Genomic DNA, 134,098 nt, shown 5'->3' with positions numbered 1-134,098 from the left:
TTTTTTTTTTTTTTTTGTTTTTTTTTTTTTTTTTTTTTTTTTTTTTTTTTTTTTTTTTTTTTTTTTTTTTTTTTTTTTTGTTTTTTTTTTTTTTTCTTTTTTTTTTTTTTTGTTTTTTTTTTTTTTTTTTTTTTTTTTTTTATTTTTTTTTTTTGTATGGTTGTGGACTGTTTTTCTTTTTTTTTTTGTTTTTTTTTTGATTTTTTTTTGTTTTTTTTTTATTTTTTTTTTTTTTTTTCATTGATTTGGTCTAGTGTCTTTTTGGTTTCTATATTCCTTATTTCTGCCTTAATCTCTATTATTTCCTTCCTTCGGCGCTTCTTCTCATTCCTTTAGTTATAAATTAGGATTGTTTGGGATTTTTCTTGCTCTTTATGGTAGGCTTGTACTGCTGTATACTTCCATCATAGACTGCTTTTGCCGCGTTCCAAATATTTTTACCAGTGTATTTTCATTTTCATTTGTTTCAGTGTATTTTCTCATTGATTTCCTGTTTGATCCACTCATTTGGTAGCATGTTATTTAACCTCCCTTTATTTGTGGCCTTTCCCCTTTGTGTTGTGGTGTGTGTGTGTGTGTGTGTGTGTGTGTGTGTGTGTGGGGTTAACTTCAAGTTTCCTAGCTTTGTGGTCAGAAAAAAATGCTTGGTCTGATCTCTGTCTTTGGGTACCTATTGAGGCCTGATTTGTGACCTAGAATGTGATCAATTCTGGAGAATGCCCCATGTGCACTTAAAAAGAATATGTACTCTGTCATTTTTAGTATGGAGTGTTCTGAATATATCTGTTAAACCCATCTGGTCCAGTGTGTCATTCAAAGCCATTGTTTACTTGTTGATTTTCTGTTTACCAGGTTCTGTCCATTGATGTGAGTGATGTGTTAAGGTCCTCTACTATCGTTATATTATTATAAATGAGTTCTTTTATGGTTGTTGTTAAATGTTTTTATATACTTGGTGGTTGCATGTTGGGGGCATCAAAATTTACAATCATTGGATCTTCTTGTTTGGTTGTCCCCTTAATATGAGATAGTGTTCATTTTCATCTCTTGTTACAGCTTTATTTATTTTTTTAAATTTAAGTCTTAGTTGACATACAGTGCATTCTCAGATTCGTGAGTAGAATTCAGTGATTCATTCCCTTACATACAACACCCAGTGCTCATCGCAACAAGTGCTCTTCTTAATACAGGTCCCCCCAATCTAGCCCAGACCCAACCCATCTCCCTCCATGAACCTTCACTTTTTTTTCTCTATTCATTAAGAGACACATGTGGTTTGTTACCACTCTTCTCTTTTGCCTTCCCCCTTCCCATGTTTTCATCTGTTTTGTTTCTTAAATTCCACATGAGTGAAATCATATATTTGTCTTTCTCTGATTGACACATTTCACTTAGCATAACACATTCTAGGTCCATCCACATTGTTGCAAATGGCAGGATTTCATTCTTTTTGAAGCTGAGGCATATTTGATTGTATATACATATGTATGTACGTATGTATGAACATATATATATATATACACATACATATATATACACACACATGCATATACATGAACACACAGACACACACATACACAGGCCCCACAACTTCTTTATACCTTCATCAGTTGATGGATACTTTGGCTTTCTCCATAATTTGGCTACTGTTGATCAAGCTGCTATAAATATTGCGTGCATGTAATTTTACTACTAGGTATTGGCCTAAAGGGTACCAAACTGCAGTCTCGGTTTTAAAGTTTTTTTGCCCGATATTAAGTATTGCTACTGGGTTTCTTTTGATATTATTGGCATGATAAATTGTTTTTTTCATTCCCTCAATTTAAATCTGCAGGTGACTTAAGTCCAAATAAGGCTTTGTAGGCAGCACCTAGATAGGCCTTGTTTTGTTGTTTGTTTGTTTCTTTTCTTTTCTCTTTTCTTTTCTTTTCTTTCTTTTTTTTTTGTCCATTCTGACCCCCTATCCAATGTCTTTTGATTGTAGCATTTAGTCGATTTACATTCAGAGTATTTATTGATAGGTATATATTTAGTGCCCTACTAGTTGTTTTGCCATTGTATCTTGATGTTTTCTCTGATCCTTTCTTGTCCGTAACAATTTTGGTCTTTCATTTCCACTCAAAGAGTCTGATTTAAATATTCTTTTCTTTTGACTGGCAGTACATTTGTTTACTTATTTTTAATATTTCTTCTTTTTTAAAATTTAAGCCCAAGTTAGTTACCTTATAGTGGAATACAGTTTAAGGATTAGAATTTAGTGATCCATCAATTACAAAATATATCCAGTACTCATCTCAAGTGCTGTCCCTATTGCCCATCACCCATTTAGCCCATATGCCTATTCAGTAACCCTCCAGGAACCCTGAGCTTCTTCCCTCTATTTGACGGTGTCTTATCGTTTGACTCCATCTCTGTTTGTATCTTATTTTTGCTTTCCTTTCACTATGTTCTTCAGTGTTATGAATTCTCTCATCTGTGGAATTTAATATGATGTGTGTCTTTCTCTGACATATTTTGCTTATCATAATGAAGTCCAGTTCACTCCATGTTGTTGCAAATAGCAAGATTTCACTCCTTTTGATCGCCGAGTAATATTCTGTTGTATGAATATACCACATCTTCTTTACCCATTCATCTGTCAATGGTCATTTGGCCTCTTTGCATAATGTAGCTATTGTTGATAATGCTGCTACAAACATTGGAGTGCATGTGCCACTTCGAGTCAGCATTAGTGTATCCTTTGTGTAAATACCTAGTAGTGCAATTTCTGGGTCCTAGTTCAGTTCTATTTTTGGTTTTTGTAACGAATCTCCATACTATTTTCCAGAGTGACTACACCATTTTGCATTCCACCAGCATTGCAAAGCTTTGCCTTTGCATCCTTGTCAACATCTGTCGTTCCCTGAGATGTTAATTTTAGCAATTCTGATAGGCGTGAGGGGATATCTCATTGTGGTTTTGATTTGTATTTCACTTATGAGAATGAGGTTGAGCATTTTTTCACGTGTGACCAATCTGGATGTCATGTTTGTTAAAGTGTCTCTTCATGTCTTTTGCCCATTTCTTCACTGGATTATTTGGTTTTTGGGTGTTGAGTGTGATAAGTTCTTGATTGATTTTGGATACTAACCCTTTATCTGATACGTCACCTACAAATATCTTCTCCCATTCCATTCAGTTGCCTTTTAGTTTTGCTGATTGTGTCCTGTGCTGTGCAGAAGCTTTTTATCTTGAGGTCCCAATAGTTTATTTTGGTTTTTATTGCCCTTGCTTCTGGAGACATGACAAGCAAGAAGTTGTTGCGGTCAGGATCAAAGAGGTAGGTTTCCTGTTTTCTCCTCTAGGATTTTGATGGTTTCCTGTCTTACATTTAGATCTTTCATCCATTTTGAGGTGTGTGTGTGTGTGTGTGTGTGTGTGTGTGTGAGAGAGAGAGAGAGAGAGAGAGAGAGAGAGAGAGAGAGAGAGAGAGAGAGAAGTTTAAGAACATAGTCAGGTTCATACTTCTCACTGTCCAGTTTTCCCAGTACCATTTGCTGAAGAGACTCTTCTTTTTCCTTTGAATATTCTTTCCTGCTTTGTGACAGATTATTCAGCCATACGTTTGAGGCTCCATTTCTGGGTTCCCTATCCTGGTCCTTTGATCTCTGTGTCCGTTTTTGTGCCCGTACCATACTGTCTTGATGATTGTGGCTTTCTAATGCACCATAAAGTCCAGAGTTGTAATGTCTCCATATTTGTTTTTCTTTTTCAACATTACTTTAGCTCTTTGGGGTCTTTTCTGGTTCCATACAATTTTAGGATTGTTGTTTCTAGCTCTGTGAAAAATGCTGGTGTTATTTTGATAGGAATTGCATTGAATTTGTCGATTGCTTTGGGTAGAATTGACATTTTAACAATATTTGTTCTTCTAATCCATGTGCATGGGATGTTTTTTTCATTTCTTTGTGTCTTCTTCAACTTCTTTTATAGACGTTGTATGGTTCTTTTAAATTTTTTTTAATGTTTATTTATTTTTGAGAGAGAGAGAGTGAGGGAACAAATGAGAGTGCACGACCAGGGAGGGGCAGAGAGAGAGAGGGAGACACAGACTCTGAGGCAGGCTCCAGACTCTGAGCAGTCAGCACAGAGCCCGTTGAGGGACTCAATCCCACAAATGCAGGATCATGTCCAGAACCAAAGTCGGCACTTAACCGACTGAGCCACCCAGGAGACCCTCTATTGTTTTAACTGTACTGATCTTTTCCCTCTTTGGTTGGGTTTATCCCTGGGTATTTTATGGTTTTCAGCGCAGTTATAAATGACATTAATTCCTTGATTTCTCTTTCTGTTGATTCATTACTGGTGTATAGAAATGCAATCAACTTCTGTATATTGATTTTATATTCTGAGACTTTCCTGAATTCCTGTATAAATCCTAGAAGTTTTTTGGTGGAGTTGTTTGGATTTTCCACGGAGGGTATCATGTCTGTGAGCAGGGAAAGATTGACTCCTCCTTGCCAACTTGGACACCTTGTATTCTTTTTGAGGTCTGATTGCTAAGGCTAGGACTTCCAACAGTATGGTGAATAACAGTGCTGAGAGTGGGCATCCCTGTCGTGTTCCTGACACTAGGGGGAAAGTTGTCAGTTTTTCGCCATTGAAGATGATATTAGCTGTGGGACTTTCGTATCTGGATATTCTCGTGTTGAGGCACGATACTTCTATCCCTCCTTTCATGAGGTTTTTTTTTCTTCAGCAAGAAAGGATGCTGCTGCATTTTGTCAAATGTTTATTCTGCATCTATTGAGGGGATCATGTGGTTGTTATCCTTTCTTTTATCAATGTGATGTATCACATAAGTTGATTTGCAGATATTGAATCTATTGTGCATCCCAGGAATAAAATCCACCTCGTTGTGCTGAACAATCCTTTTTATGTATTGTTGGATCCGGTTTGCTACTTTTTGTTGAGAATTTTTGCATCCAGGGTCATCAGGGAAATTGGCCTATAGTTTTCCTTTCTGGTGGTGTCTTTGTCCAATTTGGACTCAAGGCCATGCTGGCCTCATAGAATGAGTTTGGAAGTGTTCCTTCCATTCTCTGACCATGACCTTATCTTGTTCTTTCATTTGGGATGCATTCCTCTTGTCTTGGCATTTTGGTTGAGTATTTGCCTTCTCTGTTACCAAAGCTCATTATGTTCCCTCCTCTGAGATGAATGGCTTTATGAAGAGGAGATCATCTAGTGTCCAAGGCCTGGCACATCAGGGATTGTCTTTGGTGTGTGTTGCATACACTGTTTTGTGTTCTGGCTGCACTATCCTTCAAGCCAGTTGTATGAGCAATGTATTGTCCTTGGCCAGAATATGGTGAGACTCATCTAGGTCTGCTCTGATCTGCTTGTTAAATGAGACTTGAAACGATTGCCACTAGAAGTGAAGCAGAACTGTCTGGTCAAGAGAGGTGGTGTGGGCATGGGATTCCACTGGTGTTCTGGGGAATGGGCCAGCTCCATTGGGACTGAGGCAAGCTTCAATGACCTAGGCCAGTCTCGCCAGAACACAGGAAGTTGGGGTTGGTGTAAGCAGCTTAGGCACCCAGTGTGGGGATTGCCTTGTTTCCAGCAAATGGCTCTGTGTTTTTTTGCTGGGGGGAGGGGGGTGTGCAGAGCAGGGAAATGGCACCACACAGCTCCTCTGTCCTAGCTCTTTGTCCCCTCATTGTGAACACTGCTTCTCAGGGATGTTCTCCACGATGAGTGTATAATCTCCCCAGTGTGTGCACCAGGCATTGTACAGATCACTGTTTCAATGCTATCTGCCTGCAATTTGTTGGCTGCCTTCTCTTCAGGAGTAGGCCAGTGCCATCATGGCTGTATCCCAGCCAAGACTGCTAACCTTTGAAACGCCACATTCTCGGGGTGCCTGGATGGCTTGGATAAGTGTCAGACTCTTGATCCTGGCTCAGATCATGACCTCTTGGTTGTGGGATTCTCTCTTTCCCTGTTGTCTTGCCCGTCCCTTGCATGTGCTCTCTTTGTCTCTAACTTGAATAAATTTAAAAAAATAGTGGCATGGAATACCTTATTTAGGCAAGACTGCCTCTGAGGGGAATGGCAGGGATCTATCAGTTAAATTTCCGGGACTGACTAGGAAATTCTTTGCTGACTGGTTAAAGGTTACATTCCTGCAGGAATGAAATTAGGTTTAGTGACATGTGGCCTTAATGTAAGTAACTCCATGATGGGCCTGTGACTTTTCTTAACATTGCAAACCCAAATTTTTACACATACATTTTTTCATTCAATGTATAGCCCTAAATAATATTTTAGCCATCTACTTCTGGCCCAAAGATCATATCCTGTGAAACTGTGGCCATCTCCTAATCATAGGTGAAGATCGACTCTGTGGCTCTAAGATCTTCGTGGCTCTAAGTTACTTTGACCTATGTTACTAAGATCTTTGTGAGTCTAGGTTACTGCTGGCCTTTTGAAGCCTTTGACGCAGGGACCCCCAGCCAGGCTGCTGAGCCATCACTTAGGCACAGAAGCACCCTTTCCAAGTCACCCCGCCCTAAAGTATTGTCGTTCCCTCTGGTACTTCTGGGACTTACCCTTTGGCAAGTCACATATCCTCATGCAAACATGTCAAATGGGCCCAGAGAAGGCTGCTTGCCTGTGACTCCCCCTTCATGGTCACATCTTATCCTTCTGAAACCCTTTGAACTCCCTATTGTTCTTCCAGTCTTTGAATATCTCTTTGATTTGGAAATATTTGATTCTCTTGTATTCCTGCTAAAAATATGCACGAAAATATTAAAGCAAGGGTTCTTTATACTAAGGGAGCCAGTCACAATGCTTCATCTGGGTGCGTGTATGTTTTTATTTTTGACAAGGTTCAGGCATGATGTGATGTACATACTGTAAAATCTGAGTATCATTCATTATCTAGCATAACCACCTTTATGGAAAGCCATTCAATGACATGCTCATTCAAGATCAGAAAAACACTTAATTTACATACCACATAATAGAGTGGTATATACATACATTGTCTTAAAATATGTAAAGTAGATGTTTCTATGAAGTGTTTAAAATGCATTCAGTTTTCTGTACCATGAATGCTATTATTTAAATTAAACAATAGTAAGAACAACAAGAATAGGTACATGTCCATCACTAGTAACTAATAATGGAACTAGTTATATAATCTTATGCATTGAAAAACCATGATTACTAATAATCTTTTCTTTCATGATGGGTTTCTAGTTACCAAAAAAAATTGGGAACATAATACTGAGTATCCACATACATCAGACTGTTTTGTCACTATTGATGTCATAATGGTTGGTACATGATCATAATCATTGTATCAAAGAGATATGGTAGTATGAAGTAACGTTTATATTTGTATTCAGATTGCTTCGGTTTTAACCTCTCCTAGCCCAGACTCATCCCACCTGGAAAATTACAGTCATCCTGTCTCCTTAGGCTCCACTTGACCATGACAATTTTTAGATTTTTCCATATTTTTCATAGTCTGCAAAGTTTTGAGGGTACGTTTGTGGAATGTATTTTGTAGAATGAACCTTGGTTGGGATACGTCTAACCTTTGTTCAAATGCTTAAGCCAGAGTTAATGTGTTTTGGAGCAGAAGATCCAGAGGCATAGTGCCCTCCATAATTATTATTTCACATAAAGATTGGGGTCTTTTTTGGTTCCATACAAATTTTAGGACTGTTCTCGTTCTGTGAAAACTGCTGTTGGTATTTTGATGGAAATTGCATTAATTCTGTCAATTGCTTTGGGAAGTATAAACATTTTCACTATATTTGTACTTCTGATCTGTGAGTACGGAATGTCCTTCCATTTCTTTGTGTCATCTTGAATTTCTTTCATCACTGTTTTATACTTTTCAGAGCATAGGTCGCTCACCACTTTGGTTAAATTTATTCATAGATATCTTATTTTTGGTGTATGACTGTAAATGGGACTGTTTTCTTAATTTATCTTTCTACTGCTTCTGTATTGTCTACAAATGCAACAGATTTCTGTACAATGATGTTGTATCCTGTGACATTGCTGAATTCATTTATCAGTTCTAGCAGTTATTGGGTGGATTCTTTAGGGTTTTCTATATATAGTGTCATGTAATCTGCAAATCGTTTCGTTTCGTGTGTCTGCTGGCTGTGGCTAGGACTTCCAGTAATTTGTTTACTAAAAGTGGTAAGAGTAAACATCCTTGTCTTCTTCATGACCTTACAGGAAAAGCTCTCAGATTTTCCCCATTAAGGTTGATTTTAACTGCAGGGTTTTTATAGTTACCCTTTATTACGTTAATGTATGTTTCCAGTAAACCTACTTTAGGGGGTTACATGCATGAACGGATGTTGTACTTTGTCAAATGTTCCTTTCTGCATGCATTGAAATGACTGTATGCTTCTTTTCTTTTAATGTTTATTAATTTTGAGAGAGACAGAGCGTGAGCAGGGGAGGGGCAGAGAGAGAGGGAGACATAGAATTCGAAGGAGGCTCTTGGATCTGAGCTTTCAGCACAGAGTCTGACGCGGGACTTGAACTCAGGAATCATGAAGTCATGACCTGAGCTGATGTCAGACTGTTAAAGGATGAGCCACCCGGATGCCCCGATCATCTGGTTCTTGTCCTTTCTCCTGTTGATGTATTGTATCACATTGATTGATTTGTGAATATTGAACCACCTTTGTAGCTTGGGAATAAATCCCACTTAATTGTGGAATATATTTACAGTTGTTATATCTTCTTTTTGGATTGTACCATTTGCTATTATATACTGTCCTCCTCTGTCTCTTGTTATGTACTTTTTTTAAGTGTATTTTTTCTGATACAAGTATTGTTACTCCAGCTTTCTTTTGACATTCATTTGTGTGATGTTTCTCTATCCTATTATTCTTGAGGTGTAAAGTGGGTCACTTGTAGGATGCTGAATCTGCTTTGTTTTTTCATCCATTCTTACTCCCTACATCTCTAGATTGGAGCATTCACTCCATTTCCCTCAAAATTGATTGATATGTATTGCCATTTTATTGCCTGTTTTGTTGTAGTTTCTAATGATTTTCTCTGATCCTTTCTTGCCTTTCTTTCATGTATTGCTTATTTTCTTTAGTGATATATTTTGATTTCTTTATCTCTATTCTTAGCATATTTATGACTGATTTTAGTATATGGCTACTGTTAGGTGTTTATATAACCTCTTCTGCATTTAGCAGTTTGTATTAAGTTGATGGTCATTTACCTTTGAACCCATTACTTTCTCCTCCCTAGGTTTTTGGTAGATGTTATTATAGTTCAAATCCATTTCTCTGATTTAATAGATTTTTTTCCAGAAATGTTCATTTTTTACTTGAATCGTGTCTTCTACCTCTATACTGTCACTGTTGGTCTCTCCTTTCCATTCAAAGAATCCCTCTTAATATTTCTTGCAGGACTGGTTTAGTGGTACAAACTCCTTTAGTTTTTGTTTGGGAAAGTCTGTGTCTCCTTCATCCTGAAAGATAGCCTTGCTGAATAGAATATTCTTGGCTGCTGATTTTTCCATTCAGCACTTTGAATATGTGATGTCACTCACTTCTGGCTTGCCAAGTTTCTGTTCAGAAATATGGAGCTAGCCTCATGGGTCTTCCCTTGTAAGTTAAGGACTGTTTTGCTGCTTTTACGAGTTTTTCTTTATTCTCACCCTAATTTGTAAGTTTGTTTACAGTAGGTTTGTGTGTTGGCCTTATTTGTTGATTTTGATGGGAATTCTCTAGTCTCCCGGATGTGGATGTTTGTTTCCCTCCCCCAATTAGGGATGTTTTCAACTATTATTTCCTCAAATAAATTTTCTTCCCCATTCTCTCTTCCTTCTGGGACTCCTACAACATGAATACTATTATCTTTCCTGTAGTCACTGAGTTCCCTTCGTCTCATCTCACGTTGCAGAATTCTGTTCTCTCTCTTTGGTTTAGTGTGATTAATTTCTATCACTCAGTCTTCGAGGTCACTAGTTTGTTCCGCTGCTTCTTCCATCACTCTGTTCATTCCAGCAAGCATGTTTCTCCTTTATTGTGTCCTCAGTGTCTGTGTTATATCTTATCTATGTCAGGGGTCTCACTCTTCTACTCATTTCTCAACTCCAATGAGTATCCTTATGATCATTGCTTGAAATTCTGTATCAGGTATGTTACTTATATCTCTTTGGCTTAGATCTCTGGCTGTGGCTTTGAGTAGGTCTTTCATTGTAGATAAACATCTCTGTGTGTCCATTTTGTTTGTCTCTCTGGCTCTATTTCTCTGTGTTAAGAAAGTCAGCTGTGCCTTCTGATCTTGAAATTAATGCCGTTATGAAGAAGAGGTCCTGGAGTCCTCAGCAGTGCATGTCTCCATTTATAGGACCTGGAACTTCAGGAGGCTATCGTATAGGTGTTGTTCACGGCCTGCTGCTGTGTCTGGGTTACTTTTCCTTTCAGTGCAGGGGTCCGCACTGATTGCGTGCCTGTTGTGGGCTCTGCTTGCTCTCAGTGGTGTCAGTGGGACCCAGGCAGGCCAGCTGAGTCAAGAATCAAGAATCAGCATGAATACATGTGTCTCCTGTGGCCTGGGAATTGTGTAAAATGCCATGTTTACATTGCCTCTCTACACAGGCAGGGACCTGGCTATCACTCATCCTCCTGGATCACCCAGTGCTGGGTCAGCTGACCTCCAAAGGGCCAGGATCTAAACTCAAGGGAATTCAGCCCCTCTGGGTTTTAATGCCCAATGTTGTGGAGATTAGTCTTCCCTGTGTCAGCTCCTTGGTGCGAGGGCTCACTTTCTCTGCTCCTTCTGCGGGCAGCCAGCCTCCAACTTTCTGACCTTCCTAACCTTCCTGATGCAGCTTCTATTTAGGTGTGGAGTTTGTTGTGCCATTCTTGGATCCCTCTCTGGTTCATGGACTTGGATGTGGAAGTTATGTAGTTGAAAACATGGGACAGGGTGGGTTCAGGGTCTGCTTAGTCTGCTATTATTAATTTTTAAATGTCTTATTATTTTGGATTTTTGAGACATGGGCAGACAGACTCATCTCACCCATGCACTTCAGGATTTGAAAGGAATGTTCCCACATTTGCTTCTAGTATTTTGTGCTTTGAAACTCTCTTTAATGAGGTATAATTTACATATAACAAAGAGCCTCAAATTAAAGGGTATAATTTGATGAGACTTGTTCTCATGGATACAGCACCATGAAGTCATATGGTTGCTCTCTAAACCTTAAATCATGATCCCTTTGTGTCTAGCGCTAATGTTGCTTTTGAAGTAAGGACTTTTTTTTTATGTTTTCAGATATTGCCCAGGTGTCTGAAGGCCTGCACTAGGGTACCTACCTCCTTTTCTGATAGACTTTATTCCCGAAAGATTGCAGTCATTCTACCTTTGGACTTTATCCTGTGTTGTATCTTTCAGTCTGTTCACTTAATTTTGTTGGAGTACTTTAAATTTTTTTTTTTCAACGTTTATTTATTTTTGGGACAGAGAGAGACAGAGCATGAACGGGGGAGGGGCAGAGAGAGAGGGAGACACAGAATTGGAAACAGGCTCCAGGCTCTGAGCCATCAGCCCAGAGCCTGACGCGGGGCTCGAACTCACGGGCTGCGAGATCGTGACCTGGCTGAAGTCGGACGCTTAACCGACTGCGCCACCCAGGCGCCCCAGTTGGAGTACTTTAATGCTGAGGGATGCATAATTGGATTGATTTTCACTAAATGGTATGAGCTGCAGTTCCAATCATGACAGAAAGCACGTGCTTCCTGTGTTAGGTACTCAGGAGCAAGGCAGATACCCTGGGCACTTGAGCTGAGTATATCACTCTTTTTGCCAGCCCTCTTCCCTTCCCTGGGAGACAAGCGTCTCATTTTGGTCACACAGAAATGTAGGTGAAGTCAGCAGAGAAGGGTCCCTTCTCTTCCGTTTGTCTCTCAAACACCCTGTCACACTACCTTCTGCTTGTCCCTTTCCCTGACTCAATCCCCCAGGCCCACTGCTCCACTCCAGCCATGATCAGGGTGTCCTCCAGCTGCTGGCCTCTTCTCTGGCCATCGCTCAGTGAGGAAACTACAGGAGGATTATGTAGTTCATGGGTCTGATCAAGAAATCTCTGGGGCGCCTGGGTGGCGCAGTCGGTTAAGCGTCCGACTTCAGCCAGGTCACGATCTCGCGGTCCGTGAGTTCGAGCCCCGCATCAGGCTCTGGGCTGATGGCTCAGAGCCTGGAGCCTGTTTCCGATTCTGTGTCTCCCTCTCTCTCTGCCCCTCCCCCGTTCATGCTCTGTCTCTCTCTGTCCCAAAAATAAATAAACGTTGAAAAAAAAAAAAAAAGAAATCTCTGCTCCTCAGAGTCCTCCTACACGTGGTGCTGTCTGTGGAGACCTGGCATCCTGGGCATGGGTCTGACCCTCACTCCTCTCTACAGTCACTCCTGGTCCCTCATCCTTCTCCACCATTAGAACTCAGCCATTTCCTAAGAACAGATACCTGTCTGTCTGACCCCAAGGCACCATGGAGTCAGGGAATATTTCCAAAATAATTGAGCGTAAGCACCCCATCAATGTAGATATAGGAAGTTCCCATCACCCCGGAAAACTCCCTCAGGCTCCCCTGCAGAAAGGGTGATCTTGCTTCTATCCTCCATCACCACCATTTCTGGCACTTTGTTACCTGTGTGTACAGGAACCCCACTGTGTGCACTCAATGGGGAGTCAGAGTAGATGGCCCTAGAAGCAGACGCTGACACAGAGACAAAACGATGAAAGGTAGATTAGGGGACAGTAGGAAGGACAAAGTGGAGGGGACATGATGGGCAGGGAAAGCATTCAGGTAGATCTGACACCTTCTTAAAATGTATATATAATCACCATAGTCTGTCACCGTGCACAGTCCTGTTCAGATTTCAAAAGAGTTGTCCTATAAGGCAAAGAGATTTTGGTTTATTCCCCTGTGATCTTATGTTTTCCTACATGCATTCTGTCTTCTGTAGTTTATCTGTGGCTGTGGCCTCAGATGAACATTTTAGTGTGTGGCTGCATCTGTGAGATTAGGTGTAATAGAAAATGATTGTCTTCAGATCTAGGTCTCTGAATGTACACATTCTCATAATTATCTTTTCTTTCATTGTGTGGCAGGGCCCGAATTCTAATAGAAAAATGAGGGACATTGTCTTACTTTTTAAAACAGTGATTCCCACCCTGGGCTGAGTTGTTAACAGTCTTAGTTTAATGAACTCCCGTGACCATCTTTTTTGGAGGATCATTGTGTGGAGATATCTTAATTGAAACTATGAGAAGCGTGAGGGGACACTTCTCAGAGATTTTGCAGACGCTTTATGCACTGAATGTCTTCTTTTTCTCTTGTTCTTAGAAACAAATATTACCCCTGTTTTCACAGATAACACAGCTGTCATAATATTGTGAGAGAAGTTTGAGGAGATGCAAAGCTGTAGTCAGGGTGATGACAGGGGTCCAGCAGTGGTGGCATCTGGCCAGCCCTGAATTGTAGGATGACTCAGCTGATCTAGACCCTGTCTCCACTTTTAGTCTCACTGAGGGATATGAACTTGGGCATACAGCATTTTCATAAGACCAAGTTAAATGTCCCATATCTCCAGGGCTCTTTTCCCCCCACAAATATCCAGAACCTTCAGGAAAATCCAGGGAGACAAGAATCTTTTTAGGTGATTACCTGCGTGCACTTTGGCAACACACTGACATTTTGGAGATGAACACTGCATTGTGCACTGAGAGCGATCCCACATAGCAGCTCCGTATGGACCTCACACTCCCTGCTCAGGCTGTGACCAGGAATGACCTCCAACTGCATCTCACTGACCCCAACACCCTCCCCTCTGCACCTCCTCAAACTCTGCTTACTGTGCTCAACTTCCCTTCTATTCCTGTATGATTCAAGGCTCCCCCGGTTTTGCCCTGGATCCTCACTGGTGTTTCCATGTTGGTGATCACAAGGTCTGCATCGTTTAATGAATGTCCCTCTGTCACACAGGACACCTGATGCTCTAAAAGGGGTGCACCTCATTCATCACAGAACCCAAAACATTGTGTCTCCAACATATGCACCAGTACCGCTGATACATCTGCTTTTGTGTAAAAAATCCTCTTTCATTTGACAAGAGAAACATATAGCTCACTGTATTACAGGGACATGACACTGCCCATTGTATGTATGTCCTGAGAAACTTGAGATATGCTACAGTGTCCTCAGGCAGTTTGTAGTTGGATTGCCAAGACTCACAACCGTCTCTACATCATTGCCACAAAGTCAATCATGAATAAGATGAATATACTTTACCAGCCACTCATCCAGTTCAGGTCATCTTAACAAATAGAGTAGGTGGAGGAGGGGGATGTGGCCTATAGCCCATGACTGGTGGTGAAGGGTGGTCCATGGGGTACAGCCTGCAAGGCAATCCTGGGAAAGGACCAGGACTCTTGCATACAAAATAGCCTGGGGAAAAGAAATGAGAGGTATGTTCATAGGACAGAACAGAGCACCAACACCAGCAAAAAGCAGAAACCCAAAGAAGCTGTTCTCATATCCTACTAGCTTCCCCACCACCAGGTTTCAAGAGGGCAGCATCAGCGCCAAAATCTCTACCCATACTTTGGGTTCCACTTACAGCTTTGAGGTGAGGAATGGATGTGATTGGGATAAACTAGTGTCCCCACATGTCTGGAAATGTAGAAACAGCAAGGGCCCCTTTCCTAGAAGATTTATAGGCTGAATACTAAATTAACAAAGTAGCATATTCCAGATAGGAAGGCAACTATGTCCAGGATCACACTCCACCCTTCATCCCCTCCACCACAGAGGCTGTTTATTGTGTATGTGAAGAACTACAGAATGAGAAGGAATGACAAAGCCAGTGTCCACACATGTAATCATAGCCCTCGTGGCTCAAAGTTCTGCCTCTAAGCCCCTGCCTGTGTCCAAACTACTGTCCCGACAATGGGGTCTCCTCCTCTCTGGAAGTGCTATCCATGGGCACAGAGACATATGGGGAGATGGGGATCCTGAGGGCCTGTAGAGGACCTGGGAAAGCATGCTCTTAGAGAAACAGGTAGCCTATACATGTTAGTTGGGTTCAGCTAATTTATTTTACTTCGGAGGTACTTCTCAGCTTAAGTGCAGTACACTTTGCAGGGTAATTGTGTCCTATGGAAAAATGAGCTGAAATTCTAAAAGACAAAATTAACACAAATGCACTTTGATTTCTGGTGTAAGTTTCCATGTTTTAGCTGTACCTGTGACACAGGACACGAGAGAACGTGCTCATGTGAACACAAGTGAAGGACACCATGGGCACTTGCCACACAGGTAATTTTGGATGTTTTCTCTTCACAACTTAAGTTTCAGTGCATGTTTTCTATCACAAACATGCCACCTCTTATAGTTCAGAGTGTTTTTGCCCAGGGCACACCTGAAGGGATTCTGGACAGCATGTTTACCAAAATGCTGATGGGTATGAAATTTATTTACTTTGTCTAAGACCATTCTAAAGGACACATACAAAAATATAAGTTGGAGTGAAGGCAGTTCGCATTTTCTTTAATTTTTTTTCAACGTTTATCCACTTTGGGGACAGAGAGAGACAGAGCATGAACGGGGGAGGGGCAGAGAGAGAGGGAGACACAGAATCGGAAACAGGCTCCAGGCTCTGAGCCATCAGCCCAGAGCCTGATGCGGGGCTCGAACTCCCGGACCGCGAGATCGTGACCTGGCTGAAGTCGGACGCTCAACCGACTGCGCCACCCAGGCGCCCCCAGTTTGCATTTTCAAATTGTAAGGATACCCAGAGATTTTTATGAGCACATTAAAACCCTCAATAGAAGGAAACAGGAGAGGAAGAAACAGCAAGAGCAATGATTCCACATTGAGGAGATCCACAAAGAATGAGGCAAGGTAGGAGACTTCCAAGTGGAGTGTGGTGTCATCCTCCTTGATTTATTCCAGGAACACATTAGAAAAGCCCTATGGTCCCCACCTTTAGGCACGCTTAGCTGCTCAAGTTACCACAAACAGATGCCATCTGGGAAACAGGGAAGCCTGCAGACTCGGCAGTAAAGGTTTTGCATCTGGGGAAAAAAAAAACAGCAGACATACCATACGACACACAAACCAGAGACAACTGTACAGAAAGATGTGGCTGTCCATAAAGACTTAGAACTGAAAACGGCCACAGCATTTACTTTGTGCTTCTTGGCAGTTTTGGCAGAGCCAGTGTCGATGTCACTCTTGGTTGTGACACCTACTTCTGGACCTGCAAAAAGCCCTAGAAGGGATGGAGGTTTATTCTGACTTGAGTAGACTGTTTGGAGGTCAAAAACAAAACAAAAAACCCTCCCCTCATACTTCCGACAACTTAAACTCTTTGCCCCAATGAGATCCCAAATTACATGCACAGGGTGTCCCACATGCCTCTGGTGATACCCAAGAAGAACTTGAAGAACCATCCCTTATAACTTGATGAAGACTCCTAAAAGCCCTGATTCAGATGTATTCATCACTCATCGAACAACTATGGATGGCTGGGGGCACAAATAGATGGACGTACGTTACATTGTGCCTCATGCCTCACAGATCCCAGCAAGTGGACTGTGTACAGGGCATTTCTGCTGAAGCGCTATGTCTGATTTTCTGCATACGGCCCCATTCCTTTTCCACAAGAGATGCCTGTACCAACCCATGGTGGGGGAAAGGACAAAGATGAGATCCTGAGCAACTTGAGGAATATGGTAATAGCAGCAGACACATTCCCCTTGCATCACAATGGTCTGTGGTACCGCCTCTGCACCTTGGCCCAAGACCTAACAGCCACAAAATAAGGTGTGTTTTACAAGTCAACTCCTAGTGCTCGGATCATCTTACCAAGTGTTGCAGGTGGAGGGGTTCCGGGTGGCCTCAGGGCCACTAAGGTTCAGGAGGTGGACGTGCCTAATAGTCCATGGGGGCGGGGCATCTCCAGGGTAGGGCATGCAGAATCGTCCAGTTAACAGAGGAGGTCCCCAGGATCCAGACTGCCCTGCAGAACAGAAGTGACAGCTACATCCATATGCCAGACAAGGGAACCAATACCAAAAGCAGCTGTAACCCAGAGAAGAAGTTGTCAGCACCTGCCACCTTCTCTGCCACCAGGATCCAAGAGAGTAGCATCAGTACCTGAAAACTCTGTCCCTGCCACTGGATACCACCTACAGCTTGGGGTAGCAGATGCAAGAGGTTAACCTACTGCCACCACACATCACTGCCCATGTCTGTGGAAGAAAATGGCAAGGGTCCTGTCCTAAAGGGTTAACAGAAGTAATTACAGATTAATGAAGTAGCATTCTCCAGACAGGCAGCCATCGATGTCCAGGTTCACCCTGCATCCCTCCTCTACGGTGACTCCAGATGCTCTGCTTTTGCTATATCAAGAACACAAAAAAATGAGTGGGAATAAATGGCTCATATTCTGCTCGTGGAATCACAGACACTCCTGGCAAAATATTCTGCAGCCGGACCCTCACTGTGCCTCCTCTGCTCCTCTCCCTGAGAAAGGAGTCTTCCCTCTTGAAGTGTTGTCAAAGGCCTCGGAGACCTCTGGGGAGTGGAGGATGCCTGGAATCTTGCAGGGGAAGGAGAGTCTTCTGTGAAGAACGAGTTACTTGTGGTGAATGTCTACAAAGCTCAGATGTGTTCATCTTACTTCATAGGGAATTCTGACTTTAAGCATACTACAGGACACAGAGTCATTATGTGCAATGGAAAAAAAAGAGGGAGAAATTCACATAACAGATTTCATGCAAGTGTTTTGATATAAAACTGGTATGTGTCATGAGACTATATCAGCTCTAACAGTGACTGGGGACACAACCAGAAACTGCTCATAGAAACACAATTGAAGGACACAGTGTTCAAATTGTTTTCACCTAAGGTATAGCTGGAGGATTCCAGACAAGTCATTTACCAACAAAGACGGAAAGGTGATGAGTGATGATATTGGCTTTCTCTAGGACCACTCTAAATGGCACAGGGCACATAATAGAAAGTTGGAGTCATGATGTCGTTTCTAACAGGTTCATCTCCTAGCCAGAATCAAGAGAGGAAGACACAGCAGCCTCACTGTTCCCACAGAGGTGAGGTCTGGAAGGGATCACCCAGGCCGGGAGACCTGTTTGGAGTGTGCAGTCATCCTCCTCTCATTATTTCCTGAAACTCACAGAAAAACCTTAAGGTACTCAGTCTCTAAGCGCTTTTGGCTTCTAAACTTACCACAGAAAGCTGACAGACTAAAAATTGAGAAGCCTGTGGGCTCCTGGGTTATGAGTGTGCATTTGGAAAAGAAAGAACAAACAGACATATCACACAACACGCAAAACGAGACAAGGCTGGGTGAGTGTGCTGTACATAAAGATGAGGGTTTCCCAAAAGAGTTACAACTGAGAATGGCCCCGGCATTTACCTTGTCCTTGTCTGCATTCTTGGTACAGTCAGAGCCGCTGTAACCCACAGAGGTTTCAGCAGTTTCTCGATCTACTAAAGACCCTAGAAGGGACAGAGGTTTATTCTGCTTTTAGAGGACTGTGCAGAATGAAAACAATCCCTCAACTCATTCCTCAAATATCTTAAACTTTTCTCTACAGTCAGGTCCCTGACCAGAGGCAGAGTGTATCCCAAATGCCTCAGGTGACCCCCAAGGATAAGGGGGAGAACCGTCCCCTCACCTTGATAAAGACCTCATGGTGCCCTAGTTCATGTTGTTTCATAATTAATCACATAACTGTGGACAGGTCAGGCACAACTAGCAATTTAGAATTCACCAGTAAAACAGTTTTCTCAGTATACATCATGGGAAATCACGGATTCCATTACATATCAAGAATTAATCTGAGGATGCTTGGATTCAGCATCCGACTCTTAATTTTGGCTCAGGTCACGATCTCACAGCTTGTGAATTCAAGCCCAGCGTTGGGCTCCTCACTGACAGTGTGGCACCTGCTTGGCATTCTGTCTATGCGTCTCTCAAAATAAATAAACTTAACAAAAAAGAATAACATTGAGAATACTGGTTTGGTGTATATCCTCAATGAGTCCTCAAGAAGGGTGCATTTCTTCAGGCTTCAGGCAAATTGTTCAATCTCCCAGCTTATCTACAAGCTGCCTTCCACATGAGAGCAGTTAGTATATAAGAAAAGAGTAATTTGACACTATTGAGAAAAGAAAAACTGTCAGAAGTTATCAGTGAACCTGCAGAGTTGCACTGATACCAACAGAGGACTAAGCTAAGCTTTATGGAACTTGAATTGAGGGATGCATGGCTACAGTTCCCAAAACAAACAAAAAGAAAGACTGTTAAAACTAGTGAATAAATGACCTTCTCCTCAAATAAACTAAAGTCTTCACATTGTGTCCGGGTGGGAAGAAGGTTTCCAGGCTCTTCAGACAGGGGGATGCTAGAGGAGGTGGGAGGGTCACCGTCAGAGGAGGGGCATGAGCTCCACCAGTCACAGGGACAAGTGCCTCACTGTCTGCGGCACCAGAGGAGAACACCCTTCTGTCACCCCTTTGGACCACCTGCCGTCCTTAGTGCTTGTGATTCTTTCCAGACCACATGATGATCACACACAGGAACAGGCTGCACAGCAGAAATTAGACTGCGGCACATCACAACGTGCTCCTTACCTCTCCTTGCAGGGTTCTTGCAGTGATTGGTTTCTGCCTCGTGTATCCCTCAGGCAGCCTCTGTGCTTCCATCCCTTCCAGTCTTGGATACAGAAAAATAATGGACTTCTATAAGAGTTGCAACACCACGTCGTCTACTAGACAACAAACAGTGCAGGTGTCATCCCTGGAAACACCCATAAAAACGCAAGTCAAATGACCACACCTGTATTTCAAGTAAGCGACCTCCCTGCCCTGCTCCGCCATCTCCCTGTCCCAGATCTGAGTCTTGATCTGGGGGAGAAAAAAACACATCCACTTTCAGTCAGAAGGTGGTGCCAGACTGTGCACCAAACAAGGAGGAGGAAACAAGAAAACACTTACCTAGTTGTCCTGAGCATTCTTCTCATGAACTGCAAGCTGAAAAAGCCAACAATGAAAATCCTGTGGTTAGGGATTCCAAGGGCCACTACACTCACCCGCGTGAGGTGCTAAGGGTTCAGTATGTCAGGCAGAACTCAGGTTACCTGGTATCTAAAGGTGAGCTCTGCCTGCTGCAGCTGTTCCCGTGTTTGTTCAATTTGTTGCCTGTGAGTTACAATTGCTCTTGTCAGATAAGGCCCAATATTGGGTATGATTTTAAATAAGCTGCCCACATTCCCAACAACCTCATATCTGTCCCCTGATACAATTTATTCTTACACATGAAACACTTTGCCCATGATTATCAATCATGGTGCTGTACAGTAGGATCAAAGCTATTGTTACATCCTTTCCTTACTCATTATTCCATGCCTGTAGGGTTCAGAGTTCATAGAATTCCTTCCCATTTTCAATCTTTCTCGAACTCATCATGTGACAGGTGTCTTTTATCATAAAGATCTATTCTTCTATAACTTATATCCTCACCATGTTTCCCAGGGTTGCAAAGACGAGGGCCATGAAATGGCACTACCACATTGATGGGTATGATTCATTGTATGACATTGTATGACACAATGCTTTCCTACAGATTATAACAATTGACACCACCCCTGAGGAATGTTAGCATGGACAAAGTTTCCACACAGTCTGGCCACTACTTGAGATCTGCAAATGTTTAGAAACTTAATTGTTTTATTCTTTCTAAACTTACCTTTTCTTATCTGTTAATACTCTATGCATATGTTGACTTTAAACATTACAAAAAGATTAAAAACCAAAAAATGAACAGTGGTTTCATGAGCTGCTGGTAATTACTAGCTGAACTCACTTGTACTTGTTTATTTCTTCTGTAGCTATTTTCTTTTTTTCCCCTAATGTTTATTTATTTTTGAGACAGAGAGAGAGTGAGCACATGCATGAGCGGGGGAGGGACAGAGAGAGATGTAACAGAATCTGAAACAGGCTCCAGGCTCTGACCTGTCGGCACAGAGCCTGACACGGGGCTCGAACTCCCGGACTGTGAAATTATGACCTGAGCTGAAGTCGGACGCTTAAAAGACTGAGCCACCCAGTTGCCCCTTATGTAGCTATTTTCAAATTGTACCTGCAGCTGCCAGCTGATTCTTCTTTGCCGCCAGTTCACAGTGTCATTTTCAGTGTCACAGTCGGGAACAAGGTCCAGAAGTTCTCCCTTTTTACCTCCCAGCACTCTTGAAGGCCTATGCAAATATCCCTTCCCCCACTTCTCCCATAAATGCACAGACTGACAACCCAATCAGAGAAATGAAGTGAACACCCCATTTAAGTGCAAGAAAATTCAACTTCTGTCTCCTGCCACGTCTCTACTATTGGGAACTGTCTTTCTAGTTCTCTTGTTTCCTCTCCTTTATCATAAAGTCATCAAATAACATTGTACTTTGTGCCTTCCCAGAGTTGGTCTTTTGTTTGATATGGTGAAGACTCATTTCATCAGTGAGTGAAAAACCATATCTGACCAACTGTACCCATTAGGATGAATCAAGGGATCATCACTAGTCTTACACCTCCATGGGGAGCCCTGATTCTCAGTCCAAAAGTTGTACCATGACGCAGGCAATCACCTGAAAGACGACCTTCCAGAATATGATTTCACTAACATTGCAGCTCACTCCCAGATATCGCTAGCGTTCAGGACTGCAACCCCTGCCTCCATCTTCAAAAGGCCATTCTTAGAACAACATCATCTCCTGACGTACAACCTGATATGAACTGTCACACAGTCTGGGTTTACTTCCAGGAAAGAGATTTCAGGTGGAAAACTCTCAACTTCATGGAGCCAAACCTACTTTAACAAGACTCATTCCATTGATAGTGAAGGCAGCAGAAGGCAATGCTTGGCAAGGCTGGGTTGCTGTGTTGCCCTCAGACTATTTTCTTTGTGGTGTTGACTGAGATGGTTTCAACTTGACACTTGATGTACTCAAGAATCATACGCAAAATTGAAAATCTCTTAGCAAATGACACAAAAGCACTAGACAGAGAAAGGCACATGCATTTCCTTCTGGCCTCTCAGGCAGTCCTTTGGCAAATGCTTGCTGGAGTGGTTGTAATGTAGTGGCTCTGTTGTAAGGGGTTGAAGATAGAGAGGTGGTCAGGGTGCTGTACCCACTCACAGAAAGAGCTTACGAGTTAACAAAAACAAGATGCCAGTGAGACAGAGCAAGCCCTAACCCCAGCTGTGGGAAGGACGAACATAAAGGTGAGTCTCCAGGGAAGAGAAGCCTTCACTTTCCAACACGAGTGAGGGACTCTAAAGTCCCCCATCTCCTCCTGAGAACAAAAGGAAATACTGTACAAAGGAGGAAACATGTGACTGAATGCACCAAGTATCTGACAACCCCACAAAGACACACAAGACCAAGATGGAGAAGAAGGAAGCCCAGGACAAAGCCAGCCTGGCAGTTGGACCCAAACTCCCTAGGACTCATCATTGATGTGGGGGGCATACATTTGAATGGCAAAGAAGCTGAACAACTTTATGGGCACAGACTTAGAAGTAAACAAGTGTAGTTCAGGGCGGCCAGCAAAGATGAGCCTTAGTGAAGCTGCGGGCTTTGGCCAAGACTCAGAAGAGTTACACTTAAAAAATCAGGGGACAGGAAACAACTTGACTTTCTTAGGGATTGGGCCTGCAGTGAGCAATCTCACTGGCAGAATGGATTCAGGGATCCAGTACTGCTGGTACCCCTACCCACTTTCCAGAAAGCAACTTCCATTGTTTCTGCAGCAAGAGAATTCATTTTTTCCCCACACATTTTTGACCCATGTCTGGTCCTGAACAAAAATGACCTAATTGCTGGGTGACAAAACAGTGTGATGCGATTGAAACCTATAGGACAGTGTAGGTGGATCCAGGTATTAAAGTTATTAATGATGGTACCTTCCCTCTGCCGCCCCAAAAACATGACACAATGTGTGGCAAGCACTTAGGAGAAAGAAAAATGCAGGTTACGTTACAGAAAGCAAGGTAGGAAGGGAAGGTCCAATTCTACTGAATGCATTGGGCAAAAATACTCTGGACCCAGTTCCAAAAGAAATACAATTATCTCTACTGGCTGCCATGTTCTCCCATACAACTTGGTCCTTGTGACAGTTCTCACATGAACATCTTACTTTTCTAAATTTTTTTTTAACGTTTATTCATTTTTTGATAGAGACAGAGTGCGAGTTGGGTAGGGCCAGAGGAAGATATAGAATCCAAAGCAAGCTCCAGGCTCTGAACTGTCAACACAGAGCCCGACATGGGGCTTGAACTCATGGACCGTGAGATCATGACCTGAGCCGAATTTGGACGTTCAACCGACTGAGCCACCCAAGCGCCCCCATCTTACTTTTTTGTAGGCACTTTTCTTTGTTCATAGAATTCTTCCAGGTTATGTGCTTTCTCTTTCAGCTGTTTGACTTTTGCTTCCTTTGTGGCTTTCACAGACCTCAATGCATTACACTTGTCTTCCAGGGCGTTTTTATTTTCTGGAAAAAAAAAAAAGGTGTTTGCTTGATAAACATGCACATGACCTGAGTCTTGATTTTGGTGAGACACAAAAAGCGCAAGAACCATGAAGGCATGAAAGTATTCTTTCCCTTACCAATGCAAAGTCATTGCCATCATATGGGGATTTCTCCCCAACAGAAAATATAACTTCTAGTTGACAGTTATTGGACCTCAAGGCTCTTAGCTCTACATCCTCGAATTCAACATTGGCACCTTGTGGTTAAGACAGATATGAGGAAAGACTTTCACGGAAAACTGATCACACAACAATTTGTACCTCACACAGCAAGATCGTGCATTGCAATCAACAAACACTTTAGAGGCATGAATATAACTAGAAGACAAAGATGATGGAAAATAGTTCATGTCTAACAACTCATGGCTTTCTTAGTGGTGTATGTATGTATGTATGTATGTATGTATGCCTGTTTATCCCCCATTCACGTTGAAAATTTACTATTCAGCATTCAGAGAGAAAGAGACTATTGAGCACCTGGGTGGCTCAGTCAGTTGAGCATCAGATTCTTGATTTTGTGTCAGGTCATGATTGTAGGATCATGTGATCCAGACCTGTGTTGGGCTCCACACTGAGTGTGAATCCTGCTTAAGATTCTCTCTCTTTCCCTCTGCCCCTCTCCCCCACTTGCATGCCCCCTCACTAAAATAAAAAAAAATCATAAAGCATAATTTAAACATATTTTTTAAAGGGAAAGGATTATACACTTTGGCTATCACCCTTTCTCTCTCAACTATATTTGGGTATTTTCTACATATCTTGGAGGGCAGAGTTGAATGATGTGATAATTACCTAGTTGTGAAAATAAAAGATAACTCCTAGTCCTTGAAATAGCAAATCTCATCTTGGCGGTCCTAGTAAAATTCCAGCTCATTGGTCAGAAAGAGTTTTGGCTCCCAGAGGCCCACTGTCTACTGTGGTAAATGGCAGGCAAATATGCTGTGCTCACTTCACCCAATGAACAAAAACCCTCCAAAGCCAAATTACGATAAAACTCAGCAGCCAACTCTTAACCACTTCCTGATTCTTCACATTTCTTTCTCTCTCTCTGAGTTTGCAAGGTAGCAAGTGCACTTTGAACGGTGTCATTTAAAATTTCACTAAAGTGGGTGCCTGCGAGGCTCATTCAGTTAAGCATCTGACTTCAGCTCAGGTCGTCATCTCATGGTTTGTGAGTTTGAGCCCTGTGTCGGACTCTGTGCTGACAGCTCAGAGCCTGAGGCCTGCTTTGGATTCTGTGTCTCCCTCTCTCTCTGCCCCTGTCTCTCTCTCTCTAAAATAAATAAACATAAATAATTTTATGTTTACTTGTACTCAACAAGTACAAAAAGATAGAGATCATACCGTGCACAGTTTCAGACCCCAATGCTATGAAACTCTAAATCAACCACAAGAAAAAATTTGGAAAGATAACAAATACTTGTAGACTGAAGAACATCCTACTGAACAATGAATAGTGGAATGCAAGCTGCTGCAGCCACTCTGGAAAACAGTACGGAGGCTCCTCAAAAAGCTAAAAAGAGAACTATCCTACGACACAGCAATTGCAATAATAGGCATTTATCTAAGGGATACAGGTGTGCTGTTTTGAAGGGACACATGCACCCCCATGATTATAGCACCACTATCAACAATAGCCAAAGTATGGAAAAAGCCCAAATGTCCATTGATGGATGAATGGATAAAGAGGATGTGGTGTGTGTGTGTGTGTGTGTGTGTGTGTGTGTGTGTGTGTGTGATGGAGTATTACTCAGCAATCAAAAAGAATGAAATCTTGCCATTTGCAACTACATGGGTGGAACTAGAGGGTATTCTGCTAAGTGAAATTAGTAGTCAGAGAAAGACAAATATCATATGACTTCACTCATAGGAGGTCTTTGAGACACAAAACAGATGAACATATAATGGAAGGGAAACAAAAATAATATAAAAACAGGGAGGTGTACAAAAGAAGCACACACATAAATATGGAGAACAAACAGTGGGTTACTGGAGGGGTTGTGGGGGGGGATGGACTAAATGGGTAAGGGGCACTAAGGAATCTACTCATGAAATAACTGTTGCACTATATGGTAACTAATTTGGATGTAAATTGTAAATAATAAAAACTAAAATTAAAAAAAAAATGAATGGGTGAACCAAGAAGTTAAAGGGAAAATTAAAAAGTACATGGAAGCCAATAAAACGGATAACACCACAGTCCAAAACCTCTGGGATGCAGCAAAGGTAGTCATAAGAGGAAGTTTAGCAATCCAGGCCTTCCTAAAGAGGGAAGAAAAGTCTCAGATACACAACGTAAGCTTATACCTTAAAGTAATGGAAAAAAAGATCATCAAATAAAATCCAAATCCAGCAGAAGACAAGAAATGATAAAGATTACAGCAAAAATCAATGCTTTCAAAACTGAAAACAAAAACAAAAACAAACAACAACCCCCCACACACAAACAGTAGAAGAGATCAATGTAACCAGAAGCTAGTTCTTTGAAATAATTAATAAAATTGATAAACCACCAGCCAGTTGGATCAAAAAGAATAAGGAAAGGACCCAAATAAATAAAATCAAGAATGAAAGAGGAGAGATCACAACCAACACAGCAGAAATACAAAAAAGAATAAGAGAATATTATCAGCAATTATATACCAATAAAATGGACAATCTGGAAGAAATGGACAAATTCCTAGAAATATACAAACTATGAAAACTGAAAGAGGAAGAAATAGAAAATTTGAACAGACCCATAACCAGTAAAGAATTGAATTAGTAATCAAAAATCTCCCAAAAAAACAAGAGCCCAGGGCCAGATGGCTCTCCAGGGGAATTCTACCAAACATTTAAGGAAGACTTAACACCTATTCTCTTGATGCTGTCCCAAAAATAGAAATGGAAGGAAAACATCCAAACTCTTCCTATGAGTCGGCATTACCTGGATTCCAAAACTAGACAAAGATCCCACTAAAAAGTAGAAGTATAGACCAATTTTCATGATGAACATGGATGCAAAAATCTTCCACAAGATATTAGCCAACCAGATCCAATGATACATTTAAACTTTATTCACCACGACCAAGTGGGATTTAACCTGGAATGCAAGGCTGGATCGATATCCACAAAATAATCAATGTAATTCATCACATCAATAAAAGAAGGGACAAGAACCACATGATGCACTCAATAGATGCAGAGAAACATTTGACAAAATACAGCATCCTTTCTTGATAAAAGGGTTCCACCAAAAAACTGTTAAATGATCCATGAATTCAGCAAAGTGGCAGGGTATAAAATTAATGCACAGAAATTAGTTTCATTCTTATACACAAACAAAGAAGCAACAGAAAGAGAAATCACAGAATCCATCCCATTTACAATTGCACCAAAACCCATAAAATACCTAGGAATAAATCTAACCAAAGAGGTGAAAAATCTATACACTGAAATCTATAGAAAGATTATGAAAGAAATTGAAGATGACAAACACACAAAAACGAAAAACATTCCATGCACCTGGATAGGAAGAACAACTATTGTTAAAATGTCAATAGTACCCAAAGCAATCTACATATTCAACGCAATGCCTATCGAAATAACACCAGCATTCTCCACAGAGTTACAACAAACAATCCTTCAATTTGTATGGAACCAGAAAAGACCCCGAATAGCCAAAGCAATCTTGAAAAAGAAAACCTAAGTAGGAGGTATCACAATCCTGGACTTCCAGCTGTATTACAAAGCTGTAATCATCAAGACAGTACGGTCCTGGCACAAGAACAGACACTCAGATCAATGGAACAGAACAGGAACACAGAATTGGACCCACAGATGTATGGCAAACTAATCTTTGACCAAAAGAAAGAAGATCCAATGGAATAAAGACAGTCTCCTCAGCAAGTGTGCTGGGAAAACTGGACAGTGATATGCAGAAGAATGAGCCTGGACCACTTTCTCACACAAAAAGACACTCAAAACGGATGTAAGACCTAAATGTAAGATAGGCAGCCATCAAAATCCTCAAGGGGAAAGCAGGCAAAAACCTCTTAATGTTGGCGTCCACATCTTCTTACCCAACACATCTCCAGAGGCAAGGAAAACAAAAGCAAAACTGAAGTATTAGGACCTCATCAAAATAAAAAGCTTCTGCACAGAGAAGGAAACAATCAGCAAAACTAAAAGGCAACCAACAGAATGGGAGAAGATATTTGCAAACGACATATGAGATAAAGGATTAGTATTCAAAATCTATAAAGAACATACCAAACTCAACACCCAAAAAACAAGTAATCCAGTGAAGAAATGGGCAAAGACACGAGCAAACACTCCTCCAAGGAAGACATCCAGATGGCCAACCGACACATGAAAAAATGCTCAAAATCACTCATCATCAGGAAAATACAAATTAAAACCACAATGAAACACCCCCTCACCCCTGTGAGAATGGCTAACATTAACAACGCAGGCAACAACAGATGTTGGCGAGGAAATGGAGAAAGAGGAACTCTTGCACTGCTGGTGCACTGGCTTGCACTGCTGGTGAAGCCACTCTGGAAAACAGTATGTAGGTTCCTCAAAAAATGAAAAAGAAGACTGTTCAACAACCCAGCAGGTGCACTAGTAGGTATTTATGCAAGGGATACAGATATGCTACTTCGAAGGGACACGTGAACCCCAAAGTTTATAGCAGTACTATCAACAATAGCTAAAGTATGGAAAAAGCCCAAATGTCCATCGATGGATGAATGGATAAAGACGTGGTATACACACACACACACATATATATATATACATACATACATAGTATGTATGTGTGTGTGCGTGTGTGTGTGTATACACATACATACATACACACACCATGGTATATTACTTAGCCATCAAAAAGAATAAAATCTTGCCATTTGAAACTACATGGATGGAGAGCCTCCTGGGACCTAACACTAACCGTAAACATAACCCTAAACATAACCCTCACCCTACACTTAACCCGATCTAGCACATGAAAAGTAAACCAGATGCACAGCCGCACATGTGCCCTCACTTCAGCCCTCCATGGAATTAACAACATTGGTGTCGCTTCGGCCTTAGCAATTCCCTGTACAGAACTCTTACCCTAGCTAAGTGTCTATCCCCATGGGGACCCAATTCAAAAGTCTGACAACAGCACGCACACGGGTTCGAGAATTGGTGCAACAATACTCGGCATGGAACATGGAACATCACCATGTCTTTTGCAAAGTGTGATTGCAGCTGCACGACAGGATTCCTGAGGCCTATTCCAAGGGTGGCCCAAACATCTCTCTGGCCTTGGATCCTATGAAGTAATACTGACCGGCATGCTCCTTTATGTACTCCATTCATCCCTTTGGAGAGACAACTGCACTGTTGTGGGTTCAGTGCCTGGAGCCTCCTGGGACCTAAAACTAACCCTAACCGTAACCCTAAACATAACCTTCAACGTACACCTAACCCTATCTCTAATTGAACCCTATACTTGACCCCCACCTTTTCTAGGGCCCTCAACACAGCCCTCGATGGAGATCATGAGACTGGAGTCGCTTCAGCCCTGTCGACTTCCTTGGACTGAACCCTAACCCTACCTAAAGCTTTCTCCCCATGGGGACCCAATTCTAAAATCTGACAACAGCACCCACAAGGGTTCGAGAATCGGTGCAAAAATACTCAGCATGGAACGTGGAACATAACCATGTCATTTCAAAAGCACGACTGCAGTTGCACAAGAGAATTCCTGAGGCCTAACCAAAGGGTGGCCCATACATTTTCCTGGCCTTGGAACCCAAAGACTAATCCTAACAGGCACCCTCCCTTGTATCCTACACTCAGCCCTTCGGGGAGACAATTGTTCTGTTGTGCGTTCAGTGCCTGGAGCTTGCTGGGTTAGGACCTAACCCTAACCCTAATCATAACCCTAATCGTAAACTTCAACCTACACCTAACCCTATCTCTAACCCAAACACTACACTTGACCCGCACACTCGCATGGGCACTCAATTCAGCCCTGCAGCGAGATCACGAGACTGGAGTCTCTTCGGCCATAGCCACACCGCTGGAAAGAACTCTAACCCTAGCTATGGCTCTGTATGCATTGGGACCCAATTCCAATGTCTGACAACAGCTCTCACACTGGTTTAAGAATTGGTCCAGAAATAGTTGGCATGGAACTTGGAACATCACCATGTCACTTCCAAAGCGCGACTGCAGCTGCAGGGGAGGAATCCTGAGGCCTACCCAAAGGGTGGCCCATACATTTGTTTGGTCTTGGAACCCAAATACGAAGACTGACGGGCACCCTCCCTTGTGTACTACACTCAGCTCTTCAGGTTGACACCTGCTCTGTTTGGGGTCAGTGTCTGGAGTCTCATGGGACCTAAACCTAAACCTAACAGTAACCCTAACCATAAATATCACCCTACACTGAACCCTATCTATCTCATTAAGTCTACACCAGACCCACAGCTGCGCATGTGCCCTGACTTCAGAGCTCCATGGAATTCACAACACTGGAGTTGCTTTGGCCCTGGTGACATTCCTGGACCAAACCCTAAACCTATCTAAGTGTCTCTCCCATGGGGAAACAAGTCCAAAATCTGACAATAGCACACACAAGGGTTCGAAAACAGGTGTAGAAATACTTGGCATGGAATATATATCATCACCATGTTATTTCCAAACCATAACCCTAACTGTACCCCTAACAATTACCCTCACCCTACACCTACCCCTTATCTAACCCTACCCTACATTGAACCACACCCTCGCATGTGCCCTCAATTCAGCCCTCGAGGGAGATCACAAAACCGGAGTTGCTTCAGGCCTGGCGACTTCCCTGGACCAAACCCTAACACTAGCTAAGGCTCGGGGACCCAATTCCAAAGTCTGACAACAGTACGCACGCGGGCTCGAGAATCAGTGAAGAAATACTTGGCATGGAACGTGGAACATCACCATGTCATTTCCAAAGCGCGACTGCAGCTGCACAAGAGGCTTCCTGAGTCCTACACGAAGGGTGACACATACATTTCTCTGGCCTTGGAAGTCAAAGGCTAATCCTGACCGACACCCTCTCTTGGGTACTCCACTCAGCCCCTCGGGTTAACACCAGCTCTGCTGTGGGATCAGTATCTGGAGTCTTCTGGGACCTAAACCTAACCCTAATCCTAAACATAATTCTTACCCTACACCTAACCCTATCAACCTCGATAAGCTACACCAGACCCATAGCCATGCACATACCCCCACTTCAGCCCCCCATGGAATTCACAACACTGCTATGGCTTCTGCCATGGTGACTCCCCTGGACCGAAACCTAACCCTAACTGAGGCTCTGTCCCCATGGGGACCCAATTCCAAAGTCTGACAAGAGCACGCACATGGGTTCGAGTATCGGTGCAGAAATACTCGACATGGAACGTGGAACATCACTATGTCATTTTCAAAGAGGAACTGCAGCGGAACGAGAGGATTCCTGAGGCCTATATGAAGCTTGCCCAATATTTGTTTGGCAATGGAAACCAAACACTAATCCTGACTGGCACCTTCCTTTGTGTACTCCACTCAGCCCATCGGGGAGACAACTGCTCTGTGGTGGGGTCAGTGCCTAGAGACTCCTGGGACCTAACCCTAGCCCTAACATAACCCTAAACATAACCCTCACCCTACACCTAACCCTAACATTAACCCAAATCCTACACTTGACCCGAACTGTCGCATGGGCCCTCAATTCAGTCCTCGAGGGAGATCACGAAACTGGAGTCGATTCGCTCCTGCTGACTTCCCTGGACCTAACACAAACCCTAGGTAAGGCTCTCTCCCCGTCGGGACCCAATTCCAAGTCTGACAACAGCATGCACACGGTTTCGAGAATCTGTACAGAAATACTCGACATGGAATGTGGAACATCACTATCTCATTTCAAAAGCGCGACTGCAGCTGCACGAGACGAATCCTGAGGCCTACCCGAAGGGTGACCCTTACATTTGTCTGGCCTTGGAACCCAAAGACTAGTCCTGATTGACACCCTCCCTTGGGGACACCACTCACCCCTTTGTTGAGATAACACCACTGTTGTGGGTTCAGTGCCTAGAGCCTCCTGAGACCTGACCCTAACCCTAATCATAACCCTAACCATAACCTTCACCCTACACCTAACCCTATCTAGTACACTAACTCTAAACCAGATTCACAGCCGCGCATGTGCCCTCAATTCAGCGCTCCATGGAATTCAAAACACTGGTGTCGCTTCGGACTTGGCGACTTCCCTATACTGAACCCTGACCCTAGCTAAGTGTCTATCCCCAGGGGGACTCATTTACAAAGTCTGACATCAGCACATACATGGGATCAAGAATCGGTGCATAAATACTAGGCATGAAACGTGGAACATCACCATGTCATATGCAAAGCACGACAGCAGCTGCACGAGAAGAATCCTGAGGCCTACCCAAAGGGTGGGCCATATGTTTGTCTGGCTTTGGTACCCAAAGATTAATGCGAACGAAAACCCTCCCTTCTGTACTGCACTCAGGCCTTCAGGAAGACAACTGCTTTGCTGTAGAGTCACTGCCTTCACTCACCTGGGACCTAACACTAACGGTGAACCGAAACATAACCCTCACCCTAAGCCTAACCGTATCTAGCACACTAACTCTATAGCAGACTCACAGCCACACATCAGCCCTCCATTGAATTCACAACAGTGGTGTTGTTTCAGCCTGGCGACAACCCTGGATGGAACCATACTCTAGCTAAGGCTCTTACCCATGGGCACCCAAAACCAAAGTCTGACAACACCACCACACCTGGGGTCCAGAAGCAGTGCAGGATCATTCCAGATAGAACCTGGAACCTCAGCATGTCATTTCTCAGGCCCGGCTGCAGCTTTCTGAAATGATTGCTGAGGCCTACACAACCAATGGCCCATACAGTTGTCTGGAAATGGAACGGAAATACTAAAAATGACCGGCATCCTCCCATGTGCCCTCAACTCAGCCCTTCGGGGAGACAACTGCACTGCTGTGGACTCAGGAGCTTCCTGGGACCTAACCCTACCCCTAACCAGAACCCTCAACCGAAACCTAATGCTACACTTGACCCGCACCGTCACATGGGCCCTCACTTCCGCCCTCGAGGGAGATCACGAGACTTGAGTCACTTTGCATCTGGGGACATCCCTGGACCAAACCCTAACCCTAGCTAGGGCTCTCTCCCCATTGGGACCCACCAAAGTCTCGCAACACCACGTGCTTGGGGTCCAGAAGCGATGTAGGATCATTCAGCATAGAAACTGGAACATCACCAAGTCATTTCCAAGGCCTGAGTACAGGTGCACAAGAGAATTCCTGAGTCCTAACTGATGAGTGATCCATAGAATTGTATGGCCTGGGACCCAAAGACTAATCCTGAGTGGCACCCTCCCTTGTGCCCTCAACTCAGCCTTGCAGGGAGACATCTGCACTGCTGTGGGTTCAGCGCAGGGAGAATCCTGGGACCTAACCCTAACCCTAACCCTAACCAGAACCCTCAAGAGAAACCTAACGGTATCTCGAACCCAAACCCATGACTCACACCATTGCAAGGACCCTCAATTCAGCCTTCGAGGGAGATCACGAGACTGGAGTCGCTTCGGCCCTGGTGTTGTCTCTGGACCGAACCTTATCCCTAGATAAGGCTCTCTCCCCATAAGGACCCAATACCAAAGTGACAACACCACGCGCCTATGGTCCAGAAGCGGTGCAGGATCACTCAGCATAGAATCTGGAACATCACCATGTCATTTCCAAGGCCCGGTGGCAGCTGTTCAAGAGTATTCCTGAGGACTACCCGAACACTGTCCCACAGCGTTGTCTGGCCTTGGAATCCAAAGACTCATCCTGAGGGCACCCTCCCTTGTGCCCTCAATTCAGCCCTTCGGGGAGTCAACTGCACTGCTGTGGCTTCAGCTCCTGGAGCCTGTTGGGACCTAACGCTAACCAGAACTCTCAACCAAAACCTAACCCTATCTCGAAAACTAACCCTACAGTTGAGCTGCACCGTCGCATGGGCCCTCACTTCAGCCCTCGAGGGAGATCACAAGACTGGAGTTGCTTTGGCCCTGGCGATGTCCCTAGACCGAAACCTATCACAAGCTAAGATTCTTTCCCAATGGGGACCCCATACCAAAGTCTGGCAACACCAAGCGCCTGGGGTGCAGAAATGGTGCAGGATCACTCAACAAATAATCTGGATCATCACCATGTCGTTTCCAAAACCCGACTGCAGCTATCTGAGAGGAATCCTGACGCCTACCCAACCAGTGGCCCATAGAGATATCTGGCATAGGAACCCAAAGACTAATCCTGACCAGCACCCTCACTTGAGCCCTCAACTCAGCCCGTTGGGTAGACAACCACACTGCTGTAGGTTCAGTGCCTGGAGCCTCTTGGGACCTAACCGTAACCCTAACCCCAACCAGAACCGCCAAACAAAACCTAACCCAGTCTCGAAACCTAACCATACACTTGACCCGTACCATCACCCAGGCCCTCACTTCAGCCCTCGAGGAAGATCACGAGACGGGAGTTGCTTCAGCTCTGGTGACGTCCCTGGACCAAACCCTAACCCTAGCTAAGGCTCTCTTCCCATGGGACCGAATACCAAAATCTGACAACACCATGCGCCTGGGGTCCAGAAGCGGTGCAGGATCACTCCACATAGAACCTGGAACATCACCATGTCGTTTCCAAGGTTGGGCTTCAGGTACTCAAAAGTATTCCTGAGGCCTAACCGACCAGTGGCCCATAGAGTTGTCTGGCCTTGGAACCCAAAGACAAACCCTGACCGGCACCCTCCCTTGTGCCCTCAACTCAGCCCTTCGGGGAGACAAGTGCACTGCTATGTGTTTAGCGCCTTGAACCTCCTGGGAACAAAATCCGAACCCTACTTCTAACCCTCATCAGAAACCTCAACTGAAACCGAACCTAACTCGAACCCAAACCCTACAATTGCTCCGTATCGTCATATTGGCCCTCACTTCAGACCTCGAGGGAGATGACGAGACTGGTTTCGCTTGGAGCTGGAAATGTCACTGGACAGAACCCTAACCTTAGATAAGGCTCTCTCGATATTAGACCCAATAACAACGTATGACAACACCACATGCCTGGGGAACAAAAGCGGTGCAGCATAACTCCGCATAGGACATGTAATATACTATGTTCTTTTGAAGGACCGGTTGAAGATCCAGAGAGATTTCCAGAGGCCTACCCGACTAGTGGCCCATACAGTTGTCTAGCCTTGGAACTCAAAGACTAATCCTAATCGGCACCATCCATTGTTCCTTCAAATTAGACTTTCGGGGAAACAACTGCACTGCTCTGGTTTCAGCGCCTAGTGTCTCCTGGAACATAACCCTAAACCTATGCCTAAACATAAACAGAACCCTCAACCGAATCCTAACACTATCTCAACCCTAAACCTACAGTTGAAAAGCACCGTCGCATGGGTCCTCAATTCAGTCCTAGAGGGAGATCACGAAACTAGAGTCGCTTACGCCCTGGCGACGTCCCTGTAACAAACCATAACCCTAGTTAAGGCTCTCTACCCATGCGGACCCAATAACAAAGTCTGACAACACCACGCCCTGGGGTCCAGAAGTGGTGCAGGATCACTCGGCTTAGAACCTGGAACATCACCATGTCATTTCCAAAACGTGGCTGCAGCTGCCCGAGAATATTCCTGAGGCCTACCAGACCACTCTCCCATAGAGTTGTCTGGATTGGAACCAAAAGACTAATCGTGACAGGCAACCGACCTTGGAATCTCACCTCAGCCCTTTGGGGAGACAATTGCAATGCTGTGGGTTCAGCCCTGCAATGTCCTAGGGCCTAATCCTAACTACTAACCCTAACCCTAACCCAAACCCAAACCTTAATCCTAGCCCTAAATCCTATCCCTAACCCAAACCATGGCACTAATATACATTAAAATCATCCGCAACAATAATACAAACCCTAAACCGAAAGGCTGAACGCTAAACCCCAAATCCGAATCCAAATCCTAACTGTAACCATAAACTTAAACCCTAGACCTGAACACTAACCTCTAAACCTAATCCCCAAACCATAAATACTAAACACTAACCCTAACCAAACACTGACCCTGACCATAACCCTAAAACCTAACCACTAACACGTAACCACGAAAACCTAACCCCTACCCCAAAACCTAAAACCTAAACTCTAAACAATAAAACCTAAATCCTAATCCCTATCCCCTGACCCTGACACTACCCTAACCGTGACCCTAACCCTGAAGTTAATGCTGATACTAACACTAACACCTAAGCCCTACCCTAACCCTAAGCTACACCCCAACCCTAGCCCCTAAACCCTAAACCTAACCTTCACCGTAATCCTAACCCTTTAAATCTAACCATCTAATCTAACCCTAACCCTAACCCCAAACTGCTAACCCTAACCCCTAACCCTAACCCCATGGACAGTCCTTCATCACCAGTCATGGGCTATGAACCCCCCCCCCCATCCTCCACCTCCTCTATTTGGGTAGATAAACTGAAGTGGTTAGGGATTTCTAAAGCATATTCATCTACTTCGTGAAACACTTTGTGGGAAAAATGTAGAGATGGTTGTTAGGGCTTGGCAATTCAACTGCAAAACTGCCTGAGGACTTTGTAACATATCTCAAGTTTCTCAGGACATATGTTCAATGGACTGTATCATTTCCCCGTAAGGAGGTCAGCTTTAGGTTTCTCCTGTCAACAAGAAAGAGGATTTTTACACAAAGACAGATGTATCGGGCGTACTGGTGCATATTTTACAGACACAATGTTTTGAGTTCTGTGAAGGATGAGATGCACCCCTAAGTGTAGGTGCCTTAGGTGTCCTGTGTGAAATGGGGCACATGCATTATATGACACAGACCTTGTGGTCACCATGTTGAAAGCACCAGTGAAGGAGTGGGGGAAACTTGAATCACACAGGAATAGAAATTTGAGAAATTAGAGGACAGTAAGCAGAGTTTGAGGAAGTGCAGAGGGGAGGGTACTGGGTTCAGTGAGATGCAGTTGCAGCCCATTCCTGACCACAGCCTGAGCAGGGAGCATGAGTTCCACACGGAGCTACTATGTGGGATCACTCTCAGTGCACAATGCAAGGTTCCTCTCCAAAATGTCATATTTGTCAAAGTGCACCCAGGTGATCATCTAAAAAGGTTGTTGTCTCCCTGCGTTGTCTGAAGGTTCTGGATATTTATGGGTGAAAAAATGCCCTGGATATATAGAAAATTTAACTTGGTCTTAAGGAAATGCTTGTCTGCCTAAGTTCATATCCTTCAGTGAGACTAAAAGTGAAGACAGGATCTAGATCAGCTGAGTGCCTGCATTGGCCTTTAGCCTGGGTAAACCTACAATTCAGGGATGCCCAGATGCCACCCCTGCTGGACCCCTGACATAACCTGACTACGGCTTTGCATCTATCTCCTTAAACTTCTCTCACAATATCCCGAGGGTTTCCCTGTGTTCCTGCTATCTCAGCCAGAATACCAATTCTCAGTGGGACCTACACAGAGCCCGAGATGGGTTATCTGTGAAAGAGGGGTAATATTTGTTTCTAAGGACATAATGAAAAGAAGACATTGAATACAGAATGCATCTGCAAAATGTCTGGGAAATATCCACTCACCCTTCTCACAGTTTCAATTAAGATATCTCCACACAAATGATCATCAAAAAAAGATGGTCACAGAAGTTCATTAAACTAAGACGGTTAATGCCTCAGCCCAGGGATTGGGGATCGCCACTTTAAAGAAGACAATGGCACACTTATTGTATTAAGATTCAGGCCCTGCCAGACAAAGAAAGAAAAAGATAATTACGAGAATGTGTATATCAGAGTTCTACATCTGAGATCTGAAGACAATCATATTCCATTACATATAGACTCGCAGATGCATCCACACTAAAGTGTTCATCTGAGGCCACAGATTAAGTACCGAAGAGGGAATGCATGTAGGAAAACATAAGACCATAGGGAAATAACCCCAAATCTCGTAAATCTCACTGCCTTATACAACAACTATTTTGAAATTTGAAGAGGACTGTGTGAGGTGACAGAGTATGGTGATTATATATCTTAAAAATGTGTCAGATCTGCCTGCATGCTTTCTCTGCTCACCCTGCGCTATCCACTTTGTTTTTCTTAGTATCCCTTAATAGTACTTTCACTGTTTGTCTCTGTTTCAGTGTTTGCTTCTAGGAGGACCTACTCTCACCCCCCATCGAATGTACACAGTGCGGTTCCTATACACACAGGTAACAAACTAGCAGAAATTGCAGTGATGGAGGATAGTAGCAAGATCGCCCTTTTTGCAGAGGAGCCCGAGAGAGTTTTCTGGGGTGATGGTAACTTCCTATATCTAGATGCATGGGGTGCTTGTGCTCATTTATTTTAGAAATATTCACTGACTCCTGGTGCTTGGGGTCAGATAGACAGGTACCTGACCCTAGCATATGGCTGATTTGTAATGGTGGGTAAGGATCAGGGACCAGCAATGACTGTGGGAGATGAGTGAGGAGGCCACACATGGAGTCAGATCCTCCCTCAGGATGCCATGTCTCCACGGACAGCAACCTTGTGCAGGAGGTCTCTGAGGAGCACATATTTCTTGATCAGTCCTGTGAAATGCATAATCCTACTCCAGATTTCTCACTGAGGGATGGACAGGGCAGAGGCCAGCAGCTGGAGGACACCCTGATCATGGCTGGAGTGGAACTGTGGGCCTGGGAGATTGAGTCAGAGAAAGGGAAAGGCAGAAGATAGTGGCAAGGATTTTGAGAGATAAAGGGAAGAGGAGAGAAGGCAATGTTTTCTACTGACTTCACCCACATTTCTGTGTGAACAAAAGGAGATTCTTGTCTCGCAGGGAAGGGAAGAGGGCCGGCAAAAAGACAGGGTGACATTCTCAGCTCAAGTGCTCAGGATATCTGCCTTGCTCTTGAATACATATCATAGGAAGCCTGTGCATTCTGTCATAAGTGGAACTGCAGCTCATACCATTTAGTGAAAATTAAAGCGATGATGAAGACCTCATCATTAAAGTATTGCAACGAGAGTATGTGAACATACAGAGAGATACAATAGAAGCAAAAGTCCAAAGGTAAACCGACTGCAAAACTTATGGGAATATAGACTATCGGAAAAGGAGATACCCCAATGCCAGCTTTCAGACACTTGCGCAATATGTGAAAACGTGGGGAAAAAAAAGTAGTCCTTACTTCAAAAGCAACATTAGCATTAGACACAAAGGGATCATGATGGAAGGTTTAGGGAGAAACCATATGATTTCATGGTGCTGTACCCATGGTCCTGTACCCTCAATCTCATCAAAGTATACCCTTTAACTTGAGGTTTGTTATATGTAATTATACCTCATTAAAGAGAGTTTCAAAACATAAAATAATAGAAGCAAATGTGGGAAAGTTCCTTTCCAATCCTGAAGTGCATGTGTGAAATGAGTCTGTCTTCCCATGTCTCAAAAATCCAAAATAATAAGACATTTAAAAAATTAATAATAGCAAAGTAAGAGGACCCTGAGCTCACCCTGTCCCATGTTTTCAACTGCATAACATCCACATCCAAGTCCATGAACCAGAGAGCGATCCAAAGACTGGCAGAACAAACTCCACACCGAAGTAGAGAGAAGCTGCATCAGAAAGGTTAGGAATGTCAGAAAGGTGGAGGCTGTCTGCCTGCAGAAGGGGCAGAAAAAGTGAGCCCCACACCAGGGAGGTCATACAGGGAAGACTAATCTCCATAACATTGGGCATTAGAACTTAGAGGGGCTGAATGGCTTTGTGTTCATATACAGGAGCTTTGGAGGTCAGATGACCCAGCACTAGGAGATCCAGGAGGATTAGTGATAGCCAGATCCCTGCGTGTGTAGAGAGGCAATGTATACATGGCATGTTGCACAATGCCGAGGGAACAGGAGACAGATGTATTCATGCTGATTCCGGAGTGTGTTGGAGGACTTCTCCAACAATGAGGGAGCTCACAGGCACCATTCTTCTCCCCCAGCCTCCCAGAATAAGCATAGAAGCACCCACAAGAGGGTGAGGCTGCACAGACACTTGCTAACTAACCCATTAGCAGTGTGCCAGTCCCAAGGGTTCACTAGGGGACTCACCAAACCAAGCCTGCTGGTCTCAGGCCAAACATTTTTCAAACCACAAGGGCAAGCTTGTCTGGCAAGCTGCATGCATAGCTGCCACAACATGCTGTGCACATCTGCACCTCACCCAGCTGTACATATCCAGGCACCCTCATCTGTCTCACTAAGCCACATGTCCCCAGGCACAGACATGCTCTGTGCATATCCTCAAGCCCCTAGCTTCCACCGCTGGTCCACAGCCCCCAGCCAACAAAGGACATAGGGAAATCTGGCATAGGACTTGTAGCCCTGTGAAATTTTGCTAACACTCCTGCCCTGTGCCCAAGTTATCCAGCGGGCATACCACCCCACAGCTGGCCTGCCTGGGTCCCACTAAAACCACTGAGATGAAGCACAGCCCACAGCAGCATGCAATCAGAGCAGACACCTGCACTAAAAGGAAAAGTAACCCAGACACAACAGCAGGCTGTGAACAGTACCCATACGATAGCCTCCTGAAGGTCCAGGTCCTATAAACGGAGACGTGCACTGCTGAGTTCTCCAGGACCTCTTCTTCATAACGTTATTAGTTTCAAGAGCAGAAGGTACAGCTGACTTTCTTAACACAGAGAAATAGAGACAGAGAGAAAGACAAAATGGACACACAGAGATGTTTTTCCACAATGAAAGACCTAGTCAAAGTCACAGCCAGAGATCTAAGCCAAAGAGATGTAGGTAACATACCTGATACAGATTTGAAAGCAATGATCATAAGGATACTCATTAGAGTTGTGAAATGAGTAGAAGAGTGAGACCCCTGACTAGAGATAAGAAATAGTAGACATTGAGGACACAATAAAGGAGAGACACGCTTGCTGGAACTAACAAAGGGACGGAAGAAGCAGAGGAGGAAACCAGTGACCTCGAAGACTGAGTAATGGAAATGAATCACATTGAACCAAAGAGAGAGAACAGAATTCTGCAACGTGAGATGAGACTAAGGGAACTCACTGACTACAGCAAATATAACAATATTGATATTGTAGGAGTCTCAGAAGAAAGAGAAAAGGGGGCAGAAAATTTATTTGTGGAAACAATAGCTGAAAGGTGCCCTAATTGGGGGAGGAAACAAACATCCACATCCGGGAGGCTAGAGAATTCACATCAAAATGAACAAAATCAGGCCAACATCCAGACATATTGTAAGCAAACTTGCAAATTACAGTGACAATAAAGAAAAACTCTTAAATGCAGCAACACAAAGAGATCTTCACTTAGAAGGGAAGACCCATAAGGCTAGCTACCAGATTTCTGAACAGATACTTGGCAAGCGAGAAGCAAGTGACATCACATATTCAAAGTGCTGAATGGAAAAATTAGCAGCCAAGAATACTCTATCCAGCAAGTCTATTATTCAGAATGGAAGGAGACACAGACTTTCCCAAACAAAAACTAAAGGTGTTTGTACCACTAAACCAGTCCTGCAAGAAATATGAAGAGGGACTCTTTGAGTGGAAAGGAGAGACCAAAAGTGACTCTATAGAGGTAAAAGACACAAATCAAGTAAAACATGAATATTTTTGTAAAAAATAGTTAAGGAACTCAGAGATATGGATTTGAAATATAATAACATCTACCAAAAACCTAGACAGGAGAAAATAATGGGTTCCAAGGTAAATGACCATCAGCTTAATACAAACTGCTAAATGCAGAAGAGGTTATATAAATAACCCAGCAGTAACCATATATCAGAAACCAGTCACAAATATGCTAAGAATAAAGATAAATAAATTAAAATACTTCACTAAAGAAAATAAGCAAAACATGAAAGACAGACAAGAAAGGATCAGAGAAAATCATTAGAAACTACAAGAAAACAGGTAATATAATGGCAATACATACATACATACCTGGCAATCATTTCTTTGAAGGTAAATGGAATGAATGCTCCAATCTAGAGACATAGGGTGTAAGAACAGATGAAAAAAAAAAACTAGAGTAGCAATACTTGTATCAGAAAAAATACACTTAAAACAAAGTACATAACAAGAGACAGAGGAGGACGTTATATAACAGTAAAGGGTACAGTCCAAAAGGAGATATAACAACTATAAATATATCCCACAATTAAGTGGGATTTATTCCCAAGCTGCAAGGGTGGTTCAGTATTTGCAAATCAATCAATGTGATACAATATATCAACAGGAGAAAGGACAAGAACCATATGATCGGGGCACCTGGGTGGCTCAATCCTTTAGCAGTCCGACATCAGCTCAGGTCATGACCCCATGCTTCGTGAGTTCAAGTCCCACATCGGACTCTGTGCTGAAAGCTCAGGGCCAAGAGCCTCCATCGAACTCTGTGTCTCCCACTCTCTTTCTGCCCCTTCCCTGCTCACTCTCTGTCTCTCTCAAAATTAATAAACGTTAAAAGAAAAGAACCATACGATCATTTCAATACATGAAGAAAAAGCATTTGACATACTACAACATCCATTCATGATTATAACCCCCTAAAGTAGGTTTACAGGGAACATACATCAATGCAATAAATGTTTTCTATGAAAACCCTGCAGCTATAATCAACCTTAATGGAGAAAATCTGAGAGCTTTTCCTATAAGGTCAGGGAAAACACAAGGATGTTTACTCTTACCACTTTTAATAAACATAGCACTGGAAGTCCAAGCTACAGCCAGCAGATAAATCAAACAAAACGAAACGAAACAAAACAACATAAAGTAAATTAAAGTAAAAGAAAAGAAAAGAAAAGAAAAAGAAAAGAAAAGAAAAGAAAAGAAAAAAAGAGAAAAGAAAAGAAAAGAAAAGAAAAACTAATCCAAATCTGGAAGAAGTGAATCTTTCACACTTTGCAGATTACATGACACTATATATAGAAAACCCTAAAGAGTCCACCCAATAACTGCTAGAAGTGATAAATGAATACAGCAATGTCACCGGATTCAAAATCATTGTACAGAAATCTGTTGCATTTCTAGACAATAACGAAGCAGTAGAGAGAGAAATTAAGAAAACAGTCCCATTTACAGTTGTACACCAAATAATAAGGTATCTATGATCTATCCAAGCTGGTGAGCGACCTATACTCTGAAAATTATAAAACAGTGATGAAAGAAATACAAGATGACACAAAAAAGTGGAAGGATATTCCATACTCATGGATCGGAAGTACAAATTTCATGGAAATGTCTATACTTCCCACAGCAACTGACACAACTAATGCAATTGCCATCAAAATAGCAACAACATTTTTCATAGAACTAGAACGGTCCTAAAATTTGTACAGAACCACAAAAGACCCAAATCTTCAGAGTAAACAACCTTTATGTGAAGTGATAATTGTGGATGGAACTATGCCTCTGGATCTTCTGCTCCAAAACACAGTAGTCAGCCTAAGCATTTGAACAAACGTTAGACATATCCCAACCAAGGATCATTCTACAAAATACATTCTACAAACGTACCCTCAAAACTTTGCAGATTATGAAAAATATGGAAAAATCTAAAAATCGTCATGGCCAAGTGAAGCCGAAGGAGACAGGATGACTGTAATGTGCCAGCTGGGATGAGTGTGGGACAGAAGAGGTTAAAACCGAAGCAATCTGAATACAAATATAAAGTTAGTTAATACTACCACATCTCTTTGGGATATTGATTGTGATCATGTATCAACTTAGAGGACATCAATAGTCAGAAAACACTCTGATGTATGTGGAGACTCAATAGTATCTTCCTAATTTTTCTGGTAACTAGAAACCCACCACGATTGAAAAGATTATTAGTAAGCATGGTTTTATGTTTTCAACACCTAATATTATATGACTAGTTCTAGTATTAGTTACTAGTGATGGCCATGTACCTATTCTTGTTGTTCTTACTATTGTGTAATTTAAATAATAGCATTCATGGTACAGAAAACTCAATGCATGATATACACTTCATAGAAACATCCACTTTACATATTTTAAGATAATAACGTATGTAGACACCACTGTATTATGTGGTATGTAAATTAAGTGTTTTTCGGATCTGGAATGAACATGTCATTAAATGGCTTTCCAAAAAGGCGGTTATCCTAGATAATGAATGATACTCAGATTTTACAGGATGTACTTCACATCATGCCTGAACAGTGTCCAAAAAAGAAAACATACGTACACACGGCCAGATGGATCATTGTGACTGGCTCACTTATTGTAAAGAGTCCTTGCTTTAATATTTTCACGCATATTTTTAGCAGGAATACAAGAGAATGAAATATTTTCAAATCGAAGAGATGTTCAAAGGCTGGAAGAATGATAGGGTGTTCAAGGGGTTTCAGAAGGAAAAGATGTGACCATGAAGTGGCAGTCACAGACAAGCAGGTTTCTCTCATCCACTTTGACAGGTTTTCATGAGGGGATGTCCATCACAGCATGTGATCTGCAAAAGGGTAAGACCCAGAAGTACCAGAGGGAAAGACACGCTTTAGGAAGAGGTGACTTGGAAAGGGTGCTTCTGTGCCTAAGTGATGGCTCAGAAACCTGGCTGGGTGTCCCTGGGTCAAAGATTTCAGGAGGCCAGCAGTAACCTAGACTCACAAAGACCTTAGTAACATACATCAATGTAATTTAGAGTCACAAAAATCTTAGAGCCACAGAGTTGATCTCCATCTATGATTAGGAGATGGTCACAGATTTACAGGATATGATCATCGGGCCGGCAGTAGATGGCTAAAATATTATTTAGGGTTATGTTTTTAATAAAAAAATTGATGTGCAAAAATATGGGTTTGGAATGTAAAGAAAACTCACAGGACCATCATGGAGTTACTTACGTTAAGGCCTCATGTCACTAACCCTAAATTCATTCCTGTAGGAATGTAACCTTTAACCAGTCAGCAATGAAATTCCTAGTCATTGCTGGAAATTTAACTGATAGACCCCTGCCATTCCCTCAAGGAGGAAATCTCGCCTAAATAAGGTATTCCATGCCACTAAATTTGTTTTAAGTTTATTTATTTTGAGAGAGAGAGAGAGAGAGAGAGAGAGAGAGAGAGAGAAAGAGAGCAATGCAAGGGAGGGGCAGGAATAGAGGGAGAGAGAGAAGCCCATGACCACGAGGTCATGATCTGAGCCAGGATCAAGACTTGGACACTTAACCAAGTGATCCAGACCCCGAGAATGTGGAGTTTCAAAGGTGAGCAGGCTGGGCTGGGATACAGCCCTGAGGGCACTGGTCTAATCCTTGAGAGAAGGCAGCAAACTACTTACAGGCAGATGGTATGGAAACAGTGACCTGTACATCGCCTGGTGCACACAGTGGGGCAATTATACACTCATCATGGAGAGCATCCCTGAGAGGCAGTGTTCACAACAAGGGGACAAAGGAGGTAGGACAGAGGAGGTGTGTGGGACCATTTTCCTCCTCTTCCCCACAGCATAAACACAGAGCCATCTGCTGGAAACAATGTCATCCCCACACTGGCTGCCTAAGATGCTTACACCAACCCCACATTCCTGTGCTCTGGTGAGACTGGCCTTCTAGGTCAATCAGGCTTGCCTAAGTCCCAATGGACGTGTCCCCTTCCCCAGGAGACCAGCGGAAGCCCATGACCACACCACCTCTCTTGACCAGACAGTTCTGCAGAGCTTCACTTCGAGTGGCAGTCATTTCAAGTCTCATTTAAGAAGCAGATCGGAGCTGACCTAGATAAAACTCAGCACATTCTGGCCAAAGACCATACATTGTCCATACAACTGGCCTGAAGGACAGTGCAGCCAGAACACAAAACAGTGTACGCAACACACACCACAGACACTCCCTGATGTGTCAGGCCCTGGACACTAGATGACCTCCATTTCATAAAGCCATTCATCTCACAGGCAGCTAACATAATGAGCTTTTGTAACACAGAGAAGGCAAATACTCAGCCAAAATGCCAAGACAAGAGGAATGCATCCCAAATGAAAGAACAAGATAAGGTCATGGCCAGAGACATGGAAGGAACACTTCCAAACTCATTCTATGAGGCCAGCTTGGCCTTGAGTCCAAACTGGACAAAGATCCCACCAGAAAGGAAAACTACAGACCAATTTCCCTGATGAACCTGGATGCAAAAATTCTCAACAAAAAGTAACGAACCGGATCCAACAATACATACAAATAATTACTCACCACAATGAATTGGATTTATTCCTGGGATGCACCACCAATTCAATATCTGCAAATCAACTGATGTGGTACATCACATTAATAAAAGAAAGGATAACAACCATATGATCCTCTCAATAGATGCAGAAAGAGCATTTGACACAATGCAGCATCCTTTCTTGATGAAAAAAAAGCACGCATGAAAGGAAGGGTAGAAAGGTCTTGTCTGAATATCAGTATGTCCAGATACGAAAGTCCCACAGCTAATATCATCTTCAATGAGGAAAAACTGAGAGCTTTCCCCCTAAGGTCAGGAACACGACTGGGATGTCCACTCTCACCACTGTTATTCCACAAACTGTTGGAAGTCCTAACCTCAGCAAGCAGACAACAAAAAGAAATACAAGGCGTCCAAATTGGCAAGGAGGGTCAAACTTTCCCTCTTCGCAGACATGATACTTTCCAAGGAAATCCAAAAGACTCCATGGAAAAACTGTTAGGACTGATACTGGAATTCAGGAAAGTCTCAGGATATAAAATCAATATACAGAAGTTGACTGCATTTCTATACACCAATAATGAGTCAGCAGAGAGAAATCAAGGATTGATGTACTTTACAACTGCACTGAAAACCATCAAATACCCAGGGGTAAACATAACCAAAGAGGTAAAAGATCAGTACACTTAAAACAATAGAGGGGCGCCTGGGTGGCTCAGTCGGTTAAGTGCCGACTTCAGTTCAGGACATGATCCCGCATTTGTGGGTCTGAGTCCCGTGATGGGCACTGTGCTGACAGCTCGGAGCCTGGAGCCTGCTTCAGAGTCTGTGTCTCCCTCCCTTTCTCTTTCTGCCCTCCCCTGCTCATGTGCTCTCTCTCTCTCTCTCTCTCTCTCTCAAAAGTAAACAAAGATAAAAAAAAATAAAGGAACAAACCATACAACATCTATGAAAGAAATAGAAGAAACACAAAGAAACGGAAAAACATTCCATGCTCATGGATGAGAAGAACGAATATTATTAAAATGTCAATACTACCCAAAGCAATCGACACATTCAATGCAATCCCTATCAAAATAACAACAGCATTCCTCACAGAACTAGAACAACCCTAAAATTTGTAGGGAGCCAGAAAAGACCCCAAATCGCCAAAGTCATGTTGAAAAAGAAAACAAAGCTGGAGACATTAAAATCTGGACTTTATGGTGTATTAGAAAACCGCAATCATCAAGACAGTATGGTACGGGCACAAAAACGGACACAGACATCAATGGAACGGAATGGGGAACCCATAAATGGACCCTCAAACATATGGCCGAGTAATCTTTGATAACACTGGAAAGAATATCCAATGGAAAAACAAAAGTCTCTTCAGCAAATGGTACCGGGAAAACTGGACAGTGAGAAGATTGGACCTGGACTATGTTCTTAAACCACACACACATACACACACACACCTCAAAATGGATGAAAGATATAAATGTAAGAAAGGGACCATCAAAATCCTAGAGGAGAAAACAGGCAATCTACCTCCTTGATCCTGGCCACAACAACTTCTTGCTTGTCATGTCTCCAAAGCAAGGGTAATAAAAACCAAAATGAACTATTGGGACCTCAAGATAAAAAGCTTCTGCACAGCAGAGGACACAATCAGCAAAACTGAAAGGCCACTGAATGAAATGGGAGAAGATATTTGCAGGTGACATATCAGATAAAGGGTTAGTATCCAAAATCTATAAAAAATTATCACACTCAACACCCAAAAACCAAATAATCCGGTGAAGAAATGGGCAAAAGACGTGAACAGACACTTTAAGAAAGATGGCATCCAGATTGGTCACACATGAAAAGATGCTCAATCTCACTTGTCATCACTGAAATACAAATCGAAACCACAATGAGATATCCCCTCACACCTATCAGAATGGCTAAAATTAACATCTCCGAAAAAGACAGATGTTGACAAGGATGCAGAGAAAGGGAACGCTTTTGAAATGCTGGTGGGAATGCAAAGTGGTGTAGACACTCTGGAAATAGTATGGAGATTTGTCAGAAAAACTAAAAATAGAACTACACTAGGCCCCAGCAATTGCACTACTACGTATTTATCCAAAGGATACACTAACGCTGAGTCGAAGTGGCACATGCACTGCAATGTTTATAGCAACATTATCAACAATAACTAAATTATGCAAAGAGCCCAAATGACCATTGACAGATGAATGGATAAAGAAGATGTGGTATATTCATACAATGGAATATTACTCCGCGGTAAAAAAGAATTAAATCTTGCTTTTTGAAACAACATGGATGGAACCAGACTTGATTATGCTAAGCAAAATATGTCAGAGAAAGACACACTTCATATGATTTCTCTCATCTGTGGAATTTAATACAACTGATGAACGTAGTGAAAGGAAAGCAAAAATAAGATACAAACAGAGAGGGAGTCAAACGATAAGAGACTCTGAAATACAGAGAAGAAACTCAGGGTTCCAGGAGGGTTACTGAATAGGGGTATGGGCTAAATGGGTGATGGGCATTACGGGCACACTTGGGATGAGTATTGGGTATATTTTGTACTTGATGGATCACTAAATTCTACTGCTGAAACTGTATTCCACTATAAAGTAACTAACTTGGGCTTAAATTTAAAAAAAAATATTAAAAAGAAGTAAAGAAATGTACTACCAGTCAAAAGAAAAGAATATTTAAAGTCAGTTAAGCGTCCGACTTCAGCCAGGTCACGATCTCGCGGTCCGTGAGAAGGCTCTGGGCTGATGGCTCAGATGGAGACTGTTTCCGATTCTGTGTCTCCCTCTCTCTCTGCCCTTCCCGTTCATGCTCTGTCTCTCTCTGTCCCAAAAATAAATAAACGTTGAAAAAAAATTTAAAAAAGAAAAGAATATTTAAATCGGGCTCTTTGAGAGGAAATCTAGGACTAAAAGTGTTACAGACAAGAAAGGATCAGAGAAAACATCAAGAAACAATGGCAAAACAACTAGTAGAATGGCACTAAATATATACCTATTAATAATCACTCTAAATGTACATGGACTAAATGCTCCAATCATAAGACATTGAATAGGGCGTCAGAATGGACAAAACAAACAAACAAACAAACAAACAAACAAAAACAACACCTATCTAGATGCTGCCTACAAAGCTTTATTTGGACTTAAGTCACCTTCAGATTTAAAGTGAGGGAATGAAGAAACATTTATTATGCCAATAATGTCAAAAGAAAGCCAGTAGCAATACTTATATCAGGCAAAATAACCTTTAAAACCGAGACTCTATTTTGGTACACTTTGGGTAAATACCTAATAGTGACATTTCATGAACCCAGTATTTATAGCAGCATTATCAACAGTAGCCAAATTATAGAGAAAGCCCAAGTATCCATCAACTGATGAAGGTATAAAGAAGTTGTGGTGTGTGTGTGTGTGTGTGTGTGTGTGTGTGTGTATGTATACGCATATATACATATGTACATATGTGTAAGTTCATATATACAAACATATGTATATACAAAGAAATATAACTCAACTTCAAGAAGAATGAAATCTTGCCATTTGCAATGATGTGGATGGAGCTAGAATGTATTATGCTAAGTGAAATATGTCAATCAGAGAAAGACAAATATATGATTTCACTCATGTGGAATTGAAGAAACAAAACAGATGAAAACATGGGAAGGGGGCAGGAAACGAGAAGAGTGGTAACAAACCACATGACTCTCTTAATGTTAGAGGAAAAAAAAAACGAAGGTTGATGGAGGGAAATGGGTCAGCGCTGGGCTAGATGTGGGATGAGTATTAAGGAGAGCACTTGTTGTGATGAGCACTGGGTATTGTATGTAAGGGATGAATCACCAAATTCTACTCCCAAATCCGAGAATGCACTGCATGTCAACTATGACTTAAATTAAAATAAATAAATAAATAAATAAATAAAGTAAATAAATAAATAAATAAAGCTATAACAAGAGATGAAGACGGACGCTATCTCATACTAAAGGGGACAATAAAACAAGAAGATCCAATGATTGTAAATTTTGATGCACCCAACATGCGATCACCAAGTATATAAAATATTTAACAACAACCATAAAGGAACTTATTTTTTATAATATAACGATAGTAGAGGACTTTAACACATCGCTCACATCAATGGACAGAAGCTGTAAACAGAAAATCAACAAGGAAACAATGGCTTTGAATGACACACTGGACCAGATGGGTTTAACAGATATATTTAGAACACTCCATACTAAAATGGCAGAGTACATATTCTTTTCAAGCGCACATGGGACATTCTCCAGAATTGATCATATTCTAGGTCACATATCAGAAGAAGAACAGCAGAAGAAAGGAAGTAATAGAGATTCAGACAGAAATAAGGGATATTCAAACCAAAAAGACACTAGACAAAATCAATGAAACCAGGGGCTGGTTCTTTGAAAACAGTAAACAACATGAAAACTTCTAGGCAGACTTTTCAGTAAGAAGAGAGAAAGGACTCCAATAAATAAAATCACAAATAAGAAAGGAGAAATAACAGTCCACACCACAAAAAATACAGTTAGAAGTTAATATTATGAACAACTATATGCAACAAATTGGACACTCTGAGAAAAATGGACAAATTCCTAGAAACACACATACTACCAAAACTGAAACAGGAAGATACATAAAATCTGAAAACAGAAAGAAATCAAATCAGTAATAAAAAAAATCTCCCCCCAACACAAGAGTTCTGGGCCAGACGGTTTAACTAATGAATTCTACCATCCATTTAAGAAAGAGGTAATATGTATTCTCCTCGAATTATTACGAAAAATCAAAAAGAAGGAAAACTTACAAATTCATCTTATGAGGCCATCATTACCCTGATACCAAAACCAGATAAAGCCTCCACTAAAACCGAAAACTGGCGGGGCGCCTGTGTGGCTCGGGGTGTTTACTGTCCAACTCTTAATTTCGGACTAGGACATTATCTTGCGGTGCGTGGGTTCGAGTCCCATGTTGGATCCTGCCATGACAGTGTGGGGCATGGCCAGGATTCTCTCTCTCCCTATCTCTGAGCCCCTCCCTCACTTTTATGTACTCAAAGGAAAGAAATAAACATTTAAAAAATGTTAAAAAATTTTTTAAATAAAACTGCAGCCAAATAGCCTGATGACTATGTATGCAGAAATTCTTATTAAAATACCTTCAAATTAAAGTCAACAATACATTAATAGAATCATTTGCCATAATCAAGTGGGATATATTCCTGGGCTGCAAGGGTGGTTCCACATTCACAGATCAATCAACATGATGCGCCACAGTAATAAGAGAAAGGATAAGAACAATACGATGCTTTCAACAGATGCAGGAAAACTATTTGACAAAATGTCACATCCATTCATGATAAAACCCCTCAGCAAAGTACATTGAGAGTCAACCTACCTGCACATAATAAAGGTCATCTAGGAAAAACCCACAGCTCATCTCATCCTCAATGGGGAAAAATTGAAAATTTTTCCTCCAAGGTCAGCGACAAAACAGGGATGACCCCTCTCACCACTGTTATTCCACATAGTACGGGAAACCCTAACCACAGCACTCAGACAACAAAAAGAAATAAGAGGAATCCAAATCGGCAAGGAAGAAGTAGCACTTTCGCTATTTGGAACTGACATGATGTGTTCTATAAAAAGCATGAAAGATTCCCTTAAAAATTGCTAGAATTGATATATGAATTCCACGAGTCATAATATACAGAAATCAAGCTACATAGATGTATTGCATTTCTAACACAAATCATGAATTAACACAGAGAGAAAGTAAGGGATCAATCCCATTGACAGGCTCACAAATACCACAAGAAACCAGGAATAAACCTTACCAAAGAATTGAAAGACCTGTACTCTAAAGGCTATGAAACACTGATGAAAGAAATGGAAGAGGACACAAAGAAATGGAATACATTTCATGTTCATGGATGGGAAGCACAAAATACTGTTAAAATGTCTACACTCCTCAAAACAATCTACACATATAATGAAATCCCTATCACACTAACAAAAACATTTGTGACAGAACAAGAACAAATAATCTCAAAATTTGTATGGAATAACAAAAGTCCCCAAACAGCCAAAACAAACTTGAAGAAGAAAAGCAAAGCTGGAGACATCACAATTCCAGACTTTAGGTTATATTACAAAGCTGTACTGATCAGAACAGTATGGTACTGACAACAACAACAACAACAAACACAGAGGCATAGATCAATAGAATAGAAACGCAGAAATGAACTCACACCTATATGGTCAATTAATTCTCAACAAAGCAGGAAAGAACATCCAATGGAAAAAAAGATAGTCTTGGGACACAGGGGTGGCTCAGTCAACAAAGCATGTGATTGTTAATTCAGCTCAGGTTATGATCTCAGGGCAGTGCAGACCATGCGTGGGATTCTCTGTCTCCATTTCTCTCTGCCCCTCTTCTGCATGCTCTCTCTCAAAAATAAGTAAATAAACTTAAAAAAAGGCTCAACATATGGTTTTGGAAAAACTGGACAGCATCCTGCAAAACAAAACGAAAACAACAATGGACCACTTTCTTACAACATACACAAAAATAAATCCAACATGGATAAAGACCTATATGTGAAACCTGAAACCATAAAAATCCCAGAGGATAACACGGGTAGTATCTTATTTGACATTGCCTGTGCAAATGTCTTTGTAGATATATCTCTAGAGGTAAGGGAAACACAAGCAAAAATAATGAAACTTCATAAAAATTAAAACCTTCCGTCACCTAGGAAATAATCAACAAAACTAAAACACCTACAGAATGATATTTGCAAACGACATCAGATAAAGGGTTAGTGCCCAAAATATATACGGTTATACAGCACCCAAACAATGAGAAATCTGATTTAAAATGGGCAGAAGACACGAATGGACATTTCCCGAAGGAAGACATATACCTGGCCAAGAGACACATGAAAAAATACTCAACAACACTGATCTTCAGGGAAATACAATTCAAAAGTACAATGAGATAACACATCACATCTGTCACAATGACGAAAATCAATGAAGGATGAAACAGCAGGTGTTGCCAAGGATGTGGGGAAAGAATAACCCTCTTGCACTGTGGGTAGGAATGCAAACTGGTGCAGCCAGTCTGGAAAACATTATGGAGATTTCTCAAAAAAAAAAAAAACTGGAAATGGAAGTACCTTACGATCCAGCAATTTCACTACAAGGTATTTCCACAAAGAATACAAAATATTCACAGGGATACATGCACCACGATGTTTACAGCAGCATTTTCTAAAACAGCCAAATTACAGAAACTATCCAAGCATCCATCAACTGATGAATAAATTGAGATGTGGTCTATGGAATGTAATATTATTAGGCCGTAAAAACATGAAATCTTGTCATTTGCCATGAGCTTGATGGAGCGAGAGAATGTTATCCTGGGTGAAATAAGCCTTTCAGACAAATACAAATACCAGATGATTTCACTAACACATGGAAATAAAACAAAACAAAGCGGGGGGGGGGGCGGGGGGCGGGGAGACAGTGACAAACAGACTCGAACTGGGAAACAAACTGAAGGCTTCCAGAGCAAGTTGGGGAATGGGTGAAACAGCTGCTGCGATTAAGAAGCGCACCTGGGATGAGCACCGGATGACGTGTGGAAGGGTTGCTCTATATTTTACACCTGAAACTAATACTACACTGTATCTTCACTCACTGCAATTTAAATGAAAGCTAACGTACATTAATGACAGGTATCTACCAGGTTTTCTGTAGTTTGCAATCACTTAATTAGGTTGGAAAAATAACCATGAAACTTTTTAAAAAGCATGTATGATGTGGGGGACAGTTTGTGCCCTTACCTCGGTCACTGGTTCTAGCAGGACTCGGAAAGTGGGTCCCAGCTCATTCTTCTAGGAGTTCCCAAGACGAGCATTTCATGTATTCATGTCCTAACGGAATGCAGCTCCCGTTCTTCTGAATTTCTGTCAGGGTTTCTTCCCGGAAACAAGCCTGAATCTGGAACAAACCATCGACTGCATCGATGAGGTGATGTCGTGGGACTCCGCAATCCACAAGACCTTTAGTAAAATATGTCTTGTTCAAATACTGTCCAGGAAGGGGAGGAATGAAACACGGGAACAGCCCAGAAAATGCAAGGGCCTGTGCATCTCAGCAACCACCTTGCCCAGGGAAGCCACCCAGAGCCCACTCCTCAGCACTCAGTACAATAAGACAAATTCTCTCTGGCGACTCAGGAGATGCCAAGTTGCTACAAAGCTCCCAAGATCTCCTCTGGGGCGGGCGGCACAACCTGCTGGAAATGCAGCTCTGCTCTCTGTACTGAGGCAGCGGCAGAGGCCCTGAGTACTCTGGGAGCAATCAAAGCCCTCCCTGCTCTCAGGTGCCCTGGGTCAGAAAAGCCGATGGTGCGCCTTCTGCTGGCCATCACTGCCTGGGCAGAGGAACCCGCCTCTCCGGGTCTGTGGTCCTCGAGCTCTCTCTGTTGGCCATCATGGGAATTTTTGCAATGTGGAAGGCCCTGGTCGCTCAGCTGAGACACTGAAGGTGCCTGGGCAACTAAACCTGTTCTCCACATTGGGAAAGGTTTTAATGACAGGGCCTGGGACACAAAGAAATCTTTTCCTTCTCCTTTCTTGTGAGTGAAGAATGAAACCGAATTTATTAACGTAATGACATCACTTGTAATGGTTTAAGCAATGTTCACAGAAAAATAGACCGCCAATTTACACTTGCTGAGCAAGTGGTAATTGTGTTTACCACCAAAATACTTAGGTTAGGTAAAGAATGAACACCTATGAGAGAGATACCGGCGACAGCTATGGAATGAATGAGTCCTAGGGATACAAGGGACAGCCAATGTAATGGAGTCAATCCTGTAATAATACTGTTGCATGCTTTCACAGGATAGCTACACTTGTGCTTAAGTACAATATAATTCATAGACATATGGAATGACTACAATGTATGCCTAAAACTCATACAACAAATGTGTGAACAATATTTCAATTAAAAATAGACATCCTTTACACTATTTTTAATTTCTCCTTCTACACTATTTTTAATTTCTCCTTCTTTGCCAATAAACTATCATTCCTGGGGCCCTTGGGTGGCTTAGTCAGTTAAGCGTCCGACTTTGACGCAAGTTGTGATCTTGCAGTCCATGAGTTTGAGCCCCACGTCAGGCTCTGTCCTGAGAGCTCAGAGCCTCGAGCCTGCCTCAGATTGGGTATCTCCCACTCTCTCCCCCCTCCCCAGCTCGGGCTCTCTCAAAAAAAGAAAAAAGAAACATTAAAAATGAAAAATAATTCCTAATTTGGAATCTGTGAAATTCCATTTATACCAGATTCTCTAACATCACCATCTTGATGTGGAGAGCTTATCTGAAAAGTCACTAATAATATCTTTGATGACACATATGTGACAAGGTCAGAATGCAACTTACAGGGAGCTACACATCATTTGTGAATTTACAGTATGTATCCTTGGCTAATATTTCCAATGAAACGTGCTTTAGTGACACGGATGGATGAAATAATGTCCACCAGTCATATAGGTAAATATCCTATAGGACCATTATGCCTTCAATTACTAATTGCCATCTCTTCAGCATTAAAAGAAAGCTGGGACAAGAAAATGTCTTTGAATTTGATGTAAGAGAAGACTAGAGTGTTTTATAGTGTTCACCTACCTTCTGGAATCCTCAGATTAGTTGTGGACAGGAGGATAGCAACCCACGATTGGGATGCACACCGCTAGTCCCAGAGGGAGGATATGGACCTTATTGTCAATTTTTTTTAATCAATATCAGCAGTCCACCTCTGCCAGGTACAGACTTCAGGACCTGGGGACAACATGATGCCTGATGCCTGGGTTCAGAACTTGAGGAAGGCCAACTGGTGGGGGAGGGGGGAAATCCAACAGGGCCTGGGGCAGTGAGAGAGATGGCCCCAGGACACCTCCCCACAGGGCAGACTTGGAGTATACCTGCCAAAGAGCAGCACAATCTCCCTCAAGACATCCCTCTCCATGACAGAACATGAGGCTGAGCCTCACAATTCCAGAAGAAATGAGGGATACCCATCTGTTCAATTCCAATGGCTTCTACAGAGCTTGGACCCAGGGATGTTGGAGTCTTGGGGTCATGGAACTCTGGTGCCCATGGTACAAGCCCTTTCTTCCCCAGCACTCAGAGCCACCTCATACATCCCCTCTCCCCTAACGCATCTAACACCATCCACATACCTCGAGCAGGTGTCTACCTTCCTCTTTGTACTTCCTCTTTGTCACTGTTTCTCTCTAACCACATCTCTCTATGTTTCTTCCTTTCAGTCTTTAGGGAGTGGTGTAACATACGGTGCTAACCTTTATTCTTATACATGTGAATATCCAATTTTCCCAGCACCAGTTATTCAAGAGACTATTCTTCTCCACTGTGTATTTTTGACTCCCTTGTCAAATACGAGTTGACTGTGCATGCATGGGTTTAGATTGGGCTCTCAGTTTCCGTTCCATTGTCTTGTGTGTGTGCTTATGCCAGCGACATAACAGTGACTTCTTTGTCGTAGAATGAAACTTGAAATCAAGAAGTGTGATGCCTCCTATTTTGTCCTTTCTTGCATTGGCTACTTAGGGTCTTTTTGTGGTTCCAAATACATTTGAGGGTATGTGTTTCTAATTGCATAAAAATTACATCGGAGTCTTGATAGAGATAGCACTGAATCTCTAGAGGGCTTTGAGTAGTATGGACATTGTATCTGTATTAATTCCTCGTACAGATGTACATGGGGTGGCTTTTCACTGACTTGTGTGTTCTGTTTCTTCCATGCAAATTGAATTTCTTCCATTTCTGCACACAGGTTTTCTAGTTTTCTGTAGAGATCTTTCACCTCCTTGGCTAAATTTATTCCAATAAATTTTATTGTTTTTGATGCTATTGTAAACATATGGCAAACTAATCTTTGACAAAGCAGGAAAGACTATCCAATGGAAAAAAGACAGTCTCTTTAACAAATGATGCTGGGAGAACTGGACAGCAACATGCAGAAGATTGTAACTAGACCACTTTCTCACACCATTCACAAAAATAAACTCAAAATAGATAAAGGATCTGAATGTGAGACAGGAAACCATCCAAACCCTAGAGGAGAAAGCAGGAAAAGACCTCTCTGACCTCAGCCATAGCAATTTCTTACTTGACACATCCCCAAAGGCAAGGGAATTAAAAGCAAAAATGAACTACTGGGACCTTATGAAGATAAAAAGCTTCTGCACGGCAAAGGAAACAACCAACAAAACTAAAAGGCAACCAACGGAACGGGAAAAGATATTTGCAAATGACATATCGGACAAAGGGCTAGTATCCAAAATCTATAAAGAGCTCACCAAACTCCACACCCAAAAAACAAGTAATCCAGTGAAGAAATGGGCAGAAACCATGAATAAACACTTCTCTAAAGAAGACATCCAGATTGCCAACAGGCACATGAAAAGATGCTCAACGTCGCTCCTCATCAGGGAAATACAAATCAAAACCACACTCAGATATCACCTCATGCCAGTCAGAGTGGCCAAAATGAACAAATCAGGAGACTATAGATGCTGGTGAGAATGTGGAGAAACGGGAACCCTCTTGGACTGCTGGTGGGAATGCAAATTGGTGCAGCCACTCTGGAAAACAGTGTGGAGGCTCCTCAAAAAATTAAAAATAGACCTACCCTATGACCCAGCAATAGCACTTCTAGGAATTTACCCAAGGGATACAGGAGTACTGATGCATAGGGTCACTTGTACCCCAATGTTTATAGCAGCGCTCTCAACAATAGCCAAATTTTTGAAAGAACCTAAATGTCCATCAACTGATGAATGGATAAAGAAATTGTGGTTTATATACACAATGGAGTACTACGTGGCAATGAGAAAGAATGAAATATGGCCCTTTGTAGCAACATGGATGGAACTGGAGAGTGTGATGCTAAGTGAAATAAGCCATACAGAGAAAGACAGATACCATATGGTTTCACACTTATGTAGATCCTGAGAAACTTAACAGAAACCCATGGGGGAGGGGAAGGAAAAAAAAAAAGAGGTTAGACTGGAAGAGAGCCAAAGCATAAGAGACTCTTAAAAACTGCGAACAAACTGAGGGTTGATGGGGGGTGGGAGTGAGGGGAGGGTGGGTGATGGGTATTGAGGAGGGCACATTTTGGGATGAGCACTGGAGGTTGTATGGAAACCAATTTGACAATAAACTTCATATATTGAAAATAAAATAAAATAAAATGTATTTATTTAGTTTAGTTTAAATTTATGTATGCATTTCTTTAGTATTTATTTTTTCAAGTTTTTATTTAAATTCCAATTGGTTAACATACAGTGTATGTTAATTTCAGGTATAGAATGTAGTCATCCATCACTTACATACAACACCCAGTGATCCTCACTGCTAGTGCCCTCCATAGCCCATCACCCATTTAACCCATGCCCCTGCCCACCTCACTTATAGTAACCCTCCATTTGCTATTTATAGTTAAGAGTCTGGTTTCTGGTTGATTTTTATTTCATTCAATTTTGTGAGGGGTCACATTTATTGATTTGCATTTCTGAAACATCCTGCCTTTACAGGGAAAAAACCCTTCATCACTGTCAATGATTCTTTTCATGTGATCCTGAATTTGGTTTGCCTGCATGTTACTGGGAATTATTCATCTATATTCATCACGGGGATACTGGCCTATAGATTTCTGTTCAGGTAGTATCCTTTCTGGCTTCTTACCAGGGTAATTCCAGTCTCATGAAATGAGTTTGGTGGTGTTCATTCCTTTTGAATCAGTGAGAGGACTGCTGTTAGTTCTTCTACAAACGTTTGGTTAAATTCACCAATGAATCCACCTGGTCCTGGGGTTTTCTTCCTTGGCAGAACTTCGATTACTGATTCAATTTACTTACATTGGTTATCTTTTTGTATTGATACAGTCTTCCTTTAATGGGTCTGTGCAAACCTTCTATATCTTCCTGATACAATCTTGGTAGGTTGTGTGTTTCTAAGAACCTATCCATTTCTTCTAGGTAGGTAGTTTTCTGTAATCTAATTTGGCCATAGTTGCCACTTTGTCTGCTTTATGTTTCTTTGGTATAAGGCATAGTATCTTCTCTTTTATGTATAATTCTTTTGAATTTGGTCCTCTTTATGTCTTAGCATAGTCTATGTATAGCGCTGACAATTTTGTTTCACTCTTCTGAAAACCCACTGTTGGTCTTCTTCATATTTTCTATTGATTTCATGGTCTGTTTCATTGGTTCCCACTCTCATATGGATTAATTTCTCCCTTTTGAGAACATTGGGCATAGATCGTTTTTTTTTCTTCTAGTTCTTAGAAGTTAAAGGTAGGTTGTTCATTTGAGTCTCAAATCTATTCTCCACGCATGCAAATCCAGTGACTCATCAGAGAACCTTCAATAGGTCTTTTCTGTCCTATTTCTCATTCTCAGAACTCTGAGAAATAGAATCCGAAAATTTATTTGAAGACACAATAAATGAAAACTTCCCTAATGCGCGGAAGGAAACAGATCCAGAGCAGGAGGCACAAAGAACCCCCATTATATTCAACAGAAGCAAGTCGTATAGTTATTAAAACCCAAAATGTCGTGATAAAGAAAACTTTTCACAGCAAGAAAACAAAAGTTGACAGTTACCTACAAGGGAAACCCCATAAAGTTATCACTGGATGTATTTCAGAAGAAACTTTGAAACCGTAAGTGAGCAGCACGGTTTGGTAAAGGTGCCGAATGGAAAACATCTGCAGCCAAAGAGAGTCTATCTAGCAAACTATCATTCAGATGGAAGGAAGATCAAGAGGTTCCCAAATAAATACTAAGCGAGTTCACAATCAACAAACCACCCCTGCAAGAAATGTTAAAGGGGACTCTTTAAGTGGGAAAGAAACACCTAAAGTGACAATATTAAAGTGTGAAACGCAAAAGCAATGAAAATGAGTATATCTGTAAAACATCAGTCAAGGTATTCACAATATGAACGGTTTCGAAATAGGAACACTACATAGCTACAACACGGGGAGGAGAGGAGTAAACAACTGGTTCAAACTTAAACAACTATCAACTTAATATAGACTCCTATATGCAGTAGTGGTTAGGTACAAACCTAATAATACCCACAAATCAAACACTACTAATACATATGCAGAGTATAAAGACAAACAATTTCAACTGTGAAACTGTGAAGAAACCCAGAGAATCAAAAAAAGAGAAAGAGAACAAAGGATCAGAAAAAATCAGAAATAACCAATATCAAGTAATAATAGGACAAGTACATGTCTATCAATTACTTTGAATAGAAACAGAATAAATGCTCAAATCAAAGGCACTGGGTGACAGATAGGGGCAACTGGATGGCTCAATCGCTTGAGATTTCGACTCTTGATTTCGGTTCAGGCTATGATCGCAGGATCATGGGATTGAGCCCCAACTGGGCTCTGCACTGAGCATGGAACTTGGTGAGGATTCATTCTCATTCTCATTCTCTCTCTCCCTCTCTCTCTATCTCTCTCTTCCCTCATTCCCCCCACCCCGCCCTCCCATGCCTGTGCTCTCTCTCTTCATAATAAAAGGCACTGGGTGATAGAATGAGTAAATATATAGGACCCATCTATCTTCTACCTACAAGAGACAAATTAGAGAACTAAGGTTTCAAAAGAAATCTGCAGTAGCAGTACCTTTATCAGACAAAATAGATTTAAAAATAAAACTGTAACAAGAGACAAAGAAGGACACTATAATAATAAAAGATACAACGCAACAAAAAGATAGAACAATTGTAAACATATATGCGCTCACCCTGAGAGCACCCAAATACACAAAGCAGATCAAAACTAAAGAATTGATAGTCATCCAATAATAGTAGGGCACTTTAACACCCCAATGACATCAATGGAGAGATATTTCCATCAGAAAATCAACAAGGAAGTAGAGACTTTGAATGATAGAGGAGACCAGATGGACTTAGCCGATATATTTTAGACATTCCATCCTAAAACAGCACAATACACATTCTTTTCACGTGCACATAAAAAATTCCCCACACTCGATAAAATATTAGGTCATAAAACAAGCCAAAACAAAATCAAACCGATCGACACCATACCATGTGTCTTTTCAGACCACAATGCTATGAAACTAGAAGTCTACAACAAGAAAAAAGATCTGGAAAAGGCACAAAACCATGGAAGTTAAATAACATGCTACTAAACAATCAATGGCTCAACCAACAAATCAAAGAGAAAATCCAAAAAAACATGGAAACAAATGAAAATGAAAACACAACAATCCAAACTTCTGTAAAGCCGGAAAACTGGTTCTAACAGGGAAGTTTATAACAATACAAGTCTGCCTCAGGAAAAAAAACAAAAAAACAAAAAACAAAAAAAAAAAAAAGAGCACTGAAGTAAACTCCATAACTTTATAAAATAAAAACCAGAAAAAAGACAACAAACAAAACTCACAAAGGACAGAATGAAGAAAATAATTAAAATAAAAAAAATGATATAGAGATTAAACTATGAACCCTATGCATCAAAAACGGATGAGGCAATACGTGAAATCCTATCATACCGAGAGAGGCAGGGTCGCGGTGTGAAACATTCCAGAACCAAGCAAGAATGGGGCAAGGCAAAAACAAACTCCAGTGCAGAGATACAGGGGCGAAAAAAATGAACACACTCCCTCCAAGATGCAGGGCGGTGTCCACACATAAACATCTCCCCGCTCCAAGTGGGAGTGCAAACATTACTTACTTCTTGCCCTAGACCTAACCCTAACACTATCCCAAATCCCATTACCTAAACATAACATCTCACCCTAAACATAACCCTGACACTAAACCCTGTCGCTACCCCTACGCCTAAACCCAAACCTAACCCTACCGAACTGAGAAAGAAAACAAACCCTAAACTTACTGTAACCTTGTGCCTAAACCTCTAACCCTAACCCTATAACTCTAACCCTAAAACCCTAACCCTAATACTCTAACTTTACCTGATAACCCTAAAACTATAAAACCTAAAACTAACCCTACCCTAACCATAAAACTCTAACACTAACCCTAACGCTAACCGCTAATCGAATATCCACACCCATAACCCGAACCCAAGTCCTAGACCTAGACCTCACCTTATCCCTAAACCTAATGCAAACCCTAACACTAATGCTATCAACTTACCCTAACCCCACCATCTAACCATTACCCTAACTCTCAAACCCAAACCATAACCCTAAACCTAAGCCTAACCCAAGCCCAAACCTAATGCCAAACCTAACTCTAACTCCAAACCCTAACCCTTAACCATAACACTAAACACTAACCATAACCCTAAACATAATCCTAATGCATAAACCTAACTCTAACCCCTAACACTAACCCCTAACACCAACCCTAACCATAACCCTAACCCCTAACACCAAACCCAATCCCAAACCCTAACCCAACGCACACGACACAAAGGAATGGTGTCACATCCACACTGGTGAAGTCCCTGGTCAGAACATTAACCCTAGTTAAGGATGTTTCTAGATGGGGACCCAATTCCTATCTCTGAGAACACCACAAACAAATGGCCCAAAGCGGTACAGAAATACTTGACATGGAACATTGAACATCATCATGACGTTTCCAATGCCCACATGGAGCAGCACAAGGGGGCTGATGAGGCCCAACTGAAGATGGCACACACATGAGGCTGGTCCTGGAACACAAAGACTAAGCCTGAACAGCCCGTTCTGATGAGGCCCACACACAATCCTCTGGGGAGACCACTACCCTGCGGAGGTTCTGCGCTTGGAGCTTCCTGGGACCTAACCCTAACCTTAACTCTGACACTCACATACCGCTCAAACTAAACCTCACCCCAACTCTAAACCTAACCCTACACATGACCCGCACCCGCGCATGGACCCTCATTCAGCCCTCAGGGTGATCATGACACTGGTGTCGCTTTGGCCCTGGCAACATCCATGGAACGAACCTTAACCTTGGCAAAAGCTTTCTCCTAATGGGGACCCAATTCCTAAGTCTGAGGGCATGACGGACATGGGGCCCAGAAGCGGAGGAGGATTACGTGGCATGGAACCTGGAACATCATCATGTCATTTCCAAAGACCAGAAGGAGCTCCACAGGGGACTTCTTGAGGTCTAACCGAGGAGTGGCACTGGCACCCAAAACTCAGCCTGACTGGGACCCTCCTTAGACCCCTCTACTCAGCCTTGTGGGGTGACAATGGCCCTACTGGGGGTATAGTGCCAGGAGCCTCCTGTGACCAAGCCCTAATCTTAACAGTGACCCACAGTATACACGTGAACCTAAACCTCACCTCATCTTTAACACTCACCCTACACCTGACTCGCACCATGCATGTGCCCTCATATCATCGATTCAGGGAGATCACAGGACTGGTGTCACATCAGCCCTGGAGATTTCCCTGGCCAAAACCCTAACTGTAGCTAAGGCTTTCTGCATATGGAGACCGAATTTCCACAGTCTGACAAGAGCAGGCACAATTGGTTGAGAAGCGGTGCAGGATAATTCTGTGTGAAGCGTGGGACATCACCATGTCATTTCCAAAGCAGGGCTTCAGATGCACAGGAGGATTCCTGAGGCCTATCAAAGAGTGGGGATATAGGTGTGGGGCCGTGGAACGCAAAGACTAATGCTGACCGGTACCCTTCCTTCTGCACTCCAGTCAGCCCTTTGGGGAGACAACTGCACTGCTGTAGGTTCAGGGTCTAGAACCTCCTGGGAACTAATCTCAACCATAAACAGAAACGTAACCCTAACGCTACACCTAAACCTAACACGAACTCTCACACTAACTCTAAACCAGACCCACGCCCGCCCATGTGCCCACATTTCAGCCCTCCATGGAATTCACGAGAATGGTATCGCTTCAGCCCTGGCGATGTCCCTGTACCGAACCCTAACCCTAGCTAAGGCTCTCTCCCCATGGAGACCCAATTCCAAAGTCTGATAACAGCACGTACATGGGTTCCAGAATCGGTGCAGAAATACTCAACATAACATGGAACATCATCATGTCATATCCAAAGCACGACTGCAGCTACAACAGAGGATTTATGAGTACTACACGAAGAGCATTCCATACACTTGTCTGGACTTTGTACCCAAAGACAAATCCTTACTGGAAACCTCCCTTGTGTACTCCACTCAGCCCTTCGGGGAGACAACTTCGGGGAGACAGCTGTACGAGGGGATTCCTGAGCCCCACCAGAAGGGTGGCCCACACATTTGACTGGGCATGGAACCAAAAGACTAATCCTGACCGGCACCCTCCCTTGTGTACTCCACTGAAACCTTCAGGGAGACAACTCCTCTGCTGTGGGTTCAGTACCTGGAGCCTCCTGGGACGTAACCCTAACCCTAACCCTCACCCTACACCTGACCCTATCTATCACACTAACTCTAAAACAGACCCAGAACCAAGAATGTGCCCTCACGTCACCCTCCATGGATACACAACACTGGTATCACTTTGGCCCTGGCAATGTCCCTGGACCGAACCCTAACCCTAGGTAAGACTTTCTTCCCATGGGGACCCAATTCCAAAGTCTGACAACAGCACGCACACGGGTTCAAGAATCGGTGCAGAAATACTCGCCATGGAGCGTGTAACATCACAACGTCATTTCCAAAGAGCTAAGGCAGCTGCACTAGAGGAATTCTTAGGCCTAACCGAAGGGTGGCCCATATATTTCTCTGGCCTTGGAACTGAAAACTAATCCTGACTGGCACCTTCCCTTGTGTACTCCATTCAGACTTTTGGGGAGACATTGCTCTGCTGTGGGATGTCTAGAGACTCCTGGGACCTAACCCTAACCCTAAACATAACCTTAAACATAACCCTCACCCTATACCTAACCCTATCTGTAACCCTAACCCTACACTTGACCCACACCGTCGCATGGGCCCTCACTTCAGCCCTCGAGGGAGATCACAAGACTGGAGTCGCTTCATCCCTGGCAATGTTCCTGGACCAAACCCTAACCCTAGCTAACCCTAGCTAAGGCTCTCTCCCCATGGGGACCCAAAACCAAGTGTGACAACACCACGCACCTGGGGTCCAGAAGCGGTGCAGGATCACTCGGCATAGAACCTGGAACAACACCATGTCCTTTCAAAGACCCGGCTGCGGCATCCCAAGAGGATTCCAGAGGCCTCACTGACCAGTGGCCCAAAGAGTTGTGTGGTCCTGGAAGCCCAAGACTAATCCTGACCAGCACCCTACCATGTGCCCTCACCTAATTCCTTTGGGAAGACAACTGCACTGCTGTGGGTTCAGCGCCTGGAGCATCCTGGGTCCTAACACTACCCTAAACCTAAGCCTAACCAGAACCCTCAACTGAAACCTAATCCTAACTCAATAACTAACCCTCCACTTAACCATCACCGTCGCATGGGCTCTCACTTCATCCCTGGAGGGACATCACGAGACTGGAGTCGCTTCGGACCTGTTAACATCCAGGGATAGAACCTTAACCCTAGCTAAGGCTCTCTCCCCATGTGGACCCAATACCAAAGTCTGACAACACCACATGCCTGGGCTCCAGAAGCGGTGCAGGATCACTCGAGATAGAACCTGGAAGGTCCCCATGTGCTTTCGAAAGCCTGGCTGTAGCTGCCTGATGGGATTCATAAGCCTACTACACCAGTGACCCATAGAGTTGTCAGGCCTTGGAACCAAAAGACTAATCCTGACTAGCACCCTCCCTTGTACACTCAGCCCAGCAGGGAGACAACTGCACTGCTGTGCTTTCAGCGCCTCGAGCCTCCTGGGACCTAATTCTAACCCTAACCCTAAACGTAATCCTAACCAGAACCCTCAACCGAAACCTAATCCTATCTTGAACTCTAACCCTACACTTGACCCGCATCATCGCTGGGCCCTCAATTCAGCCCACGAGGGAGATCACGAACCTGGAGTCGCTTTGGCCCTGCCGACTTCCCTGGACCTAACCCTAACCCTAACCCTGGTTAAGGCGCTAACCCCGTGGGGAACCAATTCCAAAGACTGACAACAGCAAACACACGGTTTCGAGATCAGTGTAGAAATACTCTACACAGAATGTAGAACATCACCACGTCATTTCCAAAGCACGACTGCAGCTGCACGAGAGGATTCCTGAGGCCTATCCGAAGTGTCTCCCATACATTTGTCTGGAATTGGAACCCAAAGACTTATCCTGACTGACACCCTCCCTGGGGACACCACTCGGCCCCTCAGGGAGACAATGGCACTCTTGTGGAATCAGTGCTTGGAGCCTCCTGGGACCTAACCTTAACCGAAACCGTAACCCAAACCATATCCCTCAACCTACACTTAACCCTATCTCTAACCCTAACCCTGTACTTCACCTGAAACTTCGCATGGGCCCTCAATCAGCCCTCTAGGAAGATCATGAAACTGGAGTCGCTTCAGCCCTGGTGACTTCCCAGGACCGAACCCTAAACCTAGCTAAGGCTCTCTCCCCATGTGGAATAAATTTTAAGTCTGACAACAGCACGCACACGAGACCGACAATCAGTGCAGAAATACTCGGCATGGAACATGGAAATTCACCATGTCATTTGCAAAGCACGAATGCAGCTGCATTAGAGGATTTCTGAGGCCTACCTTCAGGGTGGCCAATACATTTTTCTGGCCTTAGAACCCAAAGCCTAATGCTGACCGGCACCCTCCTTTGTGTAGTGCACTCAGCCCTTCAGGGAGACAACTGATCTACTGTGGGTTCAGTGCCTGGAGTCTCCTGTGACCTAACCCAAACCCTATCCATGACCCAAACCATAACCCTCACCCTACACCTAACCCTATCTAGCACACTAACTCTACAGCGGACTCACAGCCACACATTTTCCCTCACTTCACCTTCCATGGAATTAACAACACTGGTGTCGCTTCAGCCCTGGCAACTTCCCTGGACCGAATCCTAAACCTAGCTAAGCCTCTCTTCCCATGGGGTCCCAATTCCAAAGTCTGACAATACCACGCAGACAGGTTCGAGAATCGGTGCAGAAATACTCGGTATGGAGCGTGTAACATCACCATGTCGTTTACAAAGCGTGACTCCATCTGCACAAGAGGATTCCTGAGGCCTACCCGAAGGATGGCCCATACGTTCATCTGGCCTTGAAACCCAAAGACTAATCCTGACCAGCACCCTCCCTTGTGATCCCCACTCAGCCCTTTGGGGAGACAAAGGCTCTGCTGTGGGGTCAGTGCCTGGAGACTCCTGGGACCTAACACTAACCCTAAACATAACCCTAAACATAACACTCACCCTACACTTAACCCATTCTCTAACACTAACCATACACTTGACCCGCACCCTCCCACGTGCCCTCATTTCAGCCCTTGAGGGAGATCACAAAACTGGAGTCGCTTGAGCCGGGTCTATTTCCCTGGACCGAATCCTAACTCTCGCTAAGACTCTCTCACCATGGGGACCCAATTCCAAAGTCTGACCACAGCCCGCTCAGGGTTCAAGAATCGGTGCAGAAATACTCGGCATGGAACGTGGAACATCAGTATGTCATTTTCTAAGGGTGACTGCATCTGCAAGAGAGGTTTACCGAGGCCTACCCGAAGGGGGGCCCAGATATTTGTGTGGCCTAGAATCCAAAGGCTAATCATGACCGGCACCCTCCCTTGTGTCTTCCACTCAGCCCTTCGGGGAAACATCTGCACTGCCTTGGGGTCAGTGTCTGGAGGCTCCTGAGACCTAAACCTAACAGAAACTCTAACCAGAAACCTCAGGCGAACCCAAACCCTATCTCGAACTCTAACCCTACACTTGAAGCGCACCGTCACATGGGCCCCCACTTCAGCCCTTCAGGAAGGTCACGAGACTGGTCTTGTCAACACTGGCAATGTCCCTGGATCGAACCCTAGCCCTAGCTAAGGCTCTCTCCCCATGGGTACCCAATACCAAAGTCTGACAACCCCACGCGCCTGGGGCCCTGAAGCGGTGCAGAATCACCTGGCATAGAACCTGGAACATCACTATGTTGTTTCCAAGCCCCACTGTAGCTGCCCCTGAGATTTCCTGAGGCCTACCCGACCAGTGGTCCATACAGTTGTCTGGCCTTTGAACCCAAAAATTAATTCTGACGAGCATGATCCACTGTGCCCTCACTCAGCCCTTCAGGTAGACAACTGCACTGCTGTGTGGTCAGCGTTTGGATCCCCCTGGGAACTAACCCTAACCCTAACACTAGCCAGAACTCTCAACAAATCCCTAACCCTATCTCAATTCAAAGCCTACTCATGACCTGCACCTTCGCATGGGCCCTCACTTCAACCCTCCATGGAGATCACAAGACTGGATTCGCTTCAGCACTGGTGATGTCACTCAATCAAACCCTAAATTTAGCTAAGGTCTCTCCCCATGGGGACCCAATACCAAAGTGTGAAAACACCACATGTCTGGGTGCATGAAGCGGTACAGAATCACTCGGCAAAAAACCTGGAACATCACCATGTCTTTTCAAAGGCCTGGCTGCAGCTGCCCAAGAGGATTCCTGAGGCCTCCCTGAAGGGTGGCCCATACATTTGTCTGGCCTTGGAACTCAAAGACTAATCCTGACCGGCATCCTCCCTGGTGTACTCCACTCAGCCCTTCGGGGAGACAGTTGCTCTGATGTGGGGTCAGTGCCTGGAGTCTCCTGGGACATACCCTAACCCTAACTGTAATCCTAAACCTAGCCCTCAACCTGCTCCTAACCCTATCTATCACACTAACTCTACAGCAGGCCCACAGCTGTGCATGTGCCATCACATCAGTCCTCCATGGAATTCATGATACTGGTGTCGCCTCAGCCCTGTCGATGTCCCCTGGTCCGAACCCTAACCGTAGCTATGGCTCTCTCCCCATGGGACCCAATTCCAAAGTCTGACTACAACACGCACACGGGTTCGAAAATAGGTGCAGAAACACTTGGCATGGAACCTGAAACATCACCATGTGATTTCCAAAGCGCGAGTGTGTCTACAAGAGAGTATTTCTGAGGCCTACCTGAAGAACGTCCCATAGAGTTGTCTGGTGTTGGAACCCAAAGACTAATCCTGACTGGTACCCTCCCTTGTGTACTCCACTCAGCCCTTTGTGGAGACAAGTGCACTGTTGGGGCTTAAGTGCCTGGAGCATCCTGGGTCCTAAATCTAACCCTAACCTTAACCCTAACCCTAACCCTCAACCTACACCTAACCCTGTCTCATTAAAAAGGACAACATCAGAATCAGAGGGCTCCCAGAAGATGAAGAGAGAGACAAAGGGGTAGAAGTGTTAAGTCAGCAAATCATAGCGGATATTTTTTTTTACCTAGGAAAAGGCACAGACATTAAAGTCCAGGAAGCACAGAGGACTCTCATAAGATTCCACAAAAATCCACCAGTAAAAGGAATATCATATTCAAATTCACAAAATACTCAGGCAAGGAAAGAATCATGAATGCAGCAAGGGAAAAAAGTCCTTAACCAACAAGGGAAGACAACCAAGATCAGGTTTGCAGCAGACCTACCCACAGAGGCTTGGCAGGCCAGAAAGGAGTGGCAAGATATACTCTCAATGTGCTGAATCAGAAAACTATGCAGCCAAGAATTCCTTATCCAGCAAGTCTGTCGTCCAAAATAGAAGGACAGATTAAAAGTTTCCCAGACAAATAAAACTTAAAGGAGTTCGTGACCACTAAGCAATTCCTCAAGGAATTTTCAGGGGGGCTCCCTGAGGGGAGAAAAGATAAAAAAAAAAAAGAATAAAAAAACACCAAAAGTACCAAAGACTGGATAGCACAAAAAAACACCACCACAAAATCCAACGCTACAAGACACATAATGACAATAATCTCATATCTGTGAGTACTCACTCTAAACGTCAATGGCATAGATGCTCCAATCAAAAGACACAAGGTAACAGGGTGGGGAAAAAAACAAGATCCATCTATATGCTGTTTACAAGAGACCCATATTAGACCTAAAGACACCTTCAGATTGAAAGTAAGGGGCTGCAGAACCATCTATCATGCTAATGATTGCCAAAGAAAGACGGAGTAGCCTTACTCATATCAGACAATCTAGACTTCAAAATAAAGACTGTAACAAGAGATGAATAAGTGTGTTGTATCATAATTGAGGGGGTCTATCCACCAAGAAGACCTAACAATTGTAAACATTTATGCTCCCAATGTGAAAGTACCCAAAGATATAAATCAATTAATCACAAATATAAAGAAGCTCATTGATAATAAAACCATAATAGTATGGGACTTCAACACCCCATTATGACAACAGAAAGATCATTTAAACAGAAAATCAACAAACAAACAATGGATTTGAGTGAGACACTGGACCAGATGGACTTAACAGTTATATTCAGAACATTTCATCCTAAAGCAGAAGAATGTACATTCTTCTCCAGGACACATGGAACGTCTGCAGAATAGATATCATACTGGAAAACAAATCAGCCCTCAACAAGTACAAAAAGTTCGATTCATACCGTGCATATTATCAGACCACAATGCTATAAAACTCAAAATCAACCACAAGAAAAAATTTGGAAAGATAACAAACACTTGGAGACTAAAGAACATACTACTAAAGAATGAATGGTGGAATACAAGCTGGTGCAGCCACTCTGTAAACAGTATGGAGGTTCCTTAAAAAACTAAAAACAGAACTACCCTACGACCCAACAATTGCACTGCTAGGCATTTATCGAAGGGATACAGGTGTGCTGTTTTGAAGGGACACATGCACCACCCCCATGATTATAGCAACACTATCAACAATAGCCAAAGTATGGAAAGAACCCAAATGTCCACCAATGGAAGAATGGATAAAGAAGTGATATATATATATATATATATATATATATATATATATATATATACACACACACACATACACACACACACACACATATAGTGATATAGTGATATATATAAGTGGTGTATATATATATATTTATATAATATATATATATATATATATATATATATATATATATATATATCTCAAAAAGACTGAAATCTTGCCATTTGCAACTACGTGGTTGGAACTGTAGGGTATTAAGTGAAATTAGAGAAAGACAAAAATCATATGACTTCACTCACATGGGGACTTTAAGAGACAAAACATATGAACATAAGGGAAGGGAAACAAAAATAAAATAAAAACAGGGGGACAAAACAGAATGGACTCATAACTATGTAGGACAGACAGAGTGTTACTGGATGGGATGTGGGAGGGGGTTGGGCTAAATGGGTAAGGGGCATTAAGGAATATACTCATGAAATCATTGTTGCACTATATGCTAACTAATTTGGATGTAAATTTTAAAACATAAAAAATAAAATTAATAAAAAAGAATGGATGGGTGAACCAAGAAGTTAAAGAGAAAATTAAAAATTACATGGAAGCCAACGAAACGGATAACACCACACCCCTAAACCTCTGGGATTCAGCAAAGGTAGTCATAAGAGGAAGTTCATAGCAATCCAAGCCTTCCAAAAGAGGTAAGAAGGTCTCAGATACACAGCCCAACTTTATACCTTAAAGAGCTGGAAAAAGAACAACAAATAAAACCAAAACCAGCAGAAGACAAGAAATGATAAAGATTACAGCAAAAATCAATGCTATCGAAACTGAAGACAAAAACAAAAACACACACAGAAAAAAAACCAACAACAACAAATAACCCCCTCCACCCACACACAAAACAGTAGAACAGATCAATGAAACCAGAAGCTTGTTCTTTGAAATAATTAATAACATTGATAAACCACTAGCCAGTTGGATCAAAAAGAAAAAGGAAAGGACCCAAAGAAATAAAATCACGAATGAAAGAGGAGAGGTCAAACCAACACAGCAGAAATACAAATAATAGGAGATTATTATCAGCAATTATATGCCAATAAAATTGGACAATCTGGAAGAAAGAGACAAATTCCTAGAAATATATAAACTAACAAAACTGAAACAGGAAGAAATAGGAAATTTGAACAGACCCATAACCAGTAAAGACATTGAATTAGTAATCAAAAATTTCCCAAGAAAAAGAGCCTAGGGCCAGATGGCTTTCCAGGGGAATTCTACCAAACATTTAAGGAAGAGTTATCACCTATGCTCTTGAAGCTGTCCCAAAAAAAGAAATGGAAGGAAAACTTCCAAACATTTTCTCTGAACCCAGCATTACCTTGATTCCAAAACCAGAAAAAGACCCACTAAAAAGGAGAAGTATACACAAATTTTCATGATGAACATGGATACAAAAATCTTCCACAAGATATGAACCAACCAGATCCAACAATACATTTAAACGTTACTCACCACGACCAAGTGGGATTAATACCTGGAATGCAAATCGGGTTCAATATCCACAAAACAATCAATGTGACTTATCACATCGATAAAAGAAAGGACAAGAACCACATGATCCTCTCAATAGATGCAGAGAAAGCATTTGACAAAATACAGCATCCTTTCTTGATAAAATCCCTCAAGAACGTAGGGATAGAAGGATCATACCTCGAGATCATAAAAGGCATATATGAAAGACCCGACGCTAATATCTTCCTCAAAGGGGCAAAACTGAGAGCTTTCCTCCTAAGGTCAGGAACAAGACAAGGATGTCCACTCTCGCCACTGGTATTCAACATAATATTGGAAGTCTTAGCTTCAGCAATCAAAAAACACAAAGAAATAAAAGGCATCCAAATCGTCCAGGAGGAGCTCAACCTTTCACTCTTCATAGATGGCATGAAACTCTATGTGGAAAACCCACAATAGTCAACAAAAAACTGCTAGAAATAATACAGGAATTCAGCAGAGTGGCAGGATATGAAATCAATGCACAGAAATCAGTTGCATTCCTATGCACCAACAATGAAGCAAGAGAAAGAGGGATCAGGGAATCGATCCCATTTAAAATTGCACCAAAACCCATAAAATACCTAGGAATAAATCTAACCAAATAGTTGAAAAATCTATACACTGAAAACTATAGAAAGCTTATGAAAGAAATTGCAGATGGCAAACACACAGAAAAGACAAATATTGCATGCTCCTGGATAGGAAGAACAAATATTGTTAAAATGTCAATAGTACCCAGAACAATCTATATGGTCAACACAATACTTATCAAAATAACACCATCATTCTTCACAGAGCTACAACAAAGAATCCTACAATTTGTATGGAACCAGAAAAGACACTGAATAGCCAAAGCTATCTTGAAAAAGAACACCAAAGTAGGAGGCATCACAATCCTGGACTTCAAGCTGTATTACAAAGCAGTAATCACCAAGACAGTATGCTCTTGGCACAAGAACAGACACTCAGATGAGTGGAAGAGAATATGAACACACAAATGGACCCAGAAACATATGGCCAACTAATCTTTGACAAAAAGGATAGAATATCCAATGAAATAAATACAGTCTCCTCAGCAAGAGTGCTGGGAAAACTGGACAGCGACATACAGAAGAATGAGTCTGGACCACTTTCTCACACTCAAAATGGATGAAAGACACTCAAAATGGATGAAAGACCTAAATGTAACATAGGAAGCCATCAAAACCCTCGAGGAGAAAGCTGGCAGAAACCTCTTTGATGTTTGCTTCCACAACTTCTTAGTCAACAAGTCTCCAGAGGCAAGGGAAACAAAAGCAAAAATGAACGATTAGGACCTCATCAAAATAAAAAGCTTCTGCACAGTGAAGGAAACAATCAGCAAAACTAAAAGGCAACCAACAGAATGGGAGAAGATATTTGCAAACGACATATGAGATAAAGGATTAGTATGCAAAATCTATAAAGAACATATCGAACTCAATACCCAAAAAACAAGTAATCCAGTGTAGAAATGAGCCAAGACATGAGCAAACACTTTCCAAGGATGACATCCAGATGGCCAAATGAAACACGAAAAAATGCTCAACATCACTCATCATCATGGAGGTACAAATCAAAAACACAATGAGATAACACCTCACCTCTGTGAGAATGGCTAACACTAACAACTCAGGCAACAACAGATGTTGGCGAGGAAGCGGAGAAAGAGGAACTCTTGCACTGCTGGCGGGAATGCAAACTGGCACAGTCACTCTGGAAACCAGTAGGTAGGTTCCTCACAAAATGAAAAAGAGGACTACCCTACAACCCAGCAGTTGCACTACTAGGTATTTATCCAAATGATACAGATGTGCTATTTTGAAGGGAAAAGTGAACCCCAAAGTTATAGAAGCACCATCAACAACAGCTAAAGTATAGAAAAAACCCAAATGTCCATCGATGGATGAATGGATAAAGAAGATGTGGTGTATACACACACACACACACACACACACACACACACACACACACACACACACACAATAGAGTGTTGCTTAGCAATCCAAAAGAATAAAATGTTGCCATTTAACCTGCATGGATGGAACTAGAGGGTATTATGCTAAGCGAATTTAGTCAGAGAAAGACAAATATTACAGGACCTCACTCATATAAGGACTTTAAGATACAAAACAGATGAATATAAGGGATGGGAAGCAAAATAATATAAAAAATGGAGGGGGACAAAAACATAAAAAAAACTCTTAAATGTGGAGAATAAACAGGGTTACTGGAGGGACTGTGGGAGGGCTGATGTGCTAAATGGGTAAGGGACTTTAAGTAATCTACTACTGAGATCATTTTTCCACATTATGCTAACTTGGATGTAAATTTAAAAAATAAATTAACTAAAAATTAAAAGAAATTAACCCAGTAAATAAAAGACATCCCAACAGAATATTGTTGAAAAGCTGTCAGTCATGAGTCCCCACTAAGGTTTGTACCTAAGTGGCTTTCTTAATTTCCCTAGTTTCTCATAAATACGGACAGTGTGCTCTGACACAAATCTACTTTTGCCCTGCCTCAAGGTGAGCAGAAAGAATATATTCACCTTTGACTTGGCTTGTTAAAAAGAAAAGAGAAAAGCAAATTCATTTGAGATAAAGCAAGTTTTACTCATGATGCAAAATCTGCTTGACTACTTTGGACATAATGTATTGCATTTGTTTATGGCTGACTTTGCATAAATTAGTGAATCTTTTTAAATGACCAAATATTGCACATTTCACTTAGTTTCAAACACACACACACACACACACACACACACACACACACAAATAGCATGAAACAAAAGTGAATAGGATATAACATAAATGCAGTAAGGACATATAAAAGATTAGTTTTCCTATAAAACATAAAATAACTGCTTTGGCAACAGTTTTCCATTTGATAACTTCACAAGCAAATTTATATTGACTTCCAATTTATTAACCATTTTTAGAAATACTATGTTTAATGATAACTCTAAGTACAAATGGGATTATTTTTCAGAAAGAGGGAAACATTTTTTTTCTCCTTAGTATATTAATTAAGCTGAAAACTGAAAGGATATCAGTTTTGTAAAAGACAATCCCAACAGACAACATTGTTGGTATCTGAACCATCATGTCAGTAAAAGTACAGTCAGTGAGGCTGTATCCTTGACTGAAAATCATGCACCATTTGTGGAGGGAACACCAGAAACTCTCCTCCAACATGATGATTGTCATTCAGGAGCTGTATTTTTTTTTATTTGATGAAATGGCATGTTCAAACTATCTTTATCATGACTCCAGTCTCTGGCTTTTTAAGTCCAGGTCAGTTCTAAAATGGTCTTAATTCATTTGCCTTGGGTAACTTTTCTTAATCCTGAATACCCAAATAAAAGAGACCTCAAATCAATTTTTTCATCATTAAAGAAAATAGGTCTACCAAAACGACATATACCAAACCTTACTAGCTATGATAGTATGCTTATCTCTTCCAAGTTACTAAAAGATTTACTGCTTGTATTCAGCTTAATGGTCAACCTGGCATTTAATGGGAGCCTAGGGAAACAACAGTAATGTATTTTTGGAATTTCAGGCTATTTCTTTGTTTCAATCAGCAGTCACTATAAATATGTTATGGTCTACAGATTTATTCTAGACCTATTTTCTATGTTTAAGTTTATATTTGAGAGAGAGAGAAAGAGCATGAGCCAGGGAAGGGCAGAGAGAGGGAACACAGAATCGCAATCAGGCTCCAGGCTCCCAGCTGCCAGCACAGAGCCCAACATGGAGCTCAAAGTCATGAGCAGTGAGATCATGACCTGTGCCAAAGTCAGATGATTAACCAACGGAGCCACACAGATACCCGAAGACCTATTTTAAATTTGCAAATATCAGACTCCAAAAGTACTGACTATTATCTAAGCCTTTAGCTCATTCACAAGTTGCACTGACTTTGAACAAAAGTAATTTTGATAAGATGCGCTAGTCTTCTATTTTTAGGAGCTACACAGACATAGAAGCAGAAAACCAACAGCTTCCTCATACACAACTTAAGAATCATCTCTACACCACTGATGCCAATTTAAAACAACCATTATATGGCCACTTGATCAACATTCATAAGGTCATGGCAATGGTTTGGAAATGCCAAATGAAACCAGAGCTTAACACGTGTAAGGAGTCACACCATGACCCTTAGGATTTCCATCTACATGTCCAAATGACAACTATTAACAGCTGCTTTCCTGTCAATTTAATGATGGTACAACTTGCATGAATGCAAATATAACATACTTTTTAAAACAAAGCTCATTCTGAAATAGACAATCTATGCAGAAAAATCCTAAGTTCTGTTTCAAACAATCAGCTGCACCCAAAGAAAGAACGATACTGTCTTAACTATAATAACTGACTTTCAAAATCTACGACGGGTTTTCACCAATACAGCTCAGTCATGTTACCAAGAACACATGGTAAACTCTTACAACAAAGGCAATGACCTTTTCCTCTATATTGTAGGAAAAAATAACAGCTATTATCTTGACATTATGAATTCATTGTATAATTCAGACCTGTTACAAAGGAAACAAACTCTCTCAGTATTCTTACTGGCTAGATTTTGCAAAGGGAAGAATACGTTTATATAATCATTAAGGATAACAGAAATTGCAGCAGTAAAAAATAAAAGGATGTGATATTGAAATTCAACCTGTGGGTATAATTACTCAGATACTAAACTTAATCCCATTTCCTGAATTGTTACACCAGCTTTACACGTACCATTGCTTATATGATACCAGGCTGAAGTATGGCTTTTCCCCGTTCATCTTGGGGACATATGGTAGATGAAAGAAAGTGGGCTTTGGAGCCCATGAGAACAAAGTTATCCAAAGGACAGCACTTACTAGTACTGTGATCTCAGAAACATGACCTACTCTCTTTTGAGCTTCAGATTGTTGATTTTCAAAATGAAAATAATCATACTTACCTCACCTGGAGGTTATGATGTCCGTGCTAAAGATGTAATTCCAGTGACAGCCAGGAACTTGGAGTATAGAGGTAGAGGGAAGATGCAAGCCTATACAAATAAATAAACAGAGTTATAACTTGGGCTAAGGGCAAACTGGGATTAGCACTGTGTGAGCAAATAATGGGCACAAGGGCATAGAGAAAAAAAAACCCATGTAGGTAGTGACTAGGTACAACAGACAGAAACCTGTTATGGAATGGATTTGCCCCCAAAATCCATACATTGAAGTCCTAACTACCCATGGCACTGTACTTGGATACCAGATCTTGAAAGGTAAAGTGGAGGTCGAATGAGCTCATTTGCGGGGAGGGACTCTAGTCTGATAACTGGTGTCCTATAGGAAGAGAGTGGGCAACTACACACACAGAAGGAAGACCACGTGAAGACAGTGGGAAGGAGGCCATCCACCAGTCATGGAGAGAGGACACCCACCCTGGCCACACCTTGATCTGAAGTGTGAGAAAATAAATAAATCAATTTCTGTTGCTTAAGCCACCCAGTCTGTGGTACATTGTGATGGCGGGCCCAGCAGAATAATACGAAATCCTAATATTTACTTGCTCAGAAAATGGTGTGTGAGCCTTTGAAGGAGTTAGGCACTGTTCGAGGGCCCTAAGGAACCAGGCCTAAACAAAGCTAGTTTGGTCTTTGGACCCCATGGGGCCGACAATCTGGCAGGGACTGCAGTAGGCGACATCCAGCAAGCAAGAAAGAAAAACAGATGGTGCCAAGGGCCAGGAAGAAAAAGAATGCAGGGAAGGGATATGGGGTGTTCAGGTCGGAGAAGGAACAGTTTTCAGTTTTACATAGAGAGCTAGCAGAGACTCCACTGAGCAGGTGATGTCAGAGCAAAGTTATGACGGAAATGAGGGAGTATGTCTTGTTGGCACGTGGAAGTATATCCCCGACAGAGAGAGGCAAAGTGAGTGCAAAGACCTGAAGCAGGAGTATGTGCCTGACAAGCTCAGGGAACAGGGAGGAGCCAGTGTGGCAGCAGCCCAGTAAAAAAGGGGAGGGGAATAGGAGAGGCCTATAGGGAGGTAGCAGAGTCTGGGGAGGGTAGCACCTGTGTGGTGCACAGCTGGAGTCAGGTGTCTGGAGACATGAACAGCTGTGGGCAGCGCATAAAGACTTAGAGGCCCCAGATGCTGGCATATAGAAGCCTGAGGCTGGCTGAGATCACCCCAGAGTAAGGGCGGATGGAAAGCAGATGGGGGACAGGAAGAAGATAAGGACCTACCAACACAAATACTGGTGAGCAGCGGCCCAGACGGTGGGAGGAGGAAGGAAGTAATTTTTAAAGAAAGGGGGTAATCAAGTGAGACTGTAAAATGGTGCCACGTAATCCACATACTGAAGTTTGAGACTTCACTGTGACCTTCAGCGATGTGTGTCATCCATTAAAGAGATGAGAAGTAGGGACGAGTGGGAGAGAAAGCCCATTCAGACTCAGCTGACAGAGAAACAAGGGAAGTTCTGCAGGCACCGGCACGTGCACTGCTAGGCATAGGAAGACAAAGCAGGTGGTGCTGCATGGGAAGTGATTGATCCCCATGGACTGGGAGAAACAGCTGCAGGTGCACAGGAAACAATAATGCTAGTATGTGCAACAAGAAATATTTGTACTTGCTTAAGCTCTATCAGAGCAGATAACCATGGATAGTTAACCATGAGATAAAAATAACCTAACTGTAAAGTCAATACCAAACCAATTGTTGACCCAACACAGATAGGCAATCAAGGAAAGATGAAAGGAAGTAAAAGGAACTCAGTGAACACAAACCCCACCTGCTTACCAGTAAAATCACCTCTAGCATTTTTGTTTTAGAGGCCCCGCCTGCCTAGGGACATTCATGAAATGGCCATGGTATCCTGACTGTTCAAAAGTAGCATAATCACTTGTGTCCTAAATAGTGACTCATTTGAATGGCCACACGAGGGTTTTACTGTCTCTTCCAATTGGTGAAATGGACCTTCCCGTGAAGAGGCGGGAATAGGACAAGAAGACAAGTACACTGATGGTGCTGCTTTAAAATGTTTTTAGCTTCACCGTTTTTTGCGAGAGAGAGAGAGAGAGAGACAGACAGACAGAACACACGTGGGGAAGGGGCAGACAGAGAGTGAGACACAGTATTTGAAGCAGGCTCCATGTTCAGAGTCATCAGCACAGAGGTGAAGCGAGGGTTCGAAACCACAAACCGTGAGACTATGACCTGAAGTGGGACACGTAATCCACTGAGCGGCTGAGGCAGTGCAAAATACGTCTGGCCTAAAAGGAACATCAAGGCTACATCGCCGATGAAGAGGTGCAGAAGGGGCACATGCATGATCCCCTCCCGTGCCAAGGTGTAGGAAAGAACATGAGTGACACCCCTCCATCGCAGAGACAGTGGCGCAATGGTGACCCCCTCCCTTGATGTGGGAGGGTGCATGTGTTAACCCCCTCCGGTCCAAAGTGGGGGAACGCTAATGCTTGAAAACCTCTTATACCCAGGGTGGAGGAAGTACTACCTAAGCCTTACCCTACACCTTATGTCAGTGCCAACCCTAACACTTACCTTAAGAGATGTGTGTTTCTTCAGCTGTGAAAGTGAAAGAACCATTCGTGAAATATCACATTTAATAGTGACATCACTACTCTCTCCCTAAAAGGTGGCACTGTGCATGGGTGACCATCTCACACACCAACCAGGGGCAAGGCAGAATCCTGAACCACCTCTGGCGTCAAGTGGGGTGGGGCACATGTTTGAACGCCCTCCAATGCTGAGGGGGTTCTGTGCATGTGTGAACACCCTTCCCACCGAGGTGAGTGGGGCCAAGCATGAACACTGTCCCTTGCTGAGGGAGGGTTGTGTGCCTGTACAAATGGTCTGCCTCACAGAGCGGGGGTTGTGGGCATGCCTGAACCCCCTTTGGCAAGGAGGGGGGTGCTTTGCACATGCGTGAACACCATCCTGGCGAGGGTAGCGGGGAGCATACGTCAACGCCCTCCCTGGCCGCATTTCTTCAGCTGTGTTTCTTCAGTTGTGAAAGTGAAAAGAACCATTCATGAAACATCACATTCAATAGTGACATCAGTACTTCCTCCCTGAGGGGTGGCGCTGTGCATGGGTGACCGACTCACATGCTGACAGGAGGCCAGGCGGAAGCCTGAACCACCTCCTGTGCTAAGTGGGGCAGGGCTCATGCACCAACGACCTCCCTGGCTGAGGTGGTGGTTCTGTGCATGCCTGAACACCCTTCCTTGCCCAGGGGAAGGGGGCGCATGTGCAAATGCCTTCCCTCATTGAGGGGAGCAGTGTGCATGCGTGAACATACACCAGTGGGGGGGGGCTGTGTGCACGCCTGTACAGCCTCCTGCGGTAGTGGGTAAGGAGCAGGCATGCATGCCCTCCCTCACTGATGGGGATTGTGCTCATGTGGAAACGCCCTACCTCTTGGAGCAGGAGTTTTGTGCATGTGTGAACACTCTTCCGCCAGTAGGGAGAGCTGTGCACATGTGTGAATAGCACCCAGTGGTATGGGGCGGGGCCCACGTGCAAATGGCATCCCTCCCCTAGCCGGGGTTGTTCAGAAATGTGAACACATTTCGCCACAATGGGGGCTGTGCACATCTATGAACACCCTCCAGCGCTGAGGGGGTAAGGTGCATAGGTCAACACCCTCCCGTGCCAAAATGGGTATGGGGCACATGCTTGAACCATTCCCTTGTTGAGGGATGCATGTGGCATATGTGAATGCCCTCCTTCATGGAGGGATTGTTGTGCGCATGCATGAATACCATCCCTCACTGACTGGTGGCTGTGCTCATGATTGAACACCCTCCCAGGCAGAGGGGGGCGGGGCAGATGGGTGAATATTCTCCCATACTGACGTGTCACGTCACATAGGTCAACACCTTCCCATGCCAGAGTGGGGGGATGGTGCACATAGGTGAATGCCCTTCTGCCAGGAGCGGGGGGCCTTACACACTCGAGAACAAACTCCCGCACTAATGGGGCAGGGTGCGTGCACAAACGCCCTCCGTCGCCAAGGAGGGTTGTGCGTGAGAACACCCTTCTACACGGACAGAGGGCTGTGCCCATCTGTGCCAAGGGGGGCAGGGTGTATTAGTGAAACACCTCTCTTGCAGAGAGGGGGAGCAAGCATGACCTAACCCTTACCCTAAAGCCTAAATGTAATGCTAACCCTAACCCTTACCTTAAGTGATGCATGCTTCTTCAGCTGTGAAAGTGAAAAGAATCATTGATGAAAGGTCACATTTGATAGTGGCAACAGTACTCCCTCTCCGAGGGGTGGCACTGTTCATGGGTGACACCCTCCATCACTGAGGGGATGAGGAGCATGTGTGAACCACCTCTCATGCCAAGGGGGACAGGGCACATGTGTCAACACCCTCCCTCACATTGGGATGGGTGGTGCAAATGTGAGAATGCGTGAGCGCACTTCCAAGCTGAAGAGTTTGGGGCGCATGTGTGAACACCCTCCCATGCTGAAGGGGGTGGGACACATGCATGAATATTCTCACACACTGAGGGGCGGTGCTATTGCGTGAATACACTCTAGAGACGAGGGGGTGGGTGTGGAAGCATGACGTAACCCTTACCCTAACCGTTCATGGTAATGCTAACCCGGACCCTTACCTTAAGAGTTGTCTGCTATTTCAGCTGTGAAATTGAAAATAACCATTCATGAAACGTCACATGTAATAGTGGCATCACTATTCCCTCATTGAAGGGTGGCGCTCTACATGGGTGACCTCCTCCCACACCAAGGTGGGGCTGTGCACATGCGTAAAAACCCTCCCTGCTGAGGTGAGCAAGACACATGCATGAACCATCTCCCATGCAGAGGTGGGGTGTGCCCATGAGTGAACACCCTCCCGACCCGACAGGTGGTCATGCACATATGTGAACAATCTGTCCCGAAGAGGGGATCTACGCATGTGTGAAAGCCCTCCCCAGTGGAAGTGGAGTGGAGCACGTGCTTCAATATTTTACCACTCTCAGGGGGTGGGGTGAAAGGGTGAACACTCTCCATTGCTCAGGATAGCAGGGTAATGCGTGAAACCTTCCCGTGCTGAGGGGGGAGAGCAAGCATGACCTAGCCCTTATCTTAACCCCTAACTGTAATGCTAACCCTACCCCTGACCTTAAGAGATGCATGCTTCTTCAGCTGTGAAAGTGAAAACAGCCGTCCATGAAACGTCAGATTTAATAGTGGCATCACTACTCCCTTGCTGACTAGTGGTGCTGTGCACAGGTGACCCCCTCCAGGGCCTGAGGGGGAGGGCACATGCGTAAACCCCCTCCCACGCTGGGGGGCAGGTTCATGCACATACCTGAACACGTTCCCAAGACAAGGGGGCACTGTGCTCATGCATGAACACCTCCTGAGCCAAGGAGAGCATGGTGCATGGACAAATGCCCTCCCTCACCAAGGGTTGTGGTGTCCATGCATGAACACCCTCGCACACGAGATGGGTGCAGGCGCATACATCAACATCCTCCCCCCCCCCCGCTGAAGGGGACTGGTTCCTATTGGTGAACACCCTCCCGAGATGAGGGGGGGTGTGGCGCATGTGTGAACGCCCTCCCACTCCAAGGGAGGGTGCAGGCATGGCCTATCCCTTACCCTAACCATGAACGGCAATCCTAACCATAACCCTTACCTTAAGAAATGCCTGCTTCTTCAGCTGTGAAAGTGAAAAGAGCCATTCATAAAACAACACGTTAAATAGTGGCATCACTACTCCCTTGTGGAGGGGAGGCAGGGTGCATGCCTGAACACCCTTCCTCAAGGAGGGTGGCGGGGGTCAGGTGTGACCTTCCTCCCTTGCCAAAACGGGGGTGCAAGCGTGACCTAACCCTTACCCTAATCCTCAGGGTAATCCAAACCATAACCCTCATCATAAGAGATGCTGTTTCTTCAGCCATGAAAGTGAAAAGACCCATTCATGAAACGTCCGATTTAATAGTGGCAACACTACTCCCTTGCTGTCTTTTTCAATCAGTGAAAGAACAGGACAAGACCCTATGGAGCTTTAATTCACTGGCCTACAGAGACAACATCAATACAACCAATAGGGACAACACATCTCCCCATGGGCCAACAATTTAGGTTGGGGTGACCTCAGAGAATATCCCCTCTGAGGGATTTAGATGTACACTTACCAGTCAAAAGTACAACCTCACTTATTGATCCAAAATACATGACCAACACCTTAGGTTCGATACCTGTACCCTGCTAGAGTTTCCTTTTGGGGGTGGGTGGTTTTTGTCTCCACATTTGGTGCAGGGTTCTGAAACGGTGGTGGTGGGTGTTTTCTCTTCGTCCATAAAGAGTTCCAAGGTGACCATTTGTGGGAGCCAAGCGGTAGTTGGTCTGCCGCTGAATCCCTGTGTGTTTCGGGTTCCCTGTTCGGCATCATAGCAGCGGCCTAGTGGAAACATAAGAGATGTCAGAAGACACTCAGGTAACCAAAGATGCGAATGAAGAACCTCCTGAAATACCACCAGAAGACTATGGGACAGTGCTACCATCCACAGTTACAGTCCAGTTTCCGAGAGCATGTGGGATGCGCTAGAGGAATGCAGTGTTACAGTGGATGAGAGGTGTCCGGCTGGTAGAAGAAATGCTGCGCATCCCCAATGCTGTCTGGGGAAATGTCGTATATGTTGTCAGCTATGCCAAAGATAACAAAAGAACAATGAACGAGACAGATGCCTGATTCTTCAGCAATGAAAGTGTAAAGAGCCATCCAGGAAATATTGGATTGAAAATGATTTTCGGTACATTAATTTTTGAAAGACACAAAGAACACAAGTGGGGCATGGGCAGAGAGAGAGAGAGAGAGACAGATAGTATCTGAAGCAGGCTCCAGATTCAGAGCCATCAACACAGAAGCTACCCAGGGCTCAAAACCAGAAACCGAGAGACCATGAACCAAGACGAAGTGAGACCCTTAACCCAGAGACATCCAGGTTAATTAAAACATCTGAATTAAAACATCTGAATTAAAAGGAACATCACTGTTACATCGAGGATAAAGGGGAGCAGATGGGACACATTCGTGAAGCCATCCCACACCAAGGGGGATTGCACCATGCCCTAAACCTTAACTAACACCTAATATTAATCCTAACCATAAACCTTACCTTAAGAAATGCCTACTTCTTCAGTTGTGAAAGTGAAAATAGATATTCATGATTTAATACTGACATCAGTATCAGATTTAATACTGGTATCAGTAATCCCAATCTAAGGAGCGGTGAGGCTCATTGGTGACACAATCTCATGCAGAGGGTGTGGGGGTCGCATGTGTGAACACAACCCATGCACCAAAAAGGATTGGGTGGTATGTGAAATCCTACCATACCGAGAGAGGGTGGGGTGACAGTGTGAAATACTCCAGAGCAAAGCTGGAATGGGGCGAGGGAAGAACAACCTACAGTGCAGAGAGACTGGGGAGATAGCAAGAACACAATCCCTCGAACATGAACACCTTCCCGCTCAAAGTGGGGGTGCAAGCATGACCTAGTCCTTGCCCAACTCCTAACCCTATCACTAAACAAAATACCACCACCTAAACCTAACACCTAACCCTAACCATAACCCTAATGCTAAATCCTGCCCCTACCCTTCCCCTAACCCTAGCCCTACCTCTAACTAACCGTAAATGTAAACATAACCCAAACTAACCCTAACCTTACCCTAACCCTCTAACCCTAACCCTAAAACCCTCATCCTAACGCTCTAACTCTACCCACTAAATCTAAAACTATAAACCTAAGGCCCTCTCCCCATGGGGATCCATATCGAAAGACTGATAACAGCACACACACTGGGACCAGAAACGGTTCATGAACACTCAGCATGGAATGTGGACATCACCACATATTTCCAAAGCGCCGCTTCAGCTGCACAAGAGGACTCCTGAGGCCTAACCGATGGGTGGCCCATACGCTTGTCTGGCCTTGGAACCAAAAGACTAATCCTGACCAGCACCCTCCCTTGTGTACTCCCCTCTGCCCTTTGGGGAGACAACTGCTCTGCTGTGGTTTCAGTGCCTGGAACCTCCCGGGACCTAATCCTAATGCTAACCAGGACCATATGCTAACCCTCAACCTAAACCTAACCCTATCACTCACACTAGACACACCTATCTACACCAGACCAGATACAGTTGTCTGTCCTTAGAACCCAAAGATTAATCCTGACCCGCAGCCTCGTTGTGCACACCACTCAGTCATTCGTGGAGGCAACTGCACTGCTGTGGGTTCAGTGCATGGAGCCTTGGGAATGAAGAAAACCCTAACCATACCCCTAACCATAACCCTCAACCTAATCGTAACCCTATTTCTAACCCTAACCCTAAACTTGAGCCGCACCCTTGCATGGGATCTCAGGTCAGCCCTTGAGGGATATCACGAGACTGGAGTTGCTTCGGCCCTGGAGACTTCCCTGCACCGATCCCTAACCCTGGCTATGGCTTCTTCCCCATGGGGACCCAATTCACAGTCTGACATCAGCACGCACATGGAATTGAGAAGCAGTGCAGGAATACTTGGTGTGGAATGTGGAACATCATCATGTCATTTCAAAATCCCGGCTGCCACTGCACTCGAGGATTCAACAGGCCTAACTGAAGAGTGCCCAATACAGTTGTCTGGCCTTGGAAACTGAAGACTAATCCTGACTGGCAGCCTCCGTTGTGCACTCCGCTCAGCCCTTCCGGGAGACGACTGCACTGCTGTGGGTTCAGCGCCTGGAGACTCCTGGGACCTAACTCTAAACCTAACCGTAACCCTAACCATAACCCTCAACCTAAATCTAACAGTTTCTATCACACTAGACCCACCTATCTACACCAGACCTTATAGAGTTGTCCGTCCTTGGAACCCAAAGACTAATTCTGACGAGCAGCCTCCATTGTGCACTGACTCAGCCCTTCGGGGAGACAATTGCACTGCTGTGGGTACAGCACCTGGAGCCTTCTTTGACCTACCCTAACCCTAACCCTGACCATAACCCTCAATCTCACCTAACCATATATCTCACAATACCTCTACACCAGACCCACACCAGTGCATGTGCCCTCACTCCAGCCCTCGAAGGAGATCACGAGACTGGAGTCTTTTGGCGCTGGCCACATCCCTGCACTGAACCCTAACCCTAGCTAAAACTCACTCCCCATGGGTACCCAATTCCAATGTCTGACAACAGAATGCACATGGGGTCGAGAAGCAGTGCAGGATCACTTGGCATGGAACGTGGAACATCACCATGTCATTTCCAAAGCCCAGCTGCTGCTGCATAAGAGGATTCCTGAGGTCTCCCCCAAAGAGTGTCCAATACACTTGTCTAGGCTTGGAACCCAAAGACTAATCCTGACCGGCAGCCTCCGTTGTGCCCGAGAGCATTCCTGAGGCTTACCCGAAGAGTGCCAGAAACAGTTGTCTGGCCTGGCAACCGAAAGACTAATCCTGACCCGCAGCATCCATTGTGTACTCCAGTCAGCACTTCGGGCAGACCACTGCACTGCTGTGGGTTCAGCATCTGGAGCCTCCTGGGACCTAACCCCAACCCTAACCAGAACCCTGACCCTAACCCTCAACCTAAACCTAAACCTATCTCTCACGCTAACTCTATACCAGACCTGTACCCTCGCAAGTGTTCTCACTTCAGCCCTCCATGAAATTCACGAGACTGGAGTCACTCTGCCCTGGTGATGTCCCTGCACTGAACCCTAACCCTAGCTAAGTCTCCCTCCTCATGGGAACCCAATTCCAATGACTGACAACAGCACGCTCATGGTGTAAATCACTCAGCTTGGACCCTGGAACATCACCATGTCATTTCCAAAGCTCAGAGGGAGCTGCACAAGGGCGCTGCTGAGGCCCAACTAAGGAGTGTCCTACACCCAAGGAGGGCCTTGACATCCTAATCCTAAGAAGGAATGGCGCCATCCTTTGCATCCTCCACTCAACCCTCTAGGAGACCATTGCACTACTTAGGTTTCTGGACTTAAGCGCCTCCTGGAACCTACCCCCAACCCTCACCATGACCCTCGCCATATTCCTCAACCTAACCCTCACGCCAATTCTAACACTAACCCTACACCTGAACTGCTACCACGCATGGCCCTCATTCATACTCAATGGAGATAAAGGGATTGTTGTTCCTTCGACCTTACTTATGTCCTGTCCGTGGATCAAACCCTTGCCCTAGCTATGGCTCATTCCCGATGGGGACCCAATTCCTAACTCGGAGAAAACCACACACATGGGGCCCAGATACGGTGCAGGCTTACTTGGCATGGAATGTGGAACATCACCATGCCATTTCCAAAGCCCAGAGGGACCTGCACAAGGGGGTTGCTGAGGACCAACCAAAGAGTGGCCCACACAAGAGGCTGGCCTTAGACCCAAAGAATAAGCATGACCGGCACCCTCCCATGCGCCCTCCCATGCGCCCTCCTCTGGGTCCCCCAGGGAAACAACTGCACTGCCTTGGATTCAGCACCTTGGGCCTCCTGGAACCTAGCCCTAACCCCAACCGCGACCCTCCCCATACTACTCAACCTATACCTCACCCCAATGCTAATGCTAACCCTACACCTGACCCTCACCCGTGCATTGGCCCTCATACAGGCCCTCATGGAGATAACGGGACCGGTGTCTCTTCAGCCCTGCTTATGTCCCTGGACAGAACCTCACCCTATCCGTGATTCTCTCCCAATGGGTATCCAGGTCCTAATTCTGAAACACCATGCATATAGGTCAAAACCCCTGCAGTATTGCTCGGTATGGAATTGGAACATGATCATTTCGTTTCCACTGCTGGGATGGAGCTGCCCCAGGAGGTTACTGAGACCCAAATCAATAGTGGCACACACGGGAGGCTGGCCTTGAAACACAAAGAATAAGTCTGAACTGAAGGCTCCCATGCAGCCACCACTCAGCCTTCCATGGAGACCACTGCAATGCGAGGGGTTCACTGCCTGGAATTTCTTGGGCCGTAACCCTAACACTAACCGTGACCCTCACCATACCCTGAACCTCAAACTCATTCCTACACTAACGCTAACCCTACAACTGACCCTCACCTGCACACTGGCTATCATTCATCATCCCATGTAGGTAAGTGGAATAGGGTAGCTGTGGCCCCCTTATGGCCCTGGTCTGAAACCCAACTCTATCTAAAGCTCTCTCCAGGTGGTGACCCGATTCTTACATCTGAGGATACCTCCCTTCCTGAAGAAGAGGCGGATTCCTCAGCATGGAACGTGGAATATCACCATGTAATATCCAAAGCCCAGATGTTGCTTCAGAAGCGGTTCCTGAGGCTCAACCAAAGTGTGGCCCACAAAGGAGGCTCACCCTGGCTCTCAAAGACTAAGCATGACCTACACCCTCCCATGTGCTCACCACTGAACCCTGCAGGAAGACCAGCACTGCTGGTGCTTCAGCTTCTGGAGGACCTGGGACAAAACCTAACCATTATATTGACCAGAACCATACACATCATCCTCAACCTCACCCCAACTCTAAAGGTAATGCTACACCTGACCTGCACCCCTGCATGGATGCTCATTCAGCCCTCCATCTAGATAATGGGACTGGTGTTGCTTCGGCCCTGCTTATGTCCCTGGACCAAATCCTGACCCTAGCTATGGCTCTCCCCCAAAGGGGATCCAGTTCCTAACTCTGAGAACACCATGCACATAGGGTCCAAACCCCTGCAGTATTCTTCACGATGGAATTGGAACATCATCATTTCATTTGCACTGCTGAGATGGAGCTGCACAAGGAGGTTGCTGAGGCCCAACTGAAGAGTGTCACACATAGGATGCTGCCCTGGCACGCAAAGACTTAGTCTGAACTGTAGACTTCCATGCAGCTTCCACTCAGCCCTCTGTGGAGACCACTGCACTGCTAGGCGTTCACTGCCTGGAACCTCCTGGGACCTAACCCTAACACTGAACTTGACCCTCACCATAAACCTCAACCTCAACTTCACACCAACTCTAAGGCTAACCCTACACATGACCCGCACCCAAGTATGGGCCCTATGGAGTCCTCCAGAACGATCACGGACTCATGTGGATTTGGCCCTATCTACATCCCTGGGCCGGTACCTAACCCTAGTAATGGCTCTCTCCCATTGAGGGACAAATTCCTAAGTCTCAGTCACCACGCATATGGGGCCCAGAAGCGCTGCAGCGTTACTCGCATGGAACGTGGAACATCGACAGGTAATTTCCAAAGCCCAGGGGAAGCTGCAAAAAGGGTTTGCTGAGGCCCATCCGAAGATTGCCCCACAACTGATACTGGCTTCGGCACCCAAAGACTAAGCCTGAGCGGCAACCTACCATTTGCCCTCCACTGATTCCTCCAGTGAGACCACTGGACTGCTTGGGGTACATCACCTCGTACCTCCTGGAACCTAACCCAAACCGTAAACATGACCATCAACATACTCCTCAACCTCAACCTCACCCCAACTCCAAGGCTTCACCTGACACCCTACACCTGACCCTCACCCACGCATGGGCCCTCATGCAAACCTCCATGTAGGTAATGGGATTGCTGTTGCTTCGGCCTTGCTTACCTCCCTGGACCAAACCCTAACCCTAGTTGTGGCTGAATCCCGATGGGGATCCAATGCCTAACTCTGAGACACCACACACATGGGGCCCAAAGCTTTGCAGGATTCCTCGGCATGGATCTTGGAGCAAATTGTGTCATTTCCATTACCCACAAGGAGCTGCACAAGGGGGTTCCTGAGGCCCAACAGAAGAGTGACTCACACGAGAGGCTTGATCGGGCACTCAAGGACAAAGCCTGATCAGCACAATCCCATGTGGGATCCACTCAGCCCTTCTGGGAGACCACATCCTTCCTGGGGTTGTTGCACCTAGAGCCTCGAGAGACCTAACAATAACCATGACCTTCAAAGTACCCCTCAACCTAAACATCACCCCTATTCTAAACATAACCTACAACTGACCCACACCCTCACAGGGACCCTCACTTCAGCCCTCCAGGGAGATCACGGGACTGCTGTCACTTCGGCCTTACTTACGTCCCTGGACCGAACCCTAACTCCATTTTAGGCTGTCTCCCCATGGTGACCCAATACTTACTTCTGTGCAAACCACACACGTAGGGTTCAGAAGAGGAGCCGGATTCCTCGGCATGGAACGTGGAACATGACCAGGTAATTTCCAAAGCCCAGAGGGAGCTGCACAAGGGGGTTGCTGAGGTCCAACCAAAGTGTGGTCCATATCCGAGGCTGGCCCTAGCCCCTAAAGACTAAGCCTGGCCGGCACCCTCCAATGCGACCTCCCTCAGCCCTCCAGGGAGATCACTGCACTGCTTGGGTTTCAGCACCTAGGGCCTTCTGGACCCTAACCCTAACCGTGACCCTCGCAGTACTCCTCAACCTAAACCTCACTCCAACTCTAACGCTAATCCTACACCAGACCCTCACATGTGCATGGTCCCTCATCCAACACCCCATGTAGATAACGTGAGTAGTGTTGCTTCAGCGCTGCTGATGGCCCTGAAGCAAACCCTAACTCAAACTAAGGCTCTCTCCTGATGGTGACCCAATTCTTTAGTCTGAGGATACCACACATATGGAGTCCAGAGTAGGAGGAGTATTACTCAGCGTGGAAAGTGGAATATCACCATGTAATATCCAAAGCCCAGATGTTGCTGCAGAAGTGGTTGCTGAGTCTCAATCAAAGAATGGCCCACGATGGAGGCTTGCCCTGGCAAACAAAGACTAAGCATGACGGACAACCTGCATTATGCCCTCCACTGAGCCCTCCGGGAAGCTCACTGCATTACTGTTGGTTTATCGCTTGGAGCCACCTAGGACTTAACCCCAAACCCAATAATGAACATAACTATACACACCAACCTCACCATGAACATAACTATGAACAGAACTATAACAATGAACATAACTATACACACCAACCTCACCAACTCTAACCGTAACCCTACATCTGACCTGCACCTGTGCATGCGCCCTATTCAGCCCCCCATGTAGCTCAAGGGACTGGTGTTGCTTCAGCCATGCTTATGTCGCTGGAACATACCCTAACCCTAGCAATGGCTCTCTCCCAATGGGGATCGAGTTCCGAATTCTGAGAACACCACGCCCATAGGGCCCAGACCCCTGAAGTACTATTCGGTATGGATTTGGAACATCATCATGTCGATTCCACTGCTGGCATGGAGTTGCACAAGGAGGGTGCTGAGGCCCAACTGAAGAGTGGCACACATGGGAGGCTGGCTCTGGCATGGAAAGACAAAGCCTGAACTAGAGGCTTTCATGCAGTCTCCATTCAACCCTATGTGGAGACCACTCCACTGCTAGGGGTTTACCGCCTAGAACCTCCTGGGACCTAAACCTAACAGTAACCTTGACCCGCACCATACCCCTCAACCTAAAGTTCACACCAACTCTTACCATAATCCTAAACCTTACACGCATTACTGCATGGGCCCTCACTTCTGCCTTCCAGGGTGATCACAGGTCTCCTGTCCATTCAGCCCTATCTAAGTCCCTGGCCCAAACCCAAACACTAGCTAAGACTCTCTCTCTCTCGATGAGGACAAAATTCCTAAATCTGATATGACCACACACATGTGGGGCCAGAAGTGGTACAGAGTTACTTTCCATGGAAAGTGTCCTGAAGGGCACAGACACTCCCAGTACTCGAAGGCATGCCCCATGCCTGAAGCCGCTCCCCGTACCTGAAGGCGCTCCCCGTGCCTGAAGACAAGCTCTGTGCCTGAAGGCAAGCCCCTTGCCTGAAGCTGCTCCCTGTGCCTGAAGGCATGCCCCATGCCTAAAGACAAGCCCCTTACCTGAAGGCAAGCCCCTTGCCTAAACCATGCCCTGAGCATGAAGCCATGTCCCATGCCTGAAGGCAGGTCCAATGCCTGCAGGCTCGCCCCTTGCCTGAAGGCTCTCCCCTTGCCTGAAGGCTCGCCCCATGCCTGATGGCTCGCCACTTGCTTGAAGGGTTAGGCATGCCCAGTGCCTGAGGGCATACCCAGTGACTGAAGTCAGTCACTTCCAATGTCTGAAGTCATGCCCAGTGAATGAAGTAACTCCCAAAGTCCCAGGGAATGAAGTCAAAGTCATTCCCAGTGACTGAAGACAAAGTCACTCCCAGTGAAGGAAGTTATCCCAAAGTCACTCCCAGTGATGGAAGTCTCTCCCAAAGTGACTGCCAGTGAGGGAAGTCACTCCAGATGTCACTCCCAGTGACAGAAGTCACGCCCAAAGTCACTCCCAGTGAGGGAAGTCACTCTCAAAGTCACTCCCAGTGACTGAAGTCACTCCCGAAGTCACCCCTGACGTCACTCCCAGTGACTGAAGTCAAAGTCATTCCCTGTGACTGATGTCATAGTCACTCCCAGAGACTCAAGTCAAAGTCACTCTCAGTGTCTGCAGTTACTCCCAGTGACTGCAGTCGTCACTTCCAGTGCCTGAAATTGGCACTCCCAGTGCCTGAAGACACTCCAGGGGAAGGACAGAGTGAAAGGGAGACACAGAATCCCAAGCAGGCTCCAGGCTCTGTGCTATCACCACAGAGCCTCCTGGGGAAGGACAGAGAGGGAGACATAGAATCCCAAGAAGCCCCTCCAGGCTCTGTACTCCCAGCACAGAAACCCCAGGCCCTGATCTCACAGGACAGAGCCTCCAATGCCTGAAGGCACTCCTCTTGTCTGAAGGCACTCCCCTTGCCGGAATGGCACCAGCACTCTCTAAAGGCATACCCCATGCCTGAAGGCATGCACTGAGTCTGACTGAGCTCCCTGTGCAGGATGGGGCATTCCCTGCCTGAAAGGCACAGGCGCTCCCCTTGCCTGAATGGCACAGGACCTCCTCTTGCCTGAAGCCGCGCCCCATGCCTGAAGCCATGCACCATGCCTGAAGCCACTCCCTATGCCTGACTGCGTGCCCCATGCCTAAAGAGCACAGATGCTCCCCTTGCCTGAAGGCGCGCCTCTTGCATGAAGCTGCTCCCTGTGCCTGAAGGCGCTCCCAGTGCCTGAAGACAAGCCGCATGGCTGAAGGTGCACCCCTTGCCTGAAGATGCTCCCTGTGCCTCAGGCCACTCCCTGTTCCTGAACCATGACCCATGCCTGATAGAGCTCCACATGCCTGTAGGCAAGACCACTGCCTGAAAGCAAACCCCTTGACTGAAGCAGCGCCCCATGCATAATGCCTCGCCCAGTGCCTGAAGGCACACCCTCTGCCTGAAGGCATGATCCATGCCTGAAGGCGCTCCCCTTGAATGAAGGGCACAGGCACTCCCTGAAGGCGCATACCATGCCTGACAGCGCACTCCTTGCCAGAGGGCGCCCCGTGCCTGTAGAGCACAGGCTCCCCCCACCGCCACGCCGTGCCTTAAGTCGCGCCCTGTGCATGATGCCGCTCCCTGTACCTAAAGGTGCTCCCAGTGCCTTATGACAGGCCCCATGGTTGAAGGTGCACCACGTGCCTAAAGACGCTCCCTGTGCCTGAAGCTGCTCCCTGTTCCTGAAGGCATGCCTCTTGCCTGAAACAGCTCCAGGTGCCTGTACTCAAGCCCCTTGCCTGAAGGCAAGTCCCGTGCCCCATGCATGAAGCCCCGCCCAGTGCCTGAAGGCACGCCCCTTGCCTGAAGGCATGCCCCATGCCTGGAGGCTTGCCCCATGCCTGAATTCTCACCCTGTGCCTGAAGGCTAGCCCCCTGCCTGAAGGGCACAGGCATGCCCAGTGCCTGTGGACATGCCCAGTGATTGAAGTCAGTCACTCCCAATGACTGAAGTCTTGCCCAGTGAATGAAGACACTCCCAAAGTCACTCCCAGTGACTAAAGTCAAAGTCACTCCCAGTAAATAAAGTTAATCCCAAAGTCACTCCCAGAGAGGGAAGTCTCTCCCGAAGTCACTCCCTGTGACGGCAGTCACTGGCAAAGTCACTCCCAGAAACGGAAGTCCCTTGCGAAGTCACAACCAGTGATAGAAGTCACTCCCGAAGTCATTCCCAGTGACTGAAGTCACTCCTGACGTCACTCCCAGTGACTGAAGTCAAAGTCACTCCCTGTGACTGATGTCATAATCACTCACAGTGACTGAAATCAAAGTCACACTGAGTGTCTGCAGTTACTCCTAGGGACTGCAGTCTTCACTCCCAGTGATTGAAGTCGGCACTCCCAGTGCCTGAAGGAACTGCAGGGGAAGGACACAGAGAAAAGGAGACACAGAATTCCAAGCATCCTCCAGGCTCTGTGGTCTCAGCACAGAGCCTCCCGGGGAAGGACAGAGAGAGAGGGAGACAGAATCCCATGAAGCCTCCAGCCCTGTGCTCGCTGCATAGAGCCTCCACTTCCTGAAGCCACTCACCATGCCCGAAGGCACTACCAGTGCCTGAAGGCACTCCCTTTGCCTGAAAGGCAGAGGTACTCTCTGAAGGCGCACCCCATGCCTGAGGGCATGCTGTGAGTCTCAATGAGCATCCTATGCACGATGGGGCATCCCTTGTTGAAAGGCACATGTGCTCCCCTTACCTGAATGACACAAGAGCTCCCTGTGCCTGAAGACTTGCCCCATGCCTGAAGATGCTCCACATGCCTGAAGGCAAGCCCCATGCCAAAAAACACTCCACTTGACTCAAGGGCACAGGCACTCCCTAAAGGCGCGCCCCATGCCTGAAGGCGCACCCCTTGCTGAGGGCGCCCTGTGCCTGATGGCGAGCCCAGTGCCTGATAGTGCACCCTGTGCCTGAAGAGCACAGAACTCCCCGTGCCTGAAGTCACGCCCTGTGCATGAAGCCGCTCACTGTACCTGAAGGGGCTCCCAGTGCCTGAAGACAAGCCCCATGGTGGAAGGTGCACCGCGTTCCTGAAAACGCTCCCTGTGCCTGAAGGCATGCCTCTTGCCTGAAACACCTCCATGTGCCTGTAATCAAGCCCCTTGCCTGAAGGCAAGCCCCATGCCTGAAGCCCCGCCTAGTGCCTGAAGGCACACCCCTTGCCTGAAGCCACGCCCCATGCCTGAAGACTTGCCCCATGCCTGAATGGCACAGGCATGCCCAGTGCCTGAGGGCATGCCCAGTGACTGAAGTCAGTCACCCCCAATGACTGAGTCATGCCCAGTACATAAAGTCACTCCTGACGTCACTCCCAGTGACTGAAGTCAAAGTCACTCCCAGTGAAGGAAGTTACTCCCAAAGTCATTCCAAGTGATGGAAGCCTCTCCCGAAGTCACTCCCAGTGACGGAAATCACTCACTATGTCACTCCCAGTGAGGGAAGTCTCTCCCGAAATCTCTCCCCGTGACAGAAGTCACTCCCGATGTCACTCCCAGTGATGGAAGTCATTTGCAAATTCACTCCCAGTGATGGAAGTCACTCTCGAAGTCCCTCTCCCAGTGACGGAAGTCACTCGCGAAGTCACTCCCAGGGATTGAAGTCACTCCCAGGGACTGAAGTCACTCCCAGGGAATGAAGTCAAAGCCACTCCCAGTGGCTGATGTCATAGTCACTTACAGTGACTGAAGTCAAAGTGACACTCAGTGTCTGAAGTTACTCCTAGTGACTGCAGTCGTCACTACCAGTGCCTGAAGTCTTCACTGCCAGTGCCTGAAGTCGGCACTCCCAGTGCCTGAAGAAATTGCAGGGGAAGGACAGAGAGAGCGAGACAGAGAATTCCAAGCAGCCTCCAGGCTCTGTGGTTTCAGCACGGAAACTCCCAGGGAAGGACAGAGACAGAAGGAGACACAGAACCCCATGCAGCCCCCAGGCTCTGTGCTCTCACCACAGAGACTCCTGGGGAAGGACAGAGAGGGAGACACATAATCCCAAGCAGCCGCTCCAGGACCCAGTGCTCCCAGCACATAGCCTCCAGGCCCCAGTGCTCCCAGCACATAGCCTCCAGGCCCCAGTGCTTGCAGCACAGAGCCTCCAGTTGCTGAAGCCACTCACCATGCCTGAAGGCACTCCCCGTGCCTGAAGGCACTCCCCATTCCTGAAGGCACTCCCTTTGCCTGAAAGGCAGAGGCACTCTTTGAGGGAGCACCCAATGGGTGACAACGCACCACTTGCCTGAGTGCACCCTTTGCCTGATGGCGAGCACAGGGCCTGATGGCGCGCCCTGTGCCTGAAGAGCACAGAGGCTCCCGTGCCTGAAGTCGCACCCTGTGCATGAAGCCGCTCACTGTACCTGAAGGTGCTCCCAGGGCCTGAAGACAAGCTCCATGGTTGAAGGTGCACCCCGTGCCTGAAACCGCTCCCTGTTCCTGAAGGCATGCCTCTTGCCTGAAACAGCTCCAGGTGCCTGTACTCAGGCCCCTTGCCCACAGGCAAGGCCCGGGCCTAAAGGAAAGACGGTGCCTGAAGCCTTGCCACATGCATGAAACCCCGCCCAGTGCCTGAAGGCACGCCCATGCCTGAAGGCTTGCCCCATGCCTGAATTCTCACCCTGTGCCTGAAGGCTAGCCCACTGCCTGAAGGGCACAGGCATGCCCAGGGCCTGAGGGCTTGCCCAGTGACTGAAGTCAGTCACCCCCAATGACTGAAGTCACTCCCAGTGACGGAACTCCCTCGCGAAGTCATACACAGTAACGGACGACCCTCTTGAAGTCACTCCCACTGACAGTACAATCCCGAAGTCACTCCCAGTGACTGAAGTCACTCCTGACGTCACTCCCAGTGAATGAAGTCAAAGTCACTTCCAGAGCCTGAAGTCGGCAATCCCAGTGTATGAAGGAACTGGAGAGGGAGGACAGAGAGGGAGGGAGGCACAGAATTCCAAGCAGCATCCAGGCTCTGAGGTCTCAGCACAGAAACTCCTGGGGAAGGACAGAGACAGAGGGAGACACACAATCCCATGCAGCCTCCAGGTCTGTGCTCAAACCAGAGACCTCCCGGGGAAGAAAAGAGAGGGAGACACAGAACCCCAAGAAGCCCATCCAGGATCCAGTGCCAGCGGTACTGGGGCACAGGAGGCCCCAGTGACCGTGGCAGTGGAGCCTCCAGTGACCTCAGTGACCGCGGCACTGGACCCTCCAGGGACGACAGTGCCCACGGCACTGCGGCCTCGACTGAAGTCAGTGCCCTGGCACTGCACTTTCCAGTGAACCAAGTGTCCACGGCATTGCAGCCTCCAGTGAACCCAGAGCCCGTGGCACTGAACCCTACTGAAACAAGTGCTCGCGGCACTGCACCCTCCAGTGAACCCAGTGCCCGTGGCACTGCACTAGCCAGTGAACCCAGTGTCCGCGGCACTGGAGCCTCCAGTGAACCCAGTCCCGTTGCAGTGCAGCATGCAGTGAACTCAGTGCCCAGAGCACTGCAAACCCCCATTGATCCCTGAGCCCGCGGCACTGCACCCTGCAGTGATCCCAGTTCCGACTGCACTGCATCCTCCAGTGAACCCAGTGCCCGTGTCACTGCACCCTCCAGTGAACCCAATGCACATGTCACTGCATCCTGCAGTGTACCCAGTGAGCGAGGCACTGCAGCCTGCAGTGAACCTAGTGCCCGCTAACTGCATCCTCAAGTGAACCCAGTCTCCGCGGCACTGCAGCCTCCAGTGAACCCAGTGCCCGATGCAATGCTTCCTCCAGTGCCCACAGTGCCCACAGCACTGCAGATTCCAGTTATCTCTGTGACCGGTGCACTGCAGCCTGCAGTGAACCCAGTGATGGTGGCACTGCCCCCTCCAGTGAACCCAGTTCGCACTGCACTTCAGCCTCCAGTGACCCAAGGCCACGGCACTGGAGCTTGCAGTGAAGGCAGTGACCGCTGCACTGCACCCTCCAGTGAACGCAGTGCCTGCGGCACTTCACCTTCCATGGAACCAAGTGCCCTAAGCAATGCAGCCTCCAGTGAACCCAGTTCCCCTGGCACTGCAGCGTGCAGTGAACCCAGTGCCCACAGCAATGTAGCCTCCAGGGAACAAAGTGCCCGCGGCAATGCAACCTGCAGTGAACTGAGAGCCCACGGCACTGCACCCTCCAGTGAACCCAGTACCCGTGGGACTGGAGCCTGCTCTGAACCCACTGCCCGTGACATCACACCCTCCAGTAACCCCAGTGCCTGTGGCACTGCATCCTCCAGTGACCCCAGTGCCGGCGGCACTGCGGTCTGCAGTGAACCCAGTGTTGGAGGCACTGCAGCCTCCAGTGAAGCCAGTGCCTAATGCACTGCATCCTCCATTGACCCCAGTGCCCGCAGCACTGCAGCTTTCAGTTAACTCAGTGACTGGTGCACTGCAGCCTGCAGTGAACCCAGTGCCTTCGGCACTGCAGCCCCAGTGAACCCAGTGCCCGCAGCACTGCAGTCCCCAGTGAAACCTGATCCCACGGCACTGCACACTCCCGTGATCCCAGTGACTGCGGCACTGCAACCTCCAGTGAAGCCAGTCCTGAGTGCAATGCACACTCCATTTTACGCAGTGACCGCAGGACTGCTCATTCCAGTGAACCCAGTACCCGCCACACTTCAGCCTGCAGTGAACCCAGTCCCCGCGTCACTGCATCCTGCATTGAACCCAGTGCCCACGGCACTGCAGCCTCCAGGGAACCCAGTGCCCGTGGCACTGCAGCCTCCAGTGAACCCAGTGACCAGTGCAATGAGCTTGCAGTGAACCCAGTGCCCGTGACACTGCACCCTCCAGAAAACCCAGGGCCAGAGGCACTGCAGCCTCCAGTGAACACAGTTCCCATGGCACTGCAGCCTTCAGTGAACTCAGTACCCACACCACTGCAGCCTCCAGTGAACCCATTTCCCGTGGCACTGCAGCCTGCTGTGAAAGCAGTGCCCGCGGCACTGCAGCCTCCATTGAACCCAGTTTCCGCACCACTGCAGCCTACAGTGAAACAAGTGCCCTCAGCACTGCAACCTCCTGTAATCCCTGTGAGCAGTGCACTGCAGCCTGCAGTGAACCCAGTGCCCGCAGCACTGGACTCTCCAGTGAACTCAGTGCCCGCGACACTGCAGCCTCAAGTTATCCCAGTGACAGGTGCAATGCAGTCTGCGGTGAAACCACAGCCCCCGGAACTGAACCCTCCAGTAAACGCAGTACCCGCGGCACTTCACCCTCCAGAGAACCCAGTGACCTCAGTACTGCACCATCCAGTGAACCCAGTGTCCACGTCACTGAAGCACCAGTGAAGCCAGTTCCCACGTCACTGTAGCCTCCAGTGAACACAGGGCCTGCGGCACCGCAGCCTCCAGTTATCCCAGTGACTGGTGCACTGCTGTCTGCAGTGAACCAAGTGCCCGCAGCACTGCATCCTCCAGTGAACCCAGTGCCCGTGGCACTGCAGTCTCCAATGGACCCAGTTGCAACGGCACTGCAGGATGCAGTGAACTCAGTGCCCGCAGCATTGCAGCCTCAAGTGAACCCAGAGCCCGCGGCACTGCACCCTCAGGTGAACCCAGTGCCCACAGCACTGAAGCCTGCAGTGAACCCAGTCACCATTGCACTGCAGTCTCCAGTGATCCCAGAGCCCATGGCACGGCACCATCCCGTGAAGCCAGTCCAGGGTGCACTGCACCCTTCAGTTAACACAGTGCCTGCAGCACTGCACCATCCACTGAACACAGTTCCCACCGCACTGCAGCCTGCAGTGAACCCAGTGCCCTTGGCACTGCAGTCTCCACTGATCTCAGGGGCCTCTGCAATGCAGCTTGCAGTGAACCCATAGCCCACGGCACTGCACACTCCAGTGAACCCATTTCCCACGGCACTGCAACCTGCAGTGAACCCACTTCCCACTACACTGTAGCCTCTAGTGAACCCACTGCCCGTGGCATTGCCCCTCCAATGAAGGCAGTGCCTGCCGCACTGCAACCTCCAGTGAACCCAGTGCCCATGGCACTGCACCATGCAGTGAACCCAGTTCCCGCTTTTATGCCGCCTCCAGTGAACCCAGTGCCCGCAGCAGTGCAGCCTCCAGTGAACCCAATGCACGCATCACTGCATCCTGCAGTGTACCCAGTGGCCAAGGCACTGCAGCCTGCAGTGAACCTAGTGGCCGCTACTTGCATCCTCAAGTGAACCCAGTCTCCGCGGCACTGCAGCCTCCAGTGAACCCAGTGCCCGATGCAATGCTTCCTCCAGTGCCCACAGTGCCCACAGCACTGCAGATTCCAGTTATCTCTGTGACCAGTACACTGCAGCCTGCAGTGAACCCAGTGATGGTGGCACTGCCCCCTCCAGTGAACCCAGCTCGCACTGTACTTCAGCCCCCAGTGACCCAAGGCCACGGCACTGGAGCTACCAGTGAAGGCAGTGCGCACTGCACTGCAACCTCCAGTGAACAAAGTACCTGTGGCAATTCACCCTCCATGGAACCATGTGCCCTAAGCACTGCAGCCTCCAGTGAACCCAGTTCCCCTGGCACTGAAGCGTGCAATGAACCCAGTGCCCACAGCACTGCAGCCTCCAGTGAAAAATGTGCTGGTGGCAATGCATCGTGCAGTGAACCCAGGCCATGGCACTTCACACTCCAGTGAAGCCAGTGCCCGCAGCACTGCACCCTCCAGTGAACCCAGTATCTGTGGCACTGCACCATGCAGTGAACCCAGTTCCCGCTTCTATGCAGCCCCCAGTGAACACACTGCCCGCGGCACTGCATCCTGCGGTGAACCCAGTTCCCGCGGCACTGCAACATGCAGTGAACCCAGTGCCCACAGCACTGCAGCCTCCAGTGAACAAAGTGCCCGCGGCAATACATCCTGCAGTGAACCCAGAGCCCACAGCACTGCACATTCCAGTGAACCCAGTTCCCGCGGCACTGCACACTCCAGTGAAACCAGTGTCCGCGGGACTTGAGTCTGCAGTGAACCCAGTGCCTGAGGCAGTGCACAAGTCAGTGAACCCAGTGCCCGAGGCACTGAACCCTCCAGTGAACCCAGTTCCCGTGGCACTGCAGCCTGTTGTGAAGACAATGCCCGCGGCACTGCTTCCTGCAGTGAACGCACTGCCCGTGACACTGCAAACTCCGGTGAACCCAGTGCCCGTCGCACTGCACTCTCTGGTGAACACAGTGCCCGCGGCACTGCAGCCTGCAGTGAACCCAGTGCCCGTAGCACTGCAGCCTCCAGTGAACCCAATTCCCACGACACTGCAACCTCCAGTGAAGGCAGTGCCTGCTGCACTGCACCCTGCAATGAATCCAGTGCCCGTGGCACTGCACCATGCAGTGAACCCAGTTCCCGCCCCTATGCAGCCTCCAGTGAACCCACTGCCTGCGGCAATGCAACCTCTAGTGATGGCAGTGCCTGCCGCACTGCACCCTCCAGTGAACCCAGTGCCCGCGGCACTGCACCATGCAGCAAACCCCATGCACCTCCAGGGAACCCAGTGCCTGAAGCACTGCAGCCTCCAGTGAACCCAAAGCCCTACACTCTGCAGCCTCCAGTGAACCCAGTGCCAAGGCACTGCAGCCTCCAATGAACACAGTGTCCATGGCACTGCAGCCTCCAGTGAACCCAGACCCTGAGACAATGCACCCTCCAGTGAAGCCAGTGCCGTGGCACTGCAACCTCCAGTGAACCAAGTGCCCGTGGTATGCAGTCTGGAGTGAACTGTGAGCCCACTGCAGGGCAGCCTCCAGTGACCTGAGGGCCCGCAGCACTGCACCCTCCAGTCAACCCAGTTCCCACGGTAATTCACATTCCAGTGAACCCAGTGCCCACGTCACTGCAACCTCCAGTGAACCCAGTGCCCACGGCATGGCAGCCTCCAATGAACCCAGTGCCCACGGCACTGCAGCCTGCAGTGAACCCAGAGCCCGCAGCACTGCAGCCTCCAGTGAACCCAGTTCCCGTGGCACTGCAGCCTCAAGTGAACCCAGTGCCCGCGGCACTGCACCCTCCAGTGAACCCAGTTCCCACTGCACTCCAGCCTCCAGTGAACCCACTGCCCGTGGCACTACATCCACTAGTGAAGGCAGTGACTCCCGCAATGCACCCTCCAGTGAACCCAGTGCCCGCAGCACTGCACCATGGAGTGAACCCAGTTCCCGCTTCTATGTAGCCTCCAATGAACCCAGTGCCTGCAGCACTGATCCATGCAGTGAATCCAGTCCCCACAGCACTGCAGCCTCCAGTGAACCCAGAACCCACGACACTGCACACTTCAGTGAACCCAGTGCCTGAGGCACTGCACGCTCCAGTGAACCCAGTGCACGTGACACTGCAGCCTGCAGTGAACCCAGTCCCGTGGCAACGCAGCCTCCAGTGAACCCACTGCCCGCAACACTGCACCCTCCAGTGTACCGAGTGCCCGTGGCACTGCACGCTCCAGTGAACCCAGTGCACATGACACTGCAGCCTGCAGTGAACCCAGTCCCGCGGCACTGCAGCCTCCAGTGAACCCACTGCCCGTGGCACTGCAGCCTCCAATCAAGGCAGTGTTTGTCGCACTGCACCCTACAGTAAACCCAGTGCCCACGGTACTGCACCATGCAGTGAACCCAGTTCCCGCTTCTATGCAGCCTCCAGTGAACCCAGTGCCCACAGCACTACAGCCTCCGGTGAACCCGCTGCCTGTGGCACTGCAGCCTGCAGTGAACCCAGTTCCTGTGGCACTGCATCCTGAGGTGAACGCAGTGCCTGAGGCACTGCACCCTGCAGTGAACCCAGTGCCCGCAACACTGCGCCCTCCAGTGAACCCACTACCCATGGCACTGCAGCCTGCAGTGAACCCAGTTCCCGTGGCACTGCAGCCTCAAGTGAACCCAGTGTCCGTGGCACTGCAGCCTCCAGTGAAGCCACTGCCCTACGCACTGCATCCTCCAGTGACCCCAGTGCCCACAGCACTGCAGCTTCCATGTATCTCAGTGACCGGTGCACTGCAGCCTGCAGTTAACCCAGTGCCCCAGCACTGCACCCTCCAGGGACCCCAGTTCCCACTGCACTGCAGCCTCCAGTGAACACACTGTCCATGGCCCTGCAGCTTCCAGTGAAGGCAACGCCCGCTGCACTGCACCCTCCAGTGAACCCAGTGGACAAGCACTGCAGCCTCCATTGAACCCAGTACCCCGGACACTGGCGTGCAGTGAACCCAGTGCCCACAGCACTGCAGGCTCCAGTGAACAAAGTGACTGTGGCAATGCAACCTGCAGCGAACAGAGATCCTGCGGCACTACACACTCCGTTGAACCCAGTACCCGTGGCACTGCAGCCTGCTGTGAACCCACGGCCAATGGCACTGCAGCCCCCAGTGACCCACTACCTGCAACACTGCCCACTCCAGTGAACCCAGTGCCCATGGCACTGCACCCTCCAGTGACCCCAGTGCCCTCGGCACTGCAGTCTGCAGTGAACCCATTACCCGAGGCACTGCAGTCTCAAGTGAACCCAGGGGCCGTGGCACTGGAGCCTCAAGTGAATCGTGTGCTCCTGGGACTGCATACTCCAGTGAACCCACTGACCGAGGTACTGCTGCCTCCAGTGAACCCACTGACCGAGGCACAGCAGCCTCCAGTGAACAAGTGTCTGCGTCACTGCAGCCTCCAGTCAACACAGTGCCCAAGGCACTGCAGCCTCCAGTGAACAAAGTGCCCGCGGCAATGCAACCTGCAGTGAATCCAGGGCCCGCGGCACTGCACACTCCAGTGAACCCAGTGCCCGAGGCACTGCAGCCTCAATTGAACCCAGTGCCCACGGCACTGCAGCTATCAATGAACCCAGTGCCCGTGGCACTGCATCCTCTTGTGAAACCAGTACCCGTGGCACTGCATCCTCCATTGAAACCAGTGCCCTCGGCACTGGAGCCTCCAGTGAACCCACTGCCCGAGCACTGAAGCCTCCAGTGAACCCACACACCGAAGCACTACAGCCTCCAGTGAACCCACTTCCGGAGTCACTCAGCCTCCAGTGAACTTTTCACTGGAAGCACTGCAGCTTCCAGTGAACCCACTGCCCGCAGAACTGCGGCTACCATTGAAGGCAGTGCCCGCTGCACTGCACCCTCCAGTGAACCAAGTGCCCGTGGCACTGCACCCTCCAGTGACCCCATTGCCTGCGGCATTGCAGTCTGCAGCGAACACAGTGCCCAAGGCACTGCAGCCTGCAGTGAACCTAGTGTCCGCGGCACTGCATCTTCAAGTGAACCCAGTGTCCGCATCATTGCAGCCTCCAGTGAAGCCAGTGCCCGACGCACTGCTTCCTCCAGTGACCCCAGTGCCCGTAGCACTGCAGCTTCCAGTTATCTCAGTGACCAGTGCACTGCAGCCTGCAGTGAACCCAGTGTCCGGGGCACTGCACCCTCCAGTGAGGCCAGTTCCCACTGCACTGCAGCCTCCAGTGAACCCACTGCCCACGGCACTGCACCCTCCAGTGAAGGCAGTGCCTGCCACACTGCACCCTCCAGTTACCCAGTGCTTGCGGCACTGCACCATGCATTGAACCCAGTTCCCACTTCTATGCAGCCTGCAGTGAACACAGTGCCCGCAGCACTGCAGCTTCCAGTTATCTCAGTGACCGGTGCACTGCAGCCTTCAGTGAACCCAGTGCCCGTGTCACTGCAGGCTCCAGTGAAGCCAGTGCCTGATGCACCGCATCCTCCAGTGACCCCAGTGCCCGCAGCATGGCAGCTTACAGTTATCTCAGTGACCGGTGTACTTCAGCCTGCAGTGAACCCAGTGCCCACGGCACTGCACCCTCCAGTGAACCCAGTTCCCCTGACACTGCAGCCTCCAGTGAACCCACTGCCCACAGCACTTCAGCCTCTATTGAACCAAGTGGCGCGGCAATGCAATCTGCAGTGAACCCAGAGCCCGCGGCACTGCATACTCCAGTGCCTCTCTTTAACAATATAGATCTAACTTTAAGATAGTACTGATTGAATGCCTCCCTCAGGAGACCAGGAATCTCTATTCTACAAGAGGATCCTTTGAAGGATTTTCTAAAATAACGTGCAGATACTCTGAACTTGAGATCCTCGACCTATAATTTGACAACAGTAACCAAAATAACAAAAAGGGGAAACAAATGATCCTTTGGCACCTTTTCTGTGCCATGTCTGTGCTGGTCCTATAGCTGAGTCTGGAGGTACTGATCATTTATTCCTATTGGAGCAGCTACCATCCTCGTTATGGGCAAAATCTTCAACTGATATTGGCAGAATCCACAGTGTACCTCCCATCAAGATTCAAGTTGATCTTGCAAAACTTCTCCCTAGTATTAATATACTTTAAATTCAGAAGACCTTCAAGGCATCAACATCATAATAGAATGTAACAAGGCTCATGGTCTCATGATCCTCTGCAGTAGTCCATATAACACCTCTATTATACCTGTGAGAAAACCCAACTGCTGTGGATAGTATTTTGTCCAGGACTTCTGAGAAATCGATAGCACTGTAATCCCTCGACATCCCCTTCTTCCCAAACCTCACACTCTACCAACATCCACTCTTCCTGAAAGCAAAGTTTTCACTCTACATGACCCATGTGGTGTAGTGTTTAGCATTCTAGTTGATAAGGATAGCCAGTATCTTTTTACCTTCACATGCAGGGAACGACAATACATCTGGACTGCAACCTCCCTGGGTTTCACAGAGTGCTTCATGTTTCCCACAAACCTTAAAGGCTGATTTGGATGATGGAAAGCGTTCTTCAGGCTCTACTTTGTTACAATGTGTAGATGATTTGCTTCTCTGCTCCCCTGCTCATGCCTCTTCACACGAAGACAGCACCCCCCTGGGAAAACTTTTGGTTTTAAAATGCCCATAAAGTCTCCAAATAAAAACTACAGTTTGCTCAAACTCAGGTTAGGTATTTAGCTCACCTGTTCTCAGAACAAGGCCGACATCTAGATCCAGGCACACTCAAGGCATCCACAATCTCTCACAACTTAAATCTAAGAGCCAATTACAAGGCTTTCTTGGACTGGCTGTCTACTCTCAAAACTGAAATGCAAACTTCTCTCTTAAGGCTCAGCTCAATGCAGGCTTTCAGACACCTAGGAAATATCTGAAAAAGTAAAAAGAAAAAAAAAAGTAGTCCTTACTTCAAAAGCAACATTAGTGTTAGACACAAAGGGATTGTGATAAAAGGTTTAGGGAGAAAATATGTGATTTCATGGTGCTCTACCCATGGTCCTGTACCCTCATGTCTCATCAAATTATACCCTTTAACCTGAGGCTTTGTTGTATGTAAATTATACCTCATTAAAGATAGTTTCAAAACATAAAATACTAGAAGCAAATGTTGCAAAGTTCCTTTAAAATCCTGAAGTGCATTGGTGATATGAGTCTGCCTGCCCATGTCTCAAAAATCCAAAATAATAAGACATTTAAAAAATTAATAATAGAAGAGTAAGCGGATCCTGAGCTCACCTTGTCCCATGTATTCAACTACATAATATCCACATCCAAGTCCATGAACCAGAGAGCAATCTAAAGACTGGCAGAAGAAACTCCACACCTAAATAGAGAGAACCTGCATCAGAAAGGTTACGAAGGTCAGAAAGGTAGAGTCTGGCTGCCTGCAGAATGGGCAGAACGTGAGCCCTCACACCATGGAGCTCACACAGTGAAGACTAATCTCCATAACGTTTGGCATTAAAACCCAGAGGGGTTGAATTCCCTTGAGTTTAGATCCTGGAGGTTTGGAGGTCAGCCGGCCCAGCACTGGATGATATAGGAGGATGAGTGATAGCCAGGTACCTGCCTGTGTAGAGAGGCAATGTAAACATGGCATTTTACACAATGCAGAGGCAACAGGAGACAGATGCATTCATGCTGATTACTGAGTGTGTTGGGGGACTTCTCCAACAATGAGGGAGCTCACAGACACCATTCTTCTCCCCCAGCCTCCCAGGATAAGCATAGAAGCACCCACCAGAGGGTGAGGCTGCACAGACACTTGCTAACTAACCCGTTAGCAGCACGCCAGTCCCAAGGGTTCACAGGAGGACTCACCACACCAAGTCTGCTGGTCTCGGGGCAAACATTCTTAAAACCACAAGGGCACCCTATCCAACAAGCTGCATGCATAGCTGCCACAGCACGCTGTGCACATCTGCACCTCACCCAGCTGTGCCTATCTAGGCAACCTCATCTGTCACACCCAGCCACATATCCCCAGGCACAGACATGCTCTGTGCATATCCTCAAGTCCCTAGCTTCCACCACTGGTTTACAGCCCCCAGGCACCAAAGGACATTGGAAAATCTGGCATAGGACTAGTAGCCCTGTGCAATTTTGCTAACACTCCTGCACTGGTCCCAAGTTATTCAGCGGGCATACTACCTCACAGCTGGCTTGCCTGAGTCCCACTGACACTATTGAGTGTAAGCACAGCCCACAACAGGCACGCAATCAGTGCGGACATCTACACTAAAAGGAAAAGTAACACAGACACAACAGCATGGAATGAGCAATACCCATGCGATATCCTCCTGAAGGTCCAGGTCCTATAAGTGGATACGTGAACTATTGAGGAATCCGGGACCTCTTTTTCATACCGTCGTTAATTTCAAGATCAAGAGGCACAGCTGACTTTCTTAACACAGAGAAATAGAGCCCGAGAGACAGACAAAATGGACACACAGAGATGTTTACCCACAATGAAAGACCTAGTCAGAGTCACAGTGAGAGATCTAAGCCAAAGAGATATAAATAACATACCTGATACTGAATTTAAAGCAATGATCACAAGGATACTCACTGGAGTTGTGAAATGAGTAGAAGAGTGAGACCCCTGACATAGAGATAAAAAATAACACAGTATACATTGAGGACACAATAAAGGGGAAACAAGCTAGCTGGAATGAACAGAGGGATGGAAGAAGCAGCTGAACAAACTAGTGACCTCGAAGACTGAGTGATGGAAATTAATCACACTGAACCAAAGAGAGAGCACAGAATTCTGCAACGTGAGATGAGACTAAGGGAACTCAGTGACTGCAAGACAGATAATAATATTCATATTGTAGGACTCCCAGAAGGAAGAGAATTTGGGGTTGAAAATTTATTTGAGGAAATAATAGCTGAAAACGTCCCTAATTGGGGGAGGGAAACAAATATCCACATCCAGGAGACTAAAGAACTCCCATCAACATCAACAAAATCAGGCCAACACACAAACATAATGTAACCAAACTTGCAAATTACAGTGAGAGTAAAGAAAAACTCTTAAAAGCAGCAAGACAAAAGACCTTAACTTAGAAGGGAAGACCCATAAGGGGAGCTACCCGGTTTCTGAACAGAAACTTGGCAAGCCAGAAGCTAGTGACATCACATATTCAAAGTGCTGAGTGGAAAATTCAGCCGTCAACAATATTCTATCCAGCAAGGCTATCCTTCAAAATGGAAGGAGACACAGACTTTCCCAAACGAAAACTAAAGGAGTTTGTACCACTAAACCCTTCCTGCAAGAAATATTAAGAGGGATTCTTTGAGTGGAAAGGAGAGACCAACAGTGACAGTCTAGAGGTAGAAGACACAAATCAAGTAAAAAATGAATATGTCTGCAAAAAAATCAGTTAAGGATCTCAGAGAAATGAATTTGAATTGTAATAACGCCTACCAAAAACCTAGGGAGGAGAAAATAATGGGTGCGAAGGTAAATGACCATCAACTTAATACAAACTGCTAAATGCAAAAGAGGTTATATAAACACCTAACAGTAACCATATACTAAAACCAATCATAAATATGCTAAGAATAGAGATAAGGAAATCAAAATATATCACTAAAGAAAATAAGCAAAACATTAAAGAAAGGCAAGAAAGGATCAGAGAAAAACATTAGAAACCACAGCAAAACAGGCAATAAAATGGCAATACGTACATCCATATCAATCATTACTTTGAAGGTAAATGGAGAGAATGCTCCAACCTAGAGACATAGGGTGTAAGAATGAATGCAAAAACAGATTTATATGCCTATAAGTGACCCACTTTACACCTCAAGAATGATAGTGAGGGGATAGGGAAACATTGCACACATTAATGTCAAATGAAACCTGGAGTAGCAATACTTGTATCAGAGAAAAATACACTTAAAAAAAGTACATAACAAGAGACAGAGGAGGACACTGTATAACAGTAAAGGGTACAATCCAAAAAGAAGATATAACAAGTGTAAATATATCCAACAATTCAGTGGGATTTATTCCCAAGCTGCAAAGGTGGTTCAATATTTGCATATCAACCAATGTGACACAATACATCAACAGGAGAAAGGATAAGGACCATATGAACGGGGCACATTGGTGGTTCAATCCTTTAACAGTCTGACATCAGCTCAGGTCATGACTTCATAATTCGTGAGTTCGAGTCCCGTGTCAGACTCTGTGCTGAAAGCTCAGAGCCAAGAGCCTCCTTCGAATTCTGTGTCTCCCTCTCTCTCTCTGCCTCTCCCCTGCTTACACTCTGTCTCTCTCAAGATTAATAAACTTTAAAAGAAAAGAACCATGCTGTCATTTCAATACATGCATAAAGGAGCATTTTACAAAGTAAAACATCCACTCAGGATTATAACCCCCTAAACTAGGTTTACAGGAAACATACATCAATGTAATAAAGGTTATCTATGAAAATCCTGCAGTTATAATCAACCTTAATGGGGAAAATCTGAGAGGTTTTCCTGTAAGGTCAGGAAGAAGACAAGGATGTTTACTCTTCCCACTTTTAATAAATTACTGGAAGTCCTAGCTACAGCCAGCAGACAAACTAAACTAAACTAAACTAAACTAATCTAAACTAATCTAAAATAAAATAAAAACAACTCCAAATGTGGAGGAAGTGAAACTTTAACACTTTGCAGATTACATGACACTATATATAGAAAGCCCTAAAGAGTCCACCCAATAACTGATAGAACTGCTAGAATGAATTCAGCAATGTCACTGGATACAAATCACTGTACGGAAATCTGTTGTATTTGTAGAACACAATACTGAAGCAGTAGAAATAGAAATTAAGAAAACAGTCCTATTTACACTTGTACACCAAATAATAAGATATCTATGAATAAATCTAACCAAAGTGGTGAGTGACCTATACTCTGAAAAGTATAAAACAGTGATGAAATTCAAGATGACACAAAGAAATGGAAGGACATTCCATACTCATGGGTCGGAAGTACAAATACAGTGAAAATGTCTATGCTTAGCAAAGCAATTGACACAATTAATGCAATTTCCATCAAAATACCAACAACATTTTTCACAGAACTAGAACAGTCCTAAAATGTGTATGGAACCACAAAAGACCCCAATCATCAGAGTGAACAACCTTTATGTGAAGTGGTAATTATGGATGGCGTTATGCCTCTGGATCTTCTGCTCCAAAACATGGTAACTCTGGCCTAAGCATTTGAACAAACGTTAGACATATCCAAACCAAGGATCATTCTACAAAATATATTCTACACACGTACACTCAAAACTTTGCAGATTATGTAAAATATGGAAAAATCTAAAATTTGTCATGGCCATGTGGAGCCTAAGAGACAGGATGACTGTAACGTGCCAGCTGGGATGAGTCTGGGACAGAAGTTAAACCCGAAGAAATCTGAATACAAATATAAACTTTAGTTAATACTACCATATCTCACAGGATATTGATTGTGATCATGTATCAACTCATATAATATCAATAGTCAGAAAACAGTCTGTTGTATGTAGAGACTCAATAATATCTTCCCAATTTTTCTGGTAACTAGAAACCCATCACAAATGAAAAGATTATTAGTAATCATGGTTTTATGTTTGCAACACATGATATTATATGATTAGTTCTAATATTAGTTACTAGTGATGGACATGTACCTATTCTTGTTGTTCTTACTATTGTTTAAACAACAGCATTCATGGTAGATAAAACTGAATGCATGATAAACACTTCATAGAAACATCTACTTTACATATTTTAAGATAATAATGCATGTGTATACCACTGTATTATGTGGTATGTAAATTAAGTGTTTCTCTGATCTTGAACGAGCATGTCATTGAATGGCTTTCCATAAACGTGGTTATCCTAGATAATGAATGATACTCAGATATTACAGGATATACTTCACTTCATGCCTGAACATTGTGAAAACTAAAAATGTACACATGGCCAGATGAATCATTGTGACTGGCTCACTGATTGTAAAGAATCCTTGGTTTAATATTTTCACACATATTTTTTTATCAGGAATACAAGAGAATCAAATGTTTCCAAATCAAAGAGATATCCAAAGACTGGAAGAACAATAGGGAATTCAAGGGGTTTCAGAAGGATAAGATGTGACCATGAAGTGGCAGTCACAAGCAAGCATATTTTTGTGGTCCACTTTGACAGGTTTGCATGAGGATATGTGACTTGCCAAAGGGTAAGTCCCGGAAGTACCACAGGGAAAGGCAACGCTTTAGGGAGAGGTGACTTGGAAAGTGTGTTTCTGTGCCTAAATGATGGCTCAGCAACCTCGCTAGGGATCCCTGGGTGAAAGACATCGAAAGACCAAGAGTAACATAGACTCACAAAGATCTTAGTAACACAGATCAAAGTAACTTAGAGCCACAAAGATCTTAGAGCCACAGAGTTTATCTTCCTCTATGATCAGGAGAGAGTTACAGTTTCACAGGATATGATCATTGGGCCGGCAGTAGATGGCTAAAATATTATTTAGGGCTATACATTTAATAAAAAATGTATACATAAAATTTGGCTTTGGAATGTTAAGAAAAATCACAGGCCCATCATGGAGTTACTTACGTTAAGGCCACATGTCACTAAACCTAATTTCATTCCTGTAGGAATGTAACCTTTAACCAGTCAGCAAAGAATTTCCTAGCCAGTGCTGGAAATAGCTCATAGATCCTTGCCATTCCCCTCAGAGAGGCAGTCTTCCCTAAATAAGGTATTCCATGCCACTAATTTTTTTAAGTTTATTAATTCTGAGAGAGAGAGAGAGAGAGAGAGAGAGAGAGAGAGAGAGAAAGAGAGCACACGCAAGGGAGGGGCAGGACAAGAGGGAAAGAGAGAATCCCACGACCAAGAGGTCATGATCTGATCCAGGATCAAGAGTCAGACACTTAAGCAAGCCGTCCAGGCACCCCGAGACTGTGGAGTTTCAAAGGTTAGAAGCCTTGGCTGGGACACAGCCCCGAGGGCACCAGCCTACTCCTGAAGAGAAGGCAGCAAACAACTTGCAGGCAGATGGCATGGAAACAGTGATCTGTACAAAGCCTGGTGCACACAGTGGGGGAGATTATACACTCATCGTGGAGAACATCCCTGAGAAGCAGTGTTCACAATGAGGGGACAAAGAGCTAGGACAGCGGAGCTGGGTGGGGCTATTTCCCTGCTCTGCCCCCTGCCCCCTGCCCCCCAGCATTAACACAGAGCCGTCTGCTGGAAACAAGGCAGTTCCCACACTGGCTGCCTAAGCTGCTTACACCAACCCCACCTTCCTGTGCTCTGGCAAGACTGGTCTTCTAGGTCACTCAGGGTTGCCTCAGTCCCAATGGAGCTGGCCCCTTCCACAGAAGACCAGGTGAAGCCCATGACCACACCACCTCTCTTGACCAAAGAGTTGTGCAGGGCTTCACTTCTAGTAGCAGTCGTTTCAAGTCTCATTTAGCAAGCAGATCAGAGCAGACCTAGATAAGACTCACCACATTCTGGCCAAGGACCCTACCTTTCCCATACAACTGACCTGAAGGATAGTGCAACCAGAACACAAAACAGTGCATGCAACACACACCACAAACACTCCGTGATGTGCCCAGCCCTGGACATTGGATGACCTCCTCTTCATAAAACCATTCAACTCACAGGCAGGTAACACAATGAGCTTTGGTAACACAGAGATGGCAAATACTCAACCAAAATTCCAAGACAAGAGGAAGGCATCCCAAATGAAAGAACAAGATAAGGTCATGGGCAGAAAAATGGAGGGAACACTTCCAAACTCATTCTATGAGGCCAGCATGGCCTTGAGTCCAAAGTGGACAAAGACCCCACCAGAAAGGAAAACTACAGGCCAATTTCCCTGATGACCCTGGATGCAAAAATTCTCAACAAAAAGTAGCAAACTGGATCCAACAACACATAAAAAGAATTATTCAGCACAATGAGGTGGATTTTATTCCTGGGATGCACAACTGATTCAATATCTGCAAATCAACTGATGTGATATGTCACATTGATAAAAGAAAGGATAACAACCACATGATCCTCTCAATAGTTACAGAATAAACGTTTGACAAAATGTAGCAGCAGCCTTTCTTGATGAAAAAAAAAAAAAAAAACCTCATGAAAGGAGGGATACAAGGATCGTGCCTCAATGTGAGAATGTCCAGATACGAAAGTCCCACAGCTAATAACATCTTCAATGGGGAAAAACTGAGAGCTTTCCCCCTAAGGTCAGGAACACGACAGGGATGTCCATTCTCAGCACTGTTATTCACCATTCTGTTGGAAGTCCTAGCCTCAGCAATCAGACAACAAAAAGAAATACAAGGTGTCCAAGTTGGCAAGGAGGGGTCAAACTTTCCCTCCTCACAGATATCATACTCTCCGTGGAAAATCCAAACGACTCCACCAAAAAACTTCTAGGACTGATACAGGAGTTCAGGAAAGTCTCAGAATATAAAACCAACATACAGAAGTTGATTGCATTTCTATACACCAATAATGAATCAACAGAAAGAAAATTAAGGAATTGATCTCATTTACAACTGGACTGAAATGCATAAAATACCCAGGGATAAATCTAACCCAAGAGGTAAAAGATCAGTACGTTAAAACAATAGAGGGGTGCCTGGGTGGCTCAGTCGTTTAAGTGCCAACCTCGTTCAGGACATGATCCCGCGTTTGTGGGTTTGAGTCCTGTGATGGGCTCTGTGCTGACAGCTTGGAGCCTGGAGCCTGCTTCAGATTCTGTGTATCCCTCTCTCTGCCTCTCCCCTGCTCATGGGCTCTTGCTCACTCGCTCACTCTGAAAAATAAATAAACATTAAAAAAATTAAAAGAAGAAACCACACCACATCTATGAAAGAAGTTGAAGAAGACACAAAGAAATGGAAAAACATCCCATGCTCATGGATTAGAAGAACAAATATTGTTAAAATGTCAATCCTACCCAAAACAATGGACAAATTCAATGTAATTCCTATCAAAATAACACCAGCTTTCTTCCAGAGCTAGAACAAACAATCCTAAAATTTGTATGGAACCAGAAAAGACCCCAAAGTGCCAAAGTAATGTTGAAAAAGAAAAAAACAAACCTGGAGACATTACAATTCTAGACTTTATGGTGCATCAGAAAGCTGCAATCATCAAGACAGTATGGGACGGGCACAAAAACAGACACATAGATCAAAGGAACAGAATAGGGAACCCAGAAATGGACCCTCAAAATTATGGCCGACTAAGCTTTGATAAAACAGGAAAGAATATCCAAAGAAAAAAAAGAGTCTCTTCAGCACATGGTACTGGGAAAAATGGACAGTGAGAAGAATGAACTGGACTATGTTCTTAAACCTCTGGGTCTCTCCCTGTCTCTCTCTCTCTCTCTCTCTCTCTCTCTCTCTGACTCTCTCTCTCTCTCTCTCTCTCTCACACACACACACCTCAAAATGAATGAAAGATCTAAGTGTAAGACAGGAGACCATCAAAATCCTAGAGGAGAGAAAAGGCAACCTGCCTCTTTGATCCTGACTGCAGCACCATCTTTCTTATCAAGTCTCCAGAAACAAGGGCAATAAAAACAAAAAGGAACTATTGAGACCTCAAGATAAAAAGCTTCTGCACAGGAAAGGACACAATCAACAAAACTAAAAGGAAACTTAATGGAATGGGAGAAGATATTTTCAGGTCACATATCAGATAAAGGGTTACTGTGCAAAATCTATAAAGAACATATCACACTCAACACCCAAAAACCAAATAACCCAGTGAAGAAATGGGCAAAAGACATGAAGAGACACTTTAACAAAGATGACATCCAGATTGGTCATACATGAAAAGATGCTCAACTTCATTCGTCATAAGTGAAATACAAATCAAAACCACAATGAGATGTCCCCTCACGCCTATCAGAATGGCTAAAATTAACATCTCAGGAAACGACAGATGTTGGAAAGGATGCAGAAAAAGGGAACACTTTTGCAATGCTGGTGGGAATGCAAAGTGGTGTAGCTATTCTGGAAAATAGTATGGAGATTCATTACAAAAATCAACAAAAGAACTACACTACGACCCAGCAATTGCACTAATAGGCATTTATCCAAAGGATACACTAACGCAGACTTGAAGAGGCACATGCACTCCAATGTTTATAGCAGCATTATCAACAATAGCTAAATTATGCAAAGAGCCCAAATGACCATTGAGAGATGAATGGATAAAGAAGATGTGGTATATTCATACAGTGGAATATTACTCGGCAATCAAAAAGAGTGGAATCTTGCTATTTGCAACAAGGTGGATGGAACCAGACTTTATTATGCTAACCATAATATCTCAGAGAAAGACACACATCATATGATTTCTCTCATCTGTGGAATTTAATACACTGATGAACATAGTGAAAGGAAAGCAAAAATAAGATACAAACAGAGAGGGAGTCAAATGATAAGAGACTGTTAAATAGAGGGAAGAAGCTCAGGACTCCAGAAAGGTTTCTGAACAGGGGTATGGGCTAAATAGGTGATGGGCACTCGGGGGGCAGGCACTTGGGATGAGTACTGGATATATTTTGTAATTGATGGATCACTAAATTCTAATCCTGAAACTGTATTCCACTATAAGGTAACTAACTTGGGCTTAAATTTTAACAAAGAAGAAGTATAAAAATAAGTAAAGAAATGTACTACCAGTCAAAAGAAAATAATATTTAAATCAGACTCTTGGAGTGGAAATGAAAGACCAAAAGTGTTACAGACAAGAAAGGATCAGAGAAAACATCAAGAAACAATGGCAAAACAACTAGTAGAATGTCATTAAATATGTACCTATTAATAATTACTCTGAATGTAAACCGACTACATGCTCCAATCAAAAGACAAGGATAGGGTGTCAGAATGGACAAAAAAAAAAAAAACAAAGAAACAAACAAAAAAAAAAAACAAGGTCTATCTAGATGCTGCCTACAAAGCCTTATTTGGACACATGTCACCTGCCTTTTAAAGGAGGGAATGAAAAAACATTTATCATGACAGTAATGTAAAAGAAAGCCAGTAGCAATACTTATATTTGGCAAAATAAACTTTAAAACCGAGAGTGTAGTTTGGTACCCTTTGGGTCAATACCTAGTAGTAAAATTGCATACACCCAATATTTATAGCAGCATTATCAACAGTAGCCATACTATGGAGAAAGCCCAAGTATCCATCAACTGATGAAGGTATAAAGAACTTGTGGTGTGTGTGTGTGTGTGTGTGTGTGTGTGCATGTATACGCATATGTACTCACGTGTATGCTCATATATACATACATATATACATATGTATATACAATGAAATGTAACTCAGCTTCAAAAAGAATGAAATCCTGCCACTTGCCACGATGTGGATGGACCTAGAATGTATTATGCTAAGTGAAATATGCCAATCAGTGAAAGACACATATGATTTCACTCATGTGGAATTTAAGAAACAAAACAGATGAAAACATGGGAAGGGGGCAGGAAAAGAGAAGAGTGGTAACAAACCACATGAGTCTCTTAACCGTAGAGAAAAAAAGTGAGGGTTGATAGAGGGAGATGTGTCGGCGCTGGGCTAGATGGAGGATGAGTATTAAGGAGAGCACTTATTGTCATGAGTACTGGGTGTTGTATGTAAGGGATGAATCACTGGATTCTACTCCCGAAACAGAGAATGCACTATATGTCAACTAAGACTTATATTAAAAAAATAAATAAAGCTGTAACAAGAGGTGAAGATAGACACTATCTCATACTAAAGGGGATAACCAAACAAAAAGATCCAATGATTGGAAATTTTGATGCACCCAATATGCAATCACCAATATAAAAGAAATTAACAAAACCACAAAGGAATTTATAATAATATAACGATAATAGAGGACTTTAACACATCAGTCACATCAATGGACAGAACCTGTAAACAGAAAATCAACAAGGAAACAATGGCTCTGAATGACACACTGGACCAGATGCATTCAACAGATATATTCAGAACACTCCATACTAAAATGGCAGAGTACACATTCTTTTCAAGCACACATGGGGCATTCTCCAGAAATGATCACATACTACGTCACAAATTAGGCCTCAACAGGTACCCAAGGACAGATATCAGACCAAGCATCTTTTCTGACCACAAAGCTAGGAAACTTGAAGTTAACCACACTCATACACACACACACACACACACACACACACACACAAACACACACACACACACACAAAGGGGGAAAGGCCACAAATAAAGGGAGGTTAAATAACATGCTACGAAATGAATGGGTCAAACAGGAAATCAATGAGAAAATACACTGAAACTAATGAAAATGAAAATACACTGGTAAAACCCTTTGGAATGCGGCAAAAGCAATCTAAGATGGAAGAATATAGCAATATAAGCCTACCTTAAAGAGCAAGAAAAATCTCAAACCCTCCTAACTTACAACTAAAGGAATGAGAAGAACAGCAGAAGGAAGGAAATGATAGAGATTAAGGCAGAAATAAGGGATATACAAACCAAAAAGACACTAGACCAAATCAATGAAACCAGGGGCTGGTTCCTTGAAAACTAATCAACATGAAAACCTCCTAGGCAGAATTTTCATAAAGAAGAGAGAAAGGACTCAAATAAATAAAATCACAAATAAGAAAGGAGAAACAACAGTCAACACTACAAAAATACAGTTAGAAGATAATATTATGAAAAACTATATGCAACAAATTGGACACTCTGAGAAAAATGGACAAATTCCTAGAAACACAAAAATTACCAAAACTGAAACAGGAAGATATGTAAAATCTGAAAACAGAAAGAAATCAAATCAGTAAGAAAAAAAAAATCTCCCCCCAACACAAGAGTTCAGGGCCAGAGGGCTTCACTGATGAATTCTATCAACCATTTAAGGAAGAGGTAATATGTATTCTCCACGAATTATTACAAAAAATAAAAAAGAAGGAAAACTTCCAAATTCATCTCATGAGGCCATCATTACCCTGATACCAAAACCAGATAAAGCCTCCACTAAAACCGAAAACTTCCGGGGCACCTGTGTGGCTCAGTCGGTTTACTGTCCAACTCTTAATTTTGGATTAGGACATTATCTTGCGGTGTATGGGTTCGAGTCCCACATTGGACCGTGCATTGACAGTGTGGAGCATGGCCAGGATTCTCTCTTTCCCTGTCTCTCTGCCCCTCCCTCACTTTTATGTACTCTTTCTAAGGAAAGAAATAAACATTTAAAAAAATGTTAAAAAAATTTTAAAATAAAACTGCAGACCAATAGCCTGAGAGTATGTATGCACAAATTCTCATTAAAATACCTTCAAATTAAAGTCAACAATACATTAATAGAATCATTTACCATAATCAACTGGGATATATTCCCGGGCTGCAAGGGTGGCTCCACATTCACAGATCAATCAACATGATGCACCACAGTAATAGAAGAAAGGAGAAGAACAATATGATGCTTTTCGCAGATGCAGGAAAACCATTTGACAAAATGTCACACCCATTCATGATAAAAACTCTCAGCAAAGTACATTTGGACTAAACCTACCTACACATATAAAGGTCATCTAGGAAAAACCCACAGCTCAGCTCATCCTCAATGGGGAAAAATTGAAAGTGTTTCCTCCAATGTCAGGGACAAGACAGGGATGACCCCTGTCACCACTATTATTCCACATAGTACAGGAAGTCCTAGCCACAGCAATCAGACAAAAAAGGAAATGAGGCATCCAAAATGGCAAGGAAGAATTAGAACTTTCGCTGTTTGGAACTGACATGATGCTCTCTATAAACAACATGAAAGACTCCAATGAAAATTGCTAGGATTGATATATGAATTCGACAAATCACAATATACAGAAATCAATGTACATAAATCTATGGCATTTCTATAGACGAGTGATGAATTAACAGAAAGAGAAAGTAAGGGATCCATCCCGTTGACAGTTGCACCAAATACCCCAAGATACCTAGAATGAACCTAACCAAAGAGGTGAAAGACCTGTACTCTAAAGGCTGTGAAACACTGATGAAAGAAATGGAAGAGGACACAAAGAAAAGGAAACATATTTCACCCTCATGGATGGGAAGCATAAAATACTGTTAAAATGTCCACACTCCTGAAAACAATCTACATATGTAATGAAATCCCTATCACACTAACAAAAACATTTGTCACAGAACTACAACAAATAATCCCAAGATTTGTATGGAACGACAAAGACTCCAAACAGCAAAAACAAAATTGAAGAAGAAAACTAAAGCTGGAGGCATCACAATTCCAGACTTCAGGTTATATTAAAAAGCTGTATTGAGCAGAACAGCATGGTCCTGGCAAAAAACAACAACAACAACAACAACAGCGACAACAACAACTACACACAAACGCAGAGATCAATAGAACGGAAACGCAGAAGTGAACTCAAACCTATATGGTCAATTAATTCTCAACAAAGCAGGAAAGTATATCCAATGGAAAAAAAAAGATAGTCTTGGGACACATGGGTGGCTGTAAAGCATGTGATTGTGGATTCAGCTCAGGTCATGATCTCAGGGCAGTGCAGAGCATGTGTGGATTCTCAATCCCCATTTCTTTCTGCCCCTCTTCTGCATTCTCTCTGTCTCTCAAAAATAAATACACAAACTTAAAAAAAAATCTCCTCAACATATGGATTTGGAAAAACTAGACAGCAACCTACAAAACAAAACAAGACCAACAACAGACTACCTTACAACATACACAAAAATAAATCCAACATGGATAAAGGCCTATGTGTGAAACCTGAAACCATAAAAATCCCAGAGGATAATTAACACAGGCAGTATCTTATTTGACATTGGCTGTACAAACATCTTTGTAGATATATCTCCTGAGTTAAGGGAAACACAACCAAAAATAATGGGACTTCATAAAAATAAAAAGCTTCTGTCACAAAGGAAATAATCAACAAAACTAAAACACCTACAGAATAATATTTGTAAACGACATCTGATAAAGGTTTACTGTCCAAAATATATAAAGTCATACAGCACCCAAAAAAGGAAAAATCCAATTAAAAATGGGCAGAAGACACGAATGTACATTTTCCCAAGGAAGACATACACATGGCCAAGAAACATATGAAAAGATGCCCAACAATACTGATCTTCAGGAAAATACAATTCAAAAGTACAATGAGATAACACATCACATCTGTCAGAATGACTGAAATCAATGAATGATGAAACAGCAGGTGTTGCCAAGGATGTGAGGAAAGAGAATCCCTCTTGCACTGTGGGTAGGAATGCAAACTGGTGCAGCCACACTGCAAAACTTCATGGAGATTCATCAAAAAAAATGGAAAAGGAACTACCTTAAGATCCAGCAGTTTCACTACGAGGTATTTACACAAAGAATACAAAAATAATTCCTAAAAGGGATACATGCACCATGATGTTTACAGCAGCATTTTCTACAACAGCCAAATTACGGAAACTTCCCAAGCATCCATCAAGTGATGAATAAGTTGAGATGTAGTATATGGAATGTAATATTATTTAGCCATAAAAACATGAAATCTTGTCATTTGCCACGAGGTGGAGGAGTGACAGTATGTTATGCTGGGTGAAAAAGAGCCTGTCAGAGAAAGACAAATACCAGATGATTTCACTAACACATGGAAATAAAACAAAACAAAGGCAGGGGCAGTGAAGGACACAGCGACAAACAAACAGACTCTTAACGAGGAAACAAACTGAGGGCTTCCACAGTGAGGTGAGGGAATGGGTGAAACAGCTGCTGGGGATTAAGAAGTGCACCTGGGATGAGCTCCGGGTGACGTGTGGAAGGGTTGCTCTATATTGGACACCTGAAACTAATATTACACTGTGTCTTCACTCACTGGAATTTAAATTAGAAGATAACATAAGGTTAATGACACCTACCTACCAGGTTTTCTGTAGTTTTCAATCAGTTCACTAGGTTGGAAAAATAACCATGAAATTTTTAAAAAAGCATGTATGATGTGGGGGCAGTTTGTGCCCTTACCTCGGTCTCTGGTTCCAGCAGACTCAGAAACTGGGTCCCAGCTCATTCTTCTAGAAGGTCGTGAGAGGAGCATTTCATGTATTCACGTCCTAACGGAATGCAGCTCCCGTTCTTCTGAACTTCTGTCAGGGCTTCTTCCCGGAAACAAGCCTGAATCTGGAGCAAACCATCGACTGCATCGATGAGGTGATGTCGTGGGACCCCGCAATCCACAAGCTCTTTAGTAAAATATGTCTTGCTCAAATACCGTCCAGGAAGTGGAGGAATGAAACACGGGAACAGCCCAGAAAATGCAAGTGCCTGTGCAGCTCAGCAACCAGCTTGCCCAGGGAAGCCACCCAGCGCCCCCTCCTCAGCACTCAGTACAACAAGCAGATACTCTGTGGGCCTCAGGAGATGCCAAGTTGCTGCAAAGCTCCCCAGGTCTCCCCTGGGGTGGGCGGCAGAACACGCTGGAAAGGCAGCTCTGCTCTCTGTCCTGAGGCAGCAGCAGAGGCGCTGGGCTCTCTGGAATAAATAGAAGCCCTTCCTGCTCTGAAGTGCCCTGGGTCAGAAAAGCCGATGGTGAGCCCTCTGCTGGCCATCACTGCCTCGGCAGAGGAACCAGCGCCTCCGGGTGTGTGGTGCTCGAGCTCTCTCTGCTGGCCACCATGGGAATTCCTGCAATGTTGAAGACCCTGGTGGCTCAGCTGAGGGACCGAAGGTGCTCTGGGCAACTAAGCCTGTTCTCTACACTGGGAAGGATCTTAGTGACAGGGCCTAGGGCACAAAGAAATCTTTTTCTTCTCCTTTCTTGTGAGTGAAGAATGAAACCAAATTTATTAACGTAATGGCATCATTTGTAATGCTTTCAGCAATGTTCCCAGAAAAATAGACTGCCAACTTACACATGCTGAACAAGAGGTCATTGTGTTGACCACCTAAGTGTTTAGGTTAGATAAAGAATGCACACCTTTGAGAGAGAGATACCGGCTTCCAGCTATGGAATGAATGTGTCCTAGGGATACAAGAGACAGCCAATGGAAGAGAGTCAATCCTGTAATAATACTGTTGCATGCTTTCACATGATAGCTACACTTGTGCTAAAGTACAACATAATTTATAGACAAATGGAAGGACTACAATGTATGCCTGAAACTAATACAACAAATGTGTGAAGAATATTTCAATTAAAAGTCGACATCCTTTATACTATCTTTAATTTCTCTTTCTTTGCCAATAAACTATCATTCCTGGGCGCTTGGGTGGCTTACTTGGTGAAGCGTCCGACTTCCACTCAGGTCATGATCTTGCAGTCCATCAGTTTGAGCCCCGCGTCAGGCTCTGTCCTGACAACTCAGAGCCTGGAGCCTGCCTCAGATTCAGTATCTCCCACTCTCTCCCCCATCCCCAGCTCGGGTTCTCTCATAAAAGGAAAAAAAAAAGAGACATAAAAAATGAAAAATCATTCCTAATTTAGAATCTGTGAAATTCCATTTATACCAGATTCTCTAACATGACCATCTTGATGTTTGGAGCTTATCTGAAAAGTCACTAATAATATCTGAAGACACATATGTGACAAGGTCAGCATGTAACTTACAGGGAGCTACACACCTGTTATGTATTTACGACATGTATCCGTGGCTTATATTTCCAATGAAATGTGCTTTAGGGATATGGATGGATGAAATAATGCCCATCAGTCATGTAGGTCAATTTCCTACAGGACCATTATGCCTTCAATTAGTAATTGCCATCATCTCTTCAAAATTAAAAGAAAGCTTGGAAAACAAATTGTCTTTGAATGATGTAAGAGAAGACTATGGTGTGTTAAAGGGTTCACCTACCTTCTGGAATCCTCATATTGGTTGTGGACAGGAGGATAGCAACCCACGATTTAGATGCACACCGCTCGTTCCAGAGGGAGAATATGGACCTTATTGTCAAATATGTTTTTTTTTTTTTTTTATCAACAGTCCACCTCTGCCAGGTCCAGACTGCAGAACCTGGAGGCAACACAATGCCTCATGCCTGGGTTCAGAACATGAGGAACGCCAGCTGGTGGGGGGAGGGGGGGAAATCCAACAGGGCCTGGGGTCAGTGAGGGAGATGACCCAGGGACACCTCCCCACAGGGAGGGCTCTGGAGTTTAACTGCCAAAGAGCAGCACACTCTCCCTGAAGACATTCTTCTCCATGACAGAACATAACGCTGAGCCCCACAATTCCAGGAGAAATGACGGATACCCATCTTTTCAATTGCAATGGCCACTGCAGAGCTTGGCCCCAGGAATGTTGGAGTCTTAGAGTCATGAAACTATGATGCCCATGATATCAGCCTTTTCTGCCCCAGCACTCAGAGCCACTTCATACATCCCCTCTCCCCTGGCCCATCTCACCCCATCCACATACCTGGACCACGTCTTCACTTTTCTCCTTGTACTTCCTCTTTGTCTCTGTTTCTCTCTAACCACACCTCTCTGTGTTTCTTCCTTTCACTCTCTAGGACTTGCCCAATTCCCCTATCACTCATCCAGTTTCTCTCTCCTTACCTGTCTCTTTGTCCACCTCTCCCCAGGCTTCAGGCTATCTGCTCTGTGCATGCAGCCCTGTCCAGGACCACAGGGAACTCCTCTCTCTCTCTCTCTCTCTCTCTCTCTCTCATATCATGTTTTGCCCCAGGCCCTGATCAAAATGGAGGAGAATCCCCCATACAGCAGCTGCTCATATTGACATTTGCTAAAGCAATGTTGGCAGCAGGTGGACAGCCAGACATTTACCGTTGGTGGCCCAGCCATGACCCAAAAGCTGCTGGAGGGCTGGCTGCTTCCCTAAGCTGGAAGGAAAAAGGGGCTCACAGGGTTGAGGGTCCCTGATGTAGATTGGATTGGCTGATGTAGAAGGAGCCGTATGCTTACACCCAACTCTCCTGGATGATGTCGAAGGAACCTATCTCAGACTATGGACTTCTGCCCTCCCCATGCCTCAATATGGCATCAGGGGGAGCTTTATGGGACACCATGTGACTCGCCACAAAAATTGCGCCATTTGCCCCCTTGGAGGCCACCTGGATTGGTGCTATTGGTGGCAGCTGGTAAGGTGCACGAGGGCACAAGAGCTGAATTAATGCAGGGCCTCCTTACTGGTCACCTGAATCCATTCCTCATCACTGGAGGAGACCCTGGAGGGCTGCATGGGATTCTGGGTCTCCCATTCCTCGGACCTTCCCCGGGAGTTTCTGAGCTGACACCAAAGGGTCTGGAGGCTGTTTGGGATCCTGTGATTCCTTTCTCTCAGGTACAGGGAGGGGCTTCAGCTCCCTGACAGGGAGTGCCGTCACCCATAGTAAGTGACTCAGAACCTGGGGGCCCGGGGCTCGCGGTGGCTGCTTAGGCTTCTGTGTCTGGCATCCCTCGGACCTATCCGGGGAGTTTCTGAGCTGTGACCACAGGGTCTGGAGGCTTTTTGGGATTCTAGCTTGTGTCTCAGTTGGGATTTTGTGCTAGCTGCACAGGCCCTGGAGGGGCTGCTTGGGATTCTGTGTCTCCCATTTCTCAGACATTCCCGGGGAGTTTCTGAGGTGAGACCCCAGGGTCTGGAGGCTGTTTGGGATTCTGTGACACCTTTCTCTCATGTACAGGGAGCGACTTCAGGCATGATGAGGCATGGTAAGTGACTCAGGGCCTGGAGGCCCGGGGCGAGCAGCCCGGGGCCTGGAGGCCCAGGGCGAGCAGGGGCACTCCACATTCTGTGTCTCCAATCCCTTGGACATTCCCCGGGAGTTTCTGAACAGAGAACCCAGGGTCTGGCGGGTGTTTGGGATTGTGCGACCCCATTCTCTCAGGTACAGGGATCGGCTACAGCCAAGGAAATTTATGGAAATTGACGCCGTGACTCGATGCCGGGGCTCACAGCAGCTGCTTGGAATTGTGTGTCTTGCAATGATCTGACCTATCCCAGGAGTTTCTGAGCTGAAACCACAGGATTGTTGTCATTGTGTGATTCTAGCTCAGGTCTCCCTTGGGATTTTGTGCTCACTGCACATCCCATGGAGGGGCTGCTTGGGATTCTGTGTCACCCAATTCTCAGGCCTTCCCCGGGAGGTTCTGAGCAGGGACCCAAGGGTCTGGAGGCTGTTTGGTATTCTGTGACACCTTCATCTCAGGGACAGGGAGCGGCTTCAGCCATGGGGAGCCATTTCGAGTAACCCCGGGCGTGGAGGCCCGGGGCGAGCAGCCCCGGGCGTGGAGGCCCCGGGCGTGGAGGCCCGGGGCGAGGAGCCCCGGGCGTGGAGGCCCGGGGCGAGCAGCCCCGGGCGTGGAGGCCCGGGGCGAGCAGCCCCGGGCGTGGAGGCCCGGGGCGAGCAGGGGCACTGTCCATCATGTGTCTCCAATCTATCGGAACTTCCCCGGGAGTTTCTGAGCAGGGAACCCAGGGTCTGGCGGGTGTTTGTGTTTGTGTGACCCCTTTCTCTCAGGTACAGGGAGTGGCTACAGCCAAGGAAAGGCATGGTAATTGACTCCGGGCCTCGAAGCCACGGCTCGCAGCAGCTGATTGGGATTGTGTGTCTCGCATCCATCTGACCTATCCCAGGAGTTTCTGTGCTGAGACCACAGGGTTTTGTGATTGTAGCTTATGTCTCCCTTGGAATTTTGGGCCCGCTGCACATCCCTGGATGGGCTGCTTGGCTTTTTGTGTCCCTCCGATTTTTCTGACCATCCCCGGGTAATTCTAAGGTGAGAACCCAGGTTCTGGAGGCTGTTTGGGATTTTGTGACCCCTTGCTCACAGGTACAGGGAGCGGCTTCAGCCTTAGGGAGCCATAGCGAGCAGCCCCGGGCGTGGAGGCCCCGGGCGAGCAGGGGCACTGCCCATTATGAGTCTCCAATCTTTCGGAACTTCACCGGGAGTTTCTGAGCAGGGAACCCAGGGTCTGGCGGATGTTTGTGATTGTGCGACCCCATTCTCTCAGGTACAGGGATCGGCTACAGCCAAGGAAATTCATGGAAATTGACGCCGTGCCTCGAAGCCGGGGCTCACAGCAGCTGATTGGGATTGTGTGTCTCGCAATGATCTGACCTATCCCAGGAGTTTCTGTGCTGAGACCACAGGGTTTTGTGATTCTAGCTCATGTCTCCCTTGGGATTTTGAGCCTGATGCACATCCCTGGATGGGCTGCTTGGGTTTCTATGTCCCTCTGATTTTTCTGACCATCCCCGGATATTCTAAGGTTGAACCCAGGTTCTGGAGGATGTTTGTGATTTTGTGACCCCTTGCTCTCAGGTACAGGGAGCGGCTTCAAACTTAGGGACCCATTTCGAGGAGCCCCGGGCGTGGAGGCCCGGGGCGAGGAGCCCCGGGGTGGAGGCCCGGGCGTGGAGGCCCGGGGCGAGGAGCCCCGGGCGTGGAGGCCCGGGGCGAGGAGGCCCGGGCGTGGAGGCCCGGGGCGAGGAGCCCCGGGCGTGGAGGCCCGGGGCGAGGAGGCCCGGGGCGAGGAGGCCCGGGCGTGGAGGCCCGGGGCGAGGAGGCCCGGGTGAGGAGGCCCCGGCGTGGAGGCCCGGGGCGAGGAGGCCCGGGCGAGGAGCCCCGGGCGTGGAGGCCCGGGGCGAGCAGCCCCGGGCCTGGAGGCCCGGGGCGAGCAGCGGGCACTGCCCATCATGTGTCTCCAATCTGTTGGAACTTCCCCGGGAATTTCTGAGCAGGGAACCCAGGGTCTGGCGGGTGTTTGTGACTGTGTGACCCCTTTCTCTCAGGTACAGGGAGCGGCTACAGCCAAGGAAAGGCATGGTAATTGACTCCGGGTCTCGAAGCCACGGCTCGCAGCAGCTGATTGGGATTGTGTGTCTCGCATCCATCTGACCTATCCCAGGAGTTTCTGTGCTGAGACCACAGGGTTTTGTGATTGTAGCTTATGTCTCCCTTGGGATTTTGGGCCCGCTGCACATCCCTGGATGGGCTGCTTGGCTTTTTGTGTCCCCCCGATTTTTCTGACCATCCCCGGGTTATTCTAAGGTGAGAACCCAGGTTCAGGAGGCTGTAAGGGATTTTGTGACCCCTTGCTCACAGGTACAGGGAGCGGCTTCAGCTTTAAGAAGCCATAGCGAGGAGCCCCGGGCGTGGAGGCCCGGGGCGAGGATCCCCGGGCGTGGAGGCCGGCGGCGAGGGTCCCCGGGCGTGGAGGCCGGCGGCGAGGAGCCCCGGGCGTGGAGGCCGGCGGCGAGGAGCCCCGGGCGTGGAGGCCGGCGGCGAGGAGCCCCGGGCGTGGAGGCCCGGGCGAGCAGCCCCGGGCGTGGAGGCCCGGGGCGAGCAGCCCCGGGGGTGGAGGCCGGCGGCGAGCAGCCCCGGGCGTGGAGGCCCGGGGCGAGCAGCCCCGGGCGTGGAGGCCGGCGGCGAGCAGCCCCGGGCGTGGAGGCCGGCGGCGAGCAGCCCCGGGCGTGGAGGCCGGCGGCGAGCAGCCCCGGGCGTGGAGGCGCGGGGCGAGCAGCCCCGGGCGTGGAGGCCGGCGGCGAGCAGCCCCGGGCGTGGAGGCCCGGGGCGAGCAGCCCCGGGCGTGGAGGCCCGGGGCGAGCAGCCCCGGGCGTGGAGGCCCGGGGCGAGCAGCCCCGGGCGTGGAGGCCCGGGGCGAGCAGCCCCGGGCCTGGAGGCCCGGGGCGAGCAGCGGCACTGTCCATCATGTGTCTCCAATCTGTTGGAACTTCCCCGGGAATTTCTGAGCAGGGAACCCAGGGTCTGGCGGGTGTTTGTGGTTGTGTGACCCCTTTCTCTCAGGTACAGGGAGTGGCTACAGCCAAGGAAAGGCATGGTAATTGACTCCGGGCTTCGAAGCCACGGCAGCAGCAGCTGATTGGGATTGTGTGTCTCGCATCCATCTGACCAATCCCAGGAGTTTCTGTGCTGAGACCACAGGGTTTTGTGATTGTAACTTATGTCTCCCTTGGGATTTTGGGCCCGCTGCACATCCCTGGATGGGCTGCTTGGCTTTTTGTGTCCCCCCGATTTTTCTGACCATCCCCGGGTTATTCTAAGGTGAGAACCCAGGTTCAGGAGGCTGTAAGGGATTTTGTGACCCCTTGCTCACAGGTACAGGGAGCGGCTTCAGCTTTAAGGAGCCATAGCGAGCAGCCCCGGGCGTGGAGGCCCCGGGCGAGGAGCCCCAGGCGTGGACGGCCCGGGGGCGAGGAGCCCCGGGCGTGGAGGCCAGGGCGAGGAGCCCCGGGCGTGGAGGCCGGCGGCGAGCAGCCCCGGGGCGAGGAGCCCCGGGCGTGGAGGCCGGCGGCGAGCAGCCCCGGGGCGAGGAGCCCCGGGCGTGGAGGCCCGGGGCGAGGAGCCCCGGGCGTGGAGGCCCGGGGCGAGCAGCCCCGGGCGTGGAGGCCGGGGGCGAGCAGCCCCGGGCGTGGAGGCCCGGGGCGAGCAGCCCCGGGCGTGGAGGCCGGGGACGAGCAGCCCCGGGCGTGGAGGCCCGGGGCGAGCAGCCCCGGGCGTGGAGGCCCGGGGCGAGCAGCCCCGGGCGTGGAGGCCGGGGGCGAGCAGCCCCGGGCGTGGAGGCCCGGGGCGAGCAGCCCCGGGCGTGGAGCCCGGGGCGAGCAGCCCCGGGCGTGGAGGCCCGGGGCGAGCAGCCCCGGGCGTGGAGGCCCGCGGCGAGCAGCCCCGGGCGTGGAGGCGCGGGGCGAGCAGCCCCGGGCGTGGAGGCGCGGGGCGAGCAGCCCCGGGGCGAGGAGCCCCGGGCGTGGAGGCCCGGGGCGAGGAGCCCCGGGCGTGGAGGCCCGGGGCGAGGAGTCCCGGGCGTGGAGGCCGGCGGCGAGCAGCCCCGGGCGTGGAGGCCCGGGGCGAGCAGCCCCGGGCGTGGAGGCGCGGGCGAGCAGCCCCGGGCGAGGAGCCCCGGGCGTGGAGGCCCGGGGCGAGGAGACCCCGGGCGTGGAGGCCGGCGGCGAGCAGCCCCGGGCGTGGAGGCCGGCGGCGAGCAGCCCCGGGCGTGGAGGCCCGGGGCGAGCAGCCCCGGGCGTGGAGGCCGGGGGCGAGCAGCCCCGGGCGTGGAGGCCCGGGGCGAGCAGCCCCGGGCGTGGAGGCCCGGGCGAGCAGCCCCGGGCGTGGAGGCCGGGGGCGAGCAGCCCCGGGCGTGGAGGCCCGGGGCGAGCAGCCCCGGGCGTGGAGGCCGGGGGCGAGCAGCCCCGGGCGTGGAGGCCCGGGGCGAAGCCCCGGGCGTGGAGGCCCGGGGCGAGAAGCCCCGGGCGTGGAGGCCCGGGGCGAGGAGCCCCGGCGTGGAGGCCCGGGGCGAGCAGCCCCGGGCCTGGAGCCCCGGGCCTGGAGGCCCGGGGCGAGCAGCGGCACTGTCCATCATGTGTCTCCAATCTGTTGGAACTTCCCCGGGAATTTCTTAGCAGGGAACTGAGGGTCTGGCGGGTGTTTGTGGTTGTGTGACCCCTTTCTCTCAGGTACAGGGAGTGGCTACAGCCAAGGAAAGGCATGGTAATTGACTCCGGGCTTCGAAGCCACGGCGGCAGCAGCTGATTGGGATTGTGTGTCTCGCATCCATCTGACCAATCCCAGGAGTTTCTGTGCTGAGACCACAGGGTTTTGTGATTGTAACTTATGTCTCCCTTGGGATTTTGGGCCCGCTGCACATCCCTGGATGGGCTGCTTGGCTTTTTGTGTCCCCCCGATTTTTCTGACCATCCCCGGGTTATTGTAAGGTGAGAACCCAGGTTCAGGAGGCTGTAAGGGATTTTGTGACCCCTTACTCACAGGTACAGGGAGCGGCTTCAGCTTTAAGGAGCCATAGCGAGCAGCCCCGGGCGTGGAGGCCCGGGGCGAGGAGCCCCGGGCGTGGAGGCCGGCGGCGAGGAGCCCCGGGCGTGGAGGCCCGGGGCGAGCAGCCCCGGGCGTGGAGGCCCGGGGCGAGCAGCCCCGGGCGTGGAGGCCGGCGGCGAGGAGCCCCGGGCGTGGAGGCCGGCGGCGAGCAGCCCCGGGCGTGGAGGCCCGGGGCGAGCAGCCCCGGGCGTGGAGGCCCGGGGCGAGCAGCCCCGGGCGTGGAGGCCCGGGGCGAGCAGCCCCGGGCGTGGAGGCCCGGGGCGAGGAGCCCCGGGCGTGGAGGCCGGCGGCGAGGAGCCCCGGGCGTGGAGGCCGGGGGCGAGCAGCCCCGGGCGTGGAGGCCCGGGGCGAGCAGCCCCGGGCGTGGAGGCCCGGGGCGAGCAGCCCCGGGCGTGGAGGCCCGGGGCGAGCAGCCCCGGGCGTGGAGGCCCGGGGCGAGGAGCCCCGGGCGTGGAGGCCCGGGGCGAGGAGTCCCGGTCGTGGAGGCCGGCGGCGAGCAGCCCCGGGCATGGAGGCCCGGGGCGAGCAGCCCCGGGCCTGGAGGCCCGGGGCGAGCAGCGGCACTGTCCATCATGTGTCTCCGATCTGTTGGAACTTCCCCGGGAATTTCTTAGCAGGGAACCCAGGGTCTGGCGGGTGTTTGTGGTTGTGTGACCCCTTTCTCTCAGGTACAGGGAGTGGCTACAGCCAAGGAAAGGCATGGTAATTGACTCCGGGCTTCGAAGCCACGGCAGCAGCAGCTGATTGGGATTGTGTGTCTCGCATCCATCTGACCAATCCCAGGAGTTTCTGTGCTGAGACCACAGGGTTTTGTGATTGTAACTTATGTCTCCCTTGGGATTTTGGGCCCGCTGCACATCCCTGGATGGGCTGCTTGGCTTTTTGTGTCCCCCCGATTTTTCTGACCATCCCCGGGTTATTGTAAGGTGAGAACCCAGGTTCAGGAGGCTGTAAGGGATTTTGTGACCCCTTACTCACAGGTACAGGGAGCAGCTTCAGCTTTAAGGAGCCATAGCGAGCAGCCCCGGGCGTGGAGGCCGGCGGCGAGGAGCCCCGGGCGTGGAGGCCCGGGGCGAGGAGCCCCGGGCGTGGAGGCCCGGGGCGAGGAGCCCCGGGCGTGGAGGCCCGGGGCGAGCAGCCCCGGGCGCGGAGGCCCGGGGCGAGGAGCCCCGGGCGTGGAGGCCGGCGGCGAGGAGCCCCGGGCGTGGAGGCCGGCGGCGAGCAGCCCCGGGCGTGGAGGCCCGGGGCGAGGAGCCCCGGGCGCGGAGGCCCGGGGCGAGCAGCCCCGGGCGCGGAGGCCCGGGGCGAGGAGCCCCGGGCGCGGAGGCCGGCGGCGAGGAGCCCCGGGCGTGGAGGCCCGGGGCGAGCAGCCCCGGGCGTGGAGGCCCGGGGCGAGCAGCCCCGGGCGTGGAGGCCGGCGGCGAGCAGCCCCGGGCGAGCAGCCCCGGGCGTGGAGGCCCGGGGCGAGCAGCCCCGGGCGTGGAGGCCCGGGGCGAGCAGCCCCGGGCGTGGAGGCCCGGGGCGAGCAGGCCCGGGGCGAGCAGCCCCGGGCGTGGAGGCCCGGGCGAGCAGCCCCGGGGCGAGCAGCCCCGGGCGTGGAGGCCCGGGGCGAGGAGCCCCGGGCGTGGAGGCCCGGGGCGAGCAGCCCCGGGCGTGGAGGCCGGCGGCGAGGAGCCCCGGGCGTGGAGGCCGGCGGCGAGGAGCCCCGGGCGTGGAGGCCCGGGGCGAGGAGCCCCGGGCGTGGAGGCCCGGGGCGAGGAGCCCCGGGCGTGGAGGCCCGGGGCGAGGAGCCCCGGGCGTGGAGGCCCGGGGCGAGGAGCCCCGGGCGTGGAGGCCGGCGGCGAGGAGCCCCGGGCGTGGAGGCCGGCGGCGAGCAGCCCCGGGCGTGGAGGCCCGGGGCGAGCAGCCCCGGGCGTGGAGGCCCGGGGCGAGCAGCCCCGGGCGTGGAGGCCCGGGGCGAGCAGCCCCGGGCGTGGAGGCCCGGGGCGAGGAGCCCCGGGCGTGGAGGCCCGGGGCGAGCAGCCCCGGGCGTGGAGGCCCGGGGCGAGCAGCCCCGGGCGTGGAGGCCCGGGGCGAGCAGCCCCGGGCGTGGAGGCCCGGGGCGAGGAGCCCCGGGCGTGGAGGCCGGCGGCGAGGAGCCCCGGGCGTGGAGGCCGGCGGCGAGGAGCCCCGGGCGTGGAGGCCGGCGGCGAGCAGCCCCGGGCGTGGAGGCCCGGGGCGAGCAGCCCCGGGCGTGGAGGCCCGGGGCGAGGAGCCCCGGGCGTGGAGGCCCGGGGCGAGCAGCCCCGGGGCGAGCAGCCCCGGGCGTGGAGGCCCGGGGCGAGCAGCCCCGGGCGTGGAGGCCGGGGGCGAGCAGCCCCGGGCGTGGAGGCCGGGGGCGAGCAGCCCCGGGCGTGGAGGCCCGGGGCGAGGAGCCCCGGGCGTGGAGGCCGGCGGCGAGCAGCCCCGGGGCGAGTAGCCCCGGGCGTGGAGGCCCGGGGCGAGCAGCCCCGGGCGTGGAGGCCCGGGGCGAAGAGCCCCGGGCGTGGAGGCCCGGGCGAGCAGCCCCGGGCCTGGAGGCCCGGGGCGAGCAGCCCCGGGCGTGGAGGCCCGGGGCGAGCAGCCCCGGGCGTGGAGGCCCGGGGCGAGCAGCCCCGGGCGTGGAGGCCCGGGGCGAGCAGCCCCGGGCGTGGAGGCCGGCGGCGAGCAGCCCCGGGCGTGGAGGCCCGGGGCGAGCAGCCCCGGGCGTGGAGGCACGGGGCGAGGAGCCCCGGGCGTGGAGGCCGGCGGCGAGCAGCCACGGGCGTGGAGACCGGCGGCGAGCAGCCCCGGGGCGAGCAGCCCCGGGCGTGGAGGCCCGGGGCGAGGAGCCCCGGGCGTGGAGGCCGGCGGCGAGCAGCCCCGGGCGTGGAGGCCCGGGGCGAGGAGCCCCGGGCGTGGAGGCCCGGGGCGAGCAGCCCCGGGCGTGGAGGCCGGCGGCGAGCAGCCCCGGGCGTGGAGGCCCGGGGCGAAGAGCCCCGGGCGTGGAGGCCCGGGGCGAGCAGCCCCGGGCGTGGAGGCCCGGGGCGAGCAGCCCCGGGCGTGGAGGCCCGGGGCGAGCAGCCCCGGGCGTGGAGGCCGGCGGCGAGCAGCCCCGGGCGTGGAGGCCGGCGGCGAGCAGCCCCGGGCGTGGAGGCGCGGGGCGAGCAGCCCCGGGCGTGGAGGCCCGGGGCGAGCAGCCCCGGGCGTGGAGGCCCGGGGCGAGCAGCCCCGGGGCGAGGAGCCCCGGGCGTGGAGGCCCGGGGCGAGCAGCCCCGGGCGTGGAGGCCGGCGGCGAGCAGCCCCGGGCGTGGAGGCCGGGGGCGAGGAGCCCCGGGCGTGGAGGCCCGGGGCGAGGAGCCCCGGGCGTGGAGGCCCGGGGCGAGCAGCCCCGGGCGTGGAGGCCCGGGGCGAGCAGCCCCGGGCGTGGAGGCCCGGGGCGAGCAGCCCCGGGCGTGGAGGCCCGGGGCGAGCAGCCCCGAGCGTGGAGGCCGGCGGCGAGCAGCCCCGGGGCGAGCAGCCCCGGGCGTGGAGGCCCGGGGCGAGCAGTCCTGGGCGTGGAGGCCGGGGGCGAGCAGCCCCGGGCGTGGAGGCCCGGGGCGAGCAGCCCCGG

At 46.8% G+C, this 134,098-nt stretch overlaps 2 long non-coding RNA genes across 8 annotated transcripts; one reads left to right on the top strand and one right to left on the bottom strand.

The window, feature by feature from the left end:
• Positions 1-12,770: 12,770 nt before the first annotated feature.
• On the bottom strand, positions 12,771-122,239 carry LOC123576372. Of its 4 annotated transcripts, none has more exons than XR_006701335.1 (12): positions 121,701-122,239; positions 80,046-83,926; positions 77,446-77,535; positions 53,859-54,015; positions 23,477-23,615; positions 20,210-20,270; positions 20,067-20,102; positions 19,704-19,976; positions 16,911-17,064; positions 15,114-15,220; positions 14,334-14,489; positions 12,771-12,935 (listed from the first exon to the last, which is right to left on the bottom strand). It is a non-coding gene; the product is annotated as an uncharacterized LOC123576372 (long non-coding RNA). The 4 variants fall into 4 exon arrangements; XR_006701337.1 differs by having other exon boundaries at positions 20,067-20,095; XR_006701336.1 differs by lacking the exons at positions 23,477-23,615; positions 53,859-54,015; positions 77,446-77,535; positions 80,046-83,926; positions 121,701-122,239 and having other exon boundaries at positions 20,067-20,095; positions 20,210-20,318.
• LOC123576373 lies at positions 15,214-19,898 on the top strand. 4 transcript variants are annotated; one of them, XR_006701340.1, is made up of 4 exons: positions 15,214-15,359; positions 16,623-16,868; positions 18,098-18,255; positions 19,785-19,898. It is a non-coding gene; the product is annotated as an uncharacterized LOC123576373 (long non-coding RNA). The 4 variants fall into 4 exon arrangements; XR_006701338.1 differs by having other exon boundaries at positions 19,757-19,868; XR_006701341.1 differs by lacking the exon at positions 15,214-15,359 and adding an exon at positions 15,815-15,944 and having other exon boundaries at positions 19,757-19,868.
• Positions 122,240-134,098: the final 11,859 nt, after the last annotated feature.

The sequence above is a fragment of the Leopardus geoffroyi genome, chromosome D2 (assembly GCF_018350155.1).
Source record: "Leopardus geoffroyi isolate Oge1 chromosome D2, O.geoffroyi_Oge1_pat1.0, whole genome shotgun sequence".
Lineage (NCBI taxonomy): Eukaryota > Metazoa > Chordata > Mammalia > Carnivora > Felidae > Leopardus > Leopardus geoffroyi.
The sequence above is the reverse complement of the archived record's forward strand: the minus strand, read 5'-3'. Positions and strand labels throughout refer to the sequence as shown.